At 43.8% G+C, this 113,073-nt stretch overlaps 6 protein-coding genes and 2 long non-coding RNA genes across 10 annotated transcripts; 5 read left to right on the top strand and 3 right to left on the bottom strand.

The window, feature by feature from the left end:
- The first annotated feature begins 1,745 nt into the window (after positions 1-1,745).
- On the top strand, positions 1,746-32,746 carry kdm5c (lysine (K)-specific demethylase 5C). 3 transcript variants are annotated; one of them, XM_052057938.1, is made up of 29 exons: positions 1,746-2,111; positions 3,387-3,534; positions 7,050-7,131; positions 7,232-7,350; positions 11,711-11,881; positions 11,989-12,123; positions 15,361-15,417; positions 18,499-18,622; positions 18,687-19,009; positions 19,856-20,014; positions 20,110-20,229; positions 20,320-20,478; positions 20,995-21,176; positions 21,264-21,426; positions 21,515-21,634; positions 21,713-21,907; positions 22,055-22,236; positions 23,015-23,139; positions 23,233-23,380; positions 23,447-23,537; positions 23,628-24,010; positions 24,078-24,216; positions 24,303-24,482; positions 26,169-26,282; positions 26,359-27,087; positions 30,322-30,364; positions 30,445-30,644; positions 30,915-31,097; positions 31,964-32,746. In XM_052057938.1, the coding sequence occupies exons 2-29, from the start codon at positions 3,391-3,393 to the stop codon at positions 31,970-31,972; spliced, it is 4,779 nt and encodes a 1,592-aa protein (XP_051913898.1). In that variant the 5' UTR covers positions 1,746-2,111; positions 3,387-3,390; the 3' UTR covers positions 31,973-32,746. The 3 variants fall into 3 exon arrangements, with proteins under 3 accessions (XP_051913898.1, XP_051913897.1, XP_051913899.1); XM_052057937.1 differs by having other exon boundaries at positions 30,304-30,364; XM_052057939.1 differs by lacking the exon at positions 15,361-15,417 and having other exon boundaries at positions 30,304-30,364.
- On the top strand, positions 7,357-9,160 carry LOC127596093 (uncharacterized). The gene is made up of 2 exons (XR_007961379.1): positions 7,357-7,940; positions 8,704-9,160. It is a non-coding gene; the product is annotated as an uncharacterized LOC127596093 (long non-coding RNA).
- Positions 32,747-32,840: 94 nt separating the features above from the next.
- LOC127595946 (PDZ domain-containing protein 4-like) lies at positions 32,841-54,085 on the bottom strand. Its single transcript, XM_052058000.1, has 7 exons — positions 52,689-54,085; positions 43,146-43,441; positions 42,993-43,080; positions 42,291-42,389; positions 42,116-42,178; positions 39,854-39,955; positions 32,841-37,040 (listed from the first exon to the last, which is right to left on the bottom strand). Exons 1-7 carry the CDS (start codon positions 52,746-52,748, stop codon positions 35,205-35,207), a joined length of 2,544 nt encoding a protein of 847 aa, XP_051913960.1. The 5' UTR covers positions 52,749-54,085; the 3' UTR covers positions 32,841-35,204.
- Positions 54,086-68,154: 14,069 nt separating this feature from the next.
- On the top strand, positions 68,155-72,841 carry LOC127595986 (uncharacterized). Its single transcript, XM_052058100.1, has 4 exons — positions 68,155-68,552; positions 68,656-68,749; positions 70,506-70,677; positions 71,602-72,841. The coding sequence occupies exons 1-4, from the start codon at positions 68,336-68,338 to the stop codon at positions 72,574-72,576; spliced, it is 1,458 nt and encodes a 485-aa protein (XP_051914060.1). The 5' UTR covers positions 68,155-68,335; the 3' UTR covers positions 72,577-72,841.
- A 1,964-nt stretch (positions 72,842-74,805) lies between these two features.
- LOC127596000 (protein-serine O-palmitoleoyltransferase porcupine-like) lies at positions 74,806-87,825 on the top strand. Its single transcript, XM_052058129.1, has 15 exons — positions 74,806-75,138; positions 76,230-76,375; positions 76,453-76,645; positions 77,775-77,818; positions 77,891-78,072; positions 78,146-78,276; positions 78,365-78,385; positions 78,493-78,507; positions 79,861-79,986; positions 80,064-80,164; positions 80,995-81,071; positions 81,152-81,215; positions 82,162-82,247; positions 84,283-84,393; positions 85,480-87,825. Exons 2-15 carry the CDS (start codon positions 76,240-76,242, stop codon positions 85,579-85,581), a joined length of 1,389 nt encoding a protein of 462 aa, XP_051914089.1. The 5' UTR covers positions 74,806-75,138; positions 76,230-76,239; the 3' UTR covers positions 85,582-87,825.
- An 801-nt stretch (positions 87,826-88,626) lies between these two features.
- On the bottom strand, positions 88,627-91,122 carry LOC127596081 (uncharacterized). The gene is made up of 4 exons (XR_007961365.1): positions 90,403-91,122; positions 90,281-90,312; positions 90,123-90,189; positions 88,627-89,071 (listed from the first exon to the last, which is right to left on the bottom strand). It is a non-coding gene; the product is annotated as an uncharacterized LOC127596081 (long non-coding RNA).
- Positions 91,123-92,020: 898 nt separating this feature from the next.
- wdr13 (WD repeat domain 13) lies at positions 92,021-103,884 on the top strand. The gene is made up of 10 exons (XM_052058102.1): positions 92,021-92,151; positions 92,630-92,718; positions 93,753-93,984; positions 96,330-96,439; positions 96,720-96,850; positions 98,455-98,762; positions 101,080-101,260; positions 101,869-102,010; positions 102,097-102,215; positions 103,252-103,884. Exons 2-10 carry the CDS (start codon positions 92,678-92,680, stop codon positions 103,434-103,436), a joined length of 1,449 nt encoding a protein of 482 aa, XP_051914062.1. The 5' UTR covers positions 92,021-92,151; positions 92,630-92,677; the 3' UTR covers positions 103,437-103,884.
- Positions 103,885-109,245: 5,361 nt separating this feature from the next.
- gpr173 (G protein-coupled receptor 173) lies at positions 109,246-112,854 on the bottom strand. Its single transcript, XM_052058147.1, has 2 exons — positions 111,863-112,854; positions 109,246-111,151 (listed from the first exon to the last, which is right to left on the bottom strand). The coding sequence occupies exon 2, from the start codon at positions 110,984-110,986 to the stop codon at positions 109,772-109,774; it is 1,215 nt and encodes a 404-aa protein (XP_051914107.1). The 5' UTR covers positions 110,987-111,151; positions 111,863-112,854; the 3' UTR covers positions 109,246-109,771.
- Between the last annotated feature and the right edge of the window lie 219 nt (positions 112,855-113,073).

The following is a 113,073-nucleotide window of genomic DNA, read 5'->3' as shown; positions in this document are numbered from 1 at the left end:
CATGGCATAATTCAATAGAAATTAAATATGTTCATTCATTCATTCATTTTCCGATCCACTTTTTTGCTAGTGCCTATCCCAGCCGTTTTCAGGCAGTAGGCAGGGACACCCTGAACCGGTTGCCAGTCAATCGCGGAGCACACAGACAACCATCCATGCTCACACTCACACCTAGGGACAAATTAGAGTGTTCAATCAGCCTGCCATGCAGGTTTTTCGAATGTGGGAGGAAACCGGTGGACCCGGAGAAAACCCACACAGGCCCGGGGAGAACATGCAAACTCCACACAGGGAGGTGGGAGCCGAGATCTAACCCATGACATCTGCAGTATGAGGTTGACGCGCAAACCACTGGACAACATGGCACCCACATATATTTTTTTAATTTCCACTTTTTTTTTTGTTGCTTTGATTCAATGGTCATTGTGCTGCTCGTTCTGGTGTACAGACCTTGGCCACCTGGGGGCAGTATAATGGAGAAATACTGAATGGATACGGTCCCAATTGCTCTGTCACCACGAAAAATATTGTCAGGCTCTGTTACATTATGTGAGAATGAATTGCACATATAATTATAAGTAAACCTATGACAACAAACAGTTCTTTTCAGATTAATACAAACGGACACCCTTATGTTTGAACTTAGCGTTCATTATGGACAATCTGTGACAAGCACAGAAGTCCAAAAACAAAACACCACTCGAATTCTGATCGGGAGGGCTGTTCCTCCCAACCACGCCATTTCAGGTCTCACTGTCATTGCCCACGTGGGCAGTGAAGTCCCCCAGCAGTACGAGGGAGTCCAGAGAGAGAGTGCTCTCCAGCACACCCTCCAAAGACTCCAAATAGGGTTGGTCCTCTGAACTGCTGTTTTGGTGCATCAGCACAAACAATAGTCAGGACCCGTCCTCCCACCCGAAGAGGGAAGGAAGCTACCCTCTTGTCTACCGATGTGAACCCCAATGTTCCGGCATTGAGCTGGGGAGTAATGAGCATGCCCATACCTGCTCTGTGGCTCTCAACATGGGCGACTCCAGAGTGGAAGAGAGTCCAAACCCTTTCGTGACAACTGGTACCGGAGCCCAGGCTCTGTCTCACACACCAGCTCCTTCCCCGCAAGAGAGGTGTCATTTCATGTTGTTAGAGCTGGCCTCTGGAGCCGGGGATCGAACCACCAAGTTCCCTGCCTTTGGCCGGAGCCCATTTTACTTTGCACCTGACCCCTTTGGCCCCTCCTATAGGTGGTGAGCCAACCCATGTTGCCTCTTTGGGCTGAGGCCGAATAGGGCCCATGGGTGTAGGCCCGGCCACCAGGCGGTCACCATGAGCCCGACCTGCAGCATATTACACCTTTTTTAATTTCTCGAATTACACCTTTCAATAACAAATTAAAATCATTAGTAAAATAGGAATATCTAATGTATTTGTTACAAAGTGGCCACTTCATATAATAAACCATACAATTCGAAACTAAACAGTGATAAATAGTGCCTAAGCCTAAAAGAAAACAAAGCTCATGAAACTATGCATCCTTGTTTCCAAGTTAAAGTAAGTAAAGTAGTTGATGTCAGTTAGTGTGTTCCTTTTGAGACCGTATTCTTTGAAGGGACTGTTGTAACTACAGCACGTTGTTGCCTTCGTACACACCGCCGTGAATCAGCGTACGTGGGCACTACTTCCAAAGAGCGAACGTTGCGGACGCGCTGCGATTAAACGGGGTTGCGCTTCAACCGTCAGAGAAAAAAAAGAAAAGAAGAAAACAAGATGGCGACTCGTCAAGAAAGATAGGATGGCCTGAAAGGAGTGATTGTGTTTGTCGGAAAAGGATTACTAACAATTCGACCGTTACCAGTAGCGATTCGTTCCTAAAATGAAACGGATGCCTCGCTTCCACATTTTGAGTGTTTTGGCAGAGTGTAGAACGTAAGGGGTGATTTGAAGCTGCCAACTTTGCTTGTAGCTCTTAGCAGCGCTAGCTCGCCAGCGGCATCAAAGCACAGCTGGCCCTCGTTAGCCAACAACCTCTAAGCAACAAGCAGCAGTCAGCAGTCACTGCCACAAGACGAAGGAGAGCGGCCCCGTCATAGCCCGGGACATCGAGGTGTCTTCGGGTCAGTCAGCAACCGTATACGATGGCGCTTTCTCATGCCTTTGGTGTCTCAAAGCGACTCGGCTTTTGTTACATAATGTCCAGTCGCTGCATTGACTTGGCCGTTGGCGTGAGGACACGGAAGCCCCGTGCCAATGTTTGCTTATTATCACCTCTGAGCTAACTAATGCTAACCAAGATGGTCCGATGGCAAAATTGGATCGGAGGCCTTGATGCTAACGTTAGCTCCATTTCACACCACCAATGTTTGGGGAGTGTAGAAAAATAACATTCAGTGAGTAAGCTAAAATAATATAGGCGTAAGAGTCTCAACAACACTTAATTGGTTTGCGAAACAAGAGAGGTGGAGGCTTGTTTTGATTGGAACGGATATTATCGTCTTGTGGTTTGTGGGGGGTTTAACCCAAGCAGGTCTCTAGTCACCAACATTGATCTTAACTTCGTGAAACTCAACGTCCTCATTTCAACGTGAGTGCGTTTTTTTTGCTTTGTTGTCAATGCGTTATTTCAAAGACTTTCCTAGAAAGCGCTCTTGGACAAATTGATGCGTTTGTGGTCGTATTTCGAGTTCATGGCCTAGACGCCATTGTTTCGGGACAAGCTTCACGAACACTGATTGAACGAACCTGCTTGACTCAAGTCTTGATTAGTGACCCCCAGTGTATGATCTTTAAGAAAATGTTATTTTGAGGGGGAACATTTGCAACAGCCACGTAGTGTGCCAAAATATCGATGACTATGCTTGACAACTAATGAAAAAATCGGGTGGCTAACTTTCCTTCTGACCCCTTTCAATCGAGTTGACGGTGAAAGAAGGTGCGTTCGCGTTGTTGTCTTGAATTGGGGAATGAGAAATAACCAGCCCCCCACTGAGAATAAAACAAACGCTTCGTCTTTGACCTTCTCATACTTAGGGATTGAAATATATATGCCTCAAGTTCCAAAGTTATGCACTTTATAGATAAGCTACCATAACGTGCCTCTCATTGCATCTCTTATTATTACACTAACCTGTGGGTGAATAACATTTTAATGTAAATTTATATCTTTGGTAGACTTTTTTGTTCTTATTTTTGGAAAAACAAAATGATTTTTTTGAAATGTGTCCCTTTTTTAATATCAAATTTGCCACCTTTGGCACTGATGTGTGGGACTATTTTGTGGAATAGAATGGCATGAACGAAAACGCGTGCTTTGATGTTGAACGCTACATCTTGCTAAATTATCTATTGGTGTGACTGCCTGCAATATTCAGAAATGAAATCATGTTTTTCAGGGCAATGGAAGGGGACGAGTTTGTAGCGCCTCCGGAGTGTCCCGTTTTCGAGCCGTCATGGGAGGAGTTCAAGGATCCTCTGGGCTACATCGCCAAAATACGTCCAATTGCAGAAAAGTCTGGAATCTGTAAAATTCGACCACCATCAGTAAGTATTTGTTCAGTTGTGAAACTTGAAGACGAAATGCTTGGTTCACTTTTCACTGTTTCATATTTATTCCACACTTTTATCCCTTGTCATTTCTATGAACTGGGCGTAGAAAAAACACTTGATTGATTTACTGAGCGACACAGTGGAACTCCACTCAACACATACGCAGTGTGTGGGATTCTGCCACGAGATTTCATGACGGGCCAACTTTCGGCCACGGGCTTTGCGGTAACCTAAAATTTGAATCGCAGGTGCACCGCCAATTATAGACACTCAAAATACACATTAGCTTTCACACAGGCAAAAAAAGGAATTTCCAAATTAAAGGCGAGCAAGACAGAGTTGTGTCACGGTATTAAAATTACAGCTCTCAAATGTCCTATTTCAAAATATTTCAGGAAATATTTTCCATTTAATACAATATATCTATTATTTTTAACAAAGCATAGATTTGGGACATTAACTAACATGCACCATGGGAAGTTTAAATAAATAAATGAATTCAGAATGTGACAGACTGGTCAGCCAGGCATACGAGTCTCCGCCACCCACACCACCACACTAACCGGCAGCCGTAACAAGTGCTATCGGAGGACACGTGGACTAGAGGCGGTGTTCAGGTGGTTGGCTCCTCTGTCCCGCGGGACATTCTCCAGCGCCAGGGAAACTGCCAACGCACGCCTGAGCACATCGCCTGCTTTGCCCTGGCCTGCTCGCTCAGCGGACAGTCTTGAGATGCCCTGTCGCGGAGCACCCCACAAAACAAAAATCCTCTTCTCAATCTGTTTGGAAATACTTGGCTTCTTTCGTTGCCTAATCATTTTTATACTTTATTAAGTTTAGTGCAGACAGAACAAAATGGAAACTGCTAGTTTTGCCAGTTGGTGTCCATGCATGATTGGTGAGGCATTTAACAGGTGTACGATTGGCTGCCCTGTATATCAATCCAGTGACAAATTGTTGGAGAGTCAGGGTTTTCTTTTTTTGGTATTTTAAAAATGAATTGTGGCTATATTAATAGGATAAAATTGGGATGGCTGGCAGTGATTGAATTAATACTATCTACTGATTCACTGGGTACTGGTCGATCGTGAACTGCACAATGGGGATCACTGCTGTAGTGTTGCTTTAGCCCAACCTCCCACCCTCCTTCCTTTGGCCCCCCTCTTTTCTGTTTGTCGGCCCGGAGCACAGTGCTGAGGCCCGCGAGCCAGCAAGCAAGAGTAGCCGTGGCGACTGCTGCTAAAGCGGGTGGACGGAGGCAGAGGGTGGCTGACCTCGCCGCGGCCTCACTTGGAAGGCATAACACCTGTTAGGCCCACTGCAAGGGAGTCCGCCGCCAGGCGAGGGGGCTGCCAACGAGGCGTTGGGCTCTGTGGCGGGTCGGCCGGGTGAATGGCGGGGGTGTTCTCGGCTTCATCGTGGCAGGAATTGTTGACACACGGGAACGCACCTCCCTTGGCGCCCGACAGTGATCCGTGGGCTAGAAACCATTCGACTGAACACCGGCTACTCTCCAAGAAGGGGGAAAAAAAGTTGATGAAAGGCAATTAACTTCAAAGCGGCTGCCCAATAATTCAGCTTTGCAAGCAGCCCATCATTTTATGTTGTGCTTGTCCCGTTCATCAAAGCTTTTTTTTTTGTGCATGCAAACACTTTGTTTTTCTTCTTTCTCCCCCCCAAATTTGCTGCTGTAGACTGTAAATTTTCCCAGTTTCGGACAAATAAAAGATATCTGATCTTATTTCTTATAAACAAATGCTGCAAAAATTTAATTCAGGCATACAAAATTTGCCGAGCAATAGGTTCTTACTTCATTCCATGGTTCAGTCTGAGTTCATAAATTCTCCTCTTTGCTTCCAATGATGCAAGACTTTCTCAAAGTGAACTTAGTATCGCAAAAAACGATCCAACGTTAGCTGCTTCTGTGATATGGCCACAATAAACGTTCGCAACACTTGTTCGCAACACTTGTTTTTACGTTACACAACTTGGCAATCGTCTGCTTTCCGCAAGGTTGAAGGCCGATCTCGCGAGAACGGAAATCTCGTCGCGTGAGATTACTTCACGGGAGATCAATACAACAATGCCAGCGATTGTCGAACTGCGACACTCCGTTGCTGTAAAAAAAGATGTACCGAAGGTTTTTTTTGTTTTGTTTTCACTGCGAAATTTTCTAGAAAAAAATTACCAAGATCAAAATTATTCCACACTGGGGAAAACGTCTTGGAACGATCCATAATTTCGCAAAACTCCAGCCAACAAACCCACGACATTGGTACAGTTTGTGTCCTTATAAACACACTTTGGCGCAGCACATTCAAACAATTCAGTTCCTGTATTGGTCACGTGATTCTTTCTTAAAGCAATACACGCACCGATGAGGGGTTTCACTCTTGAGCTCTCTGTATTATGCTGACGCACCAGCGTCGCTCGTCCCATCACTACTCGATACAGGCTCACACCATTCATAGTGCAAGTAGTATGTGTACTAAATTGCCCCCTTCTGTAAATTGCCCAATGTGCCGGGATGAGTGGCCAACTGGCATTTTTATGACCACGGGTTCTAGTTCAGAAGCATTGCAGAGTGTGCAGCGGCCCCAAAGCATGAGCCTTGGGGCCGCTGGGCACTTGTGCACCAATACAATGCAAAGTCTATGAAGATTTGAAAACAGAAGCTTATAAAACCCACTAAGCCAGTTTTGCTGGACTAATTTGGCTATTACTAATAGTGTGGTATGGTTGTTGCTGCCTTTCATTTTCTTCCCAAAGAAATGTATTGATGTGGTATCCAGCCAAGAAACATATGCAATTTCTGTTCTGTCTTCATGTGTTTATTGTTCACTAAACATGGGCAAAATACCGTTAAAGGCCAGTTGTACAGATGCAAATTGGGCTAAAGTCGTCCCGTCCGAGACTGGTATTATTGAACATTCTTCAAAAAGAGGCTTTCAGCTGGGTTTTGGGATTCCAATTTGAAGTTTACTGTCAAAATAAAGCCAATTACACTTTGTGTACATCAGTCACATAGCTACGCTTTTCAGTTAGCTACCTTAATGCTCACGCTAAAGACAATCTATGTTCTAAGTCCTGTATGTCTTATCCTCTGGGTGTAATGATGTGTATTAGTGCTGTATTGATTTGCTCAGTGTTTTCTGGACTACGAGGGTGGTCATGGGAGGAAAATTAAACTCTTGTCTCCAGATACTGTACCTGAATACTCACAAATGTGGGCAATAAATGAAAAGACCACTAGTTAATTTGTTAATAGTTGTTTTCGGTGCTGTCCTGACAGATTATTTTTTTTCACCTACTGCCTGTTTGTGTATGAGAATTTACAGAAGGACGAAGGCCCATGCGCTCCCATCCCCAACATCCAAATGTTCCATCCACTACCTTGCATGAAAATGCTCTCCTCTTCGTCACGTTGATCTCATACTTGTTGTGTATGGGGAACAAGCAGAGACAGCTCATGACCAACATGTTGATTGTGATGTTCTTGTTCTAAATAGGACTGGCAACCACCATTTTCAGTGGAGCTGGATACGTTCCGATTTACGCCACGCATCCAGAGGCTTAATGAACTGGAGGCAAGTCATTTATACACCCGGCTGTTTGATGTTGTTAGTTGAATTAAATGATTGAAGATGTTTTCACTGTCTTTGTTCTTTATGCCTCTTTGTTCCCCAGGCAGAGACTCGCGTGAAGCTTAACTATTTGGACCGCATTGCCAGGTTTTGGGAGATCCAGGCTTCCTCCTTGAAAATCCCGCATATCGAGAGGCGCATCCTTGATCTATTTGGTCTATCAAAGGTGAACATGAACTTAACCCTTTGAAGGTAAAACATCTATGACAGTGGTTCTTAAATGGGGGTCGTAAAGGCACTTTGGGTGGTACGTAACATTTTAAAATATTTTTGAAAAGTAGCATCCCATCAAAAAATCTGCAGTTAAGCATAAGTCAAAGTTTCTCCCTAAATGCAAATACGCTGAAGTGAAACACCACAATGTTCAGTGTTGATGCTTCTTTTTAATTAAGAATGAATTAAGGGATTTCCTGAAAAAAAATTCTTCAGTTTCAGCTTTTATTTAAAATTAATGATTTTTTTTTAGAACAGATCTGTACTGCGCTGCAATTTGCCCAGTGCTCACACTTCAGGGATGGTGTTAAAAATAGAATGTCAATGTTGCATCAACACCGCTCAGTAATGAAATAGCCTTTGTAGTCTAGAACTGATGTTTTAAAAAGGGGTGTTGCCTTGATTCGACCCTGATTGGTTTCAATTTGAAATTGTAACCACGTCCTGACGTATTGCTTGAAGTTGACTGCTTGGAGTGCCTAGGCGAGCAAATTGTCTATCATTTTCCTCATCGCCTGCAAGATGGAATCACACTTCCCTCAGGTAGGCAAAACTTTCACATGATGGTATTTGATGATTTTTATTTTTCACCTGTAACTTGGTTCCCACATCACTTTTCCTGATCATATTTTTAAAAACGGTTGTCAAAAGTTGTATTTTGTGTGATGTCATGCAATTACATGGGCTACACTGCCAGTCGGGTTAATGAAGACGGCGAAATTTAACATGTTTTGGTTGACTACGGTGTGTAGGCAGCTTGAGCAGGGGTGGGGAACTCCGGTTCCTCGAGAGCCATAAGCTGCCTGTTTTAGATCCCTCCTTAATCTGATTGAAAGAATCAGTTCATCATGATTATGATCAATTGAATTTGGTGTGTTGGAGTAGAGAGGTCTAAAACGGGCAGGATTTGGCTCTTGATAAAGTTCCTACCCTTGCTAGCAGCTAGAGTGTTGAGCTTCATGTGACTTTTTGGGGGACTGCTGAGTACTCTATTTAGCCAAATCAACGTCAATTGTCTGCTGCTTGACAAACAATATGCCTAATCTCCAAATGTCCTTGAAGGAATTCGATTGTATTTAAGTTTTGGTGCGAAAAGTTAACGTTCACATTCTCTATGTCCGTGGAATTCTCACTTCCTCAATCTGGGAGACAAGGCCTCATCAATTTAAATTTATGTATTAACTTGCAAAAAAAAATAAAATCAGATTTTCTCATTTGCCGATGTAGGCCTACAAGAAATAGGCTCCACTGTCTTGTTTTGTATCCATATTCCTCAGTTTTTTTGTTTTTTTGTTTTTTTTTATAGCTAAGTAATTTTGAAGCTGGTTCAAAAACTCTGCAAGACCACCTGGCATCGGAACAGCCATCAGGTGATTAAAGCGTGTCCACGATGAAGTGTTCAGCCAGCCAGCCAATGTCAAAGTGTTAAAATAAAGGCACCGTTCACGCACAGACAGATGCAACACTGTCCCGACCAGGGGTTTGCGTCTTGTCCAATATCTAATGTCCACTATTAACTGAATGCCAGAATGGAATGTTTGTGTCGATATGGCAAATGTTAACATCTTCATAATGATAAGGTATTTCTTTTGACCAGAAATGGTCTTAGTTTCTGTATTGATTATCTGTAAGCATTTAGAATAGAGGAGGATTTGTTCACCGTTATTGGCATGGGCAGTTTTTACATAAAGGATGAAAGGACATACTACTTCTGTCTGAGGACCTGTCTGAAATGTATTTAATAAAAGAAACGTGACTTAAAATGTTGTAATGTTTTATTTATGACCGTGGGGCATTGGGTATTTTTGCTGATATTGTATAGTGTTGGCATGACCATTGAGTGTTCATGCCAACGCTCAATAGTGTCATTATTGCTGCACTGTCAACAAGTTTGTTGCTGTAACACAATTGAATGTTGACCATTGAACACACAAGTTAATGTTAGTCCAACATGGGTTACTGTGGACACTTTGCCTGCGTTCAAATGTACACCCTGTGTTGAATCAACATCAGCAGATTTGCACTGTATGATCCCAAGGAAGGATGCCATGTTAATTTTCATGTGCGCAAATCTTTATTTGTAAATAATTTATTCCTTTGTGTTTTTCTTGTTACAGTATACCACTGTATTTCCAAAAAAATGGGAGTTCCAAAGTTTAATAAATCAGACGCCTACGGCACAACATTCAGTTTTAAGTCTTGGCTGGAAAAAATATTTGACAGAGGGTGCTTCATTGAAAAAAAGTTGAGAACCACTGGCCTATTGTTTATCTGGATGCCTTGTAGAGTTTGTCCCAATCTGATCACATGACTGGAAATGAATTTTCTGCTGATCTGTATTAGCTCAAAAACATGGATTTTATTTCATTTTTTTGTCATTGTCTTCTTGATTTTTATTGGTCACAAAGCGACAAATTAACCCAATTGTGTCACCTTGGAGCATTTGTTATCAAGCACCTAGTGTTCAAGTGGAAAAAAAAATACTACATTTAAACATCTTCACTACCATGAAAAACATATTCAGTAGAAAACTGGTACAAATGACCAATTGTAGGGTGAAAATTAAATGGTGAAAAATGGTAAAAATGCCCATCAGTTACATGGCGCTACAGTAGACACAAAGGAATTATCAGTACCGTATTTTCCGCATTAAAAGGCGGACTGGATTATGAGGCGCACCTTCAATGAATGGGCTATTTTTAATTTCATATATTGGACGCACTGAATTATAATGTGCAATCTACAATGCAGCCACTAGATGGAGCTACACTCCTTACTTTCGACTCAAGAGGCGTTCATGACCACCCCCGAAAAACGTAAATTAATGATTCCTTCAATGAAACTATGAAAATAGAAAATAACGCATCAAAACAGAAAATCGAGCGAGGAAATCACAAAATCAATTATATAGCCCCCCATGGCATTTTCTTGAGCATAGCTCCAACAGAACAATCAGATGTCAGTACAGTAAAATGTAGGAAATCAGACGTCGGTAAAATATTGGAGACTCGGCTCTCTCAGAAGTGTTTGTTAATTCCTTTGTTGTGTATTCACCAACGAGGAAATCACAAAATGACTTCTGTAGGGGGGGCATAGAATTTATTTTGTGATTTCCTCGATTGATTTTCTGTTTTGATGCATTATTTTCACTTTCGCAGTTTCATTGAAGTAATCGTTAATTTACGTTTTTCGGAGGCAGTCATGAACGCCTCTCGAGTCGAACGGAAGAAGAGAGAAGGCACGGAGACGGACAAAGACGTACCTGTATTTAAGACTGTGAAAACCATTAAGTAAAAAAAAAAACACCACAGCTCTCCTTTTTTCGGAGCTACAACAAATCTTATTGAATAAAGCCGCAACACAGTTCACTGAACCAACAGCAAGTTAGAACATTGTAAGCACGTCTCCAGCAAGGAGCCATTGTGAGGTCAACCTATTACCGTAATGACCACATACAAGGCGCAACGGATTTTAAGGCGCGCTGTGAGCTTTTAAGAAAATGGAAGACTTTTCGCTTTGCCTTATAGTGCGGGAAAATACGGTATTTGCTTCGTAAAATACGTCATTCCAACAGTTGAACTGTGTGCCGTTCAGATGCTGCCAACTTGCATGTAAGAATTAAGATTAACTAAAAATATAGTCTGTGCAACTGGTTTGAAATAATGTATCTATTTAGTTATGTTTTTGGTTTGTTACAACTAAAAAGGACACCATGCTTGAGACACAGTTTACTTGGTCGACATGAAGCAAAAGAGTTAAAAAAAAATGTTTACATCGTATTTTGCAGCGAACAAAGTGAACTTCCGGATCGGCATACTTGGGTCATCTGGCTATAAGAATACAGTCGGTTACGGTCGTAGGTAGTGAGTGGCACCTTCTATAAGCATTGTGGTAATGAATGTATCGATCTTTTATGGCGATGTATCATCAAGTATAAACAGCATTGGACTCCAACGGTATTGTGTTGCAATTAAAATTCTGGCAGTTTATTGGTAACAACTGTTTTTGAAGATGGAAGAAAGACATCTTAATTGAATGGGTGCGTTGCCATGTCACGTTGAGCAAGTGGTCGCACGGGCTATTTTTCACCACTCAAAATACATTCCCACACAAAGACGGCACAAAAGTCAGTCAAGTTGTTTAACTTGATCTCTGCTGTATTTCTGCAATTATCTGAGCAGTGAAATCCGGCAATTGAGATGTAGAATGCATTTTGCATTTGACTATTGGCAGATCTTCAAAATCAAGTGACTGGACTTGCATTAAAAAAAAGTTGTTGGATGTCCCTAAATGCCTTGCTCTTTGTGTTCCAGGTTGTGTCTGATGAAGGCGGTTTTGAGATGGTCTGCAAAGAACGACGCTGGGCCCGTGTAGCTCAGAGACTCGGTTACCCTCCTGGCAAGAACATCGGTTCTCTTCTGCGCTCGCATTATGAGAGGATTGTCCACCCCTTTGAAATGTTCCAGTGTGGTGCCAGCTTGCCGGTATCACTCAATGCTCAACTACTTTTTTATTTTTCATTTGGGGCGAGGAGTAATAACGGTCTGTGACAAAAATCACTCTCAAATTTTCTTTTTGATGGATTTCACAGCATTGCAAGCCAAAGCACTACGATGGTGAGGATGTGGACAAGGAGTACAAGCCCCACTCCATCCCTCTGCGTCAGTCTGTGCACCCATCTAAAATGAGCAGTTATGGGCGCCGAGCCAACCGCTGCCAGCCAGATGTAAGTCAAAGCACTGAGTAATCAGTTGCCATAATGATCATATTCTGTAGTCATTACCTGATCATACGTTGAGGGTTAAATATTCATGTTTCTTAACCGGTAAAGTTTTACCTGATTGTGTTAGGAGCAAGTCGCTTATTTAAAGAGGCATTATTGCTGCAAATTTCCCCATTGTGGGACAAATAAAGGTTTTCTTATCTTATTTCTAAACTGTGGCACAGTGCAAGTGTGAAATTGACTTGGCGCATTATTTTCAGTAGCCTTCAGTCCGTCCTGAAGTAAAACAGCTGATGTCCAACAGTTCTTAAGAATCACTTTCACTGTTTATTTCCTTTGCATGTCATTGTTTTATGTCAAGCTAACTTTTGAGTTTCCAGGAATTCCGTTCGTTTGACTGTGTTTTCCCCATCACTGAAACACACATTGGTTATTTAATTCATGGATCTTGATTGGGAAAGGAAACACATGGTTTTCTATGACGTACAAGGTGTGTCAAAGGTTCCAGGACTGGTGTCACAGAAGGTATTTCAAATCCAAATTGCAAGGTGTGTCCTCTTGGAAATAATCTCACGAGAGGCTAACACATCACAGTCTTCACTGCCTCTGCTGGAAGAATTCTTCCAGGATCCTCGGCATCGCGATCATCACAGCCATCTTGATATTGTCCACATCTTTAAAACAGAACCCCCCTTGGTTAGCCTTTCTTGAGCTTGGGAAAGAAGAGAACACATTTCACTGAGCCAGGTTAGGTAAACAGACAGGGTGCTGCAGAGCAGCGAAGAAATGTCTGATGCTCAAGATGTGAGCGGGTGCGTCGTCGCGGTAAGACCGCCACATTATATGCGAACAGCACACAAGTAGAAGAGGGACTGAGCCTCCGGTTGGCACCTGCTCTTATATCTACCCTGCGTCACTCAGGGGTAATTGATTTCATCATTGGTATGCATAATTGGCCACTCCTTGCTGTTAGTCACTGCCTCTGGCGTTCAGCAGGGATCAAATATAACTGCAGGATCAGTTTCTGGATGTGCTGCTGGATCATCTTCCTCTCATTGCTGAAAAAAACTAGTTTAGCTTTGAAGTATAGCTTGTGACACCAGCCCTGGAACTTTCCAGCAGTGCGGCGTTTTGTTAGACACTACCATCTTACAGCGGTGCCTTGCGATAATGAAGTCTTGACTAAGTATTTTGAGATACAAGCTGTCATCTGGCTGATCCCCCCCCCCCCACCCTCTGTTGATTTGCTGTGCTCTAAACCATGAGCTGTTAGCACTAAAGCCCATATCCCACTCAACGGTGAACAGTTGTGCCTGTTGGTAAAGGGAGCAATATGCACATTAGTTAAATTTAGTAAATGTTCGCAAAACATTTGCCAGGTGTCTGTCAACCGTTTGTTTTTTCTTATCGCTAGGAAATTTTGGTCATGTTCAAAATTCTCGACAAGAAAAGTACAAGCAAACGTCTGGCGACCAATTAGTGATCATTTGCGACCTTGAACGAACTCTGGCGAGAATGCAACATTTGTAAACACTCGCAAATGTTCACCACTCAGTGGTATGGGGGTTTAAATCGTGGCAATGAAATCAATTCCGTTCACTTCACATCCATCCATTGATCCATCTTCTACCGCTTATCCGAGGTCGGGTCGTGGGGGCAGCAGCTTTAGTAGGGAAGCCCAGACTTCCCTCTCCCTAGCCACTTCTTTTAGCTCTCCCCGGGGGATCCCGAGGCGTTCCCAGGCCAGCTGGGTGACATAGTCTCTCCAGCGTGTCCTGTGTCATCCTCTGGGTCTCCTCCCGGTTGGGCATGCCCTGAACACCTCACCAGGGAGGCGTTCAGGAGACATCCGAATCAGATGCCCGAGCCACCTCATCTGGCTCCTCTCGATGTGGAGGAGAAGCGGCTCGACTCTGAGCCCAGCCCGGATGACCGAGCTTCTCACCCTATCTCTAAGGGAGAGACCGGACACCCTGTTGAGAAAACTCATTTTGGCCGCTTGTATCCGGGATCTCGTTCTTTCGGTCACGACCCATAGCTCGTGACCACAGATGAGAGTTGGAACGTAGATCGACCGGTAAATTGAGAGCTTCACCCTTTGGCTCAGCTCCTTCTTTACCATGACAGACCGATACAAAGTCCGCACGCATCATACCAGACGCTGCACCGATCCGCATGTCGATCTCTCGCTCCCTCCTACCCTCATTCGTGAACAAGACCCTAAGATATTTAAACTCCCCCACTTGGGGCAATATCTCCTCCCTGACCCGGAGGAGGCACTCCACCCTTTTTCACTTCACAATAATCAACAATTTGGCAAATTCACCTAAAAATGGCATTTCCATTTCATTTGATTTGATGGTTTGAGATACAAGTGTTTTGAGTTACGAGTGTGGACATGGAGTAGATTCCTATCCCAAGGCACCATTGTACAAGTATTGACAGAGCAATTAATAAAAATGTCATTGAGATCTATGGATGACCGAATAATCAATCAACAAAATGGCCTTGAATGCATCTTGGTCAATATTCCCTTGGACATAGGGAATTCCGTTAAAAAAAATTGTTATTCATGGCGCTTGTGGCAAATTATGTCAGTCCTTGGTCTGCCATTGTTGTTCAGTGGTTGCGTGATGATGGAACAAAAAAAACGCAGCCACCTTTTGGTTCCATTTGCAAGCCATCCTGTTGCTGTCCTCTCACACAAAATGGAAGAAAGCGGCATCTGTTGTTTTACGTTCATTTTGTCACCTGCTTGAAGCTCTATGTCAAATCTGCGTCAAGTCCTCCTTATTGTGCTGATGCTGTTTTGCTGTTAACTGCTCTTTGCTCAATCCAGTATGTTTGGCAAACCCACCACTTACCGTCACATCTGACTGGAAGATGTGACGGTACATTCGGGTCGCATCCAAGCTTGCTTTGCTGCCATCCTGCAGTGCACCCGTGCCTTAACTTGCTGTTGTTTCTGTCTGCTTACCACTTGGTTGCATTTTCCCCAGCTACTTGAAAGGAGATTTGTATCTAATTAAGAAAACTTTACAAGCATTTGTCATGTCAGTTTGAAGGAAAACTATTCCTTCAATATGACATTAGGGATGATGATTGAAGAGAGCTGGACAAGAGTCTGAAAAATTGGTTTTTCACCACAGATACAAGATCCAGCTCTTCCCTGACTGTCCCATCTGTCCTCTTCTTCCTCCTGGCTTAGTTTATCGTTGCTATTGTTGTGTCCCCTTGCAGGGTCCGGAGGATCCGAACCTCCATCCTCTCACCACTGGCTCTCAACTCATCTCAGCGGTACTGCCTCTTGAGCATTCGAGCTCACCCTGAGCCCCTACTTTACTTATTTCACTTTCCACTGCACAATTCTTGTAATAATCCATGTTTTTAAAAAATCTATTTATTTATTTATTTATTTCACTAACACGTAATATCAACAACATTTCTCACTCTCTGGTAGGGATACCACACTTAATGTGGTTCTTTCTGACAGGGTGTGTGCACAGTGGTATCGTAATAAGGTAGTTAAATCACATTTTAACACGAAAGTCCTCATTTACCTGCCCAGACTTTGGCAATGGCTGTTGGGGTTACTCCAATTTCCAGGACTTTAAAGAGAAATCAATATACAGGTTTTTGTTTTGTTTTTTTCTGCGTCCTTAGTTGTTTTGTGATATCTCTAAGTAGTTTGCCATTTTGCATACCTGCCTGCCATTCATACTCAAAACGAGCTGTGGATGACACACAGTTTTCATTTTATAGCCAGATGTCAACTTCTGACTGATTATATATTTGTCGTTTTTAGTTGCGCTTAAAATTCTCGAAGTTGGGTTGCCCAACTGTGATCTTTGTCAGATTGTTTTGTCATTGGTCTAGCTGCAGTGCACCAAGGCTCACTTTGGCTGAAGAAGCTAGATTTTCCTTCATCGGATTTGAATCTGTGTCATGGTTGATACCATGAATTATGAGTGCATCAACTTAACGCTCAATACTATGAAGAGTGACTTTCCTGGCCCTAACTTACCAACCAGAAAAAGTATTATCACATCTGGTCAGAATAAAAGGTTGCATTTTGACTGCACATCAAATATTTGTTGGACATACGGGGAAGGGGAAAAACAGGAACAATGCACAGCCTTAGCTCCACCTTACCTCTCTCTTGGCCAAACATTATTAGAGGTACCAAGAACTACACGGAGGCTCAGAGGGGATCGAGCCTTTTCCAAAAGTTCCTTGTCCTTGTCTTTGGAATGACAACCGAACATTCGACAAGCCCCCTCGCTGCCCATCTTTAAAACTCGTCTCAAAACTAATTTTTATTCTTTAAAATTTGACTCGGCATGACTCAGACTTGATTTTTAGTTGTACTGTCTTTGCGCTTTCTACTATCTTTGTTACTCATTTATTGTCGTATATATGCTCCATGTACAGCATTTTTTTAAAGTGCTCTATAAATACAGTTGAGTGCAGCTTGTTTTAGAATGCCTAATGTTTAATCGTTGCTTTCTGCATATGGTGTATTTGGGCCTATTTTTCAAGCTCTATTGTCAGTTAATTTAGTGTGGGTCTCGTTGCTTTTTAAACCGTTGTCTACTTCTGTGCTGCAGAGCTCATGAGAGTATTGTTCATTTTGTTTGACTCCATATTAATGGACTACTTGGTCATAGAGTGTATCTGGAAAGTATTCAATTAAAGTTTTTCAAAAGATTTTTGCAAATGTATGGAGGAATAAGAAATTACATGTCGTGCAGTAATCACAGCCTTTGCCATGAAGCTTGTGTTGGCGCTCGATGGTGTCCTGTTTCCACTGATCATTCTTGAGATATTTTGATAGCTCATTTGATGTTTAAATCCTGTTGGTCAGACATGATTTCAAAAAGCACACCAAATAAGGTCCAACAGTTTGTTGTCCATGTCAGAGTGCAAATCAAGCAAAAATTGCCTCTAGACATCCAAAGGCACCAATGTGGAGATCGGCACAGAACAATTTCTGCTGTTTTGAAGTTCCCAATGAGAACAATGGAAGAATGGAAGTAGTTCTGAACCACCAGTACTCTTCCTAGAACTGGCTGGTCATCCAAACAGAGCGATGAAGTCCGCATGGTGACCAACACCCTGATGGTTACCTTGTCAAAAATCCAGTGTTATAGACGGACCACCATCTCAACTCTGCAGCAACCCACCACTTAGGCATGTACTGTAGATTGGTTGGACAGAAGCCCCGCTAGTAAAATGCACATAGCAGCCTGCCTGGAGTTGGGCATAAAATCACCAGAAAGATTCTCAGTCCACAAGAGGCAAAATTCTCCGCTCCGATAAAACAAAGAATTTAAGTCTTTGGCATTTGCCAGACGTCATGTTTCAAGGAAACGAGGCACCTCTCATCATCTGGCCAATAGTGTCCCAGCAGTGAAGCATATTGGTGGCAGCATCATGCTGTGAGGATGTTGTTTAGCTGCAGGACTATGGAGAATTGTCAGGACTGAGGGAAAGATGAATATACCAATGTAGAGAGACATTCTGGATTAACGCCTGCTCCAGAACACTCTTGACCTCATACTGGGGCGATGGAATATCTTTCAGCAAGAGACGGATCTTCAAAATGCAGCCAAATCAAAGGAGTCGTCTGATTTGAACATCTGAAAATGGCTTTGCACTGCTGACGCTCTACTATCTAGATTGAGAGGTGCTGCAAAGAGGAATCTCTAAGCCTGCCCAGAGAGGTGACAAGCTTCTGACCTCAAAAAACTTAAGGCTGTAATTTCTGCCAAAGGTACAACAATGAAGTACTGGGCAAAGGCAGTGAATACTTTTGCAAAATTCTCTATCCATCTTTTTGTTGTGTGTAAAATTTGGACCGGGAAAATTGAAACGATTTAATTTTGTAGTCTAGCGTTAAAATAATACACGTGATTACTACCTGGATTTGGATTTGTGGAACTGATACGCGGTGTAAACATCATTTCATGACAAATGAGAGCATTTGAATGTTTTTTTGGAAAAGGAAGATGGTGTTATATGGTCGCATAATTTTAAATATTTGACTTTTGCAGTACCAAGTGTGATTTGACGGATCATACCTCTTTATACTGCAATGGCATGTTTCCATGTCTGTCGAATGAATTTAAAGTGATTTTGTTAATCATTAGTATTCTAGTTATGCTTGTAGCTTCTTCTTTGGAATCTATGTTTTGGTGATGGGTCCTAACTTTCAAGCTTTCCTTATTGTCTAACCTAGCTAGAATAACCCCATTTTGCACTGCTTGTGATCTTGATTTTTGTCTGCATTCGGCCACACTGCTTTGCTCTGAATGCTTTGAAGAGCAGGGGCAGCCTGTCCAATCTATCTGATGACCGTGTCCTTTGACTTATTCTCAGCCTGAACCTACTGAGGAAGACATAGAGAAGAACCCAGAATTGAAGAAGCTGCAGATCTATGGCGCCGGGCCCAAGATGATGGGACTTGGACTTGTTGCACGAGACAGAGGCATTAGGAAGAAGGGTAAGAGATGCACAACTTCAATCCTTCGTTCAATCCAATGACTAATTTTAATCCTTTCCTCCAGATGAACTGCCTCAAACTGTGACTGTCATGGACAGTACACCATCTGTTCCTGGTGTCACTTGTGTAAAAGGGGAGCCTCTGCTTACACAAGACCAACCGACCGAAGAGTGCTCAGCCACCCCCCAGGTTTCCCCTGCCAGCATCCCGGTCAAAACGGAAGTCAAAGCAGAAGTCAAAGCAGAGGCCGAGTCTGAAGTGAAGACTGAAGTTAAGAGAGAAGAATTGGAGGAGCATCTTCATAAAGAAAGTCGCCAACATTTTACAGATGGTCCATGCACCAAAATGACAATGAGGTTACGACGCAACCTCAACAATATGCAGAGTGTAAGTAACCAAAGGATGATCCACCCAGATAAATGATTTTTGAATCATTTTTGAGCGACCAGCTTCAAAAGTAAAAATCAACCATTATGATTGACTCCAACGATCGCGATATGTTTTTGAGGGAAATTTGCTGTAGACAACAGCGCCTAATTGAGTTCTTGTACAATCATCAATTGAAACATGGAGCAATCAAAACACAGAACAAAAGACATCCTTACAAATTATTCATCTTCCGAACCGCTTGATCCTCACTAGGGTCGCGGGGGGTGCTGGAGCCTATCCCAGCTGTCTCCGGGCAGGAGGCGGGGGACACCCTGAATCGGTTGCCAGCCAATCACAGGGCACACAGAAACAAACAACCATCCACGCTCACACTCACACCTAGGGACAATTTAGAGCGTCCAATCAGCCTGCCATGCATGTTTTTGGAATGTGGGAGGAAACCGGAGCACCCGGAGAAAACCCACGCAGGCCCGGGAGAACATGCAAACTCCACACAGGGAGGCCGGAGCTGGAATCGAACCCGGTACCTCTGCACTGTGAAGCCGACGTGCTAACCACTGGACTACCGGGCCGCCCCTTACAAATTATGTTGCATGAAATTTCTTAATTTGGACCTACCCTGTGATTTCATATTCTATACTGGAGTATCAAATTAAGGACGTTTCATAGAAGAAACCTGTGTCTATGAATGAAATATGAAGAATAGCACATTGACTATTGTAACGAATATTCTAACCTTGTAATATTTTTAGCCACTATTTTCAGAGGAATCGAGCATGTCTCCATTTTGGAGTGTTTTAAATAATATGCCCATTTACCTCTCTGAAATACGTTCTGTCAAAGGTGGATTCCTTTGTGTGTCGGATGTGTGGTCGCGGAGATGACGACGAGAAACTCCTGCTGTGTGATGGTTGTGATGACAACTATCACACTTACTGTCTGCTGCCCCCTCTCACTGATCCTCCCAAAGGCAACTGGCGATGCCCAAAGTGTGTTGCTGAAGTAAGTTGTAGCTTAATCAAATTTAAAACAGCTCTGTTACATGACGAGAATCCCATCAGATCAGACTTATTCCTAATATGCATGACTTTTTGCAGGAGTGCAAGAAGCCATCAGAAGCGTTTGGCTTTGAACAAGCAACTCGTGAGTACAGTCTGCAGACTTTTGGGGAGATGGCCGACGCATTCAAAGCAGATTACTTCAACATGCCTGTCCATGTAAGGACACTCGCAAACTACTGAGTAGTGTGGCTCTGCCGCAACGATGAGAGAGAGAAGGGCGTTCATCTTTGTGTGCTTCCCTTGTAGATGGTTCCCACCGAGCTTGTGGAAAGGGAGTTCTGGAGGTTAGTTAGCAGCATCGAGGAGGATGTGACTGTCGAGTATGGGGCAGATATCCACTCCAAAGAGTTTGGCAGTGGCTTCCCAATGAACAATGGCAAGCGGATTCTGACAAAAGAGGAGGAGGTGTGCTTGCTTGTTTTGTGACATGCTACAGTAAATTGCCTATGGCTCCCACTTAGAAAAGCAAAACTTTGAAAGTAATTCAATTCACTTTTCTTTCCCTGGTATTTCCATACCAGGGAAAGAAAAGTTCGTAGTTCCTTTCAAATGCCTGTAGTTTTGTTTATCCAAGGTCTATATAAAAATTACCCACCGGTAATACATTGTTAAAGTTAACAATAGTCATGGATGTTCATTGTTTTTAGTTCGACTGAATATCTTGGAATGCCCTGGAGGCCTTCAAATTTCTATCGGACAATTATAACTCAATTATTGGTCATTTGAATTATGAGGATCACATACATATATCACCATGTCCATACCTTTCTTTTCATCATCATCAGACTGCGTAGAATATAATAGTATAAACATAATAATGTACAGTATTTAATAATAAATAATGAATACGGTTGTGCTATATTATGCAAGTCCAGGCAAACTCTTAAGTGATTCATGCTGTTCAACCTGTGCACCTGTCAGGACTACGCCCGCAGTGGTTGGAACTTGAATGTTATGCCAGTACTGGAGCAGTCTCTTCTTTGCCATATTAATGGCGATATCTCTGGCATGAAGGTGCCTTGGCTTTATGTTGGCATGGTATTCTCCGCTTTTTGCTGGCACATTGAGGATCATTGGAGCTACTCCATCAACTACCTGCACTGGTACAGGACGCACTGTGTTTGTTTGTTACTTTCAAATAAATTGAGACCTTGAATACTGACTGATAATGAATGATTTATCGTCGACAGGGGTGAACCCAAAACCTGGTATGGAGTACCTTCAGTAGCTGCTGAGCGGCTAGAGGGGGTGATGAAGAAACTGACTCCCGAGTTATTTGAGTTCCAGCCTGACCTTTTGCACCAGTTGGTCACAATCATGAACCCAAACATCCTCATGGCTCATGGTGTACCGGTCAGTATCATTATGTGGACATTCTGTAGTCTGAATTTGGACCATTTATGGGGCTACCTTTTGAAATGACTGGTTGGTGAAATGACAGGTTGTCAGGACCAACCAGTGTGCCGGCGAATTTGTCATCACTTTCCCCAGAGCATACCACAGTGGTTTCAACCAGGGATATAATTTTGCAGAAGCGGTAAACTTCTGTACAGCAGACTGGGTAAGTGTCCAAATGCAGTTCTCCAGAAGTGAGACTTGACAATCAGGATGACGTCACTGTTTTGTTGTTTTCTTACAGCTACCTGCCGGTCGTTCCTGCATTGAGCATTATCGGCGCCTACGGAGGTATTGCGTCTTCTCTCACGAAGAGCTCACTTGTAAAATGGCAGCCAGTCCAGAGAAGCTAGATCTTAATCTTGCTGCAGCGACACACCGGGAAATGTTTATTATTGTTCAGGAGGAGAGAAAGCTCCGGAAAGCTCTGATGGAAAGGGTAAGAGTCTGCAAAAATGTTGATCTCTTCTTGGAATCCATTTTCTCTGCTTTGAGTTTGTCATATATTCATTTGCTCTAATAGACTGGTCTGCAAAAAAACGGAAAGCACTCTTGACGAAAGTCTCAACATGTATTCTGCATGCAGGGCATCACTGAAGCAGAGCGTGAGGCGTTTGAGCTGTTACCTGATGATGAGCGACAGTGTGACAAATGCAAGACAACGTGTTTCCTCTCAGCACTGGCTTGTTCAACCTGCCCCGAGCGTCTGGTGTGCCTATATCACACTCAGGATCTGTGTAACTGCCCCATTGACAAACTCTACCTCAGGTGCTTGCACTGTTTTTATTTTTTTTATTGTTGTTGTTGTTTTCCTTGACATGTGGCTTCAGTGCCGTATTGGCCCGAATATAACAGTGTTTTTTTGCATTGAAATAAGACTGAAAAAGTGGGGGTCATCTTATATTTGGGGTCTAGAAATTATACCCATTCATGACGCTAAATGGCGCCAGATACCATTGAAGCGAATGCTGAACCTGACTCCCCAGGCCAAAGCGAACCCCTGTCACGAAGAAGAAAAATAGCGGTAGCACAAAGAAGAAAAATAAAAAATAGCGGTAAGAAAGGAAAGAAAATAATAGTAGAGATAACGGAAAATGGAGAAACGTAGCGACAATCTGGAGAAAAGTGGGTGTCGAACAAGTTAACCGGCAGCTGAGGAGAAGTTATGATATAATTTACATTTCAAAAACCAGAAGCCATTCATTTACGAATGTGATTGCACTTTAGTTTACATATTTAAATGTTCAGATTTTAAGATTTGAATGAGGCAAAATGATCATGCTTTTTCTCTCAACTATATTGTAAGAATCATTTGTTTCAGATGTACTGTAATTATTATCTGAATAAAAATTTATTTGGTGTTCAAAAAGCCTTTTTTCAAACTTAAGTCTTGAAAAAGAGGGATTTGTCTGATAATCAGGGCCGTCTTATATTCGGGCCAATACGGTAATTAAACAGCCTCTGACTTCCGGTTTGATATCACATGCACTGGCAAACATAATAAAACTGTAATCGCAGAATTACCATTTTGCGGTATGATTTGCAGGTACAGATACACCCTGGATGAGTTGTTGGCCATGTTACACCGCTTAAAGGTTCGCTCGGAGTCCTTTGATTCCTGGGCCAACAAAGTAAAAGAGGCGCTTGAGCATGAGGATGGAAACAAGATAGGTAGGAAACCACCACTCCCATTACTGAAATTTTCGAGGGTTTCTACAGAAACGGAGAGCAGAATCGAGCTGAATGTGTGGTACTTGATTCCAGGAATTGATTACTTGGAGACCCTCAAGACTGAAGCAGCAGAAAGAAAGTTCCCTGACAATGAACTTCTACGTAAACTCAACACTGTTCTCAAAGACATAGAGTACTGCGAACAGAAGAGCACTGAACTCCTTGCTAACGCAAAGACAAGGTGAGATGGGTGAAGCATATCATGTGTATTAGTCATATCTGAACATTTACTCATTTTTGTTTTTAGTGGCACAAAAATGACTTTGGCGGAACTGAAATCATTGATAGAGACTATGCAAAACCTGCCCTGTGTGATGGGTCAACTGGAGGAAGTGCAGGTAATTAACCCCATGCTCATCGAATTGACTTACAACTTCATATTTAATAAAAATCATTTGCTTTAATCAATGACATTTTTCCCCATCAAGGCGGTTCTGCAGGTGGTGAGCGATTACCAGAGTCGGGCTCAGGAATTGGTCAATGACCGCGACTGGAGGAGGAACTCTGCACCAGCAGAGCTGTTGCAGATGTTGCTGGAGCAAGGAGCTCAGCTGCCTGTCGTGGTGCCGGAGTGTAATCTGCTTCAGGGCCTTCAGGAATTGGGGCGCTGGCTGGCAGAGGTCAGGCGCACTTTGGGCACAGAGGGGGGCGAGAGGCCAGAGGTTACGTTGGCAGTGTTGAGAAATCTGATTGAGGCAGGCTGCAACGTGCCTCAAAGCGCATCTGTGGACACAGCCATGGCAGAACTGCAAGAGCTGCTCACTATTGCGGAACGTTGGGAGGAGAAAGCGCAGATCTGTCTTGAACAAAGGTGCGCTTGCATAAACACGGAGGAGTATGGGTGGACTACGCATCAACTTGCCAATTTTCTTCCCCAGGCAAAAGCATCCTCTCTCAACACTTGAGGCGATTGTGAACGAGGCCCAGCTTATACCTGTGAAGTTGCCAAACATTCAAGCTTTGCAGTGCTGTCTAAACCGTGCACGTGCTTGGGTAACAGACCTGGAGGAAATCCAGGTAAAATAGCACCGGTGTCTGTTCACGTGGTTGGTGTAATTCGGGGTTGTGTCATAATGCTTTGGGTTTTTGGCAACTTGTCATAGAATGGAGAGCATTACCCATGCTTGGATGATTTGGAGGGCCTGGTGGCCATTGGAAGGGACCTGCCCGTCTTCATGGAGGAGCTGCGACAGCTGGAGCTCCAAGTGGCGAGCGCTCACTCCTGGAGGGACAAGGCCACCAAGACTTTCTTGAAGAAGAGCAGTCAGCACAGCCTACTAGAGGTGACCTACCACTCAGAATGCTTGCTGTGTGCCAAGCAACCCGGCTGAGCCTGAATAAAGTGTCACGCAGTGTGCGGGTTTCAGCAACTTTATTGGTATTACAATGTGACAAATGTTACGACTAATCAAAAATGCACTTAAGATTTCACACACAAAGAAAAAACAAGCTGAAGGTAGATGTTACAGGCACCGCCAAGCTGTAAAATGCTGTATTTTCACGACCATACGTATTAAAAGGTGTAGTGTCAGTTACGGATGCTATTTCTGTATTTAACACATAAACAGGACCCGTATTATTGGACGCAGGCATGGTAAAATGTATGATGGCTTAAATAATACGGTAGCATGCAAGCACACAAGCGTCTGTTTTTAAAAAGGCACGGGGAGCAAAACTGAGTTCTGTTATACTTTATTGAAGTATTTAATGATGTACTCGCATTATTTTTTTTTATCATCATCAAATCCATCAAAGCTCTCGTCGTTTGTAGCCAAAATGAACAGATCGTAACTTCATTTTGGCTAATTCTGTCCAATACCATGGCAACCAAGCACAACAGTAAAAGCTTACTTCATGCGCCCCGTTGTGCATATCGCTACTGTGGTGGTCCCCGTGTTCTCCAGTGTGGTGCACCGGGATGTCGAACGTGAGCATGTTGGTGATGTGGTTGGGCTGGATGTGTTTGTCGGCAATGTTTTTGTTTTCAGGATCTTCTTTTGCACGTACTATGTACACTTACTGGGGGCATACATTTAGCGCCCTCTTCCAACTTTAACATCATCATGCTGTACTCCGTAACATCCGCCTTTCCTCTCTATAAGCAGTGTGTCAGCACAGCATCAGTCTGTCAAGCAGACCCGTTATTGAACTCGCAGAACAGCATTCATAGACTTTGGAGCTCTTGTGTATACACAAGGCACCTCTTCCATTTTGGAGAAAATTTAAGCCGGTTAAGTCAGTTTTACATTGCAGTGCATTGGAAGGGAAGAATTGCAGATTGTGATCCTTGTCATTTTTTTCCATGTTGGTCAATTTCAGTTGGGTTTGGCCGTGTTGCATGGTGTGCTCTCAAATAAATATCCATAGATTTTTTTTGATAGCACTTGGAATTTGTTTTGAAAGTCGTGATTTAAATCTCAGTCAAGATAATCGTGATAATTATTTTTCCCATAATCGTCCATTGATTCACAAATGAGTTCCACTTTTTTTTTTCATGGTACCTGTCCTCCATTATTTGCTCAAATCTCATTCTTTTGGTTTCGTGCTCTTTCTGGAAAGCCTTAAAATGCCACAAGATGGCATGAAAGTACCGGCTAAATAGGAAAGCAGTGCAGTAATTGGTGGGAGGAAATTTGTTAATGTAATACCGTGTGTTGTGGAAGAGCTAAGCTTTGCCTGAATTGTTAAGGAGAATCTTCATCACGTGCCTGTGGAGTGGCACTTTTTATTCCTTTTTTGAAAGAAAATCATGAATGGTAATTTTGGAATGTGCTTTTAAAATATTACTGTCCTCACAGTTTGTGCAACGTTTACCATCTAAATTATTAATATAGGTAATTGCAACTGTGAGTTTTTTATGGGGCTTTGCTTTGATTACTCACGACGGGAGCTTGTTCCCTATCTCCCACAAAGGGTGGTCCCTGATGTGAAGGATTTAAAAAAAAAAAACACCACGTTTTGCCCTGCAGGTTTTGTGTCCATGCGCTAAAAGGAGACACAATGAGACATTAGAGGATGTGGACGACTGTGATACCAACACTCTCGGCCTATCTGCTCAAGACCTTCGAGACCCTGCAGCTATTGTGAGTTACGTTACACAACATCGACCATCAGCTGTGCGGGTTTTCATGTGTGTGTCTGAACTTGTCTTTTCTCTAGGTGGCGGCCTTCAAAGAAGGGGAGCAACGGGAAAAGGAGGCACTACTGAGGTTACAGAAAGTCAACATGGGGAAGAGTGGACTTAATACAGGAGATTACAAGGAGGGCAAGAGGATGTCGGATGATCTCATGGAAACGGACTCTGCAATCTGTATTAAAGAGAACGGGAACTCCCACGGTGCCTCTTCTGTTCAGACGGTGTGCGTGTGTGCTGGTCAGCCACGCGCACCTCAGTTACGCTGCCACCTGTGCAAGGACTGGTTCCATGGTGGCTGCGTTCCCTTCCCCTCGCTGCTGCCCTCTTGTGGACCGCCGGGAAACCCGCGTTGCTGGTGGGACTGGGACTCGCGCTTTCTGTGTCCGCGATGCCAGCGCTCGCGGCGCCCCCGTCTGGAGACTATCCTAGCGTTACTGGTGGCCTTGCAGAGGTTACCCGTGCGCCTGCCCGAGGGCGAGGCGCTGCAGTGTCTCACGGAGCGAGCCATCACATGGCAGGGTCGTGCCAAGGAGGCACTGGAGACCCCCGAGCTGCAACAGGTCCTTGAGACGCTCCAAGAACTCAAAGAAACCCCCCCTTGTGACAAAGAGGAGGAAAGTCCACAGAAAGAAGCAGACTCCAGCTCAGTCATTGTTTTATCCGACTCAGAGGGAGGTGAAGGAGAGGACGGAATCATTGATCTGACAGAAGATTTCCCTAAAAATAAATCCAAGGAGTCCAATGGCATTGAGGTACACCTGAAACCATTGATTCTTGGGAGATTAGCAACCCTTCACAATTCGAATGCCCATGAAGTTACGGTTATAGTACATCATTTATATCGTGTTATGAATTGAATCCCTTCAGAGTAACTGCATACATCGACATCCAATATGAAATGTGAAAATTATTCCAGAAGTGTTTCTGAATGTGTAAAATGGTCCTTAGCGAAGCTAAATCGCCTACAATTATAACAAATAATGTAGCTCTAGCCAACTTTCATTAAAAAATCAAATATACTTCCGTGCTACAATATGGGCAGGGAAATCTGTAAAATAAAAAGCACTGGGCGTTTAAATGACAAAGTTCAAAAAAACAAAACCAACAGAATTCCACGCTCTGGTCACCAAATTCTGACATTACTATAACAGTACACTGCCTTTTTTGTCAAGTGGCCTCACAAAGGGATCTTCTATCGGGTTGGACCTGGAATCAATGTTCCAGTACTCTCGGAATCTTTCAGATTTTAAAATGCCTGTGCTAAATTTCAATTCGTAGTGAGTCCGTCGAAGAAGTATAAACAAAAAAACATCAATAGAAAATGTGCCGGCTTGATTTGCAGCCCTCCCCACCACCGGAGCCAAGGTGCGGCAGCCAGGTTGAGTCCCAGCAGGTGGCGAAGGTTGCACTCCGAGCTGGAAGCCGCCGAACACTGACAAAGACTGTCCAATGAAAAATGTGTGTGCCTGGTGCGCAGTAATACACACCTGGAGTAACTTAAACAGAAAGTGTGTGCAAGCATCAAGCGCGCGAGTTGCGCGCACCACTCACTGGGGGATCAAAAGTGGAAAACAAAATATGCACTCTTCTGCTCAGTGCAACACCTATCTCAAAATAGTATCGTGCAAAGGAGGATGCAATTCAAAAATGATGAACCATCTCTGGAGTCATGAAATAGTTTGTGTGTACCACGTCTTCGACCTTCCTGTGCTGCCTAACTTAGGGTGAGATTGCGCAACCTGGTACCACACTAGTCATAATCGGATCAGTAAATCTGTAAAGTGCTTCTTTTGCCAACATTGAACCTGTAAGTTACACTGGCCAGCTAATATTTAGCCTATTTCCAAACTGCCTTTCATTTCCAAAATTCTGGAAAAAATGGTGCACATGCAGTTGAAACTTTTCTTGGATGAACATAACTAGTCAGGTTTCAAGACAATGCATAGCACAGAGTCAGCCCTGTTATGCATTTCTAATGACATCCTTCTGGCAAATGACTCTGGAGACCATGTGTGTTTAGTTTTATTGGACTTAACTGCAGCATTTGATAGAGTGGATCACAGTATTCTGTTTACTCGTTTGCAGCACTTGGTGGGCATTGGCGGCAGTGCTCTTGAGTGGTTTAGGTCCTATCTAGCTGACAGAACCTTTTTGTGTCAGCCTTGGCTGCTCTGAGTCACGCACTGCTCCCCTGTCATGCGGTGTTCCACAGGGCTCAATTCTGGGGCCTCTGCTGTTCTCGCTGTATCTGCTCCCATTGGGTTCCATCTTAAGGAAACATGGTATTCCTTCCACTGCTATGCAGATGACTGACAGATCTATGTCCCACTGAGCAAGAAAGACGCCTTCTCATTAAGGCCACTCCTATCCTGTCTGGAAGAAATCAAAACCTGGATGGCACAAAATTTCTTGAAATTCAACGAAAAGAAGACAGAGGTGATATTGTTTGGTCCCAGTGGCCCTTGTACATTCCATCCTGTAGACTTGGGCCCCGTGTCTCCTTATCTGAAATCAACGGTCTCAAACTTGGGCCTTAAACTGGACAGTGATTTCAAACTCGATCGGCAAATTGGTCCCGTTGTTAAATCCAGCTTCTTTCACCTTGGACAGCTGGCCAAAATAAAACCTCTCCTCTCACATGAACACTTTAAGACAGTAATTCATGCCTTTGTCACATCCCGGCTCGATTACTGCAATGCCCTTTACTTCGGAGTCAGCCAGTCCTCCATTAAGCGCCTTCAGCTGGTCCAGAATGCCGCTGCTCGCCTCTTGACTGGTACTCGTAAGAGGGAGCACATAACTCCTCCTCTGGCATCCCTTCACTGGCTCCCCATTCATTTTAGAGTTATTTTCTAGAGCCTCCTCTTTGTTTTCAAATCTCTGAATAATCTCGCGCCACCTTACCTCTCTGTGCTCATCCGCCCCTACACACCTGCCTGTCTGTGGACCAGACATTATTAGAAGTACCAAGAACTAAACTGAGGCTCAGAGGGGATCGAGCCTTTTTCTGTTGCTGGTCCTTCTCTCTGGAATGACCTCCCAATGAACATTTGGCAAGCCTCCTCGCTGCCCATCTTCAAAACCCTCCTCAAAACTCACTTGTATTCTTTGGCATTCGACTCAGCATGACTTTTATTTGTTCTTGGTTTTCTACCGCCTTTATTACCGATTTTTCTTACTGTTTATTGTGCATGTTAAATTGCTCCATGTACAGCACTTTGTATGCAGCGATGGCTGTTTGAAAGTGCTCTATAAATACTGTTGACTTGACTAACATACATTCATGCACAGTGCAGACACAGGTGACATGTTTTCGTAGACTGCTTAGATGAGATACACCTCTCTCGTTTGTCAAGGGTTTTTTTTTCGACAGAAAAACAGCACGATGTTACTCCATAAATGCGTGTTCAGTCACACTTTAATGATTGTATTTTCTTGAGAGTCTCAAGTTCATCGGTTTGATTGGATTGGATACAACTTTATTGTCAAATGTGCTGTATGTGTTATATACATTTGGTGTTAATATACTGGTTAAAAATAGCCCTTTGAGAACTTCAGCGGGATGTGTCCGGCATACCTCACCAGGGAGATGCCCGAACCACCCTGTCTGGCTCCTGTTAATGCGGAGGAGCAGCGGCTCGACTCTTGAGTCCCTACGGGATAACCGAGCTTCTCACCTTACCTCAAAGGGAGAACCTGGACACCCTGCGGAAGAAACACATTTCAGCCGCCTATACCCGTGATATTGATTTTGTTCGACAACTCGTAAGCATGGGCATAGCAGTGACGGTAGGAACATGGATCGACCAGTACATCAGAGAGCTATTACTCTCTGAACTAAATTTATTTTGTGGACCTCCAAATTAGGTGCATTGTGTTCTGCCAATTTGAGAACAGGGAGCTCAACTGGATTGATGAATGTTTGTCAATGGGCCATGAAATGTTTTTCTGTCCGTTTGTGTGATCAGATGCATGTTTTCCCGCAGGCTGCTGGTGGGAACGGCATCAGCAAAAGCTCCAGCATCACCAGTAAGTTGGCATGTTGGACCAACGGGCGTAGTCCTTTGGCGACCAATCGTGAAGACGTCGCGTCTGCTCTGTGTGCTAAGGTGTAGGCGCGTTGCTGCCGCTGCTGCCCGAGCTCAGAGGTCAGGTGGTGCAGCTTTCCTCAGCCACGAGGGAGCGACTAGAGGAGCTGCAGCTGGAAGGAGATCTGCTGGAGGTCTCTCTGGACCAGACGCACACCATCGGTAGAGTCCTGCAGGCGGCCTCCGATCCGCCAGTGACGACATTTCTCACACTCATTCAGGTCAGCACTAACTTAATCATGTTTATGACTCTTGTACTTGAACCTTAGGGGACCAGTGGTCCCCAACCTGCTGACCTTCAGCGCTCAGTGAGATGCTGAAGGTAATATTTAGCACTGATCTTTCTTGGAAAGTCTTGAGGACCGGGCTTGGGCACCCACGTTCTCGAGTCCTGGTCAAACTTGGCTCAGCGGAATTGATGTTGTTCTAAATGCCCAAAGGGAATAATAATAGTAATATATATCTTGGTATCATGTGTGTGCCTCCCGTAGACGGAACTTGAAGAACAGCAGCGAAGCAGTCGAGGCCGTACGAAGGACTCCAAGAGGAAGCGAAAGAGCCACCGAGGAGGTGACTGCAGCGTTACAGACGGGGTCGGAGCAGCGCCGCTGGATGTTTCCGACTCCAAGAAAACATGCCCCTCCCCTCGCCAGGCTACCCAGACTCATATGGAGGTACGCCCGCCAGCCTTTCTTCACTTTCCTCCTCCAGTGGAACCTTGCTCCACAAAAATTTCAATCGGTTCAGACACATGACCCAACCTGGAAAATCTCCAGTCGGTACTGGTTTCAGTCAAGCGGCCTTGTCAAGCAATTGTTCTCCCCGGGCCTGCGTGGGTTTTCTCCGGGTGCTCCGGTTTCCTCCCACATTCCAAAAACATGCGTGGCAGGTTGATTGAACACTCTGAATTGTCCTTAGGTGTGAGTGTGAGCGTGGATGGTTGTTTGTCTCTGTGTGCCCTGTGATTGGCTGGCAACCAATTCAGGGTGTCCCCCGCCTACTGCCCGAAGACGGCTGGGATAGGCTCCAGCACCCCCCGCGACCCTAGTGAGGATCAAGCGGCTCGGAAGATGAATGAATGAATGAATTTTCAGAACATTCATATTTGAATATCAATACAAAATGATATGTCTTGAGCAGGATGTTACCAATCAAAGAAGCGCTCTTGACTGTGACCAACAAGGAAACCGGCGCAAAGAAATATAAATGTGTCATTTTTCTTTATTAAAGTTGGTTCTGCAGATAGCAAGAAGTATTCTCCAAAGGGAGTCTTTTTTGACTCGCTGTCAAAAAAGACTCACTTTGTCATTTTGCCGCTTGCAAGTCCCTTCAGCGACACCTGGAAAACACGGCATCACCTGTCAAGGAGTGTTTTTCTCTTTGTGGTTTTTGCGAAATATCGTGAGATTTTGAGATCGGTGGTGGAACAGAAGTTTGACCCAAACTGTCAAATGTTGAAAAAAACTATACTGCTTAATGTGTGGGTTGTGTAACAGACCCTGACATGGGCCTAAGATTTGTTTTCTTGTTTTCTTGACAGACTCTGTGAGGGTGCGCCCCTTGGCTCTGTCAAAGAATTGAATGGAGCAGACTGTGAGAAAGGAAAGATGCGGGACACCCAACACCACAACCTCATCTCTCAATCTTGTACACTCCCCCGACACAAAATCCGACTTCCCGTCTCCCACAAGGTCTGACTTCCCTGGATCCCTTTCTCCGGTTCTTTGAATACTGTCGGATAATGTGGGACCTCCTGTAATAGCAGTGTGTGTGGTCTATTTAGATTTGTCTCCCAGGTAAGTTGGTATGCTTCGTTACCCGCGTATTAAAGTGGAAGCTCGTCCCCCTCCCTCACCGCCACCCCATTCTTGAGCTCCTCGGATAAGCTATTTGAATTTTGGGGTTTCTACGAGGCCACGATACGACGCGGACTCGCACCGCAACCTTGATGACTTTTATTTTTCTAGTCTTACTGACGCTCGTGTTGGCAACATTCGGAAGGGACTGACTGGTGATGTCGTTTTGGGATGTGTTTAAAACAAGCATTCATGTTTTTGGTGCTACTTTCCCAAAATGGACACGATGCGACCCTGGAGCAGTGCTGACGTCGGTCACCCTCTCAGTTCCACTTCCCTTATCTGCCAAATAAGGTAACTTTACTGTAACTCACTTTATTTCCCAGTTTTAAATGATATTCTTGTTGTTGTTGTTATTATTATTATTGCAGAGGGACACTGTTATTGTTTGTGTATACACTTTTTATTTGAACGTTGCCTTTTGTTTCTTTTCACTCTTGTTAGAAAAATAAAGATTTAGAAAAGAATTGTTGAGGTAACGCCGAGTCCTTGAACCCCTCACCCCCTCCCCGCACTTGCGGAGGGAAAGATAGAACACGAAAAGAAATAAAGCAGCAAAGCTTGATGAACATGGCGTTTATTTAGAAAAATCACACCAAGTGGACGGCACAACATTGAGCAAGGAACTACCGGCTAGCACGATCACACACAGTCACACTATTCAAATATAAAAAGGTGGTCTCAATATCAAACTTGCATGGAAAAACAAATACCGGTATGTCAAATGAGCTTGTTTTCCACACAAGAGCAGCCCCTTCAAGCACGGGGAAGGAAAATGCTACAACTCAACAACTGACAAAAAGGTTTTTCTAAAAGCTGTGTCCATAGCCAAAGGGTGCTTTGAAAAATATATCCAAGAGTGTTTTTGCTGTATGCTGTTGTGCCATTATGTTCAAATTTGTGCTCCCTTTCAAGTCTGGCTAAAAAAACCCACATACACACCTTGAGGTCAAAACAGGCAGATTTCGAGACAGCTCACCTCTGCTGGCAGACATGAGCTTTTTCTGAGTCATCTTTTTGTCACCTGGCTAAACAGCAGATGGCGCAATCCCCTCCTATTTTTTCATTTGTTTTATTATCGAAGCCCCTGGCGCATTTTCTTTCAATCATGCCACACCCCTTTTTCATTGTTGTGCATATCATGTTTTATGGCCAATAAATACTCTTTTCCCACGACCTTTGCAATGCAGTCCATCAATTCAGCTGGTGTACTTTTCTTGAATTAATTCTCAGAAGCAGCTTGATGACAGATTAGTCAACATTATTGTGTAAATGCAGCCACAAAAAACAAAGTCAGGATACAGAATATTTCAGTTGTGCCAAACTGTTTTCCTGCATTGAATAAGGCAAAGTCCTTAGATAATAACCCCTTAAGACAGATTGCTGTTCTTTTTGTCCTCACTCTTTATGCACCATTGTATGGATTGCAGATTTATTTATTTATTTTTATTATTATCTTGTAACCCTATTCACACTGAGTTGGTGCCAGTGGTGGCAAATTACAAAGGACAACTCATTTATGATTGCATTTCTTTTCCAGATATCAGTTCTTTCACATTTTCTCATGACTATATATTTTTTCTCCTGACATCTGAAAACATAAGTGTGCTTTGCACCCCTCACTTTCTCAAAATTGGCTCATTTTTCAAAACATTATGAAAGATGACAATGGTAAAAATAAACTGCAGCGGAGATCTTGATTGATTGGGATCTTTGAACTCACGAAGCAGGAAAAGCGGACATGAACGCAAAGCGGTGAGCATTAACAATGGCAGAGAAGCAGAATGTTCCCCATCAGTGGCCTGATTTCAAAGAATTTGCAATTAAAACTTATTTGCGGCAAATGTGCTGTGTGCAATCTAACACACACACAAATTACAAAAGTGTTTCAAAATTCTATCTGAAAGAAACTTGCTTTTGTTTGTTGTTTTTAAAGTTCACGGTAGTGGTGTGCAGAGGTATGGGCACATGATGTTTTGAAAGCAAAAGTCAGGCCAACTAGCTAGCTCTTAAAATGTGACATGTGGCATGATCTTTCTTTCATCTTTGCGTAACCACTCAAATTAAAAAAAGGGGGGAATGATTTTGTGTGCAGAAATTCTGCTCTTGTGCCATTTTGAAAAAAAAAAGGATTTCTGTTTTACACTTTTGTACTTACTGTAAGTGCATTTCCACTCGTATCCTATTTTTACTTGCAGGATTAAAATTGACGCTTCTACTTTTTCCCTGGAACGCCCACTTATTCACACTTGATCTGATCAAAGGCTTATTTGCATGAAAAAAAGATGGTCAAGTCCCCCCCCCCCCGCTAACAGGAATTTTTTTTCTGCTCTATTTTATGCTACCAATAAAAACATAGATGCTGTATTTCGCTTTTGGGTGAAAGTCAAAGCTAAAAGATGGAAATGAAATCTCCAAACCTCTGAATGCACATGTCCAACTCTTTAAGTTTCATTCCTTCTTCCATAAATTGCTGTTTTACAACAAGGAGGTGAAAGGCCAAATTCACAACAGCTGTTGGCTCCTTATGTGGGCTCATTCACTTGCTGCTTGAGTTAGGATTGGTATTGAAATAGTCCTCTTCATCATGCTCTTTGCTTTTAGACATCCTGACACCAAAAGACTGGCCTGGGTCACAGAAAGGCAATAAGTGCTTTGAAATGGCTCAAACTCCTCGCGTCAATTTTCCTGTCAGCTCCTTGTTGTTGAACAGAGCGGGTTTTGCTATAAGAGCTGTAACGTTGAACAAGTGCATCACGAGGTGATAGAAAGTCAAATTAAGCATTTTAGGCTCACCTTGAAATTTCACCCAAAAGCCCAGTACCCCCCTAACTTTCATTTTAAATCTTGCGAGTCCTTTTGCCACCTGCAGTTAGCGCCAGTGCAGTGTAAAGGGACAGGTCCTCATCCAACACTTTGTCCCGCTCAGACCGTGGTGACAGACAGCAGCGGGTTGTAAACTTTGGTTCCGTCGGCAGAACGCGCCCCGTGGGTCAGCAGTTCTTGAATGGTAATCCAGTTGTCCAGAATCCTGCGGCTGCGCTTCTTCATACTTCTGCGGTGGCACAGCTCCAAGATGGAGGTGGCTTCCTGCTGGTGCGCTCCGGCGCCATCCCCGGACTCGCCGAAGACATCGGAGCCCTGCTCCCGCTCCCTCAGGAAGTCGTGGCGGCTCTGCATCATTATCTCGCGCCGCCGTCGCTGCTCTCGCGCCTTTTGCAGCTGCTGCTTGCGCTCCTCTTTGCTCCAGTAGCGGCCCATCTTCATCTCGCTCACCGCGTCGTCATCCGTGGTCATGCCGCTGCGTTCTTCTCGGATCTTCATGGCCCGCGCCTTCAGGAGTCGGTCCCTCACGGGCCTCTTGGCCACGTAGCGTGAACCGTCGCTCCGGATCTTCACTTTCCACTCCATGCGCGGAGACAAAGGCCCGGCGGCTCCACTCGGGCCCGCGTCTTTGCAAGCGCTGCCCAGACTCATGGGGCTGACGTCTCCTCCTCGGGGGTCCGCGCCGCCTTCCCCGGGGGCTTCGGAGGCCGACGGCGACCCCAGCTGCCCGCAGCTCACGTAGCGCTGAGGCAGCGTTGTGTCGGCACGACGGCGAGACATATAAGGACTGTTCTCGGCGCTGCGGCCCCCGGACCTTGCGCTCGGAAGGTTAGCTTTGCAGTTACGTCTCAGCCATCCGTCGGAGGCCCTCCGGGCGCCTGGGTTGGCTCCTCTCCTGGCTTGGTTGAGGTTCTCCTGGACCCAGGCCCCTCCTTCGTTTCGTGTCGTCCTCTCTCTCTGTCTGGAGGCGACACTCTTCTCCTGTCGAGGTTCTCCACTTTGGGGACTGGCTGCGCAAGGACAAGGCCGCTTGTCATTGACCATCGGGGTGCTCATGCAGCTTTCCCCTCCAGTGTTGTAGGCGCTGGTGCTGTCCTTGTCGGAGCGCTCCCTCTCGGGAAGCTCATTGATGTCGGACAGAGCCTGGTGGCGAGACTCGTCGCCGAGCGAGCACCAGCCGGCCGCCTTCTCCTCAAGAGGCCAAGCTTTGAGGCAGCGCTCCCTCAGCTGCTGCATCTTCTGTGCCCGCAGGATGTTTCGACACTTGAACTCCAGGTGCCGCAATTCCTCCTCCAGAAGCACCATCTCGTGCCTTGTCAAGCTCTCGTTCTTGTTCTCGTCCAGCGAGACGCCTCCTCCCTCGCAGCCGTCGCTCCTCGCGTAGTAGCACTTGATCTCGAGCAGCTCCTTGTACCTCTCGCACTCTTCCTCAGTCAGCCCGGGCATCATCATCCTCACCGGGTCACCCGTGTAGGCCCTGTCACTGCCTTCCAGAGCCTCCGGAGCGCCGCCGCCGATGCAGTCCAGGCCCAAGAGCGAGTCAGTGCTAAACTGGAGGTCGCGGTGGTACAGGAGCGGTGGCGTGTCGCTGCGGGGGGACGAAAACTTGCGCATGCTTCCGGGTGTGTTTGTGGCGTTCGTATTGGAGGCGCTGGTGTGGTCGTCTCCTAGGAGGTCATGTTCCGAAGACTCTTCGTAACGGGTGCTTTCGTCCGTGCGGCCCACTCCGCTGTCCAACTCCTGGCTGTTGCTCAGGACAGTCTGCAGCAAATCGGGCGAATCCCGGTTCTGTAAGCGATCGTGGCACCCGGAGGCTACGGCCCCCGGGGCGGAGGCCTCCCGGGTGCCGGTGCTGCTTCTGTGACTAGCCGGCAGGTGGGTGGCGTTGTCCCCTGGCTCCTGATGCGCTTTGTCTGGAACCACTTGGATGTCATTCTGAAACGCGTGAGGGAAGAGAAAGAGGAGGAATCTTTCATTACAAGCATTCATTTCCAGTAGATGTACAGTGCTAACTTCCATCCATCCATTTTCTGTTCCACTTTATCCTCAAAAGGGTCGCCGGGGGTGCCAGAGCCTAAACCAGCCGTTTTCGAGCAGCAGGCGGGGGACACCCTGAACCGGTTGCTGGCCAATCGCAGGGCGCACAGAGACAAACGACCATCCTTACTCACACCTGTGGACAATTTGGCGTGTTCGATCGGCCTGCCATGCATGTTTTGGGAATGTGGGAGGAAACCCACGCAGGCCCGGGGAGAACATGCAAACTCCACACAGGGAGGCCAGAGCCTGGATCGAACCCACGATCTCTGCACTGTGAGGTCGACTGGCTACCCCAGTGCTAACTTGACTTACATCATTGAAGTGCACCAACTTAAATTTCCAGTGGGACTTAAAGGGGAAGTCAACCCAAAAATGTTCTTTAGAATGATATGCCCATTTCTCTAAACCAGTGGTTCTAAGCCTTGTGAGAGGTACTGAACCCAAACAGTTCATATGCACATTCACCAAACCCTTGCTGAAAAATAAAAACCGATTCAAGAAGCATTCCTTCAGTTGTGCCGGTGCAAGACTAGAGTTGTTCAACCTGGCATGACAAATCATGCAGATGAGACGCTGAGCCCCCATCCCGTTATACGATGCATGTTTTGCATATTCATCTGACCACTTTTTTTTTTTTTTTTTTGCTCAACAGAATGTTTTAAAACATCCTTAAAAAACACACACACACACACACATGAGGTAAGATCACGACTGTCACACGTTGACAACTGAGCAAACGGAATTTTCCGCAGCACTATGTGTGCTTATGCGTATGTGCAATATGAGTGCAGCGGTAAATGACACCCGTTTTCGTCCATCTCAGGGAGTGGCCATTTTGCCACTTGCTGTCGACTCAAAATAACATTACAGTTGCTCAAATCTCAGCTAATGACCAATCATGGCTCGACTTCAGAAAACAGTTGAGCCGTGAGTCGTCGTTACCTGAGCCCCGGGTTACTGTGAGGTCATTTTCAGCTCGCAGAAGGCGGCCCAAAATCAAAATGCAGAAATTTAGACTTGTGAAGGCGCACAGAACATATTGTGAAGAAAATGTTTGCGTTTAGTTCCCCTCTACACTTGAGTACACTGAAAATACAATGGCGCCTTGAGTTTAATTCACACAGCTAAAACACTTGCATCGCAAATCAACTTCTTGTGGCATTTTTGTTTGTCAGTGTGGGGTGAGATTTTTCTCGTGACAAATATGTGCCTTCAAAAAAAAAAAAGGTTTCTTCACAGGGAAGATTGAGGTACATGTGGCACCTGTGAAGGTTTTGTTCTCCACGTGCTTCTTTTGCTCCTTGGTCGCTGGCGGAATGCAAATCATGCAAATCCTCTTCAGTGAGTGAAGGTTCCCTCTGGAGAGCGCAGTTGATCTTTCGCCTAATTGGTTACACGTGAAGCGCATTCAGACATGGCGAGCTATCGATCCGTTGGTCTTTGTTCTCGTCGCATCAGGTCCGCTCTCTGCGTTCCCGCAGATAAAACTTTCATCCTTGCCGGGGCGTTACCCTGTGATGAGACCTCTGCCTCCTCGGAATCCAAACGAGGAGTGATCTTTGGTTTAGCTTTTCTCAGGTATTCAAGGTAGCCGTCTCTCGAAAAGAAGAGATTGCGCATGTGTCTGTTCTGCAGGCTCATTATAGCTGCCCTCGAGCACTCTGCGCAATATGTGGCCTGCATACAGACGCTGTCATCGACCGTGGGCCGTGGGAGTCTCCATTTTTAACAAGCGGATGGCAGGATTAAAAAATAAATACATTTTTTTAAAGCAATTTGGTCTGTCAATGAATTATTTGGTCACAAAACAAAAGGGGGGCTTCAAGGGGCTTGTGCTGTCCTGGGAAATAATTTTAGAGTGACCTTGAGAGAAACGCAATGAGAATAACAGTTTGTCTTTGCTCTCCTGCTTGGCCGTCATTGCTTGTTTACAAGATGGGATAAAGGCGTCTTTCCAAACCTTTACTGAGCCACGCTAAAGATTTTAGTGTTGAAAAATTCTCTCGGCACACCGTCATTGCAAGACATCTGAAAAAATACTGCCGATATACCAACATCTCAAAGTACTCACATATTCACGCTGTGAAATCTGGCTCAGTTTTGTAAAACCAAAGCTGTTGTATGAACGCTAAGAGGTTAATTGTGCCCTCTACCATCTCCATAGTGGGAAAGCATAAAATTGTTACGCCTGTCATTATACGTCGCTGACGTACAGGTACAATGATGCATTCAAGTGGAAACCTGGTTTTGGTGTGTCCAGGTTTTGGTACAGTATGCTGAGAGCTTCGGGCTCCATTTTGCATGCGGTTGTAATACGAATGGGCCAAATAATTCTCACCTAACTTGCAATTGTGCTGGATAGTCAGTGATAGCACAATGAAGCTCAAGTTCTTCCCCGAGGAGAGGCGGGGGGGCAAATGAAGATAATTTTGAGGTGGTGTTGTGTTGATAAGGTGGACAGTAATACCAACCTGAAGGAAGTGCAGTTTAGGAACTGAAGCAAAATTGGGGGTTTTTTTCCCCTGAAAAGTTGGGATTTTCAGGATGTGACAATTACCTTGAATGTATTTCCTCTTCCAAATCTCACAACTGGAAATGTTAACAAAGTTTACTGACTCACGGACACATGTAAGCTGATAAAGGACGATAGTGTGCACGAAAGGAGTTGCTCGCGCACCGTCGACCGACTATCCAATGTCCTCCCTCACCTCTACCTCGGGACGTGCAAGGAGCAAGGAGAAATTAGTGCTGTCTTCTCTGGTCAGAAGAGCGACCGCCTCCTCTCTGTCCTGGATGTCCACTCCATTGATCTAAAAACAAATGAACAACCCCAGCCCCCCAAAAAAAGACATTAAATCACTGAATTATTGCATCTTTCCTGACTTTGTGACTTGGATTTTTCCATGGTCAACTATTACCTGATGAAGGTCAAGTCGAAATCAATTATTCAATGATGGCGAACCATATGGCTATGAATCGATTTGTTAAATGTTATCTTGATTTCCATTTGAGCTTTTCACATAACAAAACACATGCACGCAGGTACTAGCAATAATCCAGGACAAATATTCTTCATCACATCTGAAAAACAAGCAATATTCAATTCATTCAGTTTACATTCAATCGCAGCTTTCTTCTACTCTGTCTAGTTGTCAGCATGGATCTCAATCCATGAGTGGCATCACAATGCCCGTAAGGGACACTGCACACCGAGCGATGTGGCAGAACTTTACTCCATACTGGTGCAGTGTGCGTGGTTCTGTGACAAGGTCCCATAAGTGGCCGACTCTCAGGGACTATTTTTGCTGTTGCACATGTGGCAATGCCCTTCAGCTACTCAAAATGCATGGACGCTTTCACACAGGCAAAACAGCAGGCCGACATTTTTTATTCATGTGTTTGTTTGTTTATTTATGTATTTATTCAATGATTTAAAAAGACAACTAATCATGACACTAAATGTAGTTGTTGTAATTAGCGACAGTCCTCTCTTGTTTCTCTTCAACGTTCTGGCCGGTCTCATCTTGTGCGTCATAGCATATCAAGTCGTATTACGCGACATCGTAGCCAGACTCAAAAATATGAATATGAATATGAATATGAATAATGTTTTATTCTTTCTTCTTTGCTTGACCTGCCTGTTGGTTTAAGTGACCATGCTACTGGTTTCATTTTGGGACAAATATTTACATGTACTGCCGACAGTGCCGCTGCTGGTATGACAATTTCAAGACTAGTGACGATTGAAATAGCTGAAGCATCTGCGACTAATTGCTTTTCTCATTCACAAACAGTTCATTTTAATCTTCGAGGGTCCGCACAGAGTGTAAACATTTTTTCGCTGGGTCGGCCAGACATTTTGCTGCCTACGGAGCACTACAGTCTAGCAACTGAGCAGACAGGCGAGTGGAAGGTATTCCAGTTAATTGACCAATGAGAAGTGATGTAGTCGCTTTAAAGCGTTAAATGTCAGCGTGGAGTAGAAAAGTTCTTTATCGGCTAATTGGTTGCAACCCCTTTTGAACATAGGGTCGGTTCTCATGACATTATCCAAACAGCAAGAGGAGGGATGACATTTATAATATGGTGGTGCCTTGAGATACAAATGTATTTCTTCCATGACCATACTCATAATTCAGAATACTCGGATCTCAAATCACATTCCAAAGAATGGGAATGCCTTTCATCTATTCCAACCTTGCGCCTGAAAAAAAAAAAAGTATTTCAATCAGGAAAAATGGGTCTATAAAATTGTACTTTATAAAAGCATAGAGTAATAACATAATTCATCCATCCACCCATCCATTTTCTAATACGCTTATCCTCAGGAGGGTCGCGGGCATGCTGGAGCCTATCCCAGCTGACATCGGTAGGCGGGGGACACCCTGAACCGGTTGCCAGCCAATCGCAGGGCACACAAAGGCAAACAGCCATACACACCTCGGGACAATTTAGAGGGTTCCATCGACCTACCGCACATATTTTTGGAATGTGGGAGGAAACTGGAGTACAGAGAAACAGAGAAAACCCACGCAGGCACGGGGAGAGCATGCAAACTCCACGCAGGAAGACCAAAGCCGGAATCGAACCCTGCACCTCTGCATAGTGAGGCCGACTACTGTGGCCCTGAATGTAATTCAATAGAAAGTAAATAATGACACAATTTGAGCATCATGAGATTGAGCAGTCCAATTCTTTGTTGGCTCTTTTTTGATCAAATGTTCCCTCCTTGCCAAACAGCTGCTTAATATTGTCAAGTGAGTCGAATCAAGTTTACTGTCAACATATTGCAGGTCACTTGTATCTCAAGGCATCAATGTATGATCAGTTATGCGCATGTGAGCCCATGTGCGTAGTTTTTTTTTCTTCTTAATACTGTGGATTACTTCCACATGAATTTACAGTATGTCTATGGTGCAAGGTGGCCGTTTATATGAATAGCATGCAAGGCACCGTGTGTGTAAGTGTACCTGCAATATTCTGTCCCCCTTGCGGATGCGGCCATCCAGTGCAGCAATGCTATTGGGGTTCACCTGGAGGAAGTGACAAGCTTGTTGCGAAGACAGTTTATGGAGTAAGATGTAGCAAATGCCAAATAAATACATACATAAATAAACAAATAAATAAAAAACGGCAAGTCATCACCTCGCCGACGTAGATCCCGAGGTCCTCCTCGTCGTCGGTTCTGTAACACACGGTCAGCCCGAGTTTATCCTGATGACGGGATTTGTACAGTTCCACCTCCTGTTAGTGCGAAACAAGTTGGACAACGAAACATGTGAAAATGCTTCAGGTGCAACCACTCTATGAATGCAATGAATAGTCTAAGCAGAGAGGACAAAGAGCATCGTAGTATGGCTGTACATCGTGAGTGATGTCGCCAAACTCGATTGAAATGGAGCACAATGAAAAAAGTGGCTGATGAAAAATTTGCAGACTGCATGCCAGAAAAAGAATTCAAGTGCATGGCTTTTTGAAGCTGAAGAATCAGACAAAAACATTGCGCAGTTGTCATGGAGGAAGCAAATGGCCACAAAGAGAGGCAATAATCAAGAAGACAGAGCGTGGATCTTTAGAGAGCCTGTATCCATATCCGTACAAACGGAATTGTAAATATAGTTGAGTATTACTGTAAAACACAAAATAGGTACAATGTAATTCGGTTCGATTGGTGGCAACACGCCAGCTCCTCGTTAACTTAGTCTCGGTTATGATGATGATTATTATTTTTAAAGTAGTTAAAACGGTATCTGCATTTTCAATTGGCTGTGACATCTGTGCAGTGGGTTTCGCTGGATATGAAGGATACGGAAGAAACGCGAAAGCGGCTTTCTGTCCATCACTCACCTCGTATTCCAGCTGATCCTGCCTGTCAACGTCATGCTGAGAGACGTCAAAGTAGTCGGAGGGGTCATAGTACACGGGCTCTAGGAAACTGAAAGGGCGGTTAGTGAGTGGTCTGTGCGACTGTGAGGACGCAGTAACTGTGATGTGACTGACAGCTCATTGAGTAGATAAGGCTCCAGGAGTGTTGGCAGAGGCGGCGAAGGTGGAGGGTTGGGCGGAGACTGCCTGCTCTTGCCCGCGGTCAACATATGTTGGAAGCTGATGTCCGTTTGGGTGCAGCTGTCCACGCAGTCGGCCATCCCCATGGTCAGCGGTGCGATGCTAGAGGGGGGCCCTGTGGAGCCTGCGCGTCTGCGGGCCCGCCGCCCCCGTACTACGTTGGACAGCGCGGGGTCCCTCATGTCCAGAGTGGGATCGCCAGACAGGCGGGACAACTCTTTTCTGTTCAACTGCAAGAAAAAGACTCGTCTGGATCAGTTCGAACACAGGCGTCGAAATAATTTTCATCACTGGCCACGTCTTTATGATTGGACTCGAGGGACCGGCAGACATGGCATACGCCGTTTGCCATACGTAGTCACGCTTTCTACTTGAGTTAGTCCTTCTCAAATAGTGTAGGTAGCGGTCCCATGCCAGGGGATGGTGGAGGGGGCCGGGGGGGGGGGGGTTCTTGTTGTGTCCCCTCGGCAACATACTTAAAAGCTGACTTGACTTGACTTATTCTTTGTTATAAGTTGATATATTACTTTTTTTAATGTTAATAAACGTACCATGTTATAGATCGGTTTACATTAATTTCGCAGAATTTTTAGCAAATATACTATATTGAGATATACAGTGCTGTAAATCAGATGTAAATGACCCAAATCAGGTTCTACAATTTTGTCCATATTGCACAGCATTGCACAGAAACAATGGCATCACATATCATCTCTATTATTTCATTTCAACTCCAACATCCATGAAGAATAGCTACGAAAAGCGATAACATCACCATCTTCTCTTAAATAACGCCACGGACGGGGAATATCTTGCTTCTTTTAAGCTTTTGCATCAGCTCGTCGTAAGAGCTGTTTGGAAAAAACAACCAGGCTATTTTGACAAGTGTAGCAAGTACAAATGTTGGAAGTAAAAATAGTAAGATGACAAAAATAAATACATTCTCAATAGTATCACTACTGGAACAATATACTTAGGTACAGCAATGAAGAACTCGTTACTTGCGGGCATCAATCGTTCACCCTGAGAGGATTCCCCTTTGTTGGAATCCTCTGAAAGCGTCTCATCACCTTTCGCACCTCCAACCGTCATCCTTTCTTACCTCCTGCCCACCTTCATCTCCCATCCTCTCGGCTTCTCTCACAGTGCTGCCTCAGCACTTCTATTTGCGCTGTCCCTCCCCTGAGATGGTAACCCACGCCGTTCGACTTCTTTTGTGATTGTCCTTCCTCATGCTGATGTCCCATCATAAATCACACTGTGTTTCCTAATGAGCTTCCTGACTTGATAACAAGTAAGCCGTTTCCTCTCTTGCAGGTACTGGCGGGAAGTGTGCCCGCATTGCGTTCGTGCGTTCTTAATGCAGTCATAATAACAGGAAGCATCGGTAAAAGACCAAGGCAAGGAAACGCTTCCCCGTTCATGAGTGTCAGACAGGTATGGCAACCAGTGAGAAGGAGAAGGTGAGCGAGCGCAGGGCCCATTTGCTCTTCTCATTTATTATCAATGAGGGTGCTCGGCTTGCTTTGAAAACAACTTCATGCTGGGTAAGAGCACTTGTCTTCCCAGAGCTGATGAAGAATCCATTACACTCCTCTTTGGGTTAGTTGGCCGTCACACATCACAGACACTCTCGGGCCCAAGCTCCTTGACAAATTAAAACAATGAACTCTGTAAGACATTATTGTACACATTTGATTGACACTTCTACACTTCTTCATTTCAAGTGAAAGCATAGGGCCTTCGTTTGCATCAGCAGTTAGCAAGCTTGCTGTAGTCCGCTGCTGTGGCTACTTTAGAGCGCTTCGTCGTTGGCCGTCAGTAGAAACGTGCCACACAAAGAAAGCCGTAACAGCGAGGGGATTAAAAAAAAAAGTCTCATCATAAGACAGTCCCACGATGTAGCAGTGGTGTTTGATTGACAGTTGACAGGAGAATGGGTTGTGCTTTCAGTCCATTCACTGAAAGCAGAGACGTACCCTCAAATTTCCACTATTTTGCAGCCGCATTTTACATACTCGTTTTTTTTTTTAATCATTTGAACTTGGACAGACTTCCACTTTACCAGGACTTGAACAGAGATTGTATTTGTAGTCATGTACAGTATAGCATATTGTAAGCAACACAACAAACACGTGGGGACAGCCACGGCCTAGTGGTTAATTCATCTTCTACGGGATTCTGGTTCAAGACCATCCCCAGCCAGACAAAGAGATGCGCTGTCCTTGAGCAAGACATCCATACCTCAAAACTGCTCCCCAGGTGCTACAGCTGCAGTGGGTGCCACTAATAGTGTGTGTTTGCTGTGATGGGTCAAATGGAGAGGTCAAATTTCATGTACTGTACACTTTCACTTTCTTCCCACTGTAAACTCCTTCTGTGAAAAGGATACGGGATAGGGATAATAAACAATTAGTCAATGAATTGATCATTAGGACTTATTGGCGGTCTGCGCATTTGGTACCTTCAGTGGGGACTTTTAATACCACCATTATTACATCGCAGTTATGGAAACCAGAGCATGAAACTGTGCATCATCTGGAGCAGCTCACAATCAATTTTGACATGGGGAAAAACATTGTAGTATTTAAATCAAATGCATCAAACTCCCTCGAGATGCTGATTATTAAATGTAATGATCCCTACAGATTGTTACAGACGTGCTTTGCTAGTTAATAGAACTTGGATGGCTCTGACCAACTCCTCAACAACAAAATATTGACTGAGGAGAATTTGAAATCTGGGCAATCGAGTTTGACAAAGTGGAGAGCACTCGACTATCACTGATTGATCAGTCATTTCCCAAGCATCTTTACTGAAAGATATATCGCCAGGAAAATGATTTACGGTTTATCGGGCATTGTTAGTCAAAAATCAGCATTATTGTCTTTGTACGTGAAAGGCTCTCGAACTGGATGTTGTTAAATTGTGCGGGTGTACCTAATGTTGCGGCCGTCTGGAAAGCCCGGGCTTGCCGCAACCATCGGTGTGCATGAGCTCATTCTATATTTTGGATTTTTAACTTATGAACATAACAGCCAAAATTCTCCTGAATTGTTATAGATAAACAAATGAAAAAAATAATAATAATCGCATCGCAGAGCAGACACAGGAGGTGGGCGGTGGCTCTATGTGCCGCGGAGCCGAGGGCGGAGGCTGCGCTTGTGGATGGAGATGAAAGAGATCCAAACGGAAGAGGAAGAAGGTTGGGGGAAGGGGTGAGGGTGGGGGTGAGGTGGTTGGGGGGGGGGCAAAAGTGGAATTGTTTTGGTGGATGCAAACAACCTGTGATTCAAACACAAAAAAACGACCTCAAGATAATAACTCAGTGGTTGAAGTACAAATTGTTGTTATCCGAAAGCTTTTTAAAGAGCAAAATAAACACGCTGCCATAGAAAGAAAGGGAAGAAAAGGACTACTGTGCAGATCACCGTGTCCATAAAACACACATAGTCTTCCTCTTGCTCTTATCCAGCTTGAGTCTCTGCAGACATTGGGCGGGGGGCAAATAAATCAACCTTCTGGCCTGCTTTGAGTCCCCCCACAAGGGCTCAGTCTCCTCCCTGCGCTTTGAGGGTGTGAACAGCCGTCAACTTCTCAGAGAATCAATTCAAGTGGGAACAGTTGACCCGGTGGTACCCGACCAGCCCCGCCATCTGAGCCATGCAGCAGCCGCGCTGATGAAGCCCGCAGAGGATACAAAGACTTTCCAAGGAGATGCGTTAGTTACATGGGTGGATGTTTCTCCGATTTCTTACATCTGAAGCGCACAAGGTTGCAGCATCAGGTCCACATCAAATGACATTAAAATGCAACAGGGCTATATTTTTGGATTATTTTTGGATGAGCTGTTTATGAATCGCCAAGTTGAAATATTATTCAATAATAGACATAACAATATTAAATATACAATCAGAACATTGTAATATTATTCATTCAAGGTGAAAATAAATTTAACAGCACACAGAGAAGAGTGTCGTCAACAACTCTTCCAAATTAGATGATTCATGACAAAAATAAATAAATAAATCACCAAGTGTATAAAATGACGACATTTCAAAATGCTCTCTCTGCTGAGTGCGCTGAAACCACACCCCGGTCAACTGGCAATGCCTTAAAGACCTCTCGTACTGTATGTCTTGAAAAATGGATGTTTGAAAATACATTCGCGCAAAGTCTGCGGTGGCCGTAAATAATCCCACAGGGTCGTTGCGTGGCTTTTCCGTGGCCCACAATATGGCGCTCTAGAGTGGTCATGTCAGCCTAAAGCCCACATCCACGCGTTGGGCGTCAAGCTGTACTTTTTAGAAAATAATTCACCAACCCTACTTCACTCTTCTGTGTTTCTCAGTGTGATGTGCATGGACTCATGACCAGCAACAAGGCACTCTAAAGCGACCACACCAGCGGACTATCTGAAGAGCTAGCTGGCTCACTGCATGTCGCAATTACGCCAGATAACTGGTGATGCGAAGGAAGGCGCTCAAGTTCTTTTATAGTGGGGGAAGGGCAACTCGTGGCCTAGGCGAAGTGCATCACGTTGCCATGAAAAAAAAAAAAAAGAAAACTGTAATCCTGCAGAAAAGTCTCCACAGGTGAGTACTTAACACCGTAGTTCTCTCCAGCAATGACGTTCAAACATGTCTTATGTGTAGAGACACAAATCTCTGAATTCACCTCACCAGGCAATTAACAATAAAACACATCCTGATAATTGTTTGCTTTTTTGTTGAAATGTAAGGACCTTTTAAAAGAGCTGGACTGAAATGGTGACAGAGTGCAAAGTTGCGCGCACACACACACACACACACACACACACACACACACACACACACACACACACACACACACAGGCACACGCTGGGCTTTTTTTTAAAGGACATTGGTTTCCATGGAAGCAGCTTCCCTTGAAACCAATTTGGTTCCAGGGGAAGCTGCCAGGTATCCTGTTGGCGTTCGTCCTCACTTTTGCCAGATTCGTATGCACACAATTCAACAGCTACATCTCCTAAGTGGATTGCAGCACATAATCAATTGATGGCTGTTTTGCTCTCTCTGCTGAGTGTCGTGTGCAGCGTTGGCGAGACTGGATGTATGACATTTGGGTTTTATTCATTTGGCAAGAGGTGTATCTGTTTTAATCAGCTGCTTCTGCAGCCTATTGTATCTTAACGTTGACTTTATCTCATTTGAATAAAGTAATTACACTTACGCGCACAGAGCCGCATAATTCTGAAGGGAAATGCGAGAGCATTCAGCGATTTAATGCGGGTGCTCTAATTATCGGCCCCTTTATAGGATGTCTGTTTGGGTAATATGTGGTTCAATGATTGCTCTACTGTGTAATGACGCCAAAGGTGACATCTTACTGAGCGGCAAAGGCTTATGAGTGTCTTCGCATGGCCCGAATGTTGTTGGTTTTGTCGTCAGGGTTCATTCAAGGCTGCAAAGACATTCTCCATCCATCCATCCATCCATCCATCATCTACCGCTTATCCGTGGCCGGGTCGCGGGGGCAACAGCTTTAGCAGGGAAGCCCAGACTTCCCTCTCCCTAGCTACTTCTTCCAGCTCTCCCCGGGGGATCCCGAGTCGTTCCCAGGCAAGCTGGGTGACATAGTCTCTCCAGCGTGTCCTGGGTCTTCCTCGGGGTCTCCTCCCGGTGGGACATGACCGGAACACCTCACCGGGGAGGCGCTCAGGAGGCATCCGAATCAGATGCCCAAGCCACCTCATCTGGCTCCTCTCGATGTGGAGGAGAAGCGGCTCGACTCTGAGCCCCTCCCGGATGACTGAGCTTCTCACCTTATCTCTAAGGGAGAGCCCGGACACCCTGCGGAGAAAACTCATTTCAGCCGCTTGTATCCGGGATCTCGTTCTTTCGGTCACGACCCATAGCTCGTGACCATAGGTGAGGGTTGGGACGTAGATCGACCGGTAAATTGAGAGCTTTGCCCTTTGGCTCAGCTCCTTCTTCACCACGACAGACCGATACAACGTCCGTTGACATTCTCAAACAGTTTTAATAGTCGCAAACTGTTTTTATTGTTACAAAGAAAATTTGAATCATGCAGATATCATACCATTAAATATTGCTTGTCACCTACTCCAGCTGGCCCCCTCTAGTGGCCTTCAAAAGCATCACTGCCTAAACACAATTTGGTTATGTTTAACTTTCAAGTCCAGTACGGATGCATTTCATCTTTAAGAACTGTTTGGTTTGAAACTTTTATTTACACATAAATGTTGTACGTACAGGGCGGCCCGGTAGTCCAGTGGTTAGCACGTCGGGTTCACAGTGCAGAAGTACCGGGTTCGATTCCAGCTCCGGCCTCCCTGTGTGGAGTTTGCATGTTCTCCCCGGGCCTGCGTGGGTTTTCTCCGGGTGCTCCGGTTTCCTCCCACATTCCAAAAACATGCATGGCAGGCTGATTGAACACTCTAAATTGTCCCTAGGTGTGAGTGTGAGCGTGGATGGTTGTTCGTCTCTGTGTGCCCTGTGATTGGCTGGCAACCAATTCGGGGTGTCCCCCGCCTGCTGCCCGAAGACAGCTGGGATAGGCTCCAGCACCCCCCGCGACCCTAGTGAGGATCAAGCGGTACGGAAGATGAATGAATGAATGAATGTTGTACGTACAATACATTTTAACAATAATATTAACACATTGACTGCTGCTGCAGTTTATATTTGTCAACTGGAATCAAACTGTTTCCTGCCATTCACGTTTACATTCGTCAAGCACGTTTTTGAATTAGTGTTGAAACTTTTCTGCCAAGTTAAGGTTTATAATCCACTGTCGTGGCTAATAGAGGCCTGTAGATGATAGTGTCATTTTGTGTTTGAGTCAGCACAGTTTTTGAATCGAAGAAAGGATTAGGAGAATGTTGGAAGTCAGACATGTTCAGGCACCTTCCATTTGACTAGAATATGTATTGTACATCTATGGTTTAATTTGGTTATGTGTCATGGTCATTAGTAGAGAGCATGCGGTGTTGGTGAGTTCACAGAGTGAATGACGGAACGCCACGTAAAAAGGTCTCTTTGTTCAACCTGTACCATGAGGTGAGTCAGAGTTACTCCTGGGGTGTTTTTAGTTGTATATCTCAAAAGCAAATGATTTTGCCTCAAAAAGCCCCTAATCAGTCCTGTTTTGGGTTGCTGAAAAGTTTGTCAGTTCTGCTTGTATTTTTCTTTTCACAAAAAGACATTTTAACCGCTATTTTGGTGAAACCAAACCATGTCCACCTGCTGATTACTAAAGAACAGGAAACGAAAGGTCGAATCATGTTTGTTTGTTTTTTTCTCTGGTTTTACAAGTGCGACCCGGGCTGTGCACAAAGTGTCGCTTTTTTAAGTAGCTTAAGGCCTGTCTATCCGCCTCTGCTCCATCTAGTCAGTTGCTTCTGACACATTAGGACAAAGAGAAGAAAGAGCAGACTTTGCTGAGACTATCCTTCTCCCTACCTGTCTCATTAGCATGCCTTTATGGACGCTGCCTTCGTCTTTCTTGATTCTGGCACTGAATGCAAACCCCATTAAGTAGTGGAGCCCTCGACGCCCACATGCAGCACTATCCCAAAAGGTGCATCGGTAATCACTGATAACAACAGTGCCGCAGCACATGCACTGGCGTTGAGGATTGTTCATGCCTACTGATCACAAGGCTCATGCAGGGGTCAGCACATGTATTACCCAATGGTCATTAGAACCTTCCTGGGGCACTGTATCACCACACCAGTTTGGAGAGGCTCCAAGGTCCCACTTGGCAGGTTGGTGCTGAGGCTGTAACACTGGCAGCTCCAACCCATTTTCTTTTTTTTTTTCTTTTACAGCTGCCATTATGCTTCCTTTTCGTGCTCCATCTACAGTACATCTTTTGTGACCTTTATCCATATTATTTTTAAAATAATCATAAATGTTCATACGGGCATCACTGATTTTCACACATGAATGGACAGCCAATGAACAGCCTTATTGAGATTCAGTATTTCCATTTTAATCCGCCTTCATATTAATCCGACTACGATGATTTTGATTGGATACGAATTGGGTTGATGACAGTGGCGCAAGTTATTATGGTGAGGTAGTAGAGTGCGGTGAATAGCTGCACATCGCTGTGCCTGAGGCCCGAAGCACACTGTGCGACGCGATTGAACCAGATCACAATGGACCGATTCCAAAAATTACAGTTGCCTTCTCTCAATCGCATGGGGAGCAATTTGATTTACTGATGCGCTGCGACAGAAAACTGCGACCATGTATAGACTGTTGAAAATCCATAAACAGGATATGGTAGATTATGATTAGATGTTGCATCTGCGATGTTGCAACAGTGTGCAAAACCAGTGGCCGACGGTGCACAGCGGGCTTAACAGATCATCAGGTGTTTTTTCACAATAAAATACTGGTAACTCGCAATGAGGCTTGGCTCAATAAAGGTTGGGAAACACTGATGTTAAGTGCTAAGATGGAACTTCAGATGGATGATGATTTGACAAACACTCACAGTAGGCCATTCAAACCGTGCTTGACCCCTATTTTCGTAGACAGGCCCCCTGCGCTTGCCGTAAGAGCCGGCATATCTTCATTTTCCTATGGAGGCAAGTCTAGTCCTTACTGTGTTTGGTATCACGGGCTGCTGCACCCCTAGCACACTTGACAATTTTGGTGACAGAAAGCAGACTGTGTAGGGCGGAAAAATGGATGCATCCTCATTTTCTTGCACGGCCAAGTCTATTATAATAATAATAATAATAATAATACATTTTATTTATAAGCGCCTTTCACAACACTCTAGGACCCTTTACAATAAAGAACAAAACAATAAAACCACAGATAAAATTATAAATAAAAGAAGAGATGGATTTAAGTTGAATATGCAAGTTTGAATAGGTGGGTTGTGAGCTGGGATTTGAATGTGGGAAGAGAGTCAATATTACAGATGTCTAGTTTATACCGTATATATATATATATATATTTTAATAGAAAAAGAGGACTTCAATTACGTCAACCCATGGTTAGAGCAATTTGCTTGATCTAATTTCTCCTCAGTCACATAGGTTGTGCCTGATACAACAAAATGTTTTAAAACGTTACAAAGACGACATGAAGAAAAGCATTTTAAGTATTATTCAAGGATTTTTTTCAATGTATTTTTTTTTGCTCCAGTGACAATCTTGTCTGAGGACACCAAAATAATATGCACATTACATGTATATTTGAAATTTGTTGGAGGGGACAGAAAACATCTTTCAGTTCTGGAATGACCCCTATAGGACGAGAAGTAGTCCCCAAAGTCAGGAAATTTGCGACAATGCAGTTGAATAGAATTTGCTGTTTAACGAAATGATGGCACACCGAGAGTAGACGGGCCAAACCTGAAAGCTATTCGGCCAGAAGGCGGTTCGAATGGCCTCATGTGAGACTCTTTGAGGAAGAAATGAGACATTGGGAGATGATGCAAGAGCGAGGCCTCACCTGAAACATGACCCTGAATTGTTCTTCGGGTTTTTGGACCACACACATGTTGCATCCCATCGTGACGTCTGACACGTGGCTGGACCGCACAGGAGCGACCTGTCGAGGCCTTTGTCTGTGGTAGAGGGAGGACCCCACCCTCGCTTGCAGGGTTGTGGTATGGAACACACCTCTTCTTCCACGCAGTCCGACAACCCTGTCAGGGGGGGCAGTTTTCCAAGCTAATCTTTGCTCGACACTCTTACGTGGAGAAGATTTTTTCTAGGGCAAAAAAACATCACTCATTCAAATCGGCCATGTGTGGAATCTTGGGGGGGGGGGGGGTTGTTTGCTTTTTTAAGCTTGAGCTTATTTCAGAGACATAGATTCCGATTGTTGTCTTGACAAAACAGATCCGGCAGTAAGCTTGCTGTGCTCTTTTTGCGTGTTGTTTTTGTAGTTGGAAAACAACACGCCAAAGGTTGGTTTCCCGACCCCCCCCCCCAGCTGTGCCGTCTCCCACTTGAAGAAGGAAACTTGACTTGCTGTCAAGGAAGCTGCATCAGTTCTGTTTCGCAGCGCTTCCCCGGCATGCACGTCTCAAGTCTGATGGAGTTGTTGTTCGGAGTGTGCTTGGCTGGTGAGTGAACATGTGCTTTGTTTTCCCCCTCCACTTTCTTTGTTCCTCCAATTCAGGAGGAAATATTCCTTATGTGCCCGCTAAGAAAACTCAACCAGTGAAGAATTCATCTGAGACTGACCACTACGTACTATTTTCCTGGCCACAATCTTCACTGACACACGATGAATGCAAACGCAGGATGGTTCTCCAAAACTAAACTAAGACGCCCAACCTCTTTTTGAACACAGAAAATTGCAATGGACTGCGGGAGGGGTGGGGGGGGAATCATCATATTGATCTGATTTGTTGTCAGATGGGATGAAAACTCCTTCAGACCAACGAGCGCTTGAGGCTCAACCTGGATGCCCGTTTACAATTACATCAATGACCTCTTGAGATGAGTGATGACACAACAGACTATCTTATCTGGGCAGAGGAGTCAATATCTTCCCAGGGACTGATTGGATTTTGTGCTGCTGAATGACTGGACACGTCCAATGACGAACACTCGACCTTACATCCTAACCTGGATAAAAGGCTGATCACAATCTAACTTTCTCTGATGTCTTCCAGCCCTTGTTCCTCCCCTTCCAGTCCAATTACGTTGCCTTTGCCTTTTATCTTTAATCCTGCTGTGCCAAGTGTCAACGCATCCGCAGCTTGAGCCACGAGTGAGGCGTCGGCGGCTCCGCAGGCAGCTGGCGACAAGCTATTAAAGCAGCTAATCCTCCATCAAGCCTCGGCAACACCTGTATCTGCTCCAGAAGTGCCGTAATCCTCAACCCTGACACCTGAGCACACTTGGAGGCAGGCATGCAAAGTGCGCACAAATACTCCAACCTCCAAGAGAAAAGTGATAACTGAAGTCAAAGCAACAGTGTCAGAGCTGCCATCTCTCCGCAACTAAACTAACCGACAATTTACAATTCCTGACAACTGGAGTCCAAAGTAAAAAAAAAAACAGACTCGGAAAGAAATTGCGTTTCCAGAAGCAAAATTCAAGACCATTTTAGTCCACCTTTCCTCTGCTGCTCAGTCTGTGTGACGAATCCATGGCAAGGTGTGGGAGAAAAATAGAAAATAAAAAAAGGAAGCACATCCAGCATCCCGGTATGCCAGTGATGAATCTGCATCAACAGTCTCGCAAATGAAGAAAAATCATGCTCGGCTGATTGAAGGGTGCTTCTCGGCTTCTCCCCTCGGGCGCGACGGTAAATGAAGCCCCCCCGCCCCCACTGCAGCGGGGGCAACACAATAGGCGCTTGTCCCCCCGCTGATGAGCTCCTGCCCATCAGTACGCGGCACTGAGCTGCGACTGAAGCTGCTTTTTACACTACACGTTTTTCCCTCTTCATCCCCCTCCACCCTTTTTCTCTCTGTTTCCAGGGCTGGGCTCTCTTTGCTAGTCCCCCCTGCTCCCCCCACGCCCCTGCATCCCCACCCCCTCCCCCCATAATTTTGCCCACATCTCATTTGCTGTCCGCTCCCTCCTCCTTGCTCTCTCCTTGTCTTTTCTATGCTCTGCTTGTCTGCAGGCATGTGAGCAAGGGTTGAGGAGCCTGCATGTGTCGCCCCGTGAAAGTGACTGGAATCTCGCGGTTCAGGCAAATGGGCTGAGAGTTCATCGGGCTTAATTACAGCATGCAGGCAATTCACCTTGACTGCTTCTTGTAAGGCGGCATAGAAAAGGGGCGAGGGCTCTCGTTGATGCCCAAAGCAGATGTGGAGCACAGCACTGGTTGTGCAATTAGATGAGGGCGTGCCCTGCCTCAAAGGAGAAAGGAAACACTGTGGAGAAAGCGGGGGGGGGGGGGGGGGGTGAATAACAGGTGTGACACGATGAATAGAGAACAGGGAAGAGAGCCAAGTGATAGAATGCAAATGATTATGTGGACGAGCAGGCCAAGATGGGATAGAAAAACAATTCTTTTGCCCGCAGTAATCACAATGACTTGTTTCGGCTCTGGCAAGAGGAAGGTGGTGGGGGAGTTCAAAAAAGGTGGATTAATACAATTCCAAGACTCTGCACAATTTGAGATTATCGCTTGATAGGTGTGAGCGAAGTCATTTCCTGTGAAGAGCAGAGCACCACTTTGCTTTTTTTATTTTTTCCAGAGCTCACCTGCACATCGACTGCACCTCGCATGGCCGAGCAGCCTACGACTGTTTGTCTGCAACTTGTGTGGAAAGAAAACACTATTGCTATATAATGTGTCTTTGCTGTCAAATTTTATTTTATTTTACTTTCACTCACCAACATCAACATACCAGCCAAAATTAATTTTCAATTGCGAATTCAATAGGCTAAAAATGTATTCAATTATGAATTCATTTCCAAAAGGCGAAATACACATCCAAGCCTGCTCTCCCCCAATGAGACAAAAATCCTTTAATATGTCACAAAAGCGAACGACTGCAGTTACATAATTTCTCCAAAACCTTTAGCAAAAAGTATTTGTGCCAAGAATGATGCAATGAAGAAAACAATGCTGTGAAGAGTTCAATTTGATGATTTTAATCATCAGGAATTAATCTTCGCACGCTTACCTTTGTGGCTGACCAGTTCCTGTGGCCCAAGGTCAGCTGGAATTGGCCGCAGCTCACCCACAAACTGAGTGAGGATAAATGGTCCAGAGATGGGATGCATGTGTTTCTGTAGATTATAGAGCATACATTTGAAATTCACAGTTGAGTATGTAATATATAATTTATCAACAAACAATATGTGCACTGGAAAATGAGCTTTACATGATGTCTGACCTTTTCAAAGGGCGATTTTCTACCTTCTTGTTCTCCTTGAACGTCCTCTGCTGACTCAGACATTGATCAGCAATCCAGGCAAAAACACACAAACAATGCATGAGTGAATAGACCCATAGGCATGAAAGAAGATGTGCAAAAGGCTGCAGCAAAGCGAGCTAAGAAACATATAGAAGGAATCAATATTCTGCTGCAAAGTGCCTGAGTCGTTTTTAAAACGCATGCTGATTTTCTCTTCTCGGCTCCGGATCTTCAAAGTTTTTAATCTACCCTTTAAAGCGAAAAATATTTTGGGGAATATGACTTGAAATACGATTTTTCCCAGACACGATCCCAGACACACTTCTCATTCGACTCAGCTTCTGATGTGGAAGGCGAGAAAGGGCTTGGAGATGTTACATCCATTTGTCGTGTGTAAGTGTTCTGCCTACATGAGTAAAGGATGGTAAAGTCGTCCCACCAGAGTAATACTTTAAGGCTAAAAAAAAAGGTGAAGTGAGTCTCGCGACAGGAGGGTGAATTCGGCGAGATGAAAGTGGACGATTGAGGGAAAAAGGCAAAAGCAGTCACGTTCTTCCTTGTGAGGCTTCCTTTGCTTTCGAGGGGCAGATGGTGGAAATACTGGCAGAATCTTAACATCCTTCTCATTATTTATTAACCGCTTCGAGGAATATGCCGCTAGTACATAATAGACTGCGGTGGAAAGCATATGATGTTTTGTATGATTTTGATTGCGGTTTCCGTGGATGTGCGTGTAACATGACCGTCATAGCAACGGGGAATCTCGTGGATGAGTTATTGAGAAGGGGCAGTCACCGTGGCCTCATTCAAATTCAGGCAGAGCGGCTGGGCGGCTCAGAGCCATTTCTCTGTGGAAGCGGCGAGCTGCCTCAAAGAAGAACGAAGGTGCTTTAACAACGAGCCTGTGGATGAACGAGAGAAAGAAAGAGGGAAGGCTGCGACTGGACTGAGAGAGGATGCCGTGTGACAATGGGGTGCCAGGTTCAACGTGCGAAGAGGGAAGTTGAATATATATATATACAGTATATATATATTTATATATTCAAAAACGCGGCCGAATCTCCAACGTGTTGTTGAATCAATAACAACGATCGGCGATCATAAACCAACCGAGACGCTGTTAGAGGAGCACAGCAACCTCCCTGAACAGAACGCAGTTACCATAACAGTGGCAGACATACAGGAAAGAGTCTCAGATATGAAGAACTGGACAGCACCAGGCCCGGACATGGTCCACACCTACTGGCTAAAGAAACTCACAGCACTCCATGAGCGCCGAGCAGCACAAATGAACCAGCTCCTGAGGGATGGGACTCACCCAGGATGGCTAACCGAAGGGCGAACGATCCTGATCATGAATCATCCCTCAAAGGGTGCGGTCCCATCCAACTATCGGCCAGGTTATTGGCCGATAGTTGGATGGGTCTCTCCACAACATGGAAGCTCATGTCAGGCATCATTGCGGCTAAGATAAGTGGACACATGGATCAATACATGAGCGAAGCACAGAAGGGCATTGGTAGAGATACCAGAGGAGCCAAACATCAGCTCCTGGTTGACAGAACAGTCACACAAGACTGCAGGTCCCGACGTACCAACCTGTGCACAGCCTGGATTGATTACAAGAAAGCCTATGACTCGATGCCACATACATGGATCACTGAATGCTTGGAGTTGTATAAGGTGAACAGGACCCTAAGAGCCTTCGTTGCGAACTCGATGAGGATGTGGAAAACCACACTTGAAGCCAATGGCAAGCCACTTACCCAAGTGTCCATCAAATGTGGCATATACCAAGGTGATGCACTCTCCCCACTGCTGTTCTGCATAGGACTGAACCCCCTAAGCCAAGTAATCACCAAGACAGGCTATGGATACCGCCTCAGAAATGGAGCTACAATCAGTCACCTCCTCTACATGGATGACATAAAGCTGTATGCTAAGAGCGAAAGGGACATAGTCTAAGAGAGGAAAGGTAGTCCGCACTGAAGGGGTCTCACTCCCTGAAGGAACAATAGCAGACATTGAGGACAGCTACAAGTACCTCGGTATACCACAAGCCAATGGCAACCTCGAACTGGCAACAAGGAAAGCGGCTATGGGCAAATACCTCCAGCGAGTGAGGCAAGTCCTAAGAAGCCAGCTCAATGGCAAGAATAAGACACGGGCAATAAACAGCTATGCCCTGCCAGTGATCAGATACCCTGCAGGAATAATAAGGTGGCCAAAGGAAGAGATTCATACCACGGATGTTAAGACCCGAAAGCTCCTAACCATGCATGGAGGGTTGCATCCTAAAGGATGCAGGCCCTGAGCACCAGAGCCATTGAGGCCCAGATATACCACACCAGACAAGACCCAAGGTGTAGGTTGTGCAAAGAGGCAGCTGAGACGATCCAACACATAACTGCAGGGTGTAAGATGCTGGCAGGGAAAGCCTACATGGAACGCCATAACCAGGTGGCTGGCATAGTCTACCGAAACATCTGTGCGGAGTATGGACTGGACACCCCAAGGTCAAAATGGGAATCACCTCCGAAGGTGGTGGAGAATGACAGAGCGAAGATCCTGTGGGACTTCCAGATCCAGACTGACAAGATGGTAATGGCGAACCAACCAGATATCGTGATCATAGATAAAGGGCAGAGGAAAGCCGTTGTAGTGGATGTAGCGGTCCCAAGTGATGGAAACATCAGAAAGAAGGAACACGAGAAACTTCAGAAATACCAAGGGCTCAGAGAGGAGCTGGAGAGAGCCTGGAAGGTAAAGGTCGTCCCTGTGATCGTCGGAGCACTCGGGGCAGTGACCCCCAAACAAGATGAGTGGTTGCAACAGATCCCGGGAACATCAGACATCTCAGTCCAGAAATGTGCAGTGCTGGGAACAGCAAGGATACTGCGCAGAACCCTCAAGCTTCCTGGCCTCTGGTAGAGGACCCGAGCTGAATGAGGGATGGACACCACCCGAGGGGGGGGGGGGGGGGGGTGAGACGAGGAATTTATATATATATATATATATATATATATATATATATATATATATATATATATATATATATATATATATATATTGGATATATATACATATATATATACATTTTATTTGTGGGCGCCTTTCTAGAAACTCAAGGACACCTTACAACAAGCAATTAAAATCACGAGTACAATGTTAAAAACTACATCAAATAAGATAAGAAAAAATACAACAAAAATAAATAAATAAAATAATGGCTTTATGGTCTGAGTGAATAGGCTTGTCGAAACAGATGTGTTTTGAGGCGGGATTTGAAATGTGTTAATGAGGCTGTATTACGAAGGTCAGCGGGGAGTGAGTTCCATAGCTGGGGAGCAGAGCGACTGAAGGCTCTATTTCCCATGGTGACGAGGCGAGCAGGGGGGACAGAGAGGAGGACAGAGGAGGAGGAACGAAGAGAGCGGACAGGCGTAGGAATATGGATGAGGTCAGATAGGTATGGAGGGGCTAGGTCATGAATGGATTTGAATGTGAGGAGCAGGATTTTATATTGAATGCGGTGTAAAATGGGGAGCCAGTGGAGATGTTGAATATATATATATATCCGACACACAGTATATATATATGGTGAAATTCTGAAGGTTGGGAAGGTTGGGAACTGTTATAATTGCATTATTACACAATGCTTCCCATTTATTGCACAGAAGATCAATTACCTGATTGACAGTCAAAACGGTCCCGAGTACAGTTCATATGGTTTTGAGTTTGCTTTTCTTTCTTTTTTTTAATTGTTATTTTTGGTCTGTTTGTTAGAATTCAGTTTGCAGGAAAGTTGTTTGAATGCCTCACATATGCTAACCTGTCTTTGCTCAGTGCGCCGTTAGGCCATTTTGTTCATTCTTGTGGTCTCTGCAGCTTTGAAGACTTGGGCCAATGTCTTGTCTCGTCCCTTCGCCCTGGAATTGCGTGTTCACAACGAGCAAAAAGTGTCTCGATTCTCCGTGAACTTGTGGGCCCTAGCGCATGGCCCTCGAGCACCAAGACTTCACGATATGACAATGGTTCCACACACTCTGCCCCCTGGGCAACAATTGCTTCAGCAATGGTGACAATGAAGAGGGAAGCACATAATTCTATGTAATATTTATTCATTTCCATATGCGTGAGACTCACTGTTTTAATCAATGTCCTACACTTTTGTCCAATTAACCGTGTTTTGAATTATTGGCAAGCGCTTGCTATAGAGCTATAGTTCACGCCGTAAGGTTACTTCGGAATTCTGTGGTGCAGGGTTTTCATTGTTTAGTTGTCAAATCAATCATGCTGACTCACTGTCAGTAAACGTAGGAATAAGAAAATATGTCAGTGAGTAAAACATGCAAATCTTTATCGATGTTACTTTCCTTTTAAAAAATATAGGATTTTAGTTACTGAGTAGTGTAACACATTATAATCCTAGTTGCACTCGCGATGCTGGGATTATTTGAAACTCAATATTTAACATTCCTAACCTTAACTCCTAAACCAGCAATAAATTCCCCATATAACGTGTAGGTACTCAACTTTATTATCAAGTGGTAATTCTACTGTCTCTTCGGTGCAGTAGTGAGTATTATTTGAGAAGACTTACTCATTCACGGTATTTGAACCCTCATGCGTGTACGTAAAGCAAAAGTAATATTGAACAGATTTGAAATACTGTACTGTACAGGAGGAGACCCAATTCCCAGATAGAGACAAGAGCAAACAACTGCGCATTATGAAATTCATAAAAAAGGGGATCAGCAGTGTTTTCGATTTGAATTGAGGCATCCTGGGAATTCACAATTTAACATTCCGTCTGGGGAAAGTGAGGCCATACGAGGGCGATGTGATGTTTTGATCACCTGAAAAATAACAACGGTAGGAAGCAGAACATTTTGCAGGACTGACGGAAGATCCGACGCTGCTTACGACGCAACCAGCGCACGGCTTGAAGTGATGATGTAGCGGTATCCAGTAGATTCCTTTTTTTTTTTTTAAGCCTTTGTTTTGGCCTTCCCCAAAAGGCTGATGAGGAGGGGCAAGACAAATACTTCGGGTGAAGAGGAAGAAATGGGTTTGGGGCTAGTGTCCTTGCCCTGACTTGCCTTGTAAGCAAAAGCTTTCCACATCTCACTCTGGGCCATTTTTTCCTGAGAGAGCTGCGGGTGAAAGCAAAATGTGGCCATTTCTTTCTCTCTCTGAAGACAACATTTAAGACAATAACACTGCTCATAACAGGGAATTGTGGCTGCACAGGCTGCTGTATGACCCCACTCCTGTCAAAATAAATAAATAAATAAATAAATAAATAAATAAATAAATAAATAAATAAATAAATAAAAATCTTTCTTTGGTGACCACCTGACTGGATCAGGACAACTCTGCTCTACTTTGTGGCTACCAAATGAGAAGGAAATGAAGACACAAGATCAGAAAAGGCAATGGTGGTACCATTTTTGAATCATGTTTTGGATGTGCCAAGTCAGAACAAGAAAAAAGAAATTGCATTGAGATTTCCAAAGGACAGACGATGAAGGAGGAGGGTGGCTGAGTGAGAGTTGCCTGATGCATTTGAATGCTCTTCCAATGGCCACGCTTGACTGTGACCCTCTCCTCACTGTGACATCTTCATTTCCGTATAATTGAATTAACCACGGAAGCCCTCAGGCGCAACATTCAGCAGGGCAGGGAAGCCATTAAAATATTCAGTAAATGCAATTTATTGCAATCTCGCTCGCTTGTCATCTGTTGCTTTGTCTGCACAAAATGAACATGGTGTGTTGAATACTGTCGTCAGCATAGACAGACGTGATTAGGGCGGCGTAAGCACTATTTTCCCGAGCTTTGGAAATATGAAAATCACAAATGCAATTATGTGCAGACAGATTTGTAAACACAAAGGGACAAATATGAAATAAACACAGGCTCAATTTAGAAGATGTTTTCATCATCTCAGACTGGCTCCCATGTGTCAGAGCCCTCCAAAACAATTTTCAGTGCGTCACTTTTATCTCCGCTGACCTGCCAAATCAATAAAGTGCATCACTAACAAAGCACTGTATTTATGAATCAATACAGTGCATTTCACCTTCAGTACTTGCCCAAAGGGACTCAAGTGTACATACAAGGTTGTGCACACTAATGACACCTTGACGGAACAAAATGCAAAACACTCCTTTCTCGCTGTCTCCCACCATCTTGACTTCATCAAAATGGATACCCTAAGACCCCCATGTCTTTAAATGGCTGCTCTAATATCCAGAAGCTTTGCTGTTGCTCTTATTTCGCCTCGAGCTGCGGGTGACAGCTTAGCAGTTATCTTTGACCACTAAAAAAAAAACAACATGCATGCACTGCCAAACAACACTGAAAATGGAGAATGAGATCCCATATGAGATGTGTGAGTGACCAATGAGACGCTTTCCTCATGATTTTATACCATAACATACAAAGCAACTAAAGTGGTGTCTTGAGATACAAGTTGAATTTGGATAATTTGATTCCATGTGAATATTTCAAAAGCCGATTCAGAAGATGATTCTGATTCTGATAAAGACAGGACATTTGGGATCAAAAGACAGCGGTTCATGTATTCATTTCTTCTCCATATTACCTGTTTTTTTTCAGGGGTTTAGACATGGCCAAAATTCTTTTGTTATCCAGGATTCCAAGTGTTTGGGAGCCGTAACAGAAGTATTAACAATTAAATACAATGCAAAGTGTTTAGTTTGTGCTCTTTGCCCACTGGGGGCAGTATCATGCAATCGTGGATACACAAACAAAAAAAGAGTTTGACGACTCCTGTAAGTGACCCAGCAAGAGGATAAAGAATATATACACGTGACTGAGTAGTTATATTCTCCTTCCACACATGTTGATGCACGGTTTGCGTTCAAATATCCGTTAAAGCATCTCAACTCTGCTCTACATACGATATGCTCTTCATTATGCATTATGCCTTGGTATTAAGATTAATATTTGTATTGTTTTGAATACATACCGTGTAATTATTTTTTGTTATTGATTTTTGTTGTACACTTCAACTTTTTTTTGTATGTAGTCCTTATGCGGATCATTAGCTTGCGCAGGCATAGATAATGAATGGGGACCACTGATAGTTAATTGTTACAAACATGGTGTTTTTCTGCCACTCAGGTGTTCCCCAAGTGCTTCTCGTTGAGCCCAAAACAACGGCAAAGGATCCCATCCCAGCAGTCTTCAGGCAGTAGGCGGGGGACACCCTGAATCGGTTGCCAGCCAATCGCAGTCAGGTGTTTTAGAAAATCTGCAAGCGGCAATTCTTCTCCTCCCACACCCGCCTACTTATTTGCCCCGGGCTCAACCAAATCAATATATCATTAGCCAAGCTCCACTCAACCCACGCTTCACTTTCCTTACATTTCAAACATTGTATCCCCCTTCAGCTCGTCTTTCGTCTTCGGCCCTTTGGCCTCTCCGCTCTCGCTTTGTTTCTCCTTTGAGTATTTTTTTGAACCCCATGTTGATGTGCTACAAAGTGAAAGGAGGCTAAAAATGTGAGGGTTAGGGGGTTTATGTGTGTGTGTGTGTGTGTGTGTGTGTGTGTGTGTGTGTGTGTGTGTGTGTGTGTGTGTGTGTGTGTGTGTGCGTGTGTGTGTGTGTGTGTGTGTGTGTGTGTGTGTGTGTGTGTGTGTGTGTGTGTGTGTGTGTGTGTGTGTGTGTGTGTGTGTGAGATATTAGAAGGGCAGGCATTGCAGGGACACAACAAGGAGAGAGCAGAGAAAGGAGGCGTGAGGGGGATGGGAGCCTGTCTGGCTGAAACGAATGTGTAATTGCTTGTGCCGGCGAAAGCTTCACCAGAAGAGCAAGTGATAGCAGGTAGTCCTCAAGTCACAAGCAACACTCTCCCTTTGGATGGAGTTGAGCCTGATACCTTGGTGATGCCGATGTCACGGCACGGTGTGAGCAGGTAACGGCACCGCGCCCACCTTGTGGTGCCGGATTTCTGGACCAAAGGACCACTCCCTTTTGACAAATCTGGGCTACCAGGGCTGCATGGTTTAGACTGATAAAAAACATGACGGTTTTCAAGCTTTTTACCACAAATATCAGTTTGTCTGTTTTTAATTACTCAGCTCCACCATAATTATGAACATCAAAATATAGTAGTGTGGTAAGCCTGAGTGTTTATCAATAAACTGGCTGCCCCTAAATGATGGCATTTTATTGCTAACATTTCGGACAGTGCATATTAATGTTTCATCTACTCGCACATGTGTGAGCAGTATATATATATTGCTGATAAACTTCTGCTCCATGCATTAGCCCAGTTGCTGGCAATAATGCATAAATGAGTATGGCCGCTGTGATTGGCTGATGTGTGAAAAAGTGGCAGGTTATCATGCAAATCTTCAGGTTTTTCATGGCTTACTTTAATTTCCAATTAACCCCATGTGCCAGAGAAGACACTTCTTGGTGCGTCGGGTTTGTTTTGTGAGAAAACTGTTATGCCAAAAAAACAAAAACAAACCAATAACAAATATATAAATAAAAATAATAATTGGCTGTCCGAATTCATCTGACTGAGGTATTTCAGTGAGACGCGAGAATTCAATCAACTGCAAATTCTGTTATCAATACCCACAAATTTGGTCAAAACAAACTTTCAACTCAACTGTATTTTCGAGCACTTTCAGACAGTCATCGCTGAATACAAAGTGCTGTACATGGAGCAACTATCATATACAACAGTAAAACAACAAATCAGTAACAAAGACGGTAGAGAGCATCGAACAGCAAAACCAATAACAAATCTGAGTCATGCTGAGTCAAATGCCAAAGAATACAAGTGAGTTTTCAGGCTAAACGTGAACAAAAAAAATCTTCATCTGTGTGGGGAAAGCCGACCACAGTGCCGGTTGAATACCTGTGCCCAAAGCCAAATTTCTTTCTGGACCAGGATTTCACACCTCTGGTGAAGGCAACAGATTGAAGCCAATCAAGAAGTGCCTTGACTCATGATGAACAAGGAAGGGGCGGTAAATCAAACATAATCAGTTTCCTACCCAACATTGTAATTTGTATAAAAGTGAGTTTCCCAGATAGAAAGTATTTTCCAAAGCAAATCTTTTCTTGATGAATTTGCCATCTTACAACATTCCCAACTCAGGCCCTTTTAGCAAATACTGTACTTGAGTAACATCGGCGCATATCCGGAAGTGTCTGGGTGTGGTGCTCTATGTTGAGAATGGAGCACACCAAACCCATTTCGGCCAACATGTTCGACCAACACAATTTTTTCAAAACCGTCATCCGTAGGATCTGTCGTGGTTAAAAGATCTTTTTAAAATTAGACAAATTATGATGTTTGGACTACTCCTTAGTTGTATATCCTTAAATACCAGTAATTGATGATTTTGCCATCAAAAGCTTTTCTTTAGTCTTCATTTTGTTTTATGGTTTTGTTTTAAGTGTCACAAATACAAAACATAATAGCTTCAAAATCACTGTTATGCCAAGCATAACTCTTTTCACAAAAAGCTCATTTTCTTTGTTTTTTTAGTTAGAAACTGATGATTTTGGGTGAAACCATAATGTACTGCTGATACTATAAGGATAATGATAAGGATACTGCTAGAAAAAAAAAATTCTGGTGAAAAAAAGAGATTTTACTCTCCTGAAATTTCCGTAAAACGTCCGGCAATATGGGAAGCTAATATGGCCTATTCGTACAATCTTGCTGCCCCAATTTTTCATGTAATCCATCACCCTCTTGTTCTTATTATGTACCACCCAAAAGTCTCAGGGTGAGGAAAAGCATAATTGAGATGGGGACTCAGAGCACTCGAATGTAGCCAACATCCTCCAACAGCAAAACAACAAGATTAACGAGAGAGCAAATCGTCATGCTATGCAGCCAGTATTTATTTCATATCAGTTAGGTTCATTCGTCCCAATCTACATCACGCCGGGGGCAGAGATTGATGTGCGTTGCTCACAAACCACATGTGGGATTGAGGCTGAGAAGCTTCAGACCCCTCATTGCGTAGCAGGGAAAAAGGGGGGCTTGGCAACACCAAAGGAGGAGCAGATGGAGGTGTCACCTTGAGGTAGAAGGAAACAGCAACTCCATCTTAGAGTGCTCTGTCATATGTGTTCACAAATAGGTTTGGAATCCATCAAATAGTACATTCTTGTGAAAGCGACAACTTTATTGACCCCCCCCCCCCCCAAAAAGGATCACAACCAACATTTGAATATAGCTGCATGTGGCTTTTTTTTTGGGGGGGGGGGGGTTGCTTGTTTGTTGACAACATAAAAAGCTTAACTTGGCCTGACTGAGTTTTGAGCCCCACTGAGACAGAGATATTTGATAGAAAGTGACACAGAAGAACAGATAAATAATCGTAATGCGGGGTAATAATCATCAACTTTGCCTTGCTAGATTTAGAGACCATTGAGAATATTAACACTGAGTAGTAGCGTCCTCTACTGGTTACGTGCAGACACTGAATGGAGCCTTGGATTGAAAGAGAATTTTTGGTTTCATGTGCCCTGATGTTACCTGATGCCTTTGACAACTCAGTTGTATTTATATAACACTTTAAAAACAACCAAGACAGTGGAAATCTCAAAAACAGTCAGAAGTTAAATCAAGTCTCATCCTGAGTCCAAAGCTAAAGAATAAGCATGAGTTTTAAGACGAGTTTTAGAGATGGGCAGCGAGGGGGCTTGCCTAACGTTCAGTGGGAGATCATTCCAAAGAGAGGTACCAGCAACAGAAAAGTTCTCCGTGCCCCTAATAGTGTCTGGTTTGTTGGTTTTTGCTCCTGGACCTCAAGATGCAGCGTCTGCGGATCAGGGCTGTAGACATCACCTTCATTTCATTTTCATTTTCATTACACAATTGTAAGCTGCCATGTGTGAAGCATTATTGATGTTTATTTTCAATACACAGGGTGCTCATAAAGACTCTTCACAATTAAAACAATTTATTCAAAGGCAGTAGTTTAAATATTTTAACTCCCTTTATCCAACACTCTCCCTGTCTTCATAAATTTCTTGTGCCGTGCACGAATTAAAGGACGAAACCGTGGGTCTCTTCCCTACTTAGTTCTGTAGTTTCATTGAATCTGAACATCCGAATTTTTCTCAATAAAACAGGGTACATGTCAAGCGTTTTCTTGAAGAGAAGCCATTTTATAGGGCTTCACTTTCTCATCCATCAACAGAGTATCTGAAACACAAATTTTTAATGTGAATAAAAAGTTTAATAAACACCGATTAAAATAAAACAAATCTGATCCTTTGTGATAATTGTCATAAATTGGAAAGAGACTTCATGGACACCCTGTATTTGATGTAGCATGCAGCAATGAACATTTAGTGTTTTCTATAGAAACCTTTCTATTCTCCGATTTATGGTGCCAGGTGTTGCACATCGACACATTATGAGCAACAACAAAAAAACTTAAACATTAAAAAATCTCTTTTTATGGGCAAAAGCCCCATAATCTTTAAATTTTCAATTGCATTTGAAAAATAAACAGTAATAATTGAAAGTTAAACACGTGTTATTTATTTTCCAAAGTCATAGAGACCCGCAGGTTGCAGACCACTGTCTTTCACCACTACTGTCATACAACATGTCAGTTTCATCCATCACTTTGAAATTTCCCTCTCGATCAAGCATGTGCATTAGAAATCTCTGAAAACATTTCCCGAATTTATAGTTGACATACGCGCCTCTGGTGAGTAAGATCATTTTCAAAATACTTTAAATAATCTGAATTACGGTATACATGTTTTAATGCGTCTGCCAAATGTGACATAAATTGGGTGATTCGCACGCACATTTGTATACTGTATGCCTATTCATCGACAATGATTTTGCTTTTTTGTGGGTCCAGGGGGTGTTATATCACTCCTACTTTTGACAGTTCTGCTCCGAAGTGAATTCATTATGAGTGTATATAACGTTATGCCGGTGTGCTGGGGGACCAAAAAAAACAAAACGAATCCTTCCACCCGAGGAGGCATGGCGGAGAGCGTTTTGTTTCACATACGGCTACGGTTAGGAATTTTATTTAGTTGTCGTAACATACAATGACTTATCTTCGCAACGTTGTGATTGTCTTAACAAAATAGAATCACATTCCTGCAAATATTCGTTGTTAGTCGTTACCCTCCAAGCTAACATTAGCCGACGCTAACTTCCGGTGGAAATGCGCGCTGCCGGCAACGGAAGCCGACAAGGCACTTCCACTACATACTTCCTGATCCGAAGCTAATGTGCATTTCAAGTAAAATGTACGCTTGTTGCGTGCTCGGTTGTCCAAATAGCCATTCTTCCGGTGGCAAACTGAAATTCTTCAGATTGCCAACGGAATACCGACCGTTTCAGGCCAACCGGCGGCGTTTGTGGCTCAAAGTGCTCCGACAAGTGAATGGCAGCGCGGAGGAGCTCAAAGAAAATGCTCGCATTTGTGGCGCTCATTTCATATCAGGTAATATATAATACGGTTCGTTTTTTCTTTTGGTTGACTTTCTTGCTCGTTTGTCGCCTGAAAAGTCGCGAAGGATGTTTACAGAACGCGCGTGCGTTTGCAGGACAAGCCTCCATGGATCAAGACAATCCCGACTTTGTGCCTTCAGTGTTTGCAAACATGAAGAACAGCCCGCGCCCCAAGTACCAAAGCAGAAGGCAAGAGAAATCCCGCTTCTTCATTTCGCAAACCCTTTAGCTTGAAATACATGTGGACTGCTTGTAACCGTGTTGACGTTCTATTTACAACGTTTGAGCTGTGAGCTAACAGTTGTTACAGCATAACAAATACGTTATGTACATTCTCACAAACTCTGTTTTACCTTTGCTAAGTACAGATTGTCTACTTCGTCTTTTCATTATTTTTTAAAAACAACCCACGCACATGAATTGTTGTAGTGTGTAAGCATGAAAGAAATGTTTTAACACTAATGTCATAGTATCTCCATAACTACGGTGTACATTGTTCGAGGCTGGCAGCATGTTGCGCCGTTTGGTTAGCACGTCTGCCTCACAGCTCGAGATTCAGGGTTCGAATCACCGTTCAATTTAACATTTTCTGTTCTCCACTTTCCTTCTACATTCTAAAAATATGCGTGTTTGATTCAGTGAAGACACTAAGTCAATCGTTGTCAAAAATGTTCACATAAAGTACGTCCTAAAAAAATTGCATTTCCTCGTCCCACTCTACTGACCAAAATAAAAATGTGGTAAGTCATGGAGGAGGCCAAAGTCTTCATTTAAAAAAAGAAAGAAAACAGGTAGTGATCTTATTTCTAAAAAGTATATGTCATGTCAGTGTAAGCCACAGTAACATTATGCACTGTTTTAACATTACCAATGGCCTGACATAAAGGAAAAGAAAAACATTAAATGATTCGATTACCTCTAGTGCTACTTGTAGCACACTTGGAGAATCACTGCTTTGAATAGTCCAATAAAAAGTCTACACACCGCGGTCCAAATGCTCATTTTTTTTAATGTATAAAGTCACACCAAGATAAATCATTTTTTAACCTTGCTTGCACCACACGTAGAAAGACATTTTCCATCAACCATCCATTTTCAACACCGTTTATCCTCAACAGGGTCGCGGTTAGATACATTTTCTGAAACTGAAATGTTTTTATATTAGTAATGTGACCAGTAATGATGCATCTCAAGTAAAACAAAAAAGAAGAAGAAATAAACCTTTTAGAGAGGAGAAATAAGAATAGACAATGTATATACTTTAATGTGGTTGTTTGTGTTGAGAATTGACCGCTCACGTTCAATGGGAGTCAGCACACACCTGTCATGATTTAGTACATGTTGTCAGATGTACTAAACAGCACGTCCTTGCCAGCAGTTTCTGCAGTTCTTTCAATGTTGCTGTCAGTCTATTGGCAGCCTCCCTTTGCAGTTTTCTTAATTTTGAACACAGCCCATCACCAGTGTGAAGTTGGTCTGCGCACTTGTGCCACCACTTCAGCTCAATTGCTGAGGTTTACGTCCATCCCTCTTTTAAAGATTAAAAGAAAATTAATTGAAGAGGTTATAGTTTACATTAATGATGCAAAAGGTTTTGAAAGATTTCTTTGTATTACAAAAACCTGGCATTTGGACGGGGCTATGTAGACCTTTTTCATTCACTGGTGACCTGCCTCTTTCACTGATACAGACTCCAGCTCATCTGTGACTCACACGATGGTAAGCAGCCGAGAAAATGGATTGATGTTCGATGCTGCTTTGGTATACTGCGCTATTAACCAACCTTTTTATTTCATCATTAATGCTCATTTCACTTTGCAATTGCAATTTCTGTTGTCATTGTGTTTAAGCATTGCCCATTTGACCGTTTCTTTCTAATGTCCATCCATTGCACACATGTGCTAATTAACCTCAACCAAATTTCTTCCTTGCGATATTTTTTAAGGATTGTCAGAGGAAGCAGAAAATGCAAATGGCCTCACAGTAAAAACAAAGACACCAAAGAGGAGTTCAAGGAAGCACCAACCAATGATGAGGAGCCTGCAGTTCAGCAGCCGTCGATGGAAATGACTCAAAGCCAAGCTTCACAAGAGGCCCAGACCGCAGCATGCGCAAAGGTACAACGGCCAAGTTAAAGTGGTGCCTTGTAAACGAGTGACCCCACATACAATACAAGCTGTCTTTATGATAATTATTTTTATTTATTTATTTATTGCTTTGACTGGAGAGGGGGTCTCCTGACAATAATTGTATATGAATCTGCTTTGTTTTGAGTTAGAGAGTTGACTTTCCGTTTGACTTTAATTCAATCCCACTTGAAAAATGAAACAAAGTGGACGTTTGTGGTGATAGAATTGAGTCACTCAAACGATGACTTGACACCATCTTTAGTAGACGTCTCCATGATGTGACATTATCTTTATGATGTCTCCGTTAAATAAAGAAATTGAAAAGGGTCACTTGATTTCCCCAAAATATTTCTACTTCCTCCCACATTGCTCCTCTGATGAGTCCCTACACACTGGACCATATTTACCTCCGTAAACACTGTTGCAGGTCATAGACTTTTGTGCATGTCACTTGACATCATGCTCGGTGCGCAGGCGTGTCACATGGATGCGTTCCGTTCACATCCATAGTCGCATTTGTTTTTGTAAATTGAATGACGACATAAAATGATTGGATTTAGCGAAAAATGCAAATCAAGCAACAGTGTCAACATAGCCTAACTTTTAGCTCCCAAATACTCTTAAAGTCACAGAGATTACATTTCAGGGCATATGCGGCTAAATTGGTTTGCGGAAAATATCACTAGATTACTTCTCAATTAAACAATAAAGTGATATTCAAGTCTAATTATTTCCATTCATTCTAATGGGGAAAGAAATTTGGAGATGTGAGTGCATTGAATTACGAGCGTGGTCACAGAGCAAATTAAAGTCACCATTTTACATTATTAGAGCCTTTTCAAAAGAGGTCTGAAATGGCTTGATAAGAAGCCCCATCTTTTGTCATCAGTCATTCCTTCGTGTGTTTTGCAGACAGAAGACACATCGACCAAGGACACCGAAATGAAAGAAACACCCTCCGCCTCTTTTGAGAAAACTCCACCTCCCTTCTTGAAACTGGGAAAAACCAGCCCTGTGGTGCTCCTCAAGCACATCGTCGCTCCATCGGGCGCTTATCTGTGTGAGCTATGTAGTGAAAACTTCTCCACTATTGCACAGTTGGTCAAACATAAACTTCAGCACGAAGGACAGAGGTCTCCTTCCGCCGGCGACGCTCAGGAGAAGATCCCCGCCGGAGTTTTGGTGGAGTGTGACGAGCCTACCTTTCCGTGCAACATTTGCGATCGAGTTTTCGGCGACCGCCACCACTTGAAGCGCCACAAACTGCTCCACGTCAGAGACGTCAGAAAGTGTCAGACGTGCGGCGTGCTGTTCTGTCAGCTTCACAGGCGTGCACTCTTGGTGGCTCATCCGGTCATCGCGAGCGAGTCCGACGACGTTTGTCCCGTCACCGAGTCGGATTGTGAACTTGAACCGGGTGAGGTTGTGGAACAGCTCGAAGACTTCCACACCTCCTGGGCTTTCATCCCCATGCTAAGAGACTCTGTTGATCAAAATCGCGAACCCCAAGCGTCAGCCTCTGGCACGGAACAGCAACTTTTACCTGAGATGGCCCCCCCTCCTTCTGTTCCCATTCGTCACGAAGCCAAACCCTCCGACGTCACAGCTCCCGAGCCACAAAAAGTTGAGAAATCTGAAGTCGTTATGCATGCTCCGCCAAAGTTGCCCCCAGCACTAAGGATGTTCTCGCCACAGTGCCTCACCTCAGCATTTTTTGAGGTTCAAAGAAACTACGAGTATATTTTGAGCAATGGAAACAATGTCTCGAATGAGATTGATGTCAAAAAGGAGCCACCGGAGACGTTCCCGGATTCCGCTTCAGACGTGTCAAATGAGGAGCCAGAAGTAAAGGAACCTACTGCTTATGACCTGCAGATTGTTCTCTAACCAAAATTTAACTCAATTTCCTGGACTGTTCCGGACAAACGTCACAATACACAACGAGTATATTTTAATGCTGCTACTTTAAATTGATGTGACTGACTGCTCATAATTCTTGTTCGTCATCTGGCACTGACACAAACCGAATCTTAATCTGAAAGATTCTGCCTTTTACGTTTGGACAAAGGCTGTATTCACCCCTTGGTAATGGCAAGTATGTCCCAGTTCTCATAAATAATTGGAAATATTTTTTTTTAAGTTTTTACCTCTTTTTCCTCTTTTCAATGCCCCCCTAATAGGTAGTTGCTGCAATTAGGTTTCATTACTACTTAATGTAGGGTAGACCCGTGCTTGACTGGTTCCCACATCCGCATCACAGTACAGAGGTGCAGGTTTCGATTCCGGGCTCCCATCTTCCTGTGTGGAGTTTGCATGTTCTCGCCGGAGAAAACCCACGCAGGCATGGGAAGAACACGCAAACTCCTTACAGGAAGGTCGGCGCCTGGTATCGAACCTGGACCTCTGTATTGTGAACCCACTGTCACATTTATTTTAATATACTGTCAATGTAGTTTTCAATTTGATAATCAATTAGTTGTCGATTCAATTTGCAGTTTTACAACCCTTTCCAAACAAACGTTTCCAGGGTGTTTTTGAATAATCTTTGGCATCTTATGTCAGTTGAAGCTGTCATTGTAAAGTGACTTCTTGACTAACATGGGTGTAAATTTAAATGAATCCTTGGGGATGTTCAAAAATGAACATAAATCATTTACACAGTCGGTAGTCACTAGTACAATGAATGCTGCATGGTATTCGTTCCATCACCAAGCTAGTATCTTAAAAACACTGAAACGAGCTCTCCACCCCCACTAAAACACCACAAATTCGTTTTTAATAAATAAATTTGCTCTCATCATTATTTTACTGTCCTACTGACACACCTTCCAATGAAAAATGCAAGCACAAGACGTGGCTAATGTCATGTCCATGTTCTTTTTCTTCTATGCGGTTTGTTGTCAGTTGGCAAACCAACTTAAAAGTACTTTAGCGCCTCCAACTGATATTTTCCTTCCACTGCAAGTAAAACATTATGACTTGACGGTGACCTCATGGGTTGAAGTTTGCTGCCGTTGTCCAAGCCGGTGGTCGGGGTTTGAATACTTTTGCAGAAATGACACAATGTAAACAAGATTAGGGTCACTTGTCTTCCAGAGACGTGCGGTCAGGGGAGGCAGGTGAGGCAGAACCTCACCTCTGAATGTCAATTGCATTGCGCAATCATCACAGCCTCGGTTGATACGCACAACTGGCTTGTGCTGCATGTCGCAAATATAATGTTTAGCCAATTGATATAAGCTACCCTTTTTTGCTTTATATATTTGTAAATCTGACACTAAAGGAGTCAGTGCCTCACCAATCATGCACCTCAAGACGACGTCTTCCTAGATAGGATAAAACCTCTAGAAAATGGATGAATGTATCATTATTGGATTATTGTAATTTCTAATTATGTAGACCTACACTACAGCAGCATGATTCTAATGGTGACTGTTGAGGAATGGGAGCTGTCAATTTGCTCTTGGCCCTCCTTGGTTACAGGTTCTTTTATCTCTCTATAAGGTGGAAGAAGACCCAACACCACGTTGTCGTTTCTTCAGTTTATCACAACGCAACACGAATCGATTTGGGCTCCTGTGAGTCTCAGATTTCATCAGGAAGCCCCGAGCAACTACAGTCACACGTACATATAGGCATAGTATGTTAATTATGTTAATTAGGGGCGGGCAGTCCTTCTCCTTATGTAAAAATCAGAGACAAAGAAAGTCAAGCAAAGTTCGATCTTGACATGATGACAAAGTATAGACCACTGCTGCTGGTCCACAAATCTTGAGATTAGGGTTCCTCTTCAAAGGCACTTGACAGCCTTCAGGGACTTTTACGAGGTGGTGGAGGCAAGAAAACCCTCGGGGGGCTGTTAATTAACCAGAAATGAAAAAGTGAAAATAGGATCTAAACTTCACATTACATTCTTTGTTTTAAGTACTTCGGCAGATGTTCAGGACAGAGACTAGTGTCAATAGTTCTCATAGCAAGGTGACATTCCTCAACAATGTTCTACTACTACTTCAAGCGGAATAATTCCTTAACAGTGACCCACTTAATTTGGAAAATGAAAGGTTATGTGTATGAACCACGTTTCTCTTGTAAAGGTAATTTCATGGAGTATTTGGCTACACAGCTACACAGCCAGATGAGCGTTTCCTGAGCTCTCTGTACTCTATACACATTCTATTGGTTGAAAGGAGCCAATATGCTTGCACGCGAGAAATGATTGGCCAAGAAAGCTGTCACTCGCTGTCCTGATTGGCCATCACTCGCAGGTCAGCTCACCGATTGGTGCACGCGTTTTCCCGTGGCTGCGTTGAACGACCTTTGGTTCTGATGCTGCGCGTCATCGAATTCTCAGCATCATCTGGACCGAGTGGACAGTAAAACTCGTATGGCAAAGTGACTCTAAACCGGCGGGAAAGCAGGAAGGACTCCGCGGCTGCTGCTCAACGAAGGGTAAGGTTCTTTTCTGTACACAAACTGAGGAGCGCACGGCGACACATTAGCAGTTATTTGCGTGCGGGGCTCTGTGTGTGTGTGTGTGTGGGGGGGGGGGGGGGGGGTCGACGCTAAAGTATAAATCCTACTCAGTGGTTGGAGAAAGGTTAGCTCGGACTTCTTCATGTTCTGACGATAATTGGCACATTGCGCTGTGGGCGACGGGCGACGTCTTTTGGACCTCCTCTTGTTTGTGTTGCGTTCGCGGAGGTCGCTCGCGAGAATCTGTGATTCAACTCGTCCCGGCGGTCCACTGCATTGCGGAGCCACAACGTGCCCTGCACTCGCTGCACACTGAGGCGTTCAAGTAACCCACTTGGGTATGTCACATCTGTGTCATGGTACCGTGCCGGAAGGATTCATATTTTCTTTCACGGCCACATAGGCTACAGTTAGCCTTTGTTAACGCGCCATAACGCCACGAATGTGCACAGAATACAGTCTTCATTAGATGCAAAATTTGAGGAGATTTTATTAATTATGAATGTTGTATCTGTAAACAAACTGTTGGGGACTACTTGTATGATTTGTAAAAATAATAATAATAATAATAATTCACAGACTCTGTCGTTTGTTTTTAGTCAGAATCAGCAACATGAAATTGATAAGTAGATATCACCCGGTGCCCCAAAAATCTTGCTCGTTTCTTTGAACTTCTTAAATCAGTTTGCTGTATGCTGTTAGAACTGTTTGTTGGTCAAGCTCTCACACAATTTGATGGAAATTTCAATTTGATACTTGATAAATAAAATATTGGATAGCTTTTGTAATAAATAGTTTTATATATATAATATTTATTAAACCATTATTTTTTTTAACTAAATGCACTTAGGAGTGGCACCCAAATTCCATTGTATGTAATACAATGACAATAAAGCTGATTCTGATTCTGCAGCCCTGCTTGTATATGTAATTGGTGAATAAGAATACAGTAATAAGAATAAGAAACCCTTTGTTTGTCTCACAATGGAGAAATTTGCAATCTACAGCAGCAAAATTGGAGGGAAGAAAGGAACCTGAAGGCATTGAGCAGCCCTTTGCCATTTCAGATTGGCAGCGATGGGCACGTTCAGCCGCCAGAAGTTCTTCCAGGAGCTCACTCACGGCTGTCTGCTACCGACAGCCCACCAGGGCCTGGAGCAGGTGTGGCAGCTGCTGGTAATCTGTCTGCTGTGTCGCCTCCTCTGGATGTTGAGTGAGTAATTTTGTGTCCCTTCAGTACCAGCATACCCCAGGTGGTCACTTTCATCTCGTTCTCCTTTTCTGTGACAGGCTTCCCCTCCATTTTGAAGCATCTGTCCACAGTGGCAGGCGGATTCTACATCCTCTACCTGTTCTTTGAACTGCACATGATCTGGGTGGTCCTCCTGAGTCTGCTCTGCTACCTTTTCCTCTTCCTGTGTCGCCACTCGACCATGCGAGGCACTTTTCTCTCTATAACTGTGCTCATCTATCTGATGCTGGGGTAAGAACATCACTGGCGTATGACGTACTTGACAGTAGGCATGAAAATTTAATCAAATTCAACATCACAATGTTGTTGAATGCAACTTTCAAATCACAAAGGCTGCAGTTTGGAAAAGAAAAAAAACCAACCTCTGCTTCGTTTCGGGAAGTCGGTGACCTTTATATATACAGTACACAGTAAGATGTATATACAGTGGGGAGCGACAGTTTGAACACCCCCCAAAAAAATAATCTGCATAAAGAAGCCAAGGAAAAATGGAAAAATCTCCAAAAAGCATCAAATTACCGATGAGACTTCTTATAAGATGTCAACAAAAACTTCGATTTTATTTCATTTCCACCTTCAAAATAACAGAAAACAAAAAAATGGCGTCTGCAAAAGTTTGTGCACCCTACAGAGTTTGTAGCACCCACCACCCCCCTTTGGAAAGCGAAGACCTCACCTGACGGTGTCATAGATTGTTTACAATCATCTGGGAAGACCAGATGATGTCAATGTTAAAGGTTTTTGTTTCGTATCTTATGACCTTGCCTCAACAATCAGCGTCACTGTTTCTTTGTAGCAGTTGACTAGAACACTGAAACAGAAAATAGTAGAAGGCTGTAAGAAGATAGCAACGTTTTTTTTCAAATGCCAATATCCTCTGTTTGGAATCTAATTAAAAATGGCAGTCATCTGGAACAATGAAAGTTAAAGCAATAACCAAGAATAGTGTCAGACAGAACACCCCGCAGGATTCTGAGAAAAGCTAATCAAAACCCACATTTTACTGCACAATCCCTTCAGGGAGACACTGGAGTTCTGGTACACTATTCCACTTGTAAGAGATACTTGCACAAACATGGTCTTCATCCTCTATTCCAGCCTCAGCACAACAATCAGCATTTGAGGTTTGCAACAGAGCAGATGGACAAGCCAGTTTTGTGTTTAGTTTCTCTTTGAAACCTTGTGTACCTTGAAACCGATAACTGGCCCATGCATAGTTAATAATTAACGTTTGTTGTGTGTAAATTCTTCCGAATTTAATATTGCAGTGGTATAATAAGCAGCTTCAATATATCACCCCCCCCCCCCCCCCCCCCAACCCCCCGTTCAAACTGAGCCGTGTTCTGCTTGATTTGGCCAGAGAACTGCACATGATGGACACCACCAACTGGCACAAGATGAGAGGTAAACCGCACAGCCGTCCTTTTTTGCGTTGATTATTCGAGGCCCGTTCCAAGTGTTGCCGCACTTGCCCAGGTTCACAGATGGTGGTGGCCATGAAAGCCATCTCTCTGGCCTTCGATCTGGACAGAGGCGTCGTGACCGGCGTACCCTCTCCCATCGAATTCATGGGTTATATTTACTACGTGGGAACAGTCATCTTCGGACCGTGGATCAGTTTCAATAGCTACAAAGAGGCTTTAGACGGACAGAAGATGGTATGAGCGACGCAATATCCACTCAGTAAGAATGCAAATGTTGTATTCAGTATCTTTTTCTCTTAATCCTCAGAGCCTGTCTTGGTTGTTCAAAGTGTCTTTAAGCTGGATTAAGAGTCAGGTCTGCCTGGTTCTCTCCAACTGTGTGGCACCTTACCTCTTCCCTTATTTCATTCCTGTCTATGGAGACAAGCTGCTAAGGAGGTGAATGGGATACCGAGGCATGTGGGTTTGCACTCTTGTTTGTAGATTAATATCATCACACATCTGTTTACCTTGTGTGTTTTCACAGCAAAAAGAGAAGGAAAATCAGGTGATTTGTTATCAATGAACATGAACTTTCATGGGAATGCATACTTGGTTTTTGATACACCGTTTACTAAAAACGATAACCTTCTCTCTTGTTCTATTTCTGCTCAGAGGTTCACTGGCAACGTAAGTATGTCGTTGGATTGTGCATTTACACACTGCCCTATACCACGACAACTACTGTACTTGTCGCATTACATTCATCCTTTTTAGCATGATCCAAATTGAAATACAGTAATGTATATTCATCAAAAGTAAATGTAATAATTTTGTAAGCCACTGAAACGTCATGTAGTTTGAACATTGCCCTTAGAAAAATACTGACACAATATTAGTTTTCTCATTTCTTGAGTAGCACCAAAATGTTTGAAAACAAAAAGTTCTTAAAAGTAAATACTACTGAAGTGTATTTAAAAAAATGCTATGCGATGGGTGAAAACAAAGTTTAAGCCACTGTAAGATGCAATTTCATCATTTAATTCAGTGATCCCCTACCAATAGAGGGAGCCCAAGTACCACCAAGGGTACTTTTACCACACTTCGAGAATCACTGACTTGAAGGATATACAGTACGGTAATTATATACGGTATGTACCCGAGGCTCAAAAACAAAGCGTGGAGAGTCTCTGTCGCCATAACGTGCAGCTGCTGTCACTTAATGCACCGATCGAACATTGCCATTAGCCTCTCAAAATATCAGACTCTTGCCTTATCCTCACATTTCCACATCTTTGCAGTGATCCACTTTAGTCACATTTGGCAGCATCACTCAGTGTGCCACGGGCCTTACATGCTTCATATTTTTCATATCCTGTATTCATCCTAGATGGGTGTATTGCACTGCTCACACTGCTTGCCTCACTACATCGCTGTGAGGATTGCTCTGTCCTTCAGTAGGGATCACCAAAGTGGTGTCCACGGGCACCAGGTAGCCCCCAAGGATCACATGAGTAGCCTGTGCTCCTATTCTGAAAATACCTTAGCAGTGATTGGACATTGTGGTTATCTAGGATTGTTCAAAAATGTAAACGTTGGCAGAGTTTCATAGAAAAATTCTTATTTATCTTTATTGTGAGGAATCATGTACATGATCGATGTGAATGAATACCATTAATTATTAGTAATAATATATTACAATAACAAAATCAACATTATTAAAGGTAATTTGAAAACATTTCTGCAGCATAATTCAAACTCGTAGCCCTTCGAATTAACCAGTACCCAATAAGCAGGTCTCAGTTTGAAACAGGTTGGTGGCCCCTGTTCTACCATTTTGTACGTTCATAAACCCTTATTGTACTTGCCAATATGGCTACATTTGCACTTTTGGTTAGATGCTAGCTGCGTTGCATTTTCTACACTTATGCTCTCTTTGGAGATGTTTAAGACCAAGGAAGTTTTCTCAGTTGACAGGGATGATACTTTTAAGTCAGATTGGAAGTGAGCCTAAAACCAAAATATGTCCTTTTTTTGGCCCAGGTGGTTACTGGCTTACGAGAACACAGTGTCTTTCCACTTTAGCAACTATTTTGTTGCTTATTTGAGCGAGACCACAACCATTCTGGCCGGAGCCGGCTTCACAGAGGAGAAAGACAACATCAAATGGTCTGTAAATTGAAAGTGTCGCAGCGGGCAGCGTGGCGCGCATTTTCCGCATATTCAAAGACACCTGTGCTTCGTAGGGATCTGACGGTGTCCAAGCCGCTGAACATCGAGTTTCCCCGCTCAATGGTGGAGGTGGTGACCTCGTGGAATCTGCCTATGTCACGCTTTCTGCACACCTGTGAGTTGGAATGTTCATGCGCTGATGTCTTGAGATACACTATTGAAAGTCCGCAAACACAAAGAACTGATTAGAAATGTCATTAATCTATTCCAGTTTACCCCCCCAAAAAACACCAAAAATGTGTTTGCGTTTTCATTCATCTTCCGAGCCGCTTGATCCTCAATAGGGTCGCGGGGGGTGCTGGAGCCTATCCCAGCTGTCTTCGGGCAGTAGGCGGGGGACACCCTGAATCGGTTGCCAGCCAATCGCAGGGCACACAGAAACGAACAACCATTCGCACTCACACTCACACCTAGGGACAATTTAGAGCGTCCAATCAGCCTGCCACGCATGTTTTTGGAATGTGGGAGGAAACCGGAGCACCCGGAGAAAACCCACGCAGGCCCGGGGAGAACATGCAAACTCCACACAGGGAGGCCGGAGCTGGAATGGAACCCGGTACCTCTGCACTGTGAAGCCGACGTGCTAACCACTGGACTACCGGGCCGCCCCGTGTTTGAGTTTTGTGGGTTTTAATCAGGAAAATAACGCTCTCTAATATTTTAGTTTTTTAAAACATATTTGTAAAATAATTACCGGGTAGACGGAACGAAAAGAATTGAACAGTTTATGCATCATGATGAATTCATTGCGGTGGCGTTTTTCTAATTTTGGGGAATTCTTATGATGTTGCTATTAACAGCTTGAAACCTCTTTTTTGAAGATTTGCCAAACTGCTGCTTGTGGTGAAGTGATGAACTTGAGTTCATTGTTACCTTAAAGCGCTTATATCTGTATTTCATACTGCATGGAAGGCTGAAAAAAAAACTGAGATTTGTATTTTGTAGATGTATTTCAGAGTGCTCTCAAATTTGGGACTTTCTCCGCCGTCATGCTGACATACGCAGCCAGTGCCCTTTTGCACGTGAGTAACAAAGCAGTCACACTGCGCACTGCCGTCCTCTAAATCTGAGTAACAAGTTGACTTTTGGTTGTGTCCGATAGGGTTTGAGTTTCCATCTGGGTGCCGTGCTTGTGTCTCTTGGCTTCATCACCTACACTGAGCACGGTGAGAGTCTGTCCCGCGCAAATGTGTCAAACGTAAGGCCCGCGGGTCATCATGGGGTGCAATCCAGCCCGTGGCGAGAGAACACATGAACTACAGTCTTTCAATAAACGTAACTGTTGATATTATTTTGTCCACTCTATAGCACACTGACAACTACCGGTACTTCAACGACAACTGCCCACTTTCTAAATGACTCTCGGAAATTGTGAAGAAAGCAATTCTGAGCAAACAAATACCTCCTGCAGAAATATTTGAAGAGTTTGAATACTGCAAAAGATCAGTTCAAAAGAGCTCGGTTTGGTGGACCCCCAACTCTGTACAGTATTTGAGCATATGTATAGAAGCAACGCTCAAGGCAGAGGGACAACCCCTTTCTTAATCGTTCCCCTTTGAGTTTGTATGGTGTGATGAGTCAGTTGAGGATGTCAACATTTCCAGATGGATGCAGACATGAACGCACATTTAAAATGATTTCCAGACCGTATCATGTCCGTATACATAAAAAGTGCATACAGTCAACAGATCCAATGTGATCTGCATCCATGAAAAACTGATTTCTAATGTTGTTGAAATTGCACACCTCTGATTCGTCAAATGATTTAAAATGAGATTTGCAACAAGAGAATAATTAATAAATGTGAATATTTTCCAAATGGGAATGCAATTATTAGCGCCAAAATAATGACAACATTTTGGCGTGTTCTTTATTTATAGCTTATTAGGTCACAAATAAATCAAGTGGTCTGGCCCACTTGAGAAAAAATTGGACTGAACGTGGCCCCTGAACTCAAACGAGTTTGACACTTCTGGTCTAACATGGCTTTTCCACACTTAGCTTTGTAGTAATGGCCATTACGCTCCATTTCTATGCACATTTATCTTTCATCGCTGAGAGGAAGCTATGTTAATGTCTCGGTCCCGGTCTGGGTTTTTTTTTTTGTGTCAGTGCTGCGGAAGAGACTGGCAGCCATGTTCAATGCCTGTGTTCTGTCCAAGAAATGTCAGCCAAACTGCACCCACCAGAACAAAAAGGTGAACCACCCCGTCGCTTTTTTTCTCTGTGGATCTTTGATTACTGTGCATGAACAGTTTGCTGAGTCTCGCATCCTTCCCGAGCTCACTGCTGGACCTTTGTTAGACATGTCTGGCTGTTACTCTTGGGTTACTTTTTTTTTCCTTTTGTCCTTTATCAATAACGATCGACCTGATTGCAGCTACACACTGTTGGTATCAGTCTGTCTCACCAATGTCGCTCGTGTTTTCATCAGATCTCCAGGTGCAGAGGAAATACTATTAAACACGAATAGGAATATGGATAAGAAATGTACATTATATTTTTCAGATACATTAAAAAAATAAATCAGAAAAAAAATGAACCAGTTTTATCCGATACATTGTATGTTTAAACTTTTTTTGAACTTAATTAATGTCCTGGTACAATTTTTGAAAGGACTATAATAGTACAGTGCGACCTTATGATACAAGTCAAATTTGTTGTGTGACCACGCTTGTTTCTCAAAAGACTCAGATCTCAGAAACTCTTTCTTCGTTGAAATTAATGATCATGTCAATAATCCGCTACAGCCTTCCCCATAAAACAAAATTGTTATGTTTTCTGATCAGGAAGAGAGCACCCCAAAATATTTTCATACTTTATAAAAACATCAAGACATCATTAAATGGAACTAAAAATAATAATGTAAAAATACCACCTGAGGGCAGTATTGCACACATTTACAGATATACGCGGAGACTGAGGTCACAACACTTCAGCCGTAATGTTAGTCGTTCATCACAGAAATAAAGAATATATGCCCGTGAGTATTGTTGTATTAGTTGTTTACATTTGTTGTTGCACCTTTTGGGGTTCAAATTACTTGAAGGCTGACATCACATCACCTCATAGATATTAGCATGCAAAGTGTTTTCCATTCCATGTTAGTATGAGTATTAAGATGGCAGAGTGATATGATAGTTTTAAATATACAAGGTGATTTTTTTTCATGCAATCCATCCATCCATCCATTCATCCATCCATCCATTCATTTTCTCATGCGTTTATCTTCTGGAGGGTGGCGGGCATGCTGGAGCCTATCCCAGCCGTCTTCGGGCAGTAGGCAGGATGCACCCATAACTGGTTGCCAGCCAATTGCAGGGCACACATAGACGAACAACCATCCACAATTTATAGTGATCCATTAACCTGCCATGCATGTTTCTGGAATGTGGGAGGAAACCATGAGCAAACATTGTCAGCATCAAATATGTATCAATTCAACCGATGGTAATCATTTGATTAGTTTGTTGGGGATTAAGTGGTGTTGGTGTCACTTTCAGTTGAAGTTGCGCCATCATTTGTAAGCATGTCAGAAATCCTGGTCCAAGCTGCAAAGTTTAATCAATGTTGAATGTACCATCATCTTCATTGCATTAATTATTCATTTGGACTTACCTTAAAGAATTTGGGCTGTAAGATAGTGATGGTTATGCTCCAAAAAAATCCCAAAACGTTTTTTTTGCTTGGAACGACATGAAAAAGGAATCCTCCATCAGAACTAATGTAGGAATGTTTGTGCTTTCATTCTCGAGCAAACTCCATCTGCAGCGATTTAAATGCGGCAGCCTCAACGGTCTGCCGGACCTTATCAAGTGCTATAATGTAGAATTTAGTGTGTCTGGCAGGATGCCGAGGGGGGAAGAAAACTGTTATGCAGGATTGCTTAGAGTTAGACAAATCCTGAGCAGCAAGAAGGGAGAAGAATGATTTTACATTTATTTTGTATGATTCTACAGTATGTTAAATGTTCTGTAATGCCCTTTGTTACAGATGCAGCTGTAATGAAAGCACTATGTAACTAAATACGTGTATACGTGTGTGTGTGTGTGTGTGTGTGTGTGTGTGTGTGTGTGTGTGTGTGTGTGTGTGCGTGTGTGTGTGTGTGTGTGTGTGTGTGTGTGTGTGTGTGTGTGTGTGTGTGTGTGTGTGTGTGTGTGAGTATGTACACTCACACACACACACACACATTGCTCTGACATGATGCTTCCGTTGTTGCCTTGTCCTCTTCAGGCACTTTGGGTGTACATGATCAATGTAGCATTCAGCACCCTGGCAATAGTCCATCTGACATACCTGGGTTCAGTGTTCAATTCCAGCGTGGACTACATGGAAGAAGATGAGGTGAGCTCGTCTTCTATTTGAATGTAATTGGGCCATCCCACCCAATCGCTGACATTTAAGCGTCCCCAGGAAATAAAGTTGGGTGAAAAGACACCGTAGAATTAACGATAAAATTTTAGTTTTTAATCAAACAATCTGATTGCATATTTAATACATGCAATTTATGAGACTGCAAAGAATTTATTTCCTAATCCACTTCCTAAAATGTTCCTTTAGAAATGTTATATATTGTAACAGATGATGTCGTTCCTTATTCCAACTGTACATTAAGTTTAATTTCTTTCAAAAAAATAAAAATCCATCCATCCATCCATTTTCCGATCCGCTTATCCTCACAAGGGTTGCGGGGGCTGCTGGAGCCTATCCCAGCCGTCTTTGGGCAGTAGGTGGGGCACACCCTGAACTGGTTGCCAGCCAATCCAAGCGCACACAGAAACAACCATCCATGTTCACAATTACACCTAGGGACAATTTAGAGTGTTCAATCAGCCTGTTTTTGGAATGTGGGAGGAAACCCGGGCACGCGGAGAAAACCCACGCAGGCCCGGGGAAAACATGCAAACTCCACACAGGGAGGCCGGAGCTGGAATTGAACCCGGTAACTCTGCACTGTGAGGTTGACGTGTTAAACACTGGCACACCGGCGAGCCACCGTCTGTCCCAGCCCCTGCTTCTCGGCCACCCCCGGGATGCCCTTGGCTGGGTGTCGCGTCCGAGGCCCGAAGTGTTTACTTTGACAATGTTTGAGTGTTCAAAGCAGGCCCGCGCCGCCCGCATACCGCAGCTCGGAATGATGGAATAGGACGGCGGTTGTATTTTGTGGGTTTTTCCCTCCTGAAAAAATAAAAATGAATACATTTAAACTGAACTTTAAATTCATACTTTAGTCATGTCCAGAGATTTTCACCCAGTCCTGTTGTCCCTCTAAAATAATTGGAATATTCACAAGTCACATGGTCCACAGGAAATTGCATTATTCAGATCCTCTGCATGGGACGGTGAAGGGCAAGCTCATCTACAAGAAATGTCTGAATGGATGGACAGTTTTTGATTTCTGCTCTTTCTGCTCTTCTGTTCGTCTGACAGGATGACACAAGCCATCATACCATTCAGAAGTGGTCAGAGCTGAGCTGGACAAGTCACTGGATCACATTTGGATGCTGGATCGTATACCGCCTCGTTCTCTAGATTGGGGAAAGGGCAAAAGAAGCAGCAATAATGAGGGTTCTCTTCCCTGTGACTGTCAGAGAAGCAGTCGATCGCCAGGTTGGCACCGTTTGGCGTCTGCTTCATATGTGTCAGCCCTACCTGCTGAGGACTCCTTTTGATATCCTCACCACTCTCCTTCCTCCTTTTCTATGGACGCCATCCTCCTTTTTTTTTCTGCTCGCTCATGTTGTGACAGCAGTTCCTGATGTCTCCCTGAAAGTCACAATCAATCGCAATCAGCATGGCGGAGATCGGCTTAAGCTGTTATCTCTGCGGCAGATGCGCTTTCCCCTCACCTCAAGTGGTTCATCATCATATTTTCTTGAAATGAGGATGACCATCAGTGGATATTGCACAATGTCCTTATGTTCAATGGTTCCCGCGTAAAGAACACTAAGCCTATTTGCAAACATTTTTAAACCGTCAGTCTATTGCCGAGCATGTGCCAGACGGTGAGTTTACAAAAGGACAAACAAAGCACATAACGTTCAAATATTTATTTTATCCATCCTATATTTTGTTTTACACAGTAGCTGTCCTAAGGTTGTCCTAAGCCCAAGAAGGTGTTCTCCAATCAGCTGTTGAGCCTGAAAAGGCACTCTTTTAAAAGGGGGAATTTGAAGTTTAAAAAAAAAAAAGTTTTTTAAACGACAACGCTCTTTGTCAGATTTGTTTAAAAGCGTTCAGTTTTTCCTGAGAGGAATGATATATTAGAAAAAAATAAAATAAAATCAGGCCTCAAATTATCTTTGCAATCAACAAGCACACCTGAGAGAAAAGGAGATCGGAGATGCACATGTGGGCACACCGCTTTATTTGTGATGCAATGTTACCAAAATGCTCTGTTATAGCTTTCAAGTTGCATTTTGTGCCCACAACGAGCGTGCCCGTCGGTATCTTGTTCTACCGTTCAGTCATAATCACTCTTTCAACAAATATGAAAAAAAAATGTCGCCCCCCCCCCCCTTCAGGTTCATGACTTATAGCAAAACTAAATCAAGCAGTAATACTTGGTCATTACATTGACGCAGGACAACAAATTGATCATCATTTTCATATATTGTTCTAGCTTATTTCCTTTCGGAATTTTTAGATTTAGAAAGTCACCTAGCAAATGCATTTTGTGGGACAAAGTCATTGATGTTTGTTTCCCTCTGACGATTTAGCTATTACATTTGAAGTTATGAATCAGGGTATTGCACATGGCAACGTACACAACAATGTTTAAAGCGTTTCAGCATTCATTTTGACGTTGCATTTTGAAGAAATAATTATGCAGTTGGTTTTCTTGTGTATTTCTCCTTAACCGTTGATTCAAATGACTTTTCCCTACAAGTGATCGCCTGAAAAATGCCCGCTTGCTTTGACATCCCCTGCGTAGTTCTGACATCAAATGGTTGCATTCTAAGTGCAGTCCAAGTGTTAGATTAGAGCATTCAGGGTTCCATTTTTGTGAATAGCATATGTCCTGCACAGTATGTGGTCAAAGTCTATGTGGATGCAGGTTCGATGCAGACCAGCACGGCCTTGGTGTTCTGTGAGAGGGAGGGCTGAACCGTTGTGGGAGTGTTTACAGTTGATTTAAGTCGCCACCATTTCAAAGCAAATCGTCTCCTGCCCTTTAAATGTGCGGGAAATGAATAGAGACTATCTATGCGGAAGAAGACGTTGCATAATCCCAGCGATCCGTGCCTGAGCGGAGCATTGTTTCTGATCCGACCGAGGTGTGGCAACAGACAATGTCAGCGGGTATTCAGAGAGAGCTGGTGAGAACCGCTGACGACTCAAATATGTCCGTGGAGCTCAGTAACTGTCAGCCTGCATCAAATTCACCAAAATGACTTTGGACCAGTTGTCTACTTTGCGCCAGTATTTTGACATGGTCTAAGCAGGCATAATTTTAGAGCAGCTCTCTGCCACCAAATTGTAACTCTGCCAGCCACATCTCCTAGGACACTCCCTCGCTGTGCCGGAAAGGCCAGCTTGGCACAAACAGGTCTGCCAAATTGGCAACCACGTGCAGAGAGCCTTGTGCTTGATGATTGGAAAATCAGGATCTGCCGACATTTGCACCCCACTGCAGATGCACTGTCAATGAAAATAAAACCCTGTGTGTTCACTGCTCACTCCAGCAAACATTTTCAGTGAGAATATTTTTCCTGTGAATGTGAATGAACTGATCCACCTGTGATAATTCTTTTTATAAAATTGACATCAAACCAGTTTTAATGTCAGCTGCTCTTTGTTGAAATTGCACACACACCTTCAATACTCTGAGCCATTTTAGCCATCTAACCAGAGGAAACACACACACACACACACATACCTGCAGCCACAAAACCCTTTTAGACATGTAGTGATAACACATTTTTTTTGTATTTAAAAAAAAACTGCAGCGTGGAATCAGTCAACTGCTATAGGGAGCATCATAACAAAATATACTGCTCCAAAAAAGGGAACACCTAAACAACACAATGCAACTCCAAGTGGTTCCGTTATTTTTTGGAGCAGTTTATATTGAACTCTTAAAAAAGAAGCTTGGTTGAAGGACTATTGAATTGACCAATGTATATTGTACTGTATATATAGAAGATAATAACCAATAACATTTACCTGGTTTATGTGATTTTTTTTCTTCAAACCACAATTTACAGCAGCGGCTATAAATGTCACTTTTCTTTTCACACAAGATTGTCAGCGTTCATCTATGAAGCAAGACCAATTTTTCCTTTTAATATACTTTAGATAGAGCGTAGCATTCAACATTAAGTTTTCAGAAACTTTTTTTTCTTGGCTTTATCCGTAGTTTTCTCCCTATGGTCAAGTAATAAATCTTGGCACCAGGCATCGCACACCGGTGCTTGTGATGGCTATTTTTAGTGACAAAAAAAAAGTTGCATTTTGACATTGCATGTCAAATTAAATGTTTATTTTCCAAAGTCACAGAGAGCCACATGTGGTTCTGGAGCCACAGGTTGCAGACCCCTGCTAGAAAAAGTAAATAGTAGACACAACACACACAAGTTCAAAATCATGTAAGAAATAGTTTATTTGAATAATTATTTACAAGAAAAATGTATGGACTGTTAAACAGTCAATACTGGGGATGATTTGGGGAAAGGGGAACAAACCGCTGTCTTGCTCAGAGCAATTATCTTTTTCCTTTTTTCTTTTTTTTTAACTGGAGTACGAGCATCCAGCATGTTGGGTGGACAGTGTGGGCACAGACAAAGGTTGGGAACACGGGAGAGGGAGAGACAGCTGAGATTTGATTGATTTTCATTCTCCGTGAGAGCAAATGCCATGTTGGAAGGCCACCCAACAATCCGTCCGGCTCTGGGGTGGGGTGCTCGGCTCACCCCTGCCTCCCTCGATGACCCCCATGTTTGCGACGGCAGGAGCCCAGCAGCGTCTCCAGTGCCATCTTCACAAACGCCTGGAAGTTACTGCTTCTCTCCCTTCGGCTGTCCTGCGAGGGGACGTAACACCGACAGATAGCTTCACCGGGCACTTGACTCAAGTAACATGTTGCAGTACAGATGCAAAAATGAATTGATCAACAACTTCTTTAACAACCGACGAATCATTTTGAGCAGTTGTTTTTTTTTCAACATTTTTATCTCAAGTACCACAACTGTAAATATTTTTCGCTCTCCAATTACCACCACAATGGTTAGCGTTAGAATGCAGACATAAAATAGAGAGCCCAAGGTATTGATCCTAAAAAGCATATTTAAGGTACTTCAGTTAAATACAACTAAACAGTACTTGAAACAAAACATGGAATCCAAGTTTTGGAGAAAAAAAAACCCTACTTTAGGAACTATTGAATTTAAAACAGAATTTTTAAGTATTTAAAGAAGCCGCTGCATAGCTCGGGAGCTATATTTTTTATGTTTCATTGTTCTTCATATTTGAAAGTGTGTGAATTATAATTGTATATAATTCAGTCATTCTTTCGCATATGACAAGAGAGAGCCCACATACCACTAGCGGTACATGTACCGAACTTTGGGAGTCACTGCTTTAGAGCCATTCTTTAACTCAGAATCATCCAAATCGTCTGATTTCAGCCTCTCAACAGTACACATTCTCCCATTTCCGCTGTTTCCGTGTTGGTGTTCCATTAAGACATTTGCAAACATCTACTTTGACTTTGGAAAACAAGGATCAACATTTTGCCCTCTTTTTTGATATGTTCTAGACCAAACCAGTAGCTGAATTGTAACGAATGGATGGGGGGAACATGTCAGTTCGAGCTATTACAAAGATAATAATTCTTGGCAGTATTGCATAAATCAGTAGGTCGAACATCACTTCCTCTCGTGTGACATTGCTTCATTGTTGTGTATTTGCTTTGGTAATAATCCGTGAACAAACGGTAGTGGGGAAAATATTCTCCCCAGCATTATGCAAAAGATACGTTCATTCAATTATTCGTGGAACTAATTGATAGAATGATCGTTGTTGAGAATATTCTACAGCTACGGCCTCATGTAGCGCTTCCTATACATGCTTACCTCCTTGCTTCTTGTCATCTCCTTTCTGATCACCTTTCTTCGGCTGCTCTTTAGGACTTTGAGGTTGCTGCGGAAGCAACGTCAAAGACATGAGAACATTTTGGGAAGAAAGAACAGGAAAAGACAATGTCGCAGATCTGTAGTAACCGTTTTCCCACCTTGGTAGTTGACTTCTTGTCCGACTTGTTACCTGAAAACGTGGACGCTTCGCGTTAATAATAGTGGACGAGCAGCTCACGTGCTGCTAGTTGTTGGACGTTATTATCGTATGTTTGCTCACCTTTCGTTCCTGGCATTTTGGCCGCGCTCCAGAGCCTGTGCTGTTTTGTTCAGAATGTTGTGCTAAAACACGCCGTTCCACACGGTCATTTATGGCCCGCGCCGCTGAATGGCTGCGCCAGCGGGGCCCCTTCGAGAAGGAGCGGCGCCAACAAGCAAAGAGCCCAGTCAGCTGAGCGGCGAGCCCTGCGGCTCCGCAGCTCTCTGCTGAGCCAGGCAAAACCGCCCAGCTGACCTTGTCAGACTGCCTTTGTCAAGCCACTGGAACTCTTCGTGCACCTTTCGTTCGTGGCATTTGCTAGTATCCCACGCCAATATCAGAATGCGCCCTTTCAGAAATAGGACAGAAAGTAGCACAGGCGGAGGACTCGAGCCGCGTGATTAGACTCAAGTCACACGAAAGTGACTCATTTTTTGGGAATTGAGACTTGCTTGGCTAAACTGGACCAAACTCTCGACCAGACTTTGATTTGGTAATTATCAGCAGGCTGCACCTGACTCTGACGATTATTTTTCAGTGAATCAGACCAAAAAGAATTTTCATCAATCTGTTAAAAAACAAGGCATCATTTCAAAGTTGCAGAAAATGAATATGCACAAACGTAAATTGATGATGATTTAGTGACTAGTTTGGTCCATAACATCCGTCAGAAAATCGGCCAAGGTGTTGATCGTTGTTTTCCTCAGAACAGATGTTGACAAATTTTGATGTATTCGATTTTATTTGGGTTAAACACACAGACAATCCGTCTGCTTTCAGGGAACTGTTGCATTACCAAAATGTCAAATTAATCGATCAATCGACAATTGATTGATCATCAAATGAATCAATAACTATGTTGACAATCAATTAACCATTTAGTTCATCGGTAGGCAATTAATTTTCTAAATTTTCAAAGGGGTCTGCAGGTGAAACTGGAGTGCTTGCAGACGGCCAAAACAGCATGCTAACCTCAGCTTTGTTCTATATTTACTGTATTGAGAAAAATCATATTGTTTTGTTTCAATAAAATGCTCCGTGTGTAGATATGGTGAATATATGGTTGCATTTAGGAAATCATTAAAAAATTATTATATTAAAAATAGTTTAATCTATTAGAGAAATAATCATTTCCGTGTTTGCAGTCATAGTATGAATAACCTATAATTGACATGTAATTGAACCAGACGAACCAGAAGTGTAGCCCTTTCCATAAATCAGTAGCCAGAAAGTAGCGAGCATGACATCACTCCCTCTTGTGGGATATGTTGTCTGGTTTTATGTTTGTTTGGTTATGTTTAAGCATGAATCAATATTATTAATTTCTGATTCACGATTCATATTCATCACTTTAGGTGAATACAACGATCATGACGTCGATATTTATCAGCAATGATTTAATGAGGTAGGAAAATAACGTTTCTCTTTAATTTAACAATCTTTATTATTATAAATTATTGCAATACACATTTAATAACAAGACAAACACATCAAAATAGGAATCGCGAAAATCAAAACAAAAACGCTTTGATAAAACGAAATGGGGAGCACAAGAGCTTTCTTGTTTCTACGAGCAGATCTTAAAAGTAAATATAAATCCAGTTCTTTCAGAAGGACTCAGTGGATATGTCTTGTCGTTGCAAATTTGCAGTTGAGGAAATCGAGGTAACTATTTGTTTTTCAGAAACGTAATCGTCATACAGACCTTCCTCTGATTGCCAGGTCACGTGATTTTTCCGGAAGCGCGACGATGGAGAAAAGCTAAAGTAGGTGCGTCGTTTTCTAACCTATTTCTCCGCGTTTCTTCGCGATGCCCATCCAATTGAATCTTTAACCGAGGTGTACATGACTGACCTGAGTTCAACTTCAGACCAATCGAGCTAAACTGTCGTATGTGTCATCATGATGTGACTCGTCTTCCTTCTATTTGTGTTTGCTAATGCAGCTACGCTAGCAATTAGCAAACACAAATAGAAGGAAGCAAGGCAAAACACGAGCTCTGTGGTGGCTTTTAGAAGTCGCTCTTTAGCTGTCGCTGTCAAGTTGACACGGGAGAAGAAAATACTGAAAAGAATGGCCTTTTGGCTGTCCACCAACTTCTGTCGTGTTGCGGAGAGAGGCTGACAGTAGAATTGAACGGCCATTTCACGTTCTAAGTCAGTTCCAGCTATGATGAACGTGTGCACTTGACTGTAACCTTCGTTACTTCCGCCCCCTTCACCTCAAAAAGTGTGGTGTGTTTGTATAGGTTCTGCCCAGGCGGCGGCTTGCTTTTCGCCTACTGTGCTTTTGTCTAATGGCAGCAGTTTGGCAGCAGGTTTTGGCAGTGGACGCAAGGTGAGACCAGCACACACTTTGAGAGTCATCTAATTATTCTATTAACTCATCCTCGGGAAAGCCGTTGAAGCGTTTATTTCATATCCTGCTAAAGGTCCATGTACCTGTGCAAACTTATAACATTTGGACTGGATATAAACTAACTGGAATTATGACCGCTCAGAAGGGTCTGTAAACATCTTAAACTGCAATTCAATTGCAGATGTTCCTAATTCACTACCTGATATCTGCAACTGATTTGTTGAATGTTAATGAGGAACCCTAAGTGAGGTTGCAGATGTATGTAATTCTGTTTGTTGAGGCAAAACTGAATTACAGATATATGTCTGTCGTTTTGAATTCTCACAATTTTGTTACACGCGTATCTTGAATAAAAGGAAATTCCAAATTGTCAAAATGTAATTGTCGGATTGCCAAGATAAACTCTTAAATGTTGAATCTGCTTGTCATGCAAGTGTATTCTGCCTTCACTAGCTAGACAATCCAGTGCGAATGACTCTCTTCCTAAAGATTTTATTCCCCATGACTTTATGACATTTCTGCACACTTGTTGGACAACTACATGCTAGTTGACAACTGTGTCCTACTAATACTACTAGTGACGTAATAAAATTATACGAGGTAATATCTATCTAAACTGACAGCCACTGCTGTATGACATTTCTGAGGTAAAACTACGAATGGGAATGTTGGTGCTGATACTAGGGTCCTAGAGCCTCTTGGTACATAGAGCATGCCTTGCAAGTGCAGTAACAATACCTTTGGAATAAGCTTTAATTAAATACCAAGAGGCAAAAAGTGGCACTAGCTGTGGGGTTACGAGTGAAACACAGTCGTTCTGGAAAAAGAGCAGACGAGTACATGGACTTAGATAAGATAAGATATCCTTTATTCGTCCCACACTGGGGAAATTTACAGTTTTTTATTTACAATTTACACATTTAGGCAGCATATAAAGCAAACGGAATGCATGCTCAAATTTCTTTTCGTTGCACATTCATTGTTTTTCTATTTGAATTTTTTCCCTACCTCAGGTACAATGCTTACCGCACGCCCACCTTCCCACAATTCCGAACCCAGTATATTCGCCGCCGCAGCCAGCTGCTTCGAGAAAACGCCAAGTGCGGCTTTGAGCCGGGGCTGCGCAGACAGTATCTGAGACTGCGCAGTCAGTTGCTGGCTCTGCGCTACGGGCCTCTTTCCGAGCAGAGCAGCTTCAGGGCCAGCAGCGTGCGCAGTTCTCGCACCACACTGGACCGCATGGAGGTCAGACCCACAGAAACACACACAGAAGTGTCTGATATGAACAGGGGTTTTCCCGGCTCAATGCGTATGCTGGCCCAAACAAACACTTTGTGAAGTATCTTACATGTACCGGTACTTGATTGTTCTGAAACATTTTGATTTTCCTAAAGCCTTTTTGCCACCTCACCTTGAAAAAGATTTGCCTTTTTGATACAGCTCAGAAAAGCCAATAACACAATGCCTAACTCTCATTTAAGTTGTTTTTTTCCAATAAATCAAACGTGCTGGGTTACAAAAGAAACTATTTTTGTTGTCCGGCACATTTGCACGAGGGAAGAAAATGGGTCATTTGCAGCTCTTCTTTTTTTCCTCAACAATTTTAGGAGCGACTTCTGAAACGGCGCCACCCAATCAAATCGCAATGACCAGGGGTGCACATAAATTGTGGTGTGGTTCTCAGATGAACACCAAAGGTTGTTGTTTGGTGCTTCCTTTTTTTCTAATGCTCCGACCTCATGGATGAAACCATCGGCACAGCTGCGATCACATCCGGCCTGTGCAGAGTTTCTGCCTTTACCTGGGCTACAAAAAGTGGTAATACCGTTTCCTGCTTAAAAAAAACAAAAACCAAAAAAAACCCAATAAATTTATATTAAACAAAACTGAGTTGGCATGATAATGTGTCCTCTGACAGCCTTTAGAGTTTTTCCACAAGGAAGCTTTGAAAAATTAATTGCCTACTTCTGAGACCGCTAGCCGTTTTAGCACTGTTCTCTTTGACAGCAGTCCATCTTTTCTGCACCACTCGCCGCTTTCAACTAATGACGTCGAAGCCACAGCAGAACGACATAAATGACCGTCCCGCGTTTGGCCGTCCACCATTCTTTTTTGTCAAAGCCAAGTCAAGACTGCCCACCATAACAGTAGTTCATCGTATGAATGCGCCGCAATGCCAACTTCACAACAAAAGACTCACAAGTAATACTGGGTGTATGTGGACATCGCTTCATTCGTAACCTTTTATTCCGAAAGTACCCCGTGGAAGCAATCATTGCGACTGCTGACTCAACTTGGGCTTTTCGAATGTGGGCTGCCCCGCAATCACAAAATGTCTGTTGCTACAATATTCTTAGAACGCAAAAGCGCGCTGAGGTACCGGTAATCCGGAGTAAGCATGAACACATGCACATCGCTTGTGCGAACTCCTGGTAGTGATGCAATTGCAGTCAGAAATCCTACTAAGGAGTTGAGCGCTGGTCAGAGAATAAGAGTTGTCATGATGGCGAGTCAGAGGTGGGCTCTCCAAATTTTACAGGCAGGAAAAAGACCTCTGTGAAAGAAAATCCAGGTATATTACCCAACTTGATTTCTGTGAAGTTGAAGAGATGAGCAATTGATGTCGACAACATGTTGCCGAGCTGCTAAATGTTACCGATCATCCTCATTATGTTTGGAAAATAACTGGAAAATACCATGTCATTATACATGTCACCGTGCGCTTTTGTTGCGCTTCGTATTGGGGAATGCTTGGTGCGGCCACCCAGGAGCTATGACTGGGTAGCTAACATGGCTCAACCTGATGCCATTCATGCAAGAAGTATGTTGCACAACTATTGCCCGTGAATATACACAAACCAGTCTATCTGCAACGGTATTCGTTATTTGAGTGCTGAATGTTAGTTTTGTCGTCTGAGATCTGATCAACGTCATTGAATAGAAGTGCCGACTTTACTGTGGTTGAAAGTAGAATTGGTCTGGGCTAAGTAATCCAGAGACACAGATGTTTGAGGCAAATGAAAATGAAATGAAAACTGAACTCAAAGCCAGTTGTCCTGTTTTCGCTTAAAATAGCAGCAGCATTTGTTTTTGTTTGCAGTATTTTGCACAAGGGAGTGCTAACTTTTAATTTGAGATTTGCAAACTTATGTTCATTTACATTTGTTTTGTAATCATTTACCTTCTCATGTTTAGCTGAATAGATTTTTTTTGTTTTTCTAACCCTTGATCTTCTATTGCGTGTTATACCGGAACCCTGAAGGGATATAATTTATGCTGTGATAGGAATTTGGAGGCTGTAATTACTCTTGTGAAGACCAGTTTCTTTCTTTCAATTCTATATCATCTTTTTGCACAATACAGTGATATTTCTCACACAAATTTCAATGTTGACCCTAGATTTGATGTACAAGAAACTGTGTCATGTGCTTGGTCACGGAAGGAAACAAGCTTGTACTGTATGTCAAGGTGGTGCTGTTTTATGATTTTGGTGTTTCACTACTTTTGAATAGGTATGGTTCATTCAAACCAGAAAAAAATATTTGTACACAGTGACAGCATCTGTCTCCCTTTCCTCTCACCACGAGCAGGACTTTGAGGAAGATTCCCGCACCCAAGGGGCTCGTGGCCACCGGCGGTCCATCAGCAGAGGCTCCTACCAGCTGCAAGCCCAGATGAACAGAGCCATCTACGATGAAAGGTAGTCCCGCCACTCGTTTCATCCACAGATTCGAATTTGGTCAAATAATCCAATTGACGTTTCCCCCAATATTGTGGTGGCTCCTTGAAAAAGGGATTTTCTTGTATTGCGATACTTCAAATGCAACTCGTCCTTCACTTGTGGTCTCAGCAAGATTTGCTCTCTCTTCGTTCGTGGTTTCGGTTGCCCTGATGCAAATTTTTCCTCCAGAAACTGAAGGTTGTGTAACGGCTAGCGCGAACTGCTGAACTGACGCACTCGCTCTCGTCGGGCTCTGCAGGCCTCCGGGCAGTTTGGTGCCAACTTCGGTGGCGGAAGCGAGTCGAGCAATGGCTGGGGACACAACTTTGAGTGAAAATTATGCCTTTGCTGGAATGCATCACATATTTGACCAACATGTTGATTCTGCAGGTAGGCACATTTTGGTGCTTTTGTAATGGATGTTACATCTTGAGCTAGTCTGGCCAGTATAGCCTATCTTAGAAAGATAATCCAAATGATTTGATATACAGTATTTCATGTTTTAAACATTTTGTTCAAGTAAGTCTAAGGCATGGGTACATAAAAAAAAAAAAACAGGCGAATGACATTTAAAATAAAGTTTTGCTTTGGGTAATTTTTTCCCCTTCTCTAAATGCTTGATTTCTCCTGAAACTAGAAGGAACATGTACCAGTAATCAATTATCAAATGATCATATAATCATTTAGATAACTTGTTTCACATAAAATTGTTCATTCCCTGGAATTTCTCTCTCTGAACAGGAAATATTCTCAAATTTTTGCGTCGTCATCCGTGAAAGACTGTTTTGATCTTTGTGTTGAATCAAAATGACACATTAGCAAACATTTGCTTTTACTTTGGATAAGATTAGTAAACATTTTTGCTGATTTATTTATCGTGGACTAAACCTAAACCAGTCACATAATTCCTAATCAATTATGTTGACATTTTCTACGCTGTCAATTTGAAATAAAGTCCTGTTTTTGAATTAAGGGGTGACATCTAGAAATGCTATTTACTCAATACTTAAGAATAACAGACCGATGAATTGATGAATAATATTATCGTTCGTTGCAGCCCGACCTGAAACCAATAGCACGCTTTTTATAATCCCCTCCACCCGCCAGCATTAATTTGTAGTATCAATATTAACTTTCACGGAAAAAATACCTATTTCTTTTTACAGATCATGTAAAAATAAGTGATTCCTCTTGTATGGATTCACAAGCTTTTTCACCGCATAAATGTTTTTGACCATGTGCAGCGGGTTTGACTCCCGATTGCCTTCTTTGCGCTTCCTTTCTTATCCTACGCAAAACAAGGTCAAAATAATGTTGGTGTGATCCGTGTCCTCGTTGAAGTGTCCGGCCTCACGTCTGTTCCCAAGTTGCACACAGAGCAACATCACTTCCAATTAGCTGCATGTCTCTCTTTCAGATGTTGATAAATAGTTTGCGCTACTCTTTGGTTGCAACATCCTTTGAACATACTTTGCAGCAGACTGCCTTTTTGCTTATTGCTTGACACTGCCCACCAGAGCCAATTCCAAATGACTAATGAAACGTTTCTAAACTAGAGCTGCCATTTTTGTCCATGATACTCTAAGCCAGGGTTGTGAAACTCCTTTTTTGTCGCGGGCCACGTTATAGTTACCGGTTCCCTTGGAGGGCCATTCTGACTGTGAAACCACATAAGTCAAGAATAATGTTTTCTTCAACTATAGTTTAAGTTACTGCAATGACGGTTTTGGGAACAAGAAAACTTGCAATAGCTCTCTTATATATTACATATGAGAATTTGAAATGTTGGTACAAATTTTCGCAAGCATCATAGATGTTTGATTTGCTTTCGCGGGCCACGTCAAATGATGTGGCGCGCCAGAGCCGCCAAACCCCCAGGCCTTGAGTTTGACACCTGTGCTCTAAGCAGCAGCCATCAGAAAATCAAGCAAAATGTGCCTGACCAAACCCCTTTTATGAGGATGCTCTCCTTCCGTCTTCCTGCCTTATCTTAGTCCCGCGATTGCAGTTTGCCAATGACGACAAGCACCTCCTGGCTTGCTGCTCGCTGGACGGCACCTTGTCCATCATGACCCTGTCCCCGCCTCCTGCCACCGTCAAGGTGATTCTGAAAGGCCACGGAGGCCCCGTGACAGATTTTGCTTGGTCCCTCAGCAACGATGTGATTGTGTCGACATCGCTCGACGGGACCTTGCGCATCTGGAACACCGAGGACGGCCGGTGCATCCGAGAAGTCCGAGACCCGGAATCCAGCGAGCTGCTCTGCTGCACTTTTCAGCCGATGAATAACAATCTCACTGTGGTGAGTCATAACTTGATTCTCATTTGATTCCTGTCATTCTGTCAGTGACCTTGTGTCTTAGTTTGTTCAAAATCTACTCTTCTTGCACATCCGATGTTTTGTGCGCTGTCATACGACTAGTGTACTACTCATCTGGCTTAAAATCTTTTGATAATCAATATCATCTTTTATAGATCTTGTTTAACTTGAAACTATTACTCAGAATTTCAGTCCTTGAACAGTTAATATTCTCTGCTTACTGTAGTGCTTAATGAAAGCAGACTAATTGGCTTTGTATTTAATCAAATTAAGACATTTGCAAACAACTGCGCTCTCACTAATTCGAACAACTACATTCAACGTAATGAATAGCAATTTAGTATTTTATTTTGTATTTTTTCTCCTCCCGTCCGTGGTACAAATGCGATTGGGGACCATTGCACTGGTCTGGACAACATGCATTTGTACTTTCAGTGGATTGAAGTTTTTTTTTTTTACATAAATTATAAATAAAAGAAGAAGAATTATGCAGTTCCCAAGATTACGATTTGGGCACACAATAAACTATCGTAGTTTGTGCCGCTACATAAACATTGAGCCTCACTAACGTGGACAACTATTCGAAAGCTCTTCTTTACTGTGTTTCTTTATGCATGGAGGAAGGAAACCGCTTTTGTTCCCGGTATTTTAAGTAGGACACTGTTGGCAATTGACGTGCTGAATTTGAGAATGTGATGTGTGTGTTGCGGAAAAGCAAAAGCTGGACGTGAGCAGAGCTCTTTATTTCATCTGCAAAAGTGCGAGAGGTGACTGTCGATGCTGCATGGGTGGATTCCAGCGTTGGTGTAGATTTATAGTTCACATCACAGATGTTATTTCCAAAGTGGTATATGTGAAAGAAGTACCGGAACTGCCTAAGTCCAGTTGAGTTGTATTTAACTTTTTAATTTTTTTTTTTTTTTTTACATTTTTTTCAAAATGTAATGAGTTTTTTTTTTTTTAAGAATGTACTTTATGTGCACATTTTAATTAGATTTAATTAGATTAGTTTTTTTCCCCATATTTAAGCATTGGGTTAATGTTTTGTTTTGAAGCGTAATGTTACAGGGGCTTAGGATGTTAAAAGTGGAACGGAAAACTTTTTAGGTGCGATTCTGCTCTCAGTGAAATTTTCTCCGGTGGCGTATGGCAAAACTTCAAGCAGCACTTTTTCTGGATTTCTTTGAGAAATGGATGTCTTCTTGCTCCTCTTCCATAAAGGCCAGATTTATGCTGCGTGTGATCAGCTGTGGATCTCTGCAGTTCATCCAGAGTGATCATGGGCCTCTTGGCATCTGACCAGTGCTCCTTGTTTGGGTCAAAAGTTTAGATGGACAGTTTGAACTGCGCTCCATGACATTGTATTTCTGAATCCTGCTTTCAACTCCACAACTTAATCCTGGACCTGCCTGGTGTATACCTTGCTGGCGAGCTGTTTGTTCCCAAAGAGAGAAAGTCCGGAGAGGCCAGACTGAAATGGTTTGGACACGTTCAGAGGAGAGAGAGTGAATATATTGGGACAAAGATGCTGAGTCTTGACCTGCCAGGCAGGAGGCCGAGAGGAAGACCAAAGAGGAGGTTTATGGGTGTAGTGAAGGAAAACATGAAAGTAGCTGGTGTGAGAGAAGACAATGCACAAAATGGGGTTAGATGGAGGCAACTGATTCGCTGTGGCTTGTCCTGAAGGGAAAAGACGAAAGGAAAAGAAGAAAGAAATTTGAAAATATCGTTTGAATTTTGTTCTACTTAACCATTGTGTCCCACCTCACTTGGTATTGATTTTTCACCCCGCTCCCCAAAAAAACATTTTATATCTTTGTTTAAGATCTGAAATGTGGCAAAAGTTAAAAAAGGCCTAGCCGGCTAATACTTTCGCAAGACACTGTATTTCACGTTGTTGTTGTTTTTTTCCAATGTTCAATTATAGTTACTCTCCAATATGTTGTGGGGGGTTTTTTTCCTGCAACAGATTAATTGTATTGTTTCCTGTTGAAATGTCAAGTCAAATGTTGCTTCATGGATTTGGTCCCAACATTTTGGAAAGGCTCAATCACAAAAAAATTATGATGTTGGTATGTTGAGTGCCAAATCTTTTTCTTTCTTTCTTTCTTTATTTTAGGGGTCCTTGATTTAAAACGTTTGCGAACGACCAGTCGATAGACATTACAAACCCAATGGCCACAAATTGTTGTTCACGAGCATTATTAACAACATGCATAAGGATCATGAGAGAATGATCGTTGTGTGCATCGTTTGCTGTGCAGACAATGAGGATTGTCTCCCAACTCGTTTCCAACAGGTGGGCAACAGTAAGCATCACCTGCAGGTGGTGAACATCTCGACGGGCAAGAAGGTAAAGGGTGGCTCCAGCAAGCTAACCGGCCGCGTGCTGTCACTCTCCTTCGACTCTCCAGGGAGGATTCTCTGGGCGGGCGATGACAGGGGCAGCATCTTCTCCTTCCTCTTCGACATGGCCACAGGTACCGTCACAGCTATTATGTCACCTCCAAGGCTCGCCCCGAACGAACGCTAATTTTTGAAATTTGAAATTCAGGTGAGCGATGTTGCAAAATCACAGATGAAACATGGCCACTCCAAAGCGCCATGTCGTATTGCATGAGCTTTCGCAATCATTTTAGGCTCTGAAGATACATACAGGGCCACCACAAGCTGCTCCAGTACAAGATATATGCCAGTTAAATGCACCTGCTACTGTTTTATGCCACTGAGACAAGACCGTAAACAGGAAATTGTTTGGGGTCATTGACCCCAAAAAGTGGGGAAACATCTTGTAGAATGAGCGATTGTGAGTCCACATTCGAGGGAGAGGTCAGTTTGACCTTGGTTGTGGAAATGTACATAAATACAGCTACGCGAGTGGATCCTGATAAGGCAAGGTCTGTCCTCGTGACTAAGTGTCATGATTGATTCCTAGAATTGGAGTTTACCTCGTGGAATTGTCCCAAACAGTTGACTAAAGTATTTTCTTGAGTAAAGAAAGCAGACTGTTCACCACATCCTGTCTTTGTCCTTGAGCCTTGACCATTTGTTTATCTATGCAATTCCTTCCTTGACCGCCCTGATGCAGGGAAGCTAACCAAAGCCAAGCGACTGGTGGTGAACGAAGGCAGCTCCATCTGCAGCATTTCTGCTCGCTCGTGGATCAGCCGAGAGGCACGAGATCCCTCCCTGCTGGTCAACGCCTGCATCAATCAGCTGCTGCTCTACAGGTCTGTTTGCTTGCTATGCGCACAGAGCTATGTGGGAACACTGCATATCATTGTTTTTGATCTGGTGACCTTTGTCACGTTTTCAGGGTTATGGACAACGAAGGTGGGCTACAGCTGAAGAGAAGCTTCCCCATTCAGCATGGCTCGCAGCTCGTTCACAGCATCTTCTGCCCACTCATGTCCTTCAGACAAGGCGCTTGTGTTGGTAAGTGTCCCTGCTTTATTAGGACACAAACAAAGCTTTCAGTACCTTCCGGTTTCCTTTGCTCCTATTCCTAATGCTGTCAGAAAAAAGAAATGAGCACAATGCTAGTATAAATCTAAACCTTCAAACTACTGAAATGCTGCTTAGACACGTGGAACAGCAATACATAAAAACAGAGTACACGACACTGTTCACAGGCATTTCTCCTCTCTGCTCTGTGGGAGTGGCAGCAATTACTGGTGCTTAGTAGGAAACTTTCTCTGCCTCTTGCTGCTAATTACACACCATCTCTTCCGGTAGAGCTCAGTGGGGCCCGTATTTACGTGGCTAAATGTGCTACTGCACAGAAGGCATGCGATTTGAAATTCGGACTTGCCTGTGCAATGTCGTCTTAAGATACAAGTGGCCCCATTTATGGACCCAATTTAATAGGATTTTATTTATTTAGTTTTTTAGATGTGAACTTCGGACAGACATTTTTTATTTATTTTTTTTAATTGCCACTATTATTTGTACTTGGTCCAGGTATTAGACACAGCTGACCATGGCAAACATCTTTTGTAACCTTGCGTGATAACTTACCTTCGTAGAAGTTGGAAGCACAAACTTGAGATCCAAGTGCTGTATGGTGGCTGTGAACACTTGACAATAAACAATCATTTAGCAAATAGTGAGCTATTTGCTGGAAAGAGCTACAATTCTGGGCTGGTGGCTCAGCTCGGCACCGTAATTGAAAGGACGGAAAGTGAGGTTTTACGAACAAATGTGACCTCATCTTTCAAAAAAAGAAAAAAAATTGTGGACATCAGAGTGATGGATGTGCAAGCTGTATTGTACACTAACGACTAACCTCTTCAAGAACTTGTACGGGTGGCCAAGGCAGGTACACCAAAAGGAGCAGCATTTAACTGATGCTGTGTGACAAAACTTTTACTTTTTTTTTGCAAATATGTCATTAGTGCATGTTTTGTAAGAGCAATTGTCCGGAGTGCGATTTTTCTCCAAAAACAAAACAATTTGCAATTTTTGTTGTCAGTGACAGGCAGCGAGGACGCCTGCGTGTACTTCTTTGACGTAGAACGCAACACCAAGGCCATCGTCAACAAGTTGCAAGGTCATGGCGGCCCCGTGCTCGACGTTAGCTTCAACTGCGACGAGAGTCTGCTGGCCTCCGCTGACTCCACAGGCATGGTCATCATCTGGAGGCGGGAGCAAAAGTAACACAAGAAAAGGCTCCCGTGTGGTCAAACCAAGCAAAGCGGCTGGATTTGTTTTCACTGTACCGGGCTGCTTGTTAACCTTTAATGTCATTCTTGTCAAGTGCAATCGGAACGCTCTGCTATGCAGGATGTGATTGGAAAAGTCAGGTGGAGCTATCGCGTGCGCTTTTTTTCTGTTTGAAAACATTCTGATGTTTGTTCCCTGAGGTGTGACAGTGAGCACCTGTAGAAACAACATTGGCACTACTGTCAGTCCCTCTGCTGTCGTTTTTGTCTCGTTGTGGTATTCATGCAATAGTCAAAAAGGCCTTACTTGCTATTTGTATTTGAGACCCCGAGCTTTATGCACGTTTTAAGTTTGTTTGTGTTTATCTGTGTGGATGTATATTTATTGCAGATGCTTATGACAAAATGTAATGCCCATACAAAAATGAACTACTGTAACTGACTGACTGCCTCGTTTTTTTCCCTCCCAACAAATTGCACTACTGCATCACATATGTATCCAATCAATCCCCTCCCTCACTGTCACAGCTCAAAATGGTTTTGGAAAATCTAACTTGGAAGTGTTTGGACCGAATACATGTTAAGTGTTTCGTCACATTTGTAATTTGTGCAGCCATCAAAAGCAACTAACTGGAGTTTGCAGTCATGTTTTGTGGTCTTGAGGCGTATTTGTCAGTGGTGCAAATTGTGCATTGTCAAATGTTCCCCTTTAAAAAGCCCTGCAAAAAATAGGCATGGTACACTCCAGACTGATCCCTTCAAAATATGACGCGAATCCTTTGCTGTCGGCTTCGGTGCCAGAGCGGTCGTCTCCCGACCCGAACTTTTGTGGGTTTCATCCTCATCCTTGAGCAAGATGCTGAACCCCCAGTTGCTCCTGATACTGTCTCATCGGTAGGTAAAATAAGGAGACTGTTCAAGCGCTTTGAGTTCCTAAGCTGCAGCTGGCAAAAATGATGGGATCACCGGTCTCGGAGGATGTTCATTCAATTGTTTAATTTTGCGGGGTGGGACAGGTCACAGACATGAAACACAACTAAAGTCATTTCAAATGGCAACTCTCTGTCTTGATGAAACACGAAAAGACAAAAAATGCGGAAGCAAGTTATATTTTTTGACCAAGCAGTGTGAGCCAATTATGGAATCACTCGATTGTAAGTGAAAATGATGGAATCACCCTGAAAATGTCCATTCGCAAAACTAACACCTGCATCAAATCAGATCTGTTCATTAGTCTGCGATTCAACAGGGAGTGATGACACCTTGGAGAGCCGTGGCACCAAGTGGACTGACACGGATCATGGCTCCAACACGAGATGTCAAAACAAAGGAAAAGCATGATCCAACTTCTACGAAGGTAAGTTATCAAGCAAGGTTACAAAAGATGTTTGCCATGGTCAGCTGTGTCTAATACCTGGACCAAGTACAAATAATAGTGGATGCTGATCTGGTCAAAGCAGTCAGACGAAGTTGCATCCAAGTCATGAAAGTCAGAAGTGCTGCAACAAAGTGTGAGTGGTGTGTTGAAGTGCTCTCATTTTACTGTTTCAATTTTTTTTTTCATAATTGAGTGATACCATTTTTTTTTTCTCACCGATGACCACATTTGTTTTTCTTGATACATTGTAGTGTTTCTTATAGCCATTAAGTTGCCATTTTAAATGACTTTAGTTTTGTGTGTTGTCTGAGATTTGTTTTTTTTTTAACTATAAAATTATCCAACTGAATTAACACCCTCCTAGAGAAGTGAATCCTTGATTTTTGCCAAGTGTTTTAGAAAAGCGCAATACAAGTGAAACCCATTTATCTTTTCCAAACTGTACCACTACTGCACCAACGGACAACTCTTCAGTGAGCCTATCCATCCATCCATTTTCTGATCCGTGGATCCTCACAAGGGTCCTGGGGTAAGGGGAGCGGGTGCTGCAGGGGCTATCCCAGCTGTCTTCGGGCAGTAGGCAGGGGACACCCTGAACTGAACACAGACATGCGCACTCACACTCACACCTAGGGACAATTTAGAGCACGGGTCTCCAAACTCAGTCTTCAAGGGACGCACCTGCCTTCTTCTCCAGCGCTCCCATGGGCAACACACCTGATTCAACAAAATCTGGATCGTTCTAATGCTGCTTCAGAGCTGGCTGATGAGCTGATCATCTGAATCAGGTGTGTTGCAGCTAGGAGAGCTGGAAAACAAGCAAGACAGTGACCCTCCAGGCCCAGAGCTGACATGCCTGATTTAGAGTGTTCCATTCACCTGCCACGCATGTTTTTGGATTGTGGGAGGGAGACGGAAAACCCGGAGAAAACCCACGCAGGCTCGGGGAGAACATGCAAACTCCACACAGGAAGGTGAACCCCCCACCACAGTGAGTCTATCATATTCTACATATTTCTTTTCACCCAAGGATCTAATTTAGCTCTTCATCAATTTGTTGAGTCTGTCATATTTGTGGGTTTGCAATCATATTGGCCCTCTGAAGGAAACCATACCTACGATGTGGCCCGCGACAAAAAAAAAATGACTTTAACATCCCCGTTTCAGATCAAATCGAGAAAAATAGACCAGAAACATGCAAGGTTGCAAAGTCATAACAAACTTGAAATCAGGCATTTCCATTCATTTCAATGGGAAAAGATGCTTTGATAAACCCTTGTTTTGAGTTACGATCGTGGCCAGAGAGCGAGTTCAACTCGTAAGTCAAAGCACCATTGTATTTACCAGATTTGTGACAATACACCCTCACCACACGCACTAGCATAAAAAGGAGTATCTACAACACTGAAAACCAAACAAAAGAAATTATTACAGTGGAGTCTTGAGATACAAGTTGAATTCCTTCTGAGACCAGGCTCGTAAACCCAAATCATCTTGGAATGCCAAGCTGAATGCCATTCTTCCATTCCAGCTTCCTCGTACAAAATGTTTTTCATAAGGAAAGTAGCACTCTAATGTTGTTCTTTCTAAAAAGCACAGAGTAATAACATAATGCAGTCTAATATAGTTTGGAGTTGTTGTTTTTTTTTTTTAAACTTTGATTGAGCCAGGAAGAAAACTTATTGAGATTAAAATTGTCTTTTACAAGAGTGACCTCATCAACTTTTGATGAATGATCCTTTATGTGCCAAACTGCGGCTTTTTGTAAAGTGCATTGAGTTGAGTTCACTGTCACCATAGAGCGCACGTGTCTCAAGTTGTCGCTGAAGTCTGAGCAGAAAATTGTCCAAACGACAGCTCGTATCTCAAATACTCCCACGTGGGATCGGGTTTTAGTGCGTCCTCAATGCCCCTTTGCGCTAGCGCCATGCAAATACAGATGCGGTATTTGTTGCCGTATTTCCCGTGAAGTGTGCCCCTGCAGCGGCACGGCCGTCTGGCCTCCAAGGTGACCAAAAATGTGGGAATGCATCAAAAGTAGAGTCTTTATTGACGAGTGGGCAAAAGAGCCACCTCAGCTCAACTGTACAGTTTTACACAAGATCATCTCGCAAAGCAATGCCAGATGTAAAAATCACAGACCTTAGTTTACTTTTCACTTGGACTTTCCATATCAACATCTGTACAAGTTCACCCCATACACACACACACACGCACACACCTGTCTTGGATCTGAAATGCCGCGGAATACATGCTAACTCAGTGCAAGTGGCCACATTCAAGATCTACTGCACACATGTATGTGCTGTATGACTAATGCGCCGCACGTCAGACATTTGCATGGCACAAATCTCCATTTGGAGATTCAACGACTTGAGCTGATGGAGCGGGATTTCCATCTCGACGACTTTGATCCGGACACACAAATGGGAGGGAAACATGAGCGGGCCCGGTAACATTCAGTATTCAAATTTCCCGCTTCGACTTGCGCTGCGCTTTACGAGCATAGCGTTGCTTTAGGAAAAAAAAGAAAAAAAAAAAAACATTCTCCATTGTAACAGACCTGCAAATATTTGCATATTTTGGAATGCAATGTAAATCAGCATTAACTGTTGCAAGTGGTCTGCTTCCTCTTTTGATGATTCACCGATATTTTGAAATTGTATTGTACGTAAGAGGGGAACTAAACCCAAGATGTCAGTTGTTTTTGTTTTTAATGTACAAATCTTGTTCATAAACTGCTGTTCACTTAAATCTACTAAGTTTAAAACATCGCATCTACTCACTTATGGGAGGCCGCGCCTTTTAATTTTTTTAAGCTGTATTCATTGGCGCATGAGTGTGGACGTGACATGTTTTTTTAGCCACTTGTGCGAAATTATGCAGCCTTTTTACAAAGAAAACAGACTTGGTCAATGTTCGGCCACGACAATCTATATTTCGTTGGGCGAAATTCTTGCATGTCCAAAACCCGCTCCTACACCGGCCAGCCCGCCGCTCGCAGTTGAATCATTGAAAAATCATGTTCACCCTTAGCTCGAATGCTGACATTAGTCCCACTTCCTTGCAAAGCATTACAACATTGTATTTGGAACAAAACAGCCTTGCTGAAACATATCTATCGCGACTATTTTCACTCGCGATTGTCAATAAAAATCCAGATTCTCAATTGTGAGGGACACGCCCTATAAGGGAAGAGGCGGAGTTTTACAGCACTTGTCAGACATTGGTTGTCAAGTGATTTTCATTATTGTCAGCCAATAGTTCAGTTGAGCGTGGTAGCGGCGTGGGTAGGGATCCCTCGATCAGCCCTCCATTGTCACAGCTGATCATGATTTTGTTCGACACGGCCCCACCCATCTGTTGATTATTGCTCCGGTTCAATTGTATGATTTTGTACGAACGCAATATTAGTCAGATTAGTCTGACAGTTTTTGGACTCGTGCCGGCACATGCTATTCTTTCTTGCTTTAAAATGATTTGAGTTTAGTTCCCTTTTAATGTGAAACGTCAAATGCCGTTTATGATTTTGGAATACATTTCAAAGACACGTTTTCATTTGATGGCTTGTGGTCATGTACGAGCCACTCTATGCCGGTTCCTGTGGACTTTTTGGGAAAAAAAACGTTCAGCCCTCTCGCATTTTCTGACCGTGTGACTTTGAATGATCACGTTGGTCTTGTCGGTGTAAGTGCCCGGTACACACATAAAGACAATCGGGCTGTTTTCTCGATCAAGGCCGACAAACGGCAGGCTGTCTCATAAGATGATCTTTTGAAATGATCCTGTCATCTTAGGCGTTAAGAGCGTATGTGTCCAAAATGGTTCGATCTGGACACCACACACAATTATGAATAAACATGTTCAAGAGTTACCACCGAAAATCTTCATTTCTGAATTGTGACGTGAAATGAAATGTAGGCAATCGAGAAGCGGCCCAGCTAAAGGAACAAGGACGTTTGCCTAAGTAAAAGAACAGTCACAACGTGTCTAATTTGTGTTTCATGACACGACAGCTGATTTCCAGTCTTTTCTTTTTTTCTAAGTTCATGATGTTTTTTTTCCATGAAAAATAGTCCCAAGACCTCCATCCCCCCCTTTCATGTGTTCATTTCCATTGTGTGTCTTGCGTTTCCCTGTTGTTGCTATGTTTCTGTCACAAACAATCTCTCAAGATTAAAAAAACCCAAATCTTTATGCGCGTACCGGGCGAAAGTATGACACAGGGAGAGTACCAACATAGCAACAGAGCAGGCTGACCCTCACACACCTACGCACAAATGCGATATAAAAAACACACAAGCAGGAATTCACGTTCCTGTGCAGTCTATACAATATGAAATCAAGTCATATTTCAAAATAGGCTCATCTTCTTAACATGTCTTGTTTACAAATAAAGAAAAACAGGCACCCCCCTCCCCACTCCCCCCCCCCCTTCCCACTCCCCCATATGATATAAAGAAACGTAACGTACCCTAAATGAAGTCCAAATAACTCAAGCATGTTCGGGTTCTTCACCGCTATGAAAAGGGTCTCTTCAATATCAAATAGTCTTCTTCAATGAGCACGAAACAGAGTCCCGGGTGGTCGCTCCATCATTCAAACTGGTCCACTTCTTTCTGATGCCTTTCAAGTCTGTAACTTTCCGATCATAACATTTTATCGTGTCATTCTAATGCTCAGTTTGGTGCCTCGAGCGGCACAGACGCTGATGTGTGTCGCTCTGATATAAGGCAACATGATATTAAAAAAAAAATGGCACCCGTCTGACTTTTGCGGGCCGAGTTTACCTATGAATCCATCACGAGGAATACAAACCATTCAAGTGCGGGGGAGCTGGTTTCTCGCGCTCATCCAAAAACCCCTGTCATAAATAGCGACATTCTTTTTTGTAATGGCACTGCGCCCGTACTGGTCGGCTGTCCAGGCGAGGGTCCCTCTCAACCCTCCTCTCACATGATGCAGTAGGCCTCATCCTGGGGCAGGTGTTGTTTAGTCCTCCAGTAGGTGGGCAGATGGGCCCGCAGCACTTTTCTCAGATCTTCGTTGAGCAGCAGACAGAAGATGGGGTTGACTCCGGCCTGGGCGAAGCTCATCCACACGGTGACGGAGAGGTACTTGTGAGGGATGCTGCACGACTTGACGAACACCCTCCAGAAGCACGCGACGATGTAGGGAGCCCAAAGCACCAGGAAGAGCAAGGTGATGGTGTAGAACATGCGACCGAGCCTCCTCTCGGACCTCACCTCGTCCATCCCCAGCAGCCGCCGGTGTTGATTGTGGAGATTTTGCCGGATTCCCAGCAGAGTGGGCGGCATGGGGCCCCGGCCGAAGCCCGCGATCCAGTTCGCCGCCGCTTGACCGGTGGCGCCGGGACCGTGGAAGGTCCAGTTCTGGCTGATGGCCGGCACCAGCTGGACCGGCTTCATCTTGCGGTGCCTGTACTCGAAGAGCAGCAATTTGGCGTAGAAGCCGTGCGTGGCCAAGACCACCACGGCCAGCATGAGCATGAAGCCCAGGGTGTCGTTGGTCTTCAGGTAGCGGTGTTCAAAAATGCATTGATCCTCGTCCCGGATGAACTTGTAGGTGCCCACGTCGAAGACGGGCGGGAAGGCCATGGCCACCGCCAAGGTCCACACCATGCAAATGATGGCGGCGCAGGTCCAGATGGTCATGCGCTTGGCGTAGAACCTATGGTGGGCGATGGCAAGGTAGCGGGTGACGGCCACGCAGAAGAGCATGAAGGCAGCGTGGAAACAAAAGAGCACGGCCATGAACGCCACCACTTTGCAGCTCAGGGCACTGTAAGTCCACGCCGAGCTGTTGTGCACCGACACCAGCACGAAGGGGAAGCAGGCGGCCGAGCGCACTGCGTCGGCCAGGCACAGATCCAGCAAGAAGAAGTACGGCGCCTTGTGAAGCGTCCGGTCTCGGAGGACCAGCAGAGACACCAAGAGGTTGCCCGCCAGACTGATGCAGATGATCAAGCCCAAGAAGACCAGCTTGAAGTACGCCGACACGTCCGCGGCCGACAGTGCTCCTCCTCCGGCGGCACTGCCGCCGCCGCCGCCGCCGCCGCTGCTCCCTCCTCGGGCCGGGCCACTTTGCGAGGCCAGCCCGGCCAGCAACCGGCCGGGCCCGTCCATGGCGAAGCTCCGGTTGGCCATTCGGTCGGCCTCCTGCCTGCGCACGGGCGGGCTTCCTTCCTTCCTTCCTTCCTGCCTGCCTGCCTATAAGCTCCACTGATCCTCTTACAGCCGTCGTCTGCTTTACAAGGAGCGGCCTTTTCTATCTACACGTCATCCCGCCTCGTTTGTCCACAAGATCGCCACCTGTGAACACACAGATGCACATTTTCATGAAGGGCTGCCTTCGCTCCTTCCCCATCCCCCCACTCCGAGAGATGGACCGCCATGGAAATCTTCCCCGTTCCTCTTAATGCTGGGATCAGATCAGCGGCTCGACAGCATGCCAGCTCCTCGGCTCTCTCAGTAATTACCTATCCCGTTGCTAAGATACAACAGCTCGCATACTTTGTGCAAGTGTGGGTGTTTGAGTGAATGCACGGGTGTGTGTGCGCGTGTAATGGGTGTCGGAGGGGGGGGGGGGGGGGGTGGTCTAGAAGAGACTGGGCATGTCCAACAAACCAAACTGTATGCTTTGTGTGTCAGTGGAGGAACCACCCCTCCCCCCCCCACCACCACCGCACCCCTTCCTGCACCACACGTATGTGCAGATTGAGTGGAATCATCACGGCGGGGAGACATTTTTATCAAATGTCCTGAGGGCCATGGTGGGCCTTCCTTGTCAATGTAGGCCACGCACACAAGCAGTAAACTCATGTTGATCACACAAACAGCCCTTTGCCACCTTGACTAATATATTACGGGAGCGGGAGGCCTGCCCAGGCCCTGTGGATGGGCTCGAAAACACACAAACAGGTGTCACAGTCCCCATTGCGCGCGCGCGTGTGCGTGTGTGTGAGAGAGTGTGTGTGTGTGTGTGTGTGTGCGCGCGCGTGGAATCAATCAATTCCAACCTACCTTTCATGACTTCCTTTTGAAAAACAAACCAAAAAAAACCTGGAGGAAAAAAAAGCAAGCCGTCGCTTTGTCTCACCGTCGCTTGTACGGAGAGAAAAAGAAGAGCACACAATGAAGCCTCATGCTCGTGTTGTGCACAACACCTGTTATGCATAAATCCATCCAAAGGGACAATCGGGGAACATATGATCAACACGAGACACTCCACTCCACCCAACGGAAGACTGAGCATCTGATCAGACAAGCCGAAGATGATGAAGATGCTGAGCCCTCATTTAACGCGATGGCAAAGAACAAAAACAAACCCAAAAATGAAAACCAGACATACGTCCACGCGTTTGGTTTTGAGCATCAGTCGTGTAAACAGAGTCCGTGCTGCATCACGTCGAAGGTGGCTCTCCAGAGGACGAACGAGGAGGGGGAAAATGATATTGTTGCGTTCATTTGTCCAAATGATGTCAGATTTTCAATGCTTAGGCTAAAATAACCACCCACAGAAGGCGGAAAACGGCCGCGGGGCCCCTCGGAATGGTCTTGACGTGGATTTCGGCGACTGGCACCTTAACAATCAGTCCACACATACGAGCGCCTCCATAAATCTCTTTCTCCATCTTTCAGTGGGGGGATGAAGGGGGAAAAAAGAACGATGGGTTTCCTCGCAACAGTTCAAATGCAGCCTTTGTCTTGCTGTCCAGCGAAGGTGGACGGCTGCGAGGGAAGAGTCCGATTGGAATACGAAAGAAAATCCTCCATGACACTGTTAAAAGCAACCAGATTCACAGCGCCGGCGATGTCGAAATGACGAAGCTTGCCGGTGGGGGCAAAAAAACAAACAAATAAAAACCATTGGTCGGGGGGGGGGGCAGGGAGGCAGGAGAAGAAGAAGAGGAAGAGGAAGAAGCAGCTAGATTGGGCGAATTATTCCCGAATAATCCCAATTATGGCTGCTCGCTCAGACGCGATTCGGACATTTGCGGAATCACTCGGTTCTATTCGGAGATCGGAGAGACCAGGAGGGGAGGGGGAGGGGAAGCAAACGGATGAGCTGGGTGCTGTGGCTACACACCCAGCTCATACCCGCTTATTCACTAGTGGCATATTCGCGGATTTTTGGGGCCAAGTATCTGAACTGTCTGAAAGACAGATTACATTGTAAGATAAATATATGAAACATTATTGAATATAAGTGCTGAAACCGTGTACAAACACGG

Source organism: Hippocampus zosterae, chromosome 2 (genome assembly GCF_025434085.1).
Source record: "Hippocampus zosterae strain Florida chromosome 2, ASM2543408v3, whole genome shotgun sequence".
Classification (NCBI taxonomy): Eukaryota; Metazoa; Chordata; class Actinopteri; order Syngnathiformes; family Syngnathidae; genus Hippocampus; species Hippocampus zosterae.
Note: the sequence above shows the minus strand (reverse complement) of the source record. Positions and strands in the feature narration are given on the sequence as shown.

What these genes read in the sequence shown, in the direction of transcription:
- LOC127595946 (XM_052058000.1), bottom strand. Translation starts at nt 52,748, where the DNA reads ATGGGATGCAACATGTGTGTGGTCCAAAAACCCGAAGAACAATTCAGG. An exon ending in AATTCAGGGTCATGTTTCAG is followed by an intron (nt 43,442 to 52,688) that starts GTGAGGCCTCGC and finishes TTTTTCTTGCAG; the next exon opens with TTGAACAGAAAAGAGTTGTC. An exon ending in AGGGGGACAGAATATTGCAG is followed by an intron (nt 39,956 to 42,115) that starts GTACACTTACAC and finishes ATTTGTTTTTAG; the next exon opens with ATCAATGGAGTGGACATCCA.
- kdm5c (XM_052057937.1), top strand. Translation starts at nt 3,391, where the DNA reads ATGGAAGGGGACGAGTTTGTAGCGCCTCCGGAGTGTCCCGTTTTCGAG. An exon ending in CTTGCTAACGCAAAGACAAG is followed by an intron (nt 23,381 to 23,446) that starts GTGAGATGGGTG and finishes TTTTGTTTTTAG; the next exon opens with TGGCACAAAAATGACTTTGG. An exon ending in TTCGAGACCCTGCAGCTATT is followed by an intron (nt 26,283 to 26,358) that starts GTGAGTTACGTT and finishes TCTTTTCTCTAG; the next exon opens with GTGGCGGCCTTCAAAGAAGG.
- LOC127596000 (XM_052058129.1), top strand. Translation starts at nt 76,240, where the DNA reads ATGGGCACGTTCAGCCGCCAGAAGTTCTTCCAGGAGCTCACTCACGGC. An exon ending in CATCACCTACACTGAGCACG is followed by an intron (nt 81,216 to 82,161) that starts GTGAGAGTCTGT and finishes TTTTTGTGTCAG; the next exon opens with TGCTGCGGAAGAGACTGGCA. An exon ending in ACTACATGGAAGAAGATGAG is followed by an intron (nt 84,394 to 85,479) that starts GTGAGCTCGTCT and finishes TTCGTCTGACAG; the next exon opens with GATGACACAAGCCATCATAC.
- LOC127595986 (XM_052058100.1), top strand. Translation starts at nt 68,336, where the DNA reads ATGTGCATTTCAAGTAAAATGTACGCTTGTTGCGTGCTCGGTTGTCCA. An exon ending in TGGCGCTCATTTCATATCAG is followed by an intron (nt 68,553 to 68,655) that starts GTAATATATAAT and finishes GTGCGTTTGCAG; the next exon opens with GACAAGCCTCCATGGATCAA. An exon ending in CCCAAGTACCAAAGCAGAAG is followed by an intron (nt 68,750 to 70,505) that starts GCAAGAGAAATC and finishes ATATTTTTTAAG; the next exon opens with GATTGTCAGAGGAAGCAGAA.
- gpr173 (XM_052058147.1), bottom strand. Translation starts at nt 110,986, where the DNA reads ATGGCCAACCGGAGCTTCGCCATGGACGGGCCCGGCCGGTTGCTGGCC.
- wdr13 (XM_052058102.1), top strand. Translation starts at nt 92,678, where the DNA reads ATGGCAGCAGTTTGGCAGCAGGTTTTGGCAGTGGACGCAAG. An exon ending in GTTTTGGCAGTGGACGCAAG is followed by an intron (nt 92,719 to 93,752) that starts GTGAGACCAGCA and finishes TCCCTACCTCAG; the next exon opens with GTACAATGCTTACCGCACGC. An exon ending in AATCAGCTGCTGCTCTACAG is followed by an intron (nt 102,011 to 102,096) that starts GTCTGTTTGCTT and finishes TCACGTTTTCAG; the next exon opens with GGTTATGGACAACGAAGGTG.